General features: G+C 39.7%; 10 protein-coding genes across 17 annotated transcripts; 3 read left to right on the top strand and 7 right to left on the bottom strand.

The window, feature by feature from the left end:
- The first annotated feature begins 1,930 nt into the window (after positions 1–1,930).
- On the top strand, positions 1,931–5,265 carry LOC120737396 (inter-alpha-trypsin inhibitor heavy chain H6-like). The gene is made up of 4 exons (XM_040038064.1): positions 1,931–2,105; positions 2,196–2,309; positions 2,391–2,774; positions 3,923–5,265. Exons 1-4 carry the CDS (start codon positions 2,075–2,077, stop codon positions 4,183–4,185), a joined length of 792 nt encoding a protein of 263 aa, XP_039893998.1. The 5' UTR covers positions 1,931–2,074; the 3' UTR covers positions 4,186–5,265.
- A 999-nt stretch (positions 5,266–6,264) lies between these two features.
- Positions 6,265–13,153, bottom strand: gdi1 (GDP dissociation inhibitor 1). Its single transcript, XM_040038062.1, has 11 exons — positions 12,854–13,153; positions 11,781–11,888; positions 11,503–11,602; positions 10,606–10,740; positions 10,322–10,520; positions 10,011–10,142; positions 9,809–9,908; positions 9,492–9,663; positions 8,708–8,852; positions 8,541–8,595; positions 6,265–7,546 (listed from the first exon to the last, which is right to left on the bottom strand). The coding sequence occupies exons 1-11, from the start codon at positions 12,896–12,898 to the stop codon at positions 7,394–7,396; spliced, it is 1,344 nt and encodes a 447-aa protein (XP_039893996.1). The 5' UTR covers positions 12,899–13,153; the 3' UTR covers positions 6,265–7,393.
- Positions 13,154–15,296: 2,143 nt separating this feature from the next.
- Positions 15,297–21,039, top strand: LOC120737402 (V-type proton ATPase subunit S1-like). The gene is made up of 10 exons (XM_040038074.1): positions 15,297–15,615; positions 16,600–16,720; positions 17,554–17,628; positions 17,722–17,915; positions 18,009–18,046; positions 18,186–18,271; positions 18,369–18,595; positions 18,711–18,746; positions 19,832–20,069; positions 20,176–21,039. The coding sequence occupies exons 1-10, from the start codon at positions 15,497–15,499 to the stop codon at positions 20,386–20,388; spliced, it is 1,347 nt and encodes a 448-aa protein (XP_039894008.1). The 5' UTR covers positions 15,297–15,496; the 3' UTR covers positions 20,389–21,039.
- A 196-nt stretch (positions 21,040–21,235) lies between these two features.
- On the top strand, positions 21,236–26,450 carry LOC120737404 (protein pitchfork-like). The gene is made up of 5 exons (XM_040038076.1): positions 21,236–21,769; positions 23,816–23,914; positions 25,470–25,603; positions 25,683–25,800; positions 26,096–26,450. The coding sequence occupies exons 1-5, from the start codon at positions 21,620–21,622 to the stop codon at positions 26,159–26,161; spliced, it is 567 nt and encodes a 188-aa protein (XP_039894010.1). The 5' UTR covers positions 21,236–21,619; the 3' UTR covers positions 26,162–26,450.
- Positions 26,063–31,765, bottom strand: taf8 (TAF8 RNA polymerase II, TATA box binding protein (TBP)-associated factor). The gene is made up of 8 exons (XM_040038075.1): positions 31,603–31,765; positions 29,711–29,870; positions 29,323–29,421; positions 29,175–29,237; positions 28,945–29,069; positions 28,684–28,831; positions 28,430–28,572; positions 26,063–26,763 (listed from the first exon to the last, which is right to left on the bottom strand). Exons 1-8 carry the CDS (start codon positions 31,648–31,650, stop codon positions 26,623–26,625), a joined length of 927 nt encoding a protein of 308 aa, XP_039894009.1. The 5' UTR covers positions 31,651–31,765; the 3' UTR covers positions 26,063–26,622.
- A 361-nt stretch (positions 31,766–32,126) lies between these two features.
- g0s2 (G0/G1 switch 2) lies at positions 32,127–33,063 on the bottom strand. The gene is made up of 2 exons (XM_040038077.1): positions 32,928–33,063; positions 32,127–32,797 (listed from the first exon to the last, which is right to left on the bottom strand). The coding sequence occupies exon 2, from the start codon at positions 32,777–32,779 to the stop codon at positions 32,426–32,428; it is 354 nt and encodes a 117-aa protein (XP_039894011.1). The 5' UTR covers positions 32,780–32,797; positions 32,928–33,063; the 3' UTR covers positions 32,127–32,425.
- A 2,330-nt stretch (positions 33,064–35,393) lies between these two features.
- camk1gb (calcium/calmodulin-dependent protein kinase IGb) lies at positions 35,394–46,737 on the bottom strand. 3 transcript variants are annotated; one of them, XM_040038157.1, is made up of 13 exons: positions 46,585–46,737; positions 44,510–44,621; positions 41,152–41,277; positions 40,897–40,971; positions 40,662–40,800; positions 39,096–39,219; positions 38,881–38,956; positions 38,568–38,680; positions 38,402–38,480; positions 37,332–37,419; positions 36,614–36,963; positions 36,428–36,526; positions 35,394–36,292 (listed from the first exon to the last, which is right to left on the bottom strand). In XM_040038157.1, the coding sequence occupies exons 1-12, from the start codon at positions 46,610–46,612 to the stop codon at positions 36,469–36,471; spliced, it is 1,368 nt and encodes a 455-aa protein (XP_039894091.1). In that variant the 5' UTR covers positions 46,613–46,737; the 3' UTR covers positions 35,394–36,292; positions 36,428–36,468. The 3 variants fall into 3 exon arrangements, with proteins under 3 accessions (XP_039894091.1, XP_039894090.1, XP_039894092.1); XM_040038156.1 differs by having other exon boundaries at positions 46,489–46,736; XM_040038158.1 differs by lacking the exons at positions 44,510–44,621; positions 46,585–46,737 and adding an exon at positions 43,318–44,492.
- A 2,529-nt stretch (positions 46,738–49,266) lies between these two features.
- On the bottom strand, positions 49,267–54,470 carry mical1 (microtubule associated monooxygenase, calponin and LIM domain containing 1). The gene is made up of 6 exons (XM_040038002.1): positions 52,546–54,470; positions 52,196–52,455; positions 51,129–51,336; positions 50,576–50,683; positions 50,342–50,397; positions 49,267–49,359 (listed from the first exon to the last, which is right to left on the bottom strand). Exons 2-6 carry the CDS (start codon positions 52,451–52,453, stop codon positions 49,267–49,269), a joined length of 723 nt encoding a protein of 240 aa, XP_039893936.1. The 5' UTR covers positions 52,454–52,455; positions 52,546–54,470.
- Positions 54,471–58,244: 3,774 nt separating this feature from the next.
- src (v-src avian sarcoma (Schmidt-Ruppin A-2) viral oncogene homolog) lies at positions 58,245–87,197 on the bottom strand. Of its 4 annotated transcripts, XM_040038041.1 has the most exons (14): positions 86,780–87,197; positions 69,881–70,142; positions 69,663–69,762; positions 68,925–68,942; positions 67,799–67,897; positions 66,857–66,883; positions 66,572–66,675; positions 64,561–64,710; positions 64,223–64,378; positions 63,172–63,351; positions 62,722–62,798; positions 62,486–62,639; positions 62,070–62,201; positions 58,245–60,773 (listed from the first exon to the last, which is right to left on the bottom strand). In XM_040038041.1, the coding sequence occupies exons 2-14, from the start codon at positions 70,131–70,133 to the stop codon at positions 60,565–60,567; spliced, it is 1,659 nt and encodes a 552-aa protein (XP_039893975.1). In that variant the 5' UTR covers positions 70,134–70,142; positions 86,780–87,197; the 3' UTR covers positions 58,245–60,564. The 4 variants fall into 4 exon arrangements, with proteins under 4 accessions (XP_039893975.1, XP_039893976.1, XP_039893977.1 ...); XM_040038042.1 differs by lacking the exon at positions 68,925–68,942 and having other exon boundaries at positions 86,780–87,196; XM_040038043.1 differs by lacking the exon at positions 66,857–66,883 and having other exon boundaries at positions 86,780–87,196.
- Positions 87,198–89,013: 1,816 nt separating this feature from the next.
- Positions 89,014–101,227, bottom strand: kcng1 (potassium voltage-gated channel, subfamily G, member 1). 3 transcript variants are annotated; one of them, XM_040038047.1, is made up of 4 exons: positions 100,843–101,227; positions 99,756–99,872; positions 93,168–94,004; positions 89,014–91,004 (listed from the first exon to the last, which is right to left on the bottom strand). In XM_040038047.1, exons 3-4 carry the CDS (start codon positions 93,948–93,950, stop codon positions 90,225–90,227), a joined length of 1,563 nt encoding a protein of 520 aa, XP_039893981.1. In that variant the 5' UTR covers positions 93,951–94,004; positions 99,756–99,872; positions 100,843–101,227; the 3' UTR covers positions 89,014–90,224. The 3 variants fall into 3 exon arrangements, with proteins under 3 accessions (XP_039893981.1, XP_039893979.1, XP_039893980.1); XM_040038045.1 differs by having other exon boundaries at positions 99,756–99,889; XM_040038046.1 differs by lacking the exon at positions 100,843–101,227 and having other exon boundaries at positions 99,756–100,821.
- Between the last annotated feature and the right edge of the window lie 19,550 nt (positions 101,228–120,777).

Here is a 120,777-nt window from a genome sequence, read left to right on the forward strand (position 1 = left end):
TCCCACTCCAGCTCCAGCTCCAGCAGTGGAAAACAACAACACAAAATCAAATGTTGACACAGACCTGAGGATTGCCACCCTAGTGTCAGCTACCTTTGCTCCCATGCCTGGTGTAACAGATGGGGAACAACTGTGGGAGGCAGCACAGCTTCTGGGTAGGTTACACCTCATCTCATCTGTTGTGTGCTGAGCTTAATTCACAGTCAAAGTCTTTTTTTGCAACCTGGGAGTTATAAGGTGGATGATGAGGAGTAGACTGTTTGTTTATCATTTATTGAACTGTTTATTGTCTCTCCACTAGATGTCTCTTCTTCCATTCAAATTCAAAGACGAGGTAAAACTGGATTTCCTCTCTATAATAACAAACGCTTTGTTAGTCAAAGCGCTATTTGTATATATTTGTATAGATTTGTACCTGTTTATACTGGAGTTAGTAGTAATAGTTATATCATATACTAGAATATAATTTACTTAAAGGGGACCTATTGTAGTGCCCTGTACTTTTATTCTTGGATTCTAGAGTAGGTTAGCATAAGTCTAAGTTTAGAATAATTCCTGTTCATCTTATACTGGACCTTGACATAGCTCTTTAATTTATCTGCCATCTGAAATCTGTTAATACACGCTTTAATTAAAGGCAAAAAAAAAAAAACAACTTGACTGGCAGCACCTCACAAACAGAAGGCTTCACTGCAAGTGGGCAGGACTAAAAAGTTAGGACACTCTCGAGATTATGGACAAGTTTAATAAAAAAAAAAAAACTATGATGCACAAAATGAAACTCTTGTACATAATGAACATACTGTAGTGGTCAGATATGCTAAATGCTGACATCCTGATCACTCTTTGGGTATCTTTATTTCATACCAGGACCAATTTCCTGGTTCAGTATGGCAAAGGAAGCTCAGCTTACTGCAGGTCACTGAAGAACTCAGCTGATGTTGTTGTGTTGTTGTACATTTTTCCTGTATTATCGAAAGCAGGAAATTTTGAAAAATAAGAAAATGCCTCACTTTGACCGAGTTCATCCAAAGACAAAGAAGGAGGGATGGACAAATAGGATGAAAAAAAATAGAAAGTGATAACTGAGCATAATAGTTCCCCTTCATAATATTGTCTCTGGAAATTAAAGCATCTGACAACATTGGAGGGGAAATTATTCTCTGGTGGAAATGTTCACTTTAAAGAATTAAAGAAATGCTTTATTTTCAATGTTGAAGCAAAAACAACATATTTTATAATTGTAAGTAAGTAAGTAAGTAAAATTTATTTATATAGCGCTTTTCACAGATAAAAAAATCACAAAGTGCTTTACAACACAGGAAATGGAAATATAAAACAATATAACAGTAAATAAAACAAAATAAAACTATAAAACTATAAAAACAACATAAGAGGAAATTAATCAAATGCTTTTCAAAATTGTGTTATATATATTTTAAAATGATAAATTTGCATTTTAAAATACTGTACCTATAGCTGTCAGATCAATGCACCTCAGAATCCTTCTTAAACACAGTTCTTAGATTCAGTAACATTATCTAGCTGTTAAAATGCACCATGACAACTTGTCATATGCAGCACAGGAGAAGAATATAAATCAGTAATAATTTGCATATCTTTTCTATTAAATAGATATTGACCTGGTGAAAGGTAAGCATCATGATTAAATCATTATATTCTGTTATTTCTAAAATCAGCTCCTTTGGTGAGCAGTGCAGTGTGAAGTGAACCTGCTTTTCATACATTGTTTCCATTTCTCAGACTATGATGCAACCTATGAATATGATTACGATGACGATCAAGATAACTGTAAGTTTTCAATGTATATTGGAAGCAATACTCTACTCTCACTTACGACCTGAAATGTTTCTTTACAATACATGTCTGACTTATTTTCAGGGTATATTACTGACACTTTTGGTGAGTATTTGAGAATGCAAAAGCTGCATATAAAGTCATTAACTGTAAAGATGCTGCTTGCAATACAGTCCTGTCATTGGTTTCAGTGCTTGGGAGTGAGGAGGATTGTCCTTTAGCTGAATGTCTTGTGTTTTTAGAGCCTCAACCCAAAATGGGAGCCATCAGGGGATTCTCCTCATCAGGTTGAGTCAACATTTTATTTATTTTCTCTTTAGTAGGCCCTTAAACTAATTTCAGTAGTTAATGTATATACTAAATATTATCTTTTGCAGTTGATGGAGATCCTCATTTTGTGGTCCAGCTAGCAAAGCTTCAGCAAAACCTGTGTTTCACAGTAGATGGCAGGGCTAATGATGTCCTCAGACTGCTGGAAGACCCAGAGAGAAGTATGCAGAGCAATAAGATCTATAATCTGACACTGTAATTTTGGTGTTTAAACGTCTACATATGTCTCCTTTCTCTTCAAGATATCATTGTAGATGGCCACCTAATGGGGGCTCCCTCCAAAGATGGTGTTGAAGACCGTTTGCGAAACTACTTTGACCAGCTCACAATCTCCGCGGTCACGGGCAACTCTGGTGACATCATGATCACACTCACGCTGGACGCTGTAGTTTTGGAAGGTGAAGGGCGGGATACGCTTCCCATCAATCAGCAGGGATCAGTGACGAGGCAAGGCGTGACTGTTACTGTGGACAACCACCAGAGCTGCTGGATCGAGCTGGCAGAGGGCGTGCAGTTCCTGGTCCTGTTCCATCATTATAAACATCCAAGCTACCTGCAGTTGGCTCACCTGGGTTTTTACATCACAGATGGGCGAGGGCTTTCTGACTCCACCCAAGGCCTTCTGGGTGCGTACACTGAAGCTTCCACTGAAAATAAATATGTTGTTTTGTTTTGGTACATATGGCATAAAACACTTAAAATACTTAATTGCAGATAAAAAGCTCCCACTTATAAAACCATTTTAAATACTACACTGTTGGCTATTGTGCCCAGTGGTTTAAAAGAAAGCTGGCCACGACATTCAATTTTCATTTCTTTAGATGTGATATCAGTTATAGAAAGAGAGTTGTTGTATTCAGTCTTACTAGCTTAAAAAAAGAAGACGACTGGACTTCTTTAGTTTTCTGGAAGATGTTTCATCTCAGCCAATAGTTCCCTTGAATGTAATAAAAAAATAAATAGCAAATAAACAAAAATATTCAGGATCAATATCTCTTTCCTGATCTGATTACTAGAAAAAAACCTGCAAACCTCACTGTCAACAGTTTAATGTACAACCTTTCTAATTTCTACCATTGCCAACCTAAACATCAGCTAACGAATGCTACAAATGTTTAAATCCCATCGCAACCGTAAGTGTCAGCGTAGGTTCTCAGTCATGCAGGTTAAGGTAGTCTAAGGAGCTAATGGGATTTGGGGTTAGTATGTCTCTTTGCTTAATCATAGACTCTATATAAAAGATTATGTAGCCACTATTACCATTACTTTGAAGCCTGTTGTTGATCATTTTTACTATTTTATTTGACTATTTTACCATTTAAAGCATTTCACCATCATAGTTTTTTGAAGTATGATGCATCATTAATAATGTAGTGGACCTGACAGTGTAAATGGGGGCTGCTGCATATTCATACAGTACTGACTTGTCAGCCTACTTGATGTGATGATGACTGTTTTGTAATATACCAAACAAGCATTATGTAAACAATCTCTTGTACACATGGATTTTAAAACTTTTAACAAAAGAATGTAGCACACTACAGAAGGCCTTACTTTTTAGACTCGAAGACACTTTCCATCTTTTATGTACAGTCTATGATCTTAGTGTTAAATGTAAATGATAAATAGAGCAATCAAACGTGCTTATTTACTCAAGCCATATATCAATCAAGTGTCAAAAAATAATAATCGGATACCTCAAACTTATAGATGAATACAGGAAGTGAGTTTAAGTTGTTACTTCTCATCATTTCTGTCCTTTATCCATCTGCAGGCCAGTTTCAACGCGCTGACATTAATATAACAGTGGTGAAAGACTACGTGGATGAAGGTCTTCATCGAGTTAAGAAGGAACAAATTCTGGCCAGGGGGATCCTGAGGTGGGGATCAGAGCAAATGCCAGTTACCCTGCAAGACAAGACGCTGAAGGACTCGGTGCAAAAACGCCACCGAAGCAGCTGCTGGGTGGTGCCCAAGACAGAGATAGAGAGACTACTGGGTCATTCGTATGAGAGCTACGTGGTGAATCATGTGTAATTCTAGCCGAGTCATTTCCACCATGTTGTCTGTTTGCTGCACAGCTCAAGTCACAGCAGGTAATGTGGATAGGTTATCACAAAAGGATGAACCAAAGCTGGGATCCAACTGGGTTAGTTGCCTGAATGGTATTCTGGAAGGGTGGGACAGATTACAGACTGCAAAGAAAAGTTTCCTGTAAAGAAGTAAATACAGCAAAGGATTGAATGGTGCTCCTGTTCCATCTCCACCACTGAATTTGAACCAGATTCAAGCTTCGTATCTATGACAGAGACGCAATGTACTCCTGGTCGCATGGCAACTACAAAATATCCAATGGTTGCTGCAGCAGTTTGCGCATGCTCCAAAATGTCTTGCAAAACAACCCTGTTTACAAGTTGTTTATCAGATTATTCTTATATTTTATGATTGAATTTTTGATAGTCAAAAGCTATCTTTCAGAATTACTTGTAATCATAGTGTAATTCAATAAGTTGTATTTTTAGTACAAGTGTATATAAAACATTAATGTATGTATGTGTGTATAGATAAACTTCCCGTGTCAGCATTGCATCTTTAATAAGCAACACAAATCAGTCTTTTCCAGGTTTGCCATGTGCTTTTTATTTTTCTGTCATTTCATTCATAGTTTAATTCATTTTATTTGTTACACAAGACATTAGGCATTGTTCACATACTAGTGATCAAACAAGGACAGTAAGTTTTCTACTACTCAGTCTATTTCTTTTGTCAATTTCAAGGGATATTTGTCAATAGTGGTTTTCAAAGGCCATACTAAACAGTACAACCACACATGAGGCTTTTGTTTTCAATAAATAAAAAAGAGGATAGTATCTGATGCTGAGGAAGGGTGGGTGGGGGGCTTCAGATATATCTATGTTCAAGAAGTAAACAGTATTCCAGTTATCACCAGATAATGTGTTTCCAGGATGAAGAGCACACACAATGTTAAATGACGCACAGTGCGAACACACAGCTGTATCGATTTTGACTCCAGATCTATGACTGACTGCTGCTGTTGTCCCTCCATCAAAACCTGTTTCTTAGGAATGCTAAAAATCATTAAATCCTGATGCAACACTGGAATGATCACTAAATTAGGTAAACATAACACATGACACAGCAAATAAACAAACAAAAGAAATCGGTGTGCATAACGTTTCAAATCCATTTTATCATCAGAACGTAAACTATTAGCATAGCATATTCAGCATTTGACGTAAACCCTTCCACGATACGTCAGCGAAATTCAAATAAATAGAGCTCAAAGATAAGACACGTCAACACCCCAGACGCGATAACTTTGTTTAGAGTTGTCAAGGGGTTGGTCGCGGTGGATAAAGTGAAATGGAACCGCTTCAGTTTTCAGTAAAGTAAAATGGATCGTAGCATCTCGTGTTTGTTTTGATCCATAACGAGCCAAGCCACAGATCAATCTGTGCACTGCAGAGATATGAGGAACTGTCTCAGGTGTACAATAACACCTCTGACTCGGTAGGAAACAGCATCCTCTCTATAGTGTTCAGCCAGCTCTGCAGAGCAACATACACCACCAAACTTTTAATGTCAGCGAGCTTTGCCAATAACAGAATCACCAGTTTTGGCACAAGACTGGCCTCCCACTACATGTTAGTAAAAACAAAGCAGTCAATGTTTTGAATGGGTCCAAACATTTGAATTAGACCCAAAATTAAGGCTACAACCAAATAAAAGCATCTTGGTTCACTCTCATGGGGCGGCACTTGGAACTGTGGTTTCATACTTATGCTATGCTACAGTCTTTTGAAAATTTCTTGCTTTTCCCTCTATGTCACACTACAATTTTTTTCTGAGTTTTAATCCCAAGGGCAATGACTTATCTCAATGACAAACACAAGGGTTGAAACAACCAAGACACGATCTGGTGCTTCCACTGAGAGCCGAAATTTCAGTCTTCACTCTCTTCCCCCGCAAGTGAAACTTCGCCAAGACAACAATCTCCTCACATACATTCTTATCCTTCACCATTTCAAAAATCTTCCAGATCTCTTCACAGAAACCCTCACCTAACACAAGACAAATCCTCACCATGCCTTTTTGCCCCAATGATCCCTTTTTCTTGTAAATGTTCAACTCGAAGACCACGGTTTCATCCTCTGCTCTGTAAACTTCATAACTTCAGCCAGTGAAATGTGCACCAAGCATATAGAAATAAAACTCTTCAATAATTTAAAATGTTAGAAAGTAAACTATTCAAATTCAAAAGTGACATCACACAACAGAGATAAACAAACTTTTTTTGTGTTTTTCTTTTTCAGGAGGGAAGGGTTGACAGTTAGTAGCCACTGATTAGCTTGCCTGCTAGCACAGGAAACACAACAGCATTGCAAAGTGAGCACTATCAGCTGACAGAACAGCCCATTTATATGTAACTTTTCATCACATTTTTTTGTTTTGTTTTTTTTTTCTGTTTTTGCCCGACCAACAGATTTTGCCAAAATGAGCGGCATCTATTGAAGAAACACAGGTAAAAGACCAAGTAAGAGAAAAGTGAAAGCAGGGTTGACAGGAGTGATGCGTGGAATGGTCCAGCCTTCATACCGCAGTGTCATTTGAATCTATGTACAATACTACTGTGTGTAAAAGATGCATGCACGTCCACTGGAGGTGACCCTTCCAGAGGATTCTACACTAAGCCGTTACACATCTCTCATGTCAGAGCTATCTGTTGAGACCTCTCGGTGCCATCAACCTTCCATCGACCCAACCTCTGATATGAGGAGAAAGATGTTACAGGAGGAATGAAATGCTTTGGAAATTGCCAACAACAAGTAATAAATTCACCTCTAATGCTAATAGTTAAGACATGATTATACTGTAAATTCTACAATGGAATGAAAAACCATATCAACCCTGCTTTTCAGTGACAGAGAAAGGGAATGTGAGCATTTGAAAAGCGTGTATGTGTGTGTCTGTGAGCATTTATGTGTCTGAATGCGTGCCAAGAGAGGACGAGAGAGAGCGACGCGAGGAGGTGGAGGCAAACGGCTGAAGACGGGCTCAGAAGCTCAGACGCACACCCTCTCCACCACTCTCACATTTTACCCATTTTGCTTTTAAAGCACTGTTTAGGCAGCCCCGGCCCTCTACTGAAAGCCCCGTTGCCTCCAGTTTTGCATCCACCTCCTTTCCCAGCCTTGCCCTCTCTCAGAAGCCCCCCCTCTCTAGCTCACTGCTCATCCTCCCCAAACACATCGTTCTGTTTGCGTTTCATGTTTTCAAAGTCAAAGTCGCTCCCGGTCGTACGTTTGTAGATGTCCTTGATGTCATTGCAAGTGGTCTCGAAGTGAGTGGTGGCATCGTAGGACCTTGATGCGAAGATCTGAGGAAAAGGTTCAATAACAAGACTTAGATTTTACAGCATTGCTAGCAGGTCTGTGAGGCTGCAGTGCTCATTTCCAGCTTCACATTTTTATTCAAAAATATACAAAAGTAGCTTTGCATGATCCTTATTTATTGTCATACCAGGCCTCTGTGCACCTGCACAGTTCATCTGTCTGAAACAAGCAGATCTATCTCCCATCTCCTAACAAAGCTTTGTAAATGACTGAAAACAGAGGGTTTAAACACAACATAGCTCTGTGTCTAATATGAACATATTAGGGATATCCACTCATAGTGACATCATACAGAGGCAAGAGGGGAAAAAAACTCTGAATCTGATTGTTTAGAGCAGTCTGATGCTTGCAGCTAAAATTTCAAGCTGGCACCTAAACGCCTCACATGCACATACAAGCTGGCTTCAAAAGTGAGTCAATCCCCACAGCCTCCTATGCTAACATTTTAGAGCAGAAACAAATCTGGGCTTTATTTAAGGTCTTTTGGGCTATTTTTAAAACAATTAACTGTCAAATATCTTGCATTTAACTGTATTAAAAGCGCTATGCATTTGGTGAGTGAATTCTACCGTTCTGTATGGAACTTAGCACTAATTAGCAGGTGTCTGCATCTATTTTATGTACTCATACAGTTTATGGGTGCCTCTTGCTAACCAAACTTGTTAACTTGAAAGGAATGCAAACTCTCATCCATTTCTGGGTCCAAAATAACCAAGCGGGCCAGCTGTTGCCCATAAAATTGAAGCTTCCAAAAAGGAGATCACGATACAAGTGACATCACTAGATCATCACTACAGCCATCTTCTATGCACAGTCTATGATAGAATGATAATTACCTATCTAGTACAACATTTCTTTGCAACAAAGTGGTCAACTGACCCTTCAACTCAGCCGTATTAGTTGTGGCAGCGTATTAATTTGTTATCTTGTAAAATACAATATTTTTTCTGGATGTTACCCTTGGAAAAAATGTCTCACCTGGCTCTCAGTACCATCATCTGTGGGCTCATAAAGGTCACTAATAGCCACAAACCTGCGGGGAAAAAAAATGTGATTTATCCCAGTTATATATACGTCCCCCCCCCCTCATGTAACTAAAAACATACATGAATTTGAATAAGCAAGAAGTAAAATGTGGGACTCACTTTTGGTCGATGGGCTCCAGCAGCTCCAGAGCTGGCTCAATTTCATTCTCAGGTTCACTGGTTTCCACGGTGGTGCTGACAATAGCGATGTACTTCCCCTGGGCCGCCACGTTGTGAGCATAGGAGATCATGCACACATAGATGTCTAAAGAACAGACAAAGGAGTTAACAGGAAGAGATGGTTAAATCAAGAGTTAACTTCAAGCTGGATTAATTGACGTTTTTGTCCACTTGGAGGCAGCAGGAACGAGCTGTATACACACTGACACGTTATCGTCCCAGTTGAGTAAACAGTTGCCTGTTTATATAAGCATTCATCTGGAGTCATGTTTCTAGCCACCTGCTGTGTGTCTCATATCTCATTTCCTTTAGCTTTGCTTTTGTTTCCATAACTTTTTAACAAAAAAAAAAAAATCTCAGGGTTGCTCCAGTATATGCACAAGTTACTTTTTTAAATTGTCTTTCTTCTTCTTCTTGTCAAGCAAGTTGTCTATAGTGCTTATTTTCCTTCCTTCTTTTATTTTATCCAACTTTACTGTTTAAATCAGGTGAGTAACAGTGATAGTAAATCAAAACAGTACAACTGAAACTATTAGCAGAAAGGTGCTAAAAGGGCAACTGCAGATCTCATCACTTCTAGTTTGTCACATTTAACATGGAGTCTGATGTTTATTGATTAGGGATGTTAAAAAAGAATCTAAATTTAATCTGTAGGGGACTAAATCTGCACCATTTCTTTGAAGAATAAAAAGCAGAAATATTGAGTATAGAAAATATTGCTCACCTGAGTTGCGATTAACCTGATTCTGAGGAATGATGATCTGACAGGAGTTGGCATCATTAGTGTTTTTGATGGGATGGCTGAGGATGCAGATCACACGGATCACCTGACCCGCTTTACGGACACGGTCTGGGATGTAACTAGGGTCGCAAATGAGCTGCTTACAACGAGCCACCTGCAGTGGGAACGAGACAGTAATGATGTGAGTCTGCTGGCTAAGTGCATTTGTCTGAATAAACCTTAGGCGTAACCACTTTAAAATTTGTAATGATACTGTTAAACTTGTGTAGCTGTGGACAATAAGGCAGAATCTGCTTTACCTCGCCCTCAGACTTTACTCCAATCACTTTTCCACCTTCCATCACGATCTCATCCACAGGTTTGTTCAGCATGTAGGTTCCTCCATAGATTGCACTCAACCTAAGATTACAAACGAGTACGATCCGTTAACTCGAGGAGTGGTTTTGATAGTTATGACAGACTCCATCATAAATATCAGAAGTTTAATTTAAGTTAAAATACCTGGCAAAGCCCTGTGGCAGTTCTCCCAGACCATAGAGGGGGTAGAGATAAGGGCTCTTGCCATACCGTGCCAGTGATTCACTGTAGAGTTTGATACGGTTGATCGTCTCCAAACAAGGAACATCAAGATAGCTGAAGTGGAGCAAAAGCAATGTGAGAACCCCATTGGTATCTGTTTAAGCACATAATAACAATAAACCCTTGGTATTCCCTGATAAGAACATCTGTGACTCATATTTGAAAGCATGCAACTGTGACATTAAGCAGAAATAAACAATTAAACGGTTGATGATGGGTGATGTTGTTCTTACTCATCTGTCCTGTAGAGGGCCAGGGCGTGGCCAGTGAAGTCAATGACATCCTGGCCGAGGTCAAACTTCTTGTAAACGTCCCTCATCGTTGTGGTTTTAGGGTCCACGCCCTCAAAGGTCTTGGGGTCATTCTCATCAAAATTGGCCACAAAGACTAAAAACTTTCGAAACCTCCTCTTTTCAAACATTCCCATCAGATCTGTGAATTCAAACCGAGGTTTCAGCACTCTACTGTCGACGTCATCGCGTGCAAAACGTAATGAGACAACATTCAGGTGACTTACTTGAAGCTAGTGCCTCAGTCTCAGTTGATGGCACCTTGTAGATCTTTCCTCCTTTGTAGACAAAGCTGCCTTCCACTACTTTAAAGTCCAGATACCGTGTCACTTCTGTGTATAGCAGCATCTTAACAAGCTGACCTGCAATCAGGGAGGCAAACACACGCAACATCTTACAGGCTCTGTGTTAAATCCACACTACATATACAACATAACCACAAATCCCTTGAAAGCCTACAACATAACATGCTGTAACATGACGCGCACCTCACAGGAAATATAACTATATGTCGCGTTAACAAATCCCACAGCTATTGTATTTCGCCTGCTTAGTCTGGTCGATTCCTCCTATGCATTTCCAGCTACTTTTTTACCCTAGTTTTTGAATGGATCACTAAGAGGACAACAGCCACCGCCTTAATGTAAGAACTCAGAAATGTCATCAGATTCCTGGTGGGGGATTTTGAAAATTACTAGAATAAATATGAGGAAATGCACAAAAAAGTGGAAAAACTTCATGGACAAATATGATGGCCTCTGAAAAAATACTGATTGGAACAAAGATTAAAGGCCAGGAGAGAAAAAAGTCCCAGCATTTTATTTGTTCCTGTCACGAATGGCACTGCTTATAAAACACCAGGACATGGTAAAACACCACCCACAAGCATTAATGCTGGCAAAGGTGTTGGCCACTTAAATAGGTTACATTGCCGGGTCTCCAGAGTCACCTAAACAAGCAGTTAGTGTGTGACCAACCTTGAAGAATTAAAGCATTTTGCAGTTACAGTATTAAGCTCCAGAATTACCCCGTTGAATAGTCTGAAAAGCCCTTTGGCTCTTGTGTACTTATCACGTGCTAACTTTTATGGCATTTCTTTATATAATTAGCAACAGGATTCTAACCGTTGGCCATGAGAAACTTGGGTATGAGGTCAACGTTCCAGTCACGTCCTCTGCCCATTGACTCAGGTGGGGTATCTGGCAGACTGAAGCGCTTGTACAGCTGTGGAAAAGGAAAGGAAAGCCTGTGAGGCCCATCGAATCTGAGGCTTTACAGATGATAAAGCAGTTAGCAAATGAAGACAGTAAAAGGGTGACAGATGGGACTTGAAGTAAAATGAGATATACTGAGAAACATTAAAAGTTTATTGATTGGTTTTATAGATCCCAGAAGTCCTTACCTCCTCCAGGGGGGTAATGGAAGAGCTCTCCCCACCGTAGTAGGGGTTTCGGTCCATGTGCAGAACCTTCTTGCCATTCACGGACATGATCCCAGACAGAATGCATTCCTGCACGAAAACGGATTTATTTATCCAACACATCAATCACATCAATAACTCTTAGGTATAAAACAGCCCTATAATAAATCCTTCTCCTGTCAAGGCTCCAGTGTTTTAGGGATGTGTTGAATCATTCATTGAGGGGTGTAGTTTAAGTTGTCAAGATGAGAAATGTTTCTAGTATTTTGGTCTAGACCTTAGCATATCATTAGAGATAGGCACGCTGCTTAGTTTAGACACTGAATGTAAATGGAAGTAAGGAGGTTCTGACAGACGGATGCGGGGGACAGTGGAAAAGATGTACGCATGCGTGATTGCATCGTCTTAACAACGTAGCTACTATAATAATAATAATAATAATAATAATAATAATAATGTAATTAAAAATGCATTACATAAAAAAGAAAAATTGTGTGGACATGCATCGTTGTATTTGATTCCATTTATAAAACTACCAGAATATCCGCTTCCGTGTCTGCAAAGAGCTGGGAGAATAGCACAGAAAGCGCACTTCTGCCGCAGAGGGTGTGATGAGTGAAAGGAAAGTGCGGCGATAGTGGCAGCAGTGAAAAGCTCTGTCATTTAATAAACCGGAGCTCAGGCCTGCGCCAACCTCAGGATGGAGGCCTGCCTATGCAAAGAGGACCATGACACACTGTAGGGTTACGCCTAAAAGATGCTGCTGGGTGTAACACAACACTGAGCCGGCTGTGACTCTGGAAAGCAAACAACTCCCGGTCGAGGAACTATTTGCTTCTCGTCGTGTACAAGCAGATCAGCTGGTGCGGTTTATTTCCAAAGCGCATCTCTTGTGATAAATTTCTAATGTGACACGCCGGGAAGCAAGAGGCTTCCACTCTTTGGCTAGGATAGAGGATATCGGGCCTCTGGTCTGGCTAAAACCATCCTTTGGGAAGCTGACAGAATCAATTCGGTGTGTTTCTGTGCAGACAAAACGAAGCTTGACTACTCACTGTGAGTCCGGTGCCCAAAACGATCACATCATATTCCTCATCCATGTTGTCTCACCGCCTCTCCCGTCTCGCCCTCTTTTTGCCTTGAGAAATGAAGGGTATTGAAAGCAAATAAAATTGGTTAGTCCACAAACCGGGTAACTGTCTCTCACTGTCTCTGCACAGGTCCTTTGAATTGCTCTTCAAAGTAAAATATTATTTATTAATCATTGGGTATAAATGACCAATGGAATACACAGTCCACACTGTCACCGGCGAGGACGACCAAAGATGGCCCTGATCGTGGAGCAGTCTAGAACAATGTCACTGCGCGTCGGCAAATAGTGCGCATCCTCCTTCCCTATTTCCCATCCTGCCACACAATCAGTGTTGCCAACTTAGCGACTTTGTCGCTATATTTAGCGAGTTTTCAGACCCCCTTAGCGACTTTTTTTTTCTAAAAAGCGACTAGCGACAAATCTGGCGACTTTTTCTGGTGTTATTGGAGACTTATTTATGACGACTTTTTGACGTGAAAACGCGTATCGCTCTTACTCTCACCAAGCAGCGGTGCTGCCTTGGGCACGTCACCTGTGGCAAAGCGCTCACGGGCGGAGGACAGTCCTCCCCAAGCTGCTATCAGGGCAGGAGACGTTCACACCTGTGCGTGCAAACGGCAAATAAATCGCGCATGAGCGAAGCTCCTACTGTAACGCAGTCAGTTCTTCTTTTACTGTTATGCTGTTTTGTGGATCACAAGGTTTAAAACTACTTATAAACACACACTCTCACACACAAAGTAACTCCACCAGAGTGCCAATATCGGGTCACTTTTGCCGGTCCAGGCCTGGATAAAGGAGCAGGGTTGGAATTGTGACATTAAAAAACAATAATTGCAAAAAGAAATTTAATTTGTAGTTTTAAATAAATTCTAACTGCATTTAGGACGTTTTTTACTCACTTTATGTCTCTTCCACGATGTTATTTCTCTCTCCAACAGCGTAGGTTACAATTACATTAGCATGACCAATTATGCAAATTAGGCGATGACGTCATTTGGCGACTTCTAGCGACTTTTAGGACAACCAATAGCGATTTTCCTTACTGAGGAGTTGGCAACACTGCACACAATGGACTCAAGCTGCAAAGCGAGAGGCGTCGCTTTGAGCCGGCTTTGGCGATTGTTTATTTTACACAGGGGCTGTGCTGTTGTGGAGTTTGGCTTTTGTTTTTGGCCATTTTGAAACCACAATGTTTGTGTTCTCTAATTTCTTATTCTATCTTTCCTTCCCAGTTGTAGGCGCAGCGTTGCGTGGATGAAGGCAGAGATATCCTTCCGCTGCTACAGCTGTGTGGATGGGAGTTGCTTTCACTGACTGAGCGCACGCACTAGGCCTTTACAGCAGGGGTGTTTCCAAGCTTTTCTTCTTTCTTTCTTTTTAACGGGGTGGTACAGGGGTGTGGGGTGGGGGACCAGGAGTATGGCAGGGGGTCGTAATGTTTGATCGGATTTAAATATTATTAAGAACAGTGTCTTTTCTGCAGCCCTGTCTCCCAATAAAGACGGTGTTACAAGAAAAGCAGTGCTGCAAAAGATTTGGATAACCTTTCTGCAAAGTGGCTAAACAAGCATTTAGGCCTCTTTTTTAAGTAAATGTCACATTCCTATTTAAGTAGTCTGTTTTGGCTGTGAAACGCTACCTACAGTCCCAAGTAGCTAAAGTAAAAGTATTTGTTATACAGAGTTAATTATGCAGTCATGATCACTGAATGATTAATATATTATCCTTTTTATGTTACCGTGATGTTGAGGTTTATATATGCCTTACATTTGATAATATCACATAGGAGTTCAGCAGTAAGATGTTAGCATAATTATGCTTTTTGGGACAGGTAAAATGATAAGTAACTACAGCATTAACATAACTGTTATTAGGCTACTGTTTATTTAATTATTAGTAATTATTCATCTCTGGCTCTCTTCCACAATGAATCTTTTGTCCTGGCTTTCTCCCATCACCCCAACCCATTGCAGCACATGGCTGCCCCTCTCTGAGCCTGGTTCTCTTGGAGATTTCTTCCTGTTTAAAGGGAGTTTTTCCTTCCCAAGTGTTTGCTCATAGAGGGTTGTTGGATTGTTGTTGTTTTTTTATTTTTTTGAGGAGTGGCTTTTCAATTAAATAAATGTTTAGACTGATTTATTTATCTATTTATTATTTACTCAATTACTTATTTGTAATTGTTAGGACATGAAACAAAGAGGGAATTTAACACTTTAACTCTTAAACGCTTAAGAGTATCTTGGCCAATTAGTCTACGCCCTAAATGAAAGTGTGAAAAAAAGAAAATGTGGATATAAATGAAGTAATAATGGAAGACTACCGTATTTGTTTAAACGCACACACATGCACACACAAACACACGCACACCATACTTTAAAGAATCAATTGTTCTTCTAAGCAATGTGGTCAGCTGGTGGTACTGTAGCGGTTTCTCCCCTGGAAATGCTCAACTGAGAGCAAAGCTGTAGTGTGTCATTGGTGTCAGCAGCTGCTGCGGGCTGTTCGGGCTGAATGAAACAAGCAGGAAGTCATCTCTTCAGCACATGACTGTCAGGTGGTGTGGGTCACGTGAGCATAGAGTTACGGAAAAGTCTAAACGAAAATGGCAGGTTCGAGGAGCTCCACTCGGTTAATGGGTCTTTATATTCTACTTTTCGCCCCTTTTTTCGCCTTGGGGAGCGCCACGTCTCAAGTGCCTTTTCTTATGTGGTCCAGTGAACGGTAATATTTAGTTTTTCTTACTTATTCATTCAGCAAAACTCACTTTAACTACCGGCAAAGTTATCTTGTATGCTAACTCGAATGCTAACTCTTCTAGCTACTTTGCTGCCCAACCTATTCAAATTCAAATTCAAATTTTATTTGTCACACACACACACACACACACACACAACCATACACAGTATGACATGGGGGTGAAATGCTTGTAGCTGTGCAATTCCCGACCATTAAATGACAGAAAAAGATTTATAGCATTTACAATTTACAGGTTACTACACAAATTTACAAATTAACTTAAATTTACAGCAAACCTAGCAAACACCAATCGTTTAAAGTCTAGATGCTAAATATATAGAGGAGTATTTACACATAAATTGTAGAGATTTGCTTGTGCGTTTTGTTACAATTTGTTCATAATGGCCATCCTTTTATTTCTTAATTTTGAAAAAACCCACAGGAGTCTCCCTGATTTAACCCCTAACCTGACGCTCTTTAGCGCTAGTAGATATGTTTATTCTGATGTTGTTGATCTTCATCTGCTGTAAGATCAAACACATTTACACTACAGACAGTGAGTTTTACTAGGGTACTGCACTTCCTTAGGATGATGCACACAGGAATTTAAAATGTGGAAGTATACTACTGTATGAGGTGGTGTGTTAAGCAGGAGGACAAAGCAAGGTTGATATACCAAAATAGTTTTCTTTGATGATAGGATGAATATCTGATTTGTTATTTTTGTTGTTGTTATTTAGACATTTCTTATATGTGTATAATGTTATGCCAGCTTTACAGGAAACACAGTTTTGTTGGGGCCTATTCAGAGGATTCATTTGATTGACTAATGGGTCTCTTTTAAAAATGAAGTACTGTGCTTCATAATAAAAGCCGCTGGGATTTTCAGCATTTTCAAAAAATGTGTCAGTGCAACTGAACCACTTAATATCACAATTCATCTTTATTTATTTTTTTCTTTATGTTTAGCTTGCCACCACTGGCCTCACCTACAGCTGGTCATATAGCATCTTACGAGCAGCTGAGTGCCTACCTCACCTCTGCCTTCAGCTCTGGCTCCCACACTGTGCTGCTGTTCTTGCAGGACAAGGTCAGTACCTGACACATAAACTAGATTCTGGCCCTGTAATGAATATGTTTATGTCACTAAATTGTTCACCATTTGTTGATTTGAAAGCTAGTCATTTTATATGCAAGTTGTGCAAAATGGGGTAGTTGTACTGCATTCCCATGTGACACTGCAACAGTGTGGTGTGACAGTGAGTTTTGGCATCACTTCCCATTTCTCTGTTCCTCTGTGATACATTGGGTCTTTTTTTGTGGTGGTGGTGAACACTCAGTGTTGTGACTGAGCCATATATTTATATTTTCCCATGTGATATTTTTAATCGTGACTGTAATCGTCATGAAATTGTCATTGTAAATCCTCTATGACTTTTAATCAACTACACAAGCACAAACAAGATATTCCTTTAGATGTAGCTTGCGTGAAAAGTGTGAACGTGACAATGATTTCATTCCAGTTTGTTGTCAATTGAGGTATCGTGGAGCCGCCAGTTCACTCATATTTTGGCACACTAGCATACTGTCATGCATACACACAACAAGTCACTCAAACAGACATTAAGATTTGAAATGTAGTTTTTCCTAGTATTACTGAAACAAAGAAAATGAAAGAAGTAGCAGATAATAATTGTCCAAATTAATGTAATTTGTACAGGCTGTATTTTTTTTTTTTTTAAAGAATGATAAATACAAACTGAGCCATTAAAAAAAGAATTCCGTTAAAATAATGTCTGATTATGAATGGCATTCAGTCAATTTAGCTGCTAAATTAATTGCTCGTGAGTTAATGGGACTGGTAAATGTTTTAGTTATTAAAGTCTTCCTGAATTCAAGAATTATTTCCTTTTTTGTATTTAGTTAAGCAAAGATGACTTCACAGTCTTTGGTGGCGTATTTGGGAATAAGGAGGATAGTGCCTTTAAAAACATTGAGGTATGTTTTTATAAACTATATGTTAGTCCAAAATTAATATAGTTTTTTCCTAGACAAACAGACTGATAATTGTGCCCACTTGATCCTTTTCAGGATGCAATGCAGTCTTCTACCTCAAAAGTGACACTGCCTGCCTTGGAGTGGTCTGGTTCCTTTAAAATGGCAGCTCTGCTGCAGGAGAAGCTCGGTGTTTCGCCTGTGCTCGTCGATGCAGACACTCTCTCACATCTGACTATCAAAACGTCTGTCAGCAACCTCCTGCTCATCAATCTTCCTTATTGTAGCAGGTGAGATTTTGTTTTGTTCAAAGTTATATTGAATAATCAGTTATCTGTTTTTAATTAATACTTAAAGTCTATTATTTTTAAATTGTTTTGTAGCTTACAGAAGTCATGCAAGGAAGTCCTACATGAGAATGGTATGTTTTTAAGTGCTGAGGATTAAAAACATTTATAACTGTATATGACATTTACAATTACAAACATGTATAATTGTAGTCAGCATTATATGTTATATTTTGATTTGTGTATAATTTGAATGCATTTTGCTGTCAACAGATGAAATTATTGGAAAAGTTCTGAGTTCAATGAAAGCAAAAAACATCCCATACACTGCAATATACACAGGATTCCAGCCATCACGAGTATGTTTTTAAAATTAGTCAAAACGTGCCACATTATAACACATTCTCAATGTTTGGGTATTTTTTGAGAATGAACAACATTTTGATAACTTTGCAGGTGATTTCAGAAACCCAGATTTCTGATCAGCCAGTGGGTCGGTCCTTGCTACAAGCAGATGGACCTGAAGTTAAGCCTCCCATCATGTTTAATGTATCTGGTGGTCCCTGCATAATGCTGTGGGCTCAAAATCTCACTGTCAGACTGAGTCCGAGCTCACCATGGATCGACCTTGCTCAGGATGTACCTTCTCTTGTTGGATCACTGTGTAATGGCAGTACCTCACGGTAAAGTGGCCTTTCATTATTTCCCAAAGCAATATCCAGCCTGTGATGAGTTTATGCTTTTTTGTTTTTTAAAGAGAAATAATCAGTTGCATGTTTTATTTTTTTCTCATTTCAGGCTTGTGCTTAGTTACCAATCAGGCTTTACATTAAGGTAAGGCAAAAAGTTGCTTATTAAAGATTCAAAATTGTACCTTTTCAATTAGTTAATAACTCTAACATGTCCCCAGGATGTGCTTTTCAATATTGTGCTCAATGTACCATAGCAATAGTATTTCTATGTATTTGTATTTACTCTTTAAATATCACGCACTACACCCCTGCTTTTCCAAACCGGTTCTTTCAGTGTGTGTGGCTTTAAATCTAGCTGAGCCGCTGCTGCTTCTGCCCACACCCTGTTTAAAAAGAAGTTTGTGAGTGACAGTGTGTACTAATGGGTGCAGCACAGTGCTGGCATGAATGAGGCGTTCTGTTGCTTTGCTTTCTCTAAGAGATCACTTTGTTCTACAATTGAAACACAAAATGACATTTACCTGACATTTAAAATCTTGGAGTCAACAGCTGGTCATTTGGTTCACTTTGTTTGTAGCTGATGCATTTTAGTTATTTTTATTTTGCACACATCTTGGAAGCAGTGAGCAGTGGGGGTTGTCACTATGGACATTTTAGCTCAAGGACTATTTTCTGTCTAGTTTCAACATAGAAACTTACACAACTAGGAGGCCAAGCCTTTGTGCAAGTATTAAGCAATTTGATGTTTTTACAGCTTTCTTATCACACAACAGAGTTCATAAAATGATCATCTTGAGGCATTTTTATAAATAGGGTTGCTAAATTAATGTGGATTTATGTTTAAGTGATAAATGGGATCTTCCTGTTTAATTCTTAGTAAGAACGCGTTTCAAAAAATGAAGTATTTTGTTGAAATTCCTGAAATCACGGCTTCCATTTGAAGACAATTCTCTTTTTCAAAAACAAAGTTTTCTTGTTTTCTAAAAAGGCAAAAATAACTTTCTCAATCTCTGCAGTAGAGATATTATTTCCATGTAATGTTTAATGTTTCAGACTTTTAAAAAAATATACTATATTTTTAATATCACTGCTAGCATCTGTTTATTTTAAAATCCTTCACGGATATGTAAGAGTTTAGAACAACTAGTTTGGAAAGAATAGTTAAACAGTGATTGTGCTTTTTACACTGATACGCTTTCTGACCATCCTTCTCTTGCTGATCTCCAGTTTTTCAATGAGCAAGCGTTTCTATTCTGTCTCTGCACGAGAATGGTTCTCCCTGGATGCAGTTGAGCTGCAGTACGCTAACCTCAGTGCATCTTACATCGCGAGCCGTGACATCTATGCTCCCGCAGAGTATTCCTTTCATTGCCAGTCTGTCGCCAACTTCGGAGATATCCTGCTCCACACAAACACAACAGACAGAAATTCATCTCAATGGAGGCTAAATTTTATCGACTTCCAGGTACAAATATAGTGCCGCATTTGCTAATTTTAAAGTCAAACACCAATGCACGAAGAGGTGTGTTGATGAAGGGTTTCTTAAATAATTGTTTTCTGTTTTTATACAGATTCAGGGCTTTGGGTTGGCCAACAGCACAAACTTCTCCTACGCCAGTGACTGTGCAAGCTTCTTCACCCCAGCAATTTGGATGGGACTGGTGACTGTGCTCCTTACGCTGCTAATTTTAGTGTACGGTCTGCACATGATCATGCAGATTAACACCATGGATCGGTTCGATGACCCCAAAGGCCCATCAATTTCAGTGCCTCAGTCAGAGTAAATCACTTTTTTACTTAAAAAAAAAAAAAAAAAAAGTAAGAACATCCACTCCTCAGTTTTTGAGTGCCCCTTTGTTGATCAAAGAAAGTATCCCTTTGCCTTCTAGCTTTTGTGTTTTTGGGTCTTTTTCTTTAATGTGTGTTTCTTTTGAGTCCTTCCACAGTTATTTTGGCACATTCCACGTCATATTGCCATATTTTACAGGTTCCAGAGTGTATTTTTAATGACTATCATTTTAGAGCGTGTGCCAGATACAGCTAGTATTTTTACTAAAATAATTTGCACACATATCATGGAATGACTTCCTTGCCAACACGAATGTGATCGCTAAATGCTGTAGGACCGTTTCAGACCTCAGTTCTTAATTTTTTATTTTAATTTCCCCAGCCTGACTGTAATTTAAAAACTACTGTTAATGAAAGAAGTGCCTGTGTATATAAATGATCATTTGTGATGTGTTGTGTAGTGCTGCTGTTTTTCCCAATAACATACCTTGGATTCAGTTCTGTGGCCACTTGTCATGGCTTAAATGACACTGATATCCAATGTTTTCTTGGCAAGTAATTTATTTGTATAAAAGGACTTCATTTGCCTTTAAGGTTTACCCTTTGCTTCTGGGTTATCAGCTATTTTAATAACAGTGCCTTGTTTTCAAAAAAAATATTGATGTGCATTTGCAATGAAGTACAATATGATTTGTTTAATTGCAAATAAATCTATAAATTCCTAAGTAATTCTGAAGTTGTGGGCCCCTCAGTTGCAGTTGTTTTATTTCATTATTTTGAGGTCATATACAGGCTGAAAGATACCTGCAAACTAAATGCAGGGTAAAGCGGATGTTTCTGTTCGACAGGATGGGCATCGCTACTTAAGTGGGGAAGCGTCTTGAAATTTAGATATGCAAATTCATAAAACTAGAGAGGTTCAATGTTTTGCATAAATCGCTGGGATGAAAAAATGATGTGTATTAACTGAGTGCAGTTTTCCCAACTCTTGATCAAGCATAAATACAAGCTATCCGCCACGCATAATGTAAATTTAAGCCTATCGAAATGTGGGAGCTTTAATAAAGTTGACCAATCAGCGTTGAACAGGATATGCTGCTCGGTTGCCATAGTTACAGCAAGCAGAAACGCTACGACGGTCAGAGGTGTTGGACAGCTAGAAAGTAGCTAGCAGTATTTTTCCTCCTACTTGGGTTTTCATTACGTTACCAAACGTTTGCTTCAACGATGCTGACCGCTCCTGCTCAGAGAGTATGTTTTGGGAGCTCACTGGAGAGGAGGCTGTTTCCTCTCCATTACGCGCCAGACCGGCTGGGAAACCAAATGTCACAACAGGGACCGCCACATGTCGGCCCGGGAAGCTATGACAACCACGAGGTTTGTGTGAGAGAGAAAGAGTCAAGGGGTACTTTCAGTAGCGGTTTTAGATACGGGCGGTTGCTCGGGGCGGCATCGTGGTGGGGGGCGGCATCACGGGCATCGGCAAAAAAAAAAAAAAAATGCTCGTACTCATGCTGCCCCGACGTCAGCCAACGCATATTGGGAATGGCATAGGCACCGATCGGTTTTCTGTCGCCCATTTCCTGGGAGTAAGGGCGCCCTCCGTTTGCGAGGTGCGCCTGCTGCTTGCGGCGCAGAGAGGAGAGGGCGGGGGATTCTCTGACCAGCTGGAGCTGGAGCAGCATCTAATAACCAACTCGCAAAATAAAAACAAACCAACAAACACGAAAACACCAGACATTATGATACAGACTTATAATTTGCACCGATGTTTTTTCGAAATTCTATACACGAAAAGTGAGTGCGAGAGCCCTCGGTGCACCTGCTTGCTGCTGAAGTCAAAGTAAACTTTATTGTCATCTCCGCTACAGTCCAGTATATAGAGAGACGAGACGACGAGGCCCCAGTTACAGCAGTGCAAGTAAACAAACAATATATATAAGAAGAGTAAGAAAATAAATATACACTTTAGGACTCGGGGTAAAGGGATCAATAACAATTTAAAATTTACAGTTTGATGATTTAAAGTCTCACACACAACCCGTCGAAAGGGGAGGGGGGGCCGGCTGCTTCCAAATAGAGCACATTTCATTTATAATGTTGTAAATCCAAGCCCATTATGTATTCATGATTTGAATCCTGGGTTGTGTGAAATCTCAGAAATGCACCCTAGACAAAGTGAATCTGTGAACTAAGGTAGGTGTGTTAGATCATGTTGTGGTGATCCTTGGGTTGAGGGATGGGTGTTCATACTGGAGTGCAAAATTAAAACCAATGGAAGATGGACAAGAAAAGTTCAAAGCCATCAGGTCCTCAGTTTAGAAAAAAAAGAAAAGAAGAGGAAGAGAAACGAGCAACAGATACAGGTAAGCAGACGTGTCATTGGATAATGGCAGGTCATCCTGAAACAATCAGAATCACAATACTTTATTAATCCCTAAGGAAATTATGTGCGTTACAGTTGCTCCAAGAAGAAATGGTAAAAATAGTAACAGTAACAGACTAAACTCCAAACAATACATTATGTTACAGTTTTTAATATTAATTAGTCATTGTCAATTGTTGATTTGTCCTGTTCTCATTGTATGATGAATTATGATGGCTGTTTGGTAGCCGTTTGCATACTATGCATACTCTCTCTCTCTTCATATGTGTGTGTGTGTACAACAGCTTTATGTTAATGTACAATTCTTAATATGTTTTGTCTGTGTGTGTGTGGGGGGGGGGGCAGAGGGAGTGTTCGCCCAGGGCGCCAAACAGGCTAGGGCTGCCACTGGGTACTTTCACAAGTTGTTTTACATATTTTTCCCCTTTCTTTCTATGCATGCAGTTTTTATGTCCATGTGACCGTTAAAGTTAATTTAGGTGATGCTTCAAAATAAGTCAGCTACAGTAAGTGCATTGAGATGCAGGTCAGCTGCGAGGTTTGATTTTTCGGCTGACTTTTGGTGAATGAATGGTATATTCAGAATAATTATTTACATACTTGTTTTGTAAAGTAGTGCTTCTAAATGTTTGTTGATAGTTTGCCTTGCTCATTAACATCTGCTTCCTCTTCCTTTAACGGCTGCACCCTTTAAGTATCCATCTGACCCAATATTAATATCCTCTTCTGTCACACCAACCCTCCTCATATCCTCCTTTACTACATTCATGAAGCTGCTCTGTGGTCTTCCTGTTTTTCTCCTGTCTTGTGCTTCACATTCAACATCCTCTGTCTCACCTCAGCCTTGCCCCTTTTAACTTTGTTTCCACCTTCTCCAAACCACATATTGTAGCAGGTCTCACTACCACGTTGTAAACCTGCCCTTTCAACTTTGCTGCTTTCCTTCTGTTACAAATCAACCTGCTCCACCTTGCCTGCACTCTCCTCTTACCTCTCTCTTGTATTTTGCATTAATAAACTTGCCCTTTCTATCACAGTTTGGCACCATACTTTATGACATACAGAAGACACCTGGGAGTAAGAAAGGATATAGTCTCTCTGCAAGGACTGCTGTGCGCTTTCCGCCTTGTAACAAGGTGCGTTTACACAAAGAAGTTTCCTGTTATACTGAGAGCACATCAAGAAGTGTATTAACAGCCTTACTGTATATCAGCCTAAGGGTCGTTCCACTTGGACTGTCTACTTACAGCCTTAGCCTGTATTAACGATGGTCAATGCCTCCAGGACTTGAAACTAGCTCCACTGCATAAGTGTCTGAAATTTGTGTCATTTCTAAGGCCAGCAGGAGTGGTTACAAACATAAGTTGGTTTGCAAAAAGAGAAGCCTGTGAGAAAGCCACCCCACTGCTCCCTTGATTTCTTCTTTGGAAATCCTTTCATGAGTTCAGTCTTTTTTAAGGTTCAGACTTTTGATATATTACGACAGTTTGGCCCAAACCTCTACATTTATTTCCATGTTGCCATGAAGTGACTATCTTAGGACATCTTCATATTGCCCAGCGGTTTCTTGAAGGTTTTTTTACTTGTTATCATGGTATTGTAATTTTTAAATATATTGGGGGGTTTTTGAGGCAAAAATGATACTAGGACGATAGAATGTATAAAAGATGGAGGGAGCTTCCAGGTCTGACCTCTGTGGCTGGAAAAGGACTTCCAGTTGGATAGAAATTGGCCTTTGGCCACCTTGCTCTGCATCCTTAGTAAACACTTTCCTGTTAACTTTGGGAACTCGTGCACTAGTTTCTGATTATATTGAACAGAAGATTAAGTCAATTTTTCAAAATAAGATCATTCCAAGAGTCAGAAAAGAGCTTAAGTTCAATTCGTGACGAGTTTGTGGTTTTACAGTTAAATCCACTCCTCAGTTATCACATCTGATATGAAAACACCAAGGTGGCAAAAATGCCCAGCTCAAGGCCTCATAAGAGGACTTCATCCAAATTTTACACCATTGATAATTAGGATGAGTGAGTAGAGTACTAATTTATCAACTGTCATTAGCAAACAGACAGGACAGGTGCTTTGCAAAGACATATACTTTGTAATTAGTGTTAAGTAACAGGCTAACAGAAGACTGGAACTTTGCTCACCTAAAATTAAGTATAAACATGTTGGACAAACCATGTTTTATGGGGTTTTTTCAAATGCTTCAAAAAGGACTGAGAGGACACAAGAGGTTCAGTGATTCAGATGAGTTCCAGGATGTAAACATGCTTAAAAAATACTGTAAAGCTGGGAGTTTTATCTTTTTTTACACAGTTAAAGTTAGCTAAAGTTGTGGGGTATGAAAGAATAAAAGTGGCCCTTCACTTAATATAAAGTTGTTGATGTGAAAATGATCAAAATGCAATACAAATTTACTCAAATCTTTTCCTGGTTCTTAATGGGCCTTTGCTCTATGACTGTTTACATTAGCATGACTGGTCTGCTTACAGTATTGGCAATAAATCTTCATTACTCTGTCAGCTATCTGGTGAAATTAAAACCAAATTAAGTCACATAGTTAGAAGTCGCTGTATTCTACTTGTTGGGGGGGTTGTCAAAACATTTTCTGTGCAAGTATAAACCTGCTACTGGCTTTTTAATATGTAATGCTTAATACAAGATCTTTATAATCCTTCTGATCACCAGGCAGTGACCCCTTCACCGTGGCAGTACCAGCAGGATCAAAGTGGTTCTAGGGTCTCTCCTCCTGGCAAAATAGCTTTCAACTCAAAAGCACAGAGGTTCAAAACCACACCATGTACATCTGAAAGGAGTCCAGGGTGAGACAGAGAGAAACTGACACGTGGCTGAAATGTTACGGTGCTAAACTGAGCTGACAGATGTTATTTTGTGACACAGCCCTGGGACGTATGCCCACGACAGAGTGACAAACAGGAAAGTGAGCTGGCCCATGTGCTTTGGGAGACCAGACTGGTCCAGCCTGCCTCAAATAGGCAAGAAGTCACTCAGGGTGAAGGTGAGCGAAGCAAGTTGAGAAATTTCATGGCCTTAATTTTGCTGTTACAAAAACTTAAAAGGCACAGCCAGCTTATACATAAAGACCACAGATATCTCTCTAATATCAGAAATGTTGTCTCTCTGTAGATGTGCTGATTCTATGCACGATTACTTAGATAAACTCACTAACTGTAAGCCTGTTAGCCTTTAATTTGATGTAATATTAGGTGTGCTCGTCACCTATACCTGTACAAAACTACATGTTGCTGCACCAAAAAAAATAGTGATATACATATTTTATTTTCCTCCCACAGCTTGCCAGTGAAAAGGAGTACCTTAAACAGAGGAACAGAGTGGCCTACCTGAGTTTGTACTATTAACCCTGAAGGTCTTACATGGAAACCTATCATGACACTGGCGAAGCAAGAAGATGTTGTTTTTTGTTTTTTGTCTTTCCCCTTAAAATATAAACAAAATATGAACATGTAAGGTTTTTTTTTTCTTTTTTAAAAGAAACTTAATTTCCTTTAATTACAAAATGACAGAATTCCTATGTGACCTGTATGTTACATAAAGATGTTGCTTACAAAATAATGTAGGACAGACTTTTAAACAGCTGAAAAAGTGACACTTAACACAACAACAAAAAAAAGCCATCTTCTGTGGAAGTCAGTCTGCAGTACTGGTCCCGCTGCTGAGGCAAAGCAGTCGCTGGTCTCAGCTCACGCAGCGGGTTTCAACCCCGGGCCACTTCTCCTGTGCAGGGAATCACTGACTGGACTGTTGTAAGCACCAAAGACTGGAGCAGATATGAGTCTGTTTCTTTAAGCTTCGTCCCTTCTCATTTCTTCCTCCTTACTTTGGGTTTCTTGACCGGCCGGAGGTACGGATTGTCGATTACATTGTCCTCACTAGCCTTGGTGGATGGAACTACGCCGCTGGGAGGAAGCATGGAATTCTCTTTGTCAGCTCCTGGATCATCCTGAATGATGGAAATGTAAAACAATATTAGCAGTGGTATATTTGAAGGGCATTCTGGGAAACTTCTTGCTAACTGTTGGCATAGGTACCAACGTATAACTACATGGTAAATAGAAAACTTGAATCAGAGTTACGTTAGGGTTGGATGCAACCTGTTATGATGTAGCTCTGGGTGTGGGCTTCATGCAGATGTATAAATGCCACTTTAGATGTGATTAGCTTAGCTGAACATAATGATTGCAATATGGACACACAGGTACCCTATCAACACACTAAAAGTAATTTACACAATTATGAATTCATTGAAATCAAAGTAATGAAAGTTTGATTTCCAGCATTAACCAGGATACTAATGATAAGTAATTAGAGCATGAAACATTACTTGTTTGTTTAATTTTTTGGTATGTATTAAATGAATGAAGCACGTTTCCTAGCTTCGGAAGTGCATTAGCTTTATTTTAATATTTTAGCTGCTAGCTATTTCATCCCATTTCTAGTCACTCTGTTAAGCTGAGCTGTTCCTTGGCTGTATTTTCACATTTAAAGGGGGGCTGTTATGCACAACATTCAAAATAATCCTTATTAATCTTTTAATGGACTCTTTGTATGCCCCCCTAAATTCAAGCAAATCAATCCCCAGAAAAATCCAGCCACCTTAAATTTGGCAGCACCTCCTACACAAACTGTAGATGGCTGGGGCTTCTGTGCTCACAGCCAGAGCTATGTGCTCTGTTAAGGATACCCACTCTCACATCTCTCTCACCATCATACAGAGCCAAGACCCTGTGAGCGAAAAAGCTCAGGCTTTTGGCTCACAGATCACCTGTGCTGAATCTTTGTTTGAAACTTCTTTAATATGAGCATCCGCCATTGTAACAGACAGGGTAGAAAATAAACAAGAAGCATTATAGGTCCAATTTAAAGGGTAAATATGAGGATGATATCAACTTTCAAGTATACATTTTCAGCATAAACAAAACTCTCCCATTTTAAAACAATTACTTTAAATTGTGTGACGTCTTGATGGCAACAGAACTCAACCAGAACATGGAAATGCACTATGACATCAAAACCCCCATGTTGAAATTACTTCAGTTTCATAAAGCCTCTTCTTACTTCGAAATTAGCTCAAATAAATGTTCACAAAAGCTCCATTATTAAAGTTTATGGAAGGCTTGAGTAGCTTTCAGTTCCTAAGAAAATCTACTGGTTTTCTGAGAAACTTCTCCCACGTGTTTGCTAATATACTTGAGCATCTGTACTGAGACCAATATTCTCTCTGAAAATCTGATAACCCTGTGCAACTAATGGAGCTTAATACTGAAAAAAATGACCCTGAAATTCTGTTATCACGGTAAGGAAACAGATCAGATTCTCACTTAAATTTGTTCAGGCTAATCTGCAACAGATCTTTCCCTGTCACTACAGTAACAGTAAGAGAAGATCCACAAACATTTAGAGATCAGATGATTCTGTACGCCTGCCAGCAGCAGCAATTTTTTTTTCTGTTCCTTAAAATTTTAATGTGTGATACAATTTTAATTTAACAAAGATTCAGGATTTTGTGAAATATCCCAAGAAGATATTAATTTGCTTTACAATTTCTGTTTATACCATATATACTATATATATCTATGGCACACCAGGTCCCGGACATGGAGACTTACAGTAATGGCGTTTCCTGCTGTGTTCTCGCCATCAGTCTGGTCATCCTGCTCAGAGGAGTCCGTCTCCTCCAGAGCCTGCAGTTCCAGCTCTGAGGGCAGGAGGGCACTGAGATATGGGATGGTGGTCGGCCGCGCTGCGATTACTGACGACAATCACAGGAAGCAGAACTCGTGAAAATGCAGCATGCTTCATTCAGTAATCACAAGACATAATCTGGCTTTAAATAAAGATCAGCTTACTGAGAATCACTCACATGGGAAGGTAGTGATGTCATCTTTGAATAGGCTTTGAGTTTCTCCAGTCTTGGCAATGAAGCGTGTAAGTGCTCGTTCCACGTCTCTCCTCTGAGTTGCTGCTTTCTCTCTCACCACTTGGTAGTCTGACACGGGTTCTCTGAAAGTCTACAGGAAGAAAAACTCTTAAGTGGCTTACTTTTTAGTACAGTTGTACTTCTATAATACACAATCCAGCTTTCTAGGGATCTCCATGATGAAGTGGAAAAGTTCTGACTCACGGGTGTTTTGATATACGTGTGAGGGTCGGGGAATTCTGGGAAGTGGCTGGGGATGTGGGCTGGATGTGTGCGCTTCTGTCCAGCTGACAGCGCTTTGGGAGTCACAGGAGCATTTGTCACTGGAGCTGAAATTAAAAAATAAAACATTTTTCACATCTAAAACCACTGGATCAAAAGGTCTCAAGTCATTCATTTTAATACTAATAATGGAGAGCTGAGTTCCTACTTACGGGCAGTTATGACCATCCTTTGTGATCTTTTAGCATATATGGGCAAAGTATCAACATTGAAACCTTTAATGACACAAGCAGAATAAATCGAATCAGTATTGTGTTCCCTTAGCAACGTTTAATCCATATGTGTTATAGGAGGTCTTACCCATTTCAATAAGCGTGACCACTGTGTCTGACAGTGTCGGGACGCTCCTGGCTGTGTGTTCACAGTATGCTTTGGCACATCGACCTATTTCAGTAATATCTAAAAACAGAGAAAAAAAGAATCAGTTCTGTAAACATGAATCAACAACCAACTGCAAATTCAAGAAACGTCTGCTCTGAAAATAGTCTACAGGGGCTCAGTTATGTCAGTTTCTCAGCTTTTTTTCACCAACTTCAACCAAAATTATTCCCATTGGTGTTTATTTAAGAAAGTAGGTTAAATAAAGTGAGGTGCACTTGCACTGGTGTTCAGATATATATTGTAAAAGTGGCACTTAAAGATTTACAGCTTTCCCAGTGGATGGTGTACACTTAAAAATCATACATACAGCTCTGCAACATCTCAGTTAGGGTTTCCACAGCTGCCTTCTCCGCACTCTCGAAGCCACTCTCAGTCAACAGGGCGCTGACAACGACCTGCAGAGTGCGACGGCGTGCCAGGAGGTAGTTTTCTGCAGGGCTAGAAGTAGCTTTACCAGCACTTCCTCGCTGGAAGTAAAATAAATGTGAATAAGGGTATACAACAGAAATACATAGATATGCTGTTGTCTTTATGAGAAAAATATCTCACTATAGTTACAACACACTTGGGACTAAAGGATTCTTTAAAAGGCTAAATAAACAGACACATGGTTCCAGAATCTTTAATTGACTTACAGCTAAGGGGCACATGGACATTAGCTTTTGTAATTTGAAGTATAACAAACAGAGAGTAATGAGCCAAGCCTTGCAAATTTACCACACAGTGTATGCTATTCCCTTTGCTTGGTGGGCACACCAATATGCCAACAATGTGCACATACACTAAGGTTATGAGGGCTATTACTATAATGTTAGAAATAAATGTGACTTTTAACAAATATAGTGGCAAGGAGCCATTAAACCTACAAAATCGTCATATTTTCTACATTTCACAAACATTTCTCAAGAGTCCTTACTGAACAGACATATTAAACATTCCCAGTGCTGGTGGTGAAAGTGGGAGAATATTTGGGCTCTTAAAAAGACGTTTTGTTTATCTGAATCAATTCTACAATGATTAATTTTATGTTAATATTAAAATGTATTGTTCTAATTCATCATCCAGTTCTTAGTGAGCTTAGGATGGTGGACATGTTTCTGTAAGATATATTTGTGTAATTGAGAGATTTAATTTTTGCCACTGCAGCAAACTGCATTGTCCCTGAGGTACTAAAGCAGCTCCAAACTGCAACGCTCACTCCATTGATTACACTGGAGACCCTGCAACAGTTCTGAGTCAAAGTGATAACACATACTGCAAATGCTCACTGAACCTTCCCCAACCATGTGGACAGAAAACACGTTTAAAATCTGCTGCTGTATTTATTGGGGGAAAAAACAACAAACAAACAAACTAGACTGTCCTCAACATTTTGAATCCAGACTTAGTGGCATGGTTAGCTCATGTAAACGTCAGGGATATCAACAAAGATCAAACATTTTTTTGAATTTTCGTTTTTTTTCCGCCAGCATTTTTAGATCCAAATAGGCACGATTTATACTTTATAGGCCAAACAGAACAGACAAACATTAAAGCTGCCTAGGGGTGGTCTGACTGTTGGATTTCTTTGTATTATTGTAGGGTTTTTTGTCTATAATATAGAGCGCCTTAAGGGGGGTGTTGCTGTGAATTGGCTCTATATAAATAAAACTAAACCGTACTGAATGGTTGTGCCACTTTATTATTAATAATAAAGGTGCTACATAAATAAACTGACCTTGTCTAAAATATTATTAATAGCCATCCCTTGTAGTTAGCAGACAGATGGGAACCGCTCGAACGGTTTGTTGGTCTACCCCAAATATCGATGAAAAATACAAGAAGTGTTGCTAAACCCTTCATTCTCCCTAAATTTAGTGTTTGTGATATTGGTATAGACTCTATTTGTTCACACCTGTAATTTAGATGAGGATGTGCCCATATGTTAAGACTAAAGAACATGTGAAACGTACCTCTTCCTGTCACTGTAAGGACACAAACATTTATTCAGACAGGGTAAGCACTGACATAGATAAAGTTAACCCACCTTATAGTCTATAAAAACGTATTTCAAGCTTTCACCGGACTAAATCATATTTATTTAAAGTTGTTAAATCGAATTAGGACTTCAGTGCAGTCTGACTGTTAGCCATGCACCGTGAATCCGGCTCTACATGCTACATCCGCCTCCTCTCCGTGACCCAAAAAAACATTTCTTACCGCTCCCGCATTCAGAGGGCCTCCCGACGCCACCGCAGGATCCGCCATCTGCAGTTATTGGAAATCTCCTCGTTGTTTTGACCAGATTTATATTTGTATCTCTCCGAACACCGTTTAGCCGCCGTTGGTAAACACGGCACGACTGTATGACGTTATTTCCGCCGTATCACGATCGTATCACACACGTTGTTTGTCTGTCGCCCCCGAGTGTTCATCTGTAAAATTACACCTGCTTCAACTTGCTTCTAATTTGTGAAAATCCTCTGCTGTAAAATTAATATAGCAGGCTTTTAGTTATTTGTAATACAAAATAAGTACTTGGAAAAAGGTATTTGTGATACTTTTTAAAATATATTTTCCAGTCATAGTTCTAAAATTATTGCATTAAATGAAGAAAATTGAGATTAAAAGATCAGTTGCATCTTTTTAGTTACATTTTCTCTCTTTTTGCTAATTATAACATGAGGTCCGCTCTTTGAAGTAACCTACCCCACAGATTATATTAAAGTCATGGTCTGAGACAATTGTTTGGAGAAAAAAATATATTTTTATTAGGGTGCAAAACAAATTTAATCACACACATTCCACTTTTACATCACATCTATCACATCACATTCACAAATATCTGCTGCCCAGCAGCCAACGTTACTGTAACCCGCAGTCTTCACTGTATCTCATCTCATTTTTTACCCAGTCAACAGGAGCAAACTGCACATTTAACCAATTTTTGAAATAATGAATGGGCCATTTCCGCACAATGACTTGATTTACCAACATTACCATCATCTCTAGTGTCCATTTATGTGAAGAGGAGAAAGTTTCTTTAAGAAGCATGTAAGCGGTTGGCTGAGCTTCTCCGCCTTGAAGTCAAAAGATATTTGGCTTTTTCCTCGGGCATTACTGTATCCACCACATCAGCAACTTCACTATCAGCAGAGGCAGTGTGTGGCTTCAGCACCTGCTTCTTCTCCTTCTTCTTCAGGATGATAAGCTCTGCTGGTTCATCCTCCTCAGTATCTCTCTCCACAAAGGGCAGGAAAGCCATCTCTACCAGTCCCCCGACCATGCCAAGCATTGCCAGAGTAGAGCCGAGCATGTAGATCTTCAGCATGCTCCGGCTGGGTCTCTGTGTCAGCATTTCTTTAGCAAATGGGATGATCTCGCCAAAGTTTTCCATATTGTGTTGTCGATGAGTCTGTTAAAAGAAAAGGAACAATTGTAACCAGATATTCTGTAAACAGAACAAAGATTTACTCCTGACAACTAATCCATTTAATTAAAATGCAAAAATTCTACTATCCACAAAAAAAGAGAATAATACTTACGTCGAAGCACACGCACAAACTCTCTTATTCTCTTTTTCTGTGCGTTCTGAGTAATCAGGCTTTGCAGGCAGAGGCAAAGGCAGAGCCTGCATATTTAAACCCAAGCAGGGCCAGGTTAACGCCCACACTGGGGACACAATGCATATTCATGAGGCCACTTGTACTCCAATTGTTTTGTTGGAGATTAGAACTTGTTTGGGTAAAAGGGCAGACACATCCAATCCCTGTATGTGATGAAATGCATGTGATGTGACATGTTGCCTGAACTCTGCATGTGCAGTTCATGCAGTAAACATTATATTGTTCTGACAGTAAGTAATGCTTTGCAACATTAGTTGGTACTCATTAACTTCTTCAAGCACACACAGGCACGCCTTCTGTTTAAGAAAAGTTAAAAATAAATAAATAAATGATGTTAACATTCAGACAGTTAACATGTTACGGACCACTGAACAACAACAGTCCTGGGTTTGTGCTTTGTTACCATGCATATTGATCTTTATCAGGAGAGCTTCATTAGTGTCCAATAAGAGTATGCTAGGCTGTGGAAAGCCAGCCCCATTTATTGGTTAATAGTTATTGTCTGACAACAGTATTGGTTACACACGGAATACCCCCTATTGAACAGCAATAGATAAGCCTCAATAGAAGATAAGGGTCGATAGAATCCCCCAAATCATGCTGTCCTGAGCTGCTCTGCTCCTGTACCTAAATCTGTCCAAAATGCTGACAGTACATGCGTGTGTACGTGTCTCAAACTCTCTGCACTTTGAACCAGTTCCCTGCTGCACGAGAGAAGAGTAGCGAGTTGGGAAATGTGTCTGATCTTTGTCACAGAGACATCATCACTGAGTGAAAATGACAACCACACATTGCTTCAACATCTGTACACCAGATGAATCATGCTTAACATTTTATCCAGTTTGACTTTTAGCTGTGCTGGTAGTGACCAAATAAGTTACACTTATTATTAGTTTTGTAACTGTCACATTGCATATTAATATAATTCTCTAAGTAAAATGCAGCAGTTATACAGATTACTCATGACATTACATTAAAGCATTACTTTTTAATTCAGTACTTTGAGATTTTGAACTGAATATGGAGGTGAAGATTCTATGTAAAGAATTTCATACTAATACATCAGGTCAGAGTAAAATACAGGTGAAAATGCTAAAAAGTATCCACACTGATTCCACTCTTCATAGCTAATCCAGGGACAACCTTTCACCCCGTTTGTCCACTTTTGGATTGCAGAGTTGCCTAAAATATTGCAGGTAATAACGCAATAATTACGCAGTCGATAATGTTCCACTTTGAGCAACTCAGCTCTGGGCATTTATGTTTGCCACTGCTGGGAAAATGTTGAGACTGTTTGGAGACCTTTGCTCCATTTTTTTGTCACTTCTGCTTGAAATGAACAGTCTGTCTCTATTCTGGACTTCACCAAGTCACCATGCTGTGGTTGAGGGGGAAGTTTTATGGCAAATGTGGATGTGAAAACTCTTTCAACAGGAGCTAAGGGGAGAAGGAGTTTAGATCCACAGTATTTAAAATGTTTATATGTGAAAGGAAAATTACACACACAGTGACTTTTTTATTTCAGAGATTTTAAAACTGAGTGTTTTACCTGTAACACAGTGTTTGCAGTTAGATTATTCTTGTTGAATCCAGCTTGGCAAATACAGGAAATTCATAAATGGGGTGAAATGAATAATAACCTAAAGCATTAAACCCTTTAAGTCAACATACATTTCTCAGCTTTTGACTCCTATTCACATCTTATAATAAAAGCTGTTTAAACCTGGTCACAAAGACATGTTTTGTATCTGTTGGCTTACTTGGCTTAATTTACTCCGTCTGGAACGTGCTGTTCTAAGTACGCTGCTCCTTGTAATCCTGACTGTGCTGGAAAGGCTGAAGTACAGAAGTACAGCCTGTTAATTGGCTTGCTGGTTAGATTAACTGAGGTTACCAGCTCAGGTTAAATGAGTCCCAAATATGGTGTGTTTAATAACATGCAAGTTTGCAGAAATTAACAAGAAGAAGAAAAAATCTATTATTAGAAAGTAAACACGTCTGACCAAGGCCTGTTCAAACTGTAGCCGGAGTTTCCTGTTGCCTACCTGGCAGGGATCCAGTGTGGCCTTCTGCTGCTGTAGCCCATCAGCTTCAGGATTCAATGTGGTGCTAAATGTGCTAAAAAGGATCAGTATTTTGTAAAATATGCAGACCAGCTCATCTGGCACAAGCAACAATGCTACGTTCAAAGTAACTTACTGCAAATCACCTTGCTTTGTATTCTCATCTTGACCATGCATTGAGCTGCCGGCTGATTATACTGTGATTGATTAGCTAGTGTATGTACTGGCAATAGCTTAATTTAATTTTGCAAAGTCTACCATTAATTTGTTTACCAGGAGTGAAGGTAAAACAACCACAGCAAAACAAATGCAGATCCTTTATTTTTGAGTATACAGGATTCCCAGCATAATACATATATAACATTAATATATGTTAAATCCATCATTACAAAGCACATACCAAGACAAACAGCAGACTGCCCAAAGTAAACCGCTTACAATAAGTGAATAAACATTTCTAACAATAGACTTTACCTGAATGTAAAAGTTCTAGTAGGTTTATGGCATTTAATGAATATACTTGTGGCATTTACACTGTTAATGATAGGTTTGTTTAAATATACATTGTTATATATTTTTTTAATTTCAAATTTGAATTTGATCTGCTCTATTTTATTTTATTTTTTTAAAAAAGAAGCAAATAATTAAAAAAAATAAATTAGCGAAACAATTAACTTAAAGAAAGTAACAAAAATATGAGACAACTTTACCATATTAAATTACATCAGTATGGCTTATTGGATGCAGTAAGCATGCGGTTTTCTTCAAGTACAATAATTGTCATTGACGTCATTGTGTGTATTATTTTAAGCATGGAACCATGAACACAAAGTGTTCGGATGATCCGACTTCTGCCCCATCAAAAACCAGTGGTCAGGAACATCGTCACCATAAACAACATGGATATTCATGCAAAGCCCGGCTAGAGATGAGCCCATTTAATCCATTGCTTTCCCTCCTAGATCACACAGTTCTGTTCAATACTGTCAAAAATGTTCTGGTTAAAAATGAGACTCGTGCATCTGAGCGTGTGAGTTTCGTTGTGGTTTGTGTACTTTGGTGTGGTTTTGGGGAAGCTTCCTAGGCACTCTCTCCAAAATAAAATGCTCCACACAGACTGTGGATCTCCCACACCGCTTGAATCAACCACTTGTCGTTCTCAGTACCTGGGAGCTGCTGACGCAAACCAGCTGTATGCTGGGTCAAAACAGCAACACTGACCTGTAGAGGGCAGAAACACATTCAGGGTGAGAAATACATTTTTCACCATTAAACTGTAGTTTAATAATAAAAGTGTAATTTAAAAAGAGTTTAATGTATTTGTTCATTATATCCACATGCTTTAAGTGTACCTACCAGGTAAAATGTTTTATTTCCATGTAAACTCTGTGCAGCTTTCACATGATGGCGCAAACACCCGTTATGGTCTTGCTATTATTGGTTTTTTTACCGTATCTAAAAGCAAAAGAGAAATGTTTTAGTCAGCCATATTATAAACTCAAAAGGTCAAAGGTCACAATTTGATATAAAACAGCTACAAACCCATTCAGGTTGGCAGGCTCTGAGTGGTACACATGCTTTCCCTGTTCAGCTATTGTAGGTGCGTGTTGTGCACCGCAATGGCTCTGACTGGTCTTCAGTGGGTGGCAGTGGCTCTTTAGTTCAACATGGCTTGAGGGCAAGGACATGTGATGTGTCCCCTGCACACTCCCGTTGACCTCTGGCACCTTGGGCTCAACCTTGTCTGGATCAAGATGTTTCCGGTTTTTCGTTGGGGAGGACACGTCGATGACCCTGATGTCTGGGATGCTGGCCTGCCTCAGGACCTGCTCTGAGTGGGCCAGCTGCAGCTTCTTCATGTGGTTGATGGCAACAGCAGCATTGTAGGCTTGCTGTAAAAGCGAATATAAAAAAAGAGGTTGAAAAATAGCCTAGCTTCACTTTAGATGTCCTTATATATGGTGATATTGAGTAGACATTAAATGAAATGTCTTGTTCATTTATCATTGATTGATAAATTATATATTCATATTTTAGGATCTTTTCTTCTTCTTTTTTACCACTGAGCAGCCAAGTGCATTTGATTTCCTAGGCAGTGTATGCACTACATCAGCCCTTAGTGCCCTCGATTACTAATCAGTATCTTATTAAAGTCTCCCTGGTCAGGAAGGATTTAGGTTGGCACCCGATTAATCTACTATAAACTGCAGGTCTTCAGTAAGGTTACCACACTGAAGCCAAGAAATCCGTGCAGACTAACCTTCCACTTGGACTTGGCAAAGTTCTTTTGAATCTGAACGCTGACGGAATAGTAGATGTCCTGGCTCCGAGCTGTCTTCCCAATAATCCTGGAAAACGAATGACGGCACAGAAAGCTTAAATTTATTTTAGGTAGAGATTAATTCTGAATGCATTTGTAACTGGTGCTGGGCAGGAAGATTGATGCCTCCTGTGTGCAGTGCCACTAAAATGTTAATTGTAGAAAGTTATTTTATGATCAGGCTTAGATGACATTTTATGGACTATTACACATTAACTGTTACAACGTAATAATTCAGTGACAGTTGTGAATTTTGCTCGAGACATGCTACTATACTGCACAAAATATGTACTTATATTACAAAAAGGGAGTCATTAATAAAAGACAATATGTAATTATTGTTTTGTCACAACTATACTGGTACAATGGTGGGTTTTCATGTCTTGATGCATGCTCAATCATCCAGGAAAGTAAATCCCCAAAAGTTGATTCTGTTTATCTGGACGTAGCGTCTTCAGTGATGTCTTCAGTTTCAGCGGACTGCAGGTTTGATTGCAGCCATTCCCCAACTCTCTGCAAATTTTACTCATGGCCATTGATCAGTGGTCTTTGATCAATGCTCATTAGAATTTGCATATTAATGATCAAGGAACTGAACTCCCAGCCCATTGTTCCTTCAATGGTGCTAATTTCAGTCATTAGGCAAATGAAACATTTCTCCCACTGTAAAAAACGCTATGTCCTGATGAACAGAATCAACTTTTGGGGTGGGTTTTCATATTAAATATAATCAGAATCTCAGATAATGAGGTTTAGATGCTGTTTTTTTGTCTGCTTTTGGCATTGGGTCATGTCAGTGAGAGCAAATGTCCCTAATGTGATAGAGGATCTGATAAAAAGAGAGAAAATGCTAAATTGTCTTGTTGAAGACTGTGAATGAACTGATTGTCAGATAAAAAAGGATTACAGTAAACTATAAATAATGCCAAAAAGTCCAAAAAATGTCAACATGGGTGAAAGGAGCATAATAAGTTTCCATAATACAAGTGTAGTGTATGAGTGGTAGTCACCATGGATGTCTGAGCGCTAGCTCTGTAGTGTAGCGCATCTTGGGATTCTTCTGCATCATGTTACGAATAAAATCCTTGGCTGCAGAAAAAAACAATAGATACATTAGAGCTTAGACAACGCTGATTAGAAACACAGTCGGTGTGTGCCATCTTTCAGTGTAACTACCGGATTCAGAGATGTCGTCCCAGAATGGTGAGTCAAACTCATACTGTGCCTTCATGATCTTGGAGAAGAGCCGTGACTCACTTTCTTCATAAAAAGGGGGGTAACCGCAAAGTCTGAAAAAACCAAATAAATACAAACATTTAGCATCTGTGAAAAAAATCCCCTACATGGTACGTGCGTGGACCCAATGTGCTCCATTTTTCTGTATATAGGTAACTGTGTCATTGCATAAGACACAGCTGGGGCCTTTAATCTGATCGTCTTGTTACTAAGAGAAAAATCTGGAGCAGGTGGTGAATAGCTTTCTACTTACAGGATGTAGGTGATGACTCCAATAGACCAGCAGTCAACGGCGTTGCTGTAGGGCTTCTGTGCCAAAACTTCAGGAGCTGGTTAGAGAAAATTTTAAAGCTATATCAGTGATTGCTCAAAAGCTCGTGAAGCATCGGTAACATGCAGTATGACCCACTCTGAGGGTCTAACTCAGTGAGTGTGAGATTATTCCTCTAGAATGACATGTTTTCTTACCAACATATCCTGGGGTGCCACAGGCTGTCGACATGATGCCATTGTCTACCATCTTTGACAGGCCGAAATCACTGATCATGATCTTGGAGTTTTCCTCCTGGCTGTAGTACAGGATGTTCTCGGGCTGCACAAGGGAAAAAAGCAGGGACGAGAGCTGTTCACACACTGATGTCCTCAATGAAGAACTTCTCAAATAGTTATTTCACCTGTGGTGGAACAAATTCTTAATATCTTACTTTCTGTCAAAGTGATAATATTGTAAATTAAGCCAAAGCAAGAGGGGAAAAAAAAAAATCAAAGCAGTATTATCTATATGATTAATGAGGTCTGGACTTCAAGTAACAGTTGAGCTTTGGGGTACCTACTTTTTTGCAAAGGTAAAACCGCTCTTAATTTGTATGCTAAATAATGCCAACTATGTCAAATTATTTCTCTAAGAATTTCTCTCAAAAGTTAAGTTAGTTATTCTGATGAGCTAAGAATTAAAAACCCCTTCAACATATGACCCTGTAAATGATATTCAGGTATGGATAATTACCAGATGGATAAGTCACAATGGCTCTGCCAGGCTGTTCCATCAATAAGCTGATAGTTATAGATCCAGTAATTCATTACCTTTTACGGTTCTAACACACCATCTTACCAGATAGTTTCTATGAATGCCAGTACCTCAGTTTTCAAGCACCACTAAACCCTTAAAGCTCACTTTTGACCAACATATGTCTTTTAACCTGCACATAAAAAGTCTCCAGGAGGGCCCTCTTTCACCTGCATAATACTGTGTCTCAGAGTGACACTGAGAAACTAATCAGGCCATTTATTATTTCTAGGCTGGACTATTGTAATTTCTTGTTACCTAACGGCTGCAGCAGTCTCCAGCTGAGCCACACAATGGAGTTAGTAGCTAAAATGATTCTCTTCATTTGCCCATATTAGATTCTCTTCATTGGCTCCCTGTGAAGCACTGAATTGGTTTTGCTTCAACATGTCTTAAAGTCTTCATAGTAGCATATTGTCCCACTTTAGAACTGCTGTCAGAGAGCAGGTTTAATTGTGGTTCCTCCAGTTTAGAAAGTACAATGGCAGGCAGAGCCTTCAGAAATCCTCTCTCCTGCGGCTAAAGACTCAGGCTGCTGGAGGATTTCCCATGATGTAAGGAGAATGTCTCCTCCACATGTATATCATTCATTTAGATCCTGCTATTGCACATTATTGTTTCTTTCCTCTGAGTGTATATATCTGTCTTTAAAGCTAAATGTTCCTGATGTTAAAAGTCCCATCAGCCAGCCAAACACCATATCATTTTTCATCTCTCCATGGACATCTTTTCCCTTTTCTCTGTCACCTTATCCCAACCAATTTCCCCCTGAGGTCTCCATTATGCTGCAAAGTGCTTCGTCAAGAAGGCAAATTGTTGGGCTTTTCTTTATTATACTGTATGTTGTGTATCTTTCTATCTAATGTACCCTCGGGTTTAAGGAGTAAGCATGATACAAATGAGTCAAATGTGATGTAAAGGAGAAAAACCATATATTTCACTAGTGTTTGGGATATTATCAGCCATACCTTCAGGTCCCGATGCACTATTCCGTTTTGGTGCAGATAGCTGACGGCCTCCAGCACCTGCTGAATCACTCTGCTGGCATCCTTCTCTGAGTACACCCCCCGATCCAGGATACGGTCAAATAGCTCACCGCCTGAAACCCTGGTACAGAGCCACCGCCAGCATTAAAACTATATGCTCCTTTTCCTTTTATGGTGATAATTTGATAATATTGGACACACAATCTGGAATACTCACAGCTGCATGACAAGATAGTAATGCGTTCGACTTTCATAGAAATCCTCCAGCCCCACAACGTTCTCATGTTTAATTCTGTTTGAAAAAATAACATGACGCTTTCATTATGACATTGGTTTTTTACCTATCACAAAGTTCCACATACTTTCAACCCAAACAACATCCAAAAAACCCGACATCAATGGCAATCCTCCTCCTGTGCTCACGTCTGAGAGATGAAAGCTGGAGGCTCATAAAAATTCACATGTGAATTACCTTCGCAGCACAGCGATCTCATTCTCCAGATTCAGATCCCTCTTCTGTTTCTTTTTCACACACTTCATGGCGAAATTTTTTCCCGTCTTCTTCTCCTTCACCATGTAAACCTCTGAGAATGCCCCACTGCTCATTAACACATAAACACATATTGAAAATACATTACTGATGATGCCTTCACTGATTGCTTTGAAACAACACACAAAGTCTCCCTTGGTAAGGGGAAATAAGCCTTCTCGCTTATTACTAGAGGGCTGTTGTTAATAAAACATGGGCACATTAACAACACAGAACATTGGACTCCTGTGTGTCTACTTTTATATTGCTCTCGTGCAACTGGGAGAAGCTATTGCTTCATTCAATTTCTCAATTTGTGCATACATTAAATGTTATTGGTTTTCAGCCGACTTTTATTTGAAGGGCTCATGTTTTAAAAACATTATTTTTTAATTAATGACACATCCTATTTTTATTTTCTTTATGATTTAAAATATAATAATGCAAGTCCCATTTCCTGAATGAGGAAGTGCTGCAGGGTTAGTAGGACATTGGGAAATAGGCTGTTTTCTTCCTGGAACACTGGAGCATTCATTTCCATTATTTTGTTTGTTTTTCTTTTTAAGAACATAAACGTCAGACGAAGATGTCCTCTCTCACATTACTTCACACAGATGTGTTCTCAGTACTGGAACATTCTGCTTGGTTTAGGTGACTAAGCTCCCTGGATTGAGCATGCAAACACCTACTCTCTAGCTGTGTATTCACCTGTGCTGTTCTCAGGAGTACAATCGGATATACTGAGTCATACTGATTATACTGGCTCATATTGACTCATACTCACTTACTGTACTATGAGGTTGGCAGATTTATTTATGTCCAGTTTGACATGCTACATCTACATACATGCATTCTCACAAGCGTCTCTGGTGGGCAACGTCAAGTTGAAGGTTGCTGTAAACGTGAGCAAATGGTTTATGTTGAATAAATGATAAAGAGCTGGTTAGCTGTGCTTAGTTTGGAAACTGAGATAAGCAGCTGAATTTGCAGAGACTGTGAATAGTGTGGAGCCTTCCATAAACCATATGTATTTTTGTATAGATAAATACTAAAGCTGTAAAAGTCAAGCTAAGATAACTGCGCATACAGGTTTTGATTCTAATTTACTGTATAAACAAGATCACCAGAAAAACATTTAGTCCATTTAAAATTTTGTTAGATAATTGCATTTAATGACTTTAAAGGCTTCTGTTGTGTAACCGTCAATAATGACTTTGTTTTTTTCTCCCTGTCGTATTACATCATTTAGGAAAGGAAACTTTCTGATACAGACTTCTTAGAGACCATCTAATTTAAAATCAACTCAGGGTAGAAATAGCAATATCAAAGGGTTTAATTAAGCTCTTGTAAGGACCTCTGTGACTTAACAATTCACATGTCAGGGGCTTATTATTGTGCGCTGTGCTCCTGTGTCCATGCTATCTTCAGCGTTGTCTGGGAATAGTTGTTCTACTGGGTGGATTAGGTGCTTTATCCCTGACGCAAAGGAAACGGTGGCAGGCTCCAGGCACAGAAGGTCAGCGACGGACCATGTGTAGGTCAGGTCACAGGCAGGTGTCAAGAACTATCGGCAGACCACTTTTCCAACGTTCATATAAACTCTAATTCCAGCTCAGTTTGGCAGTCAGGAACAAGCTGTCCCTTTCCCATTATAGCACTACTTTACATCGGGTCCCTGAATTGCTTTGATTTTTGTTCCAAGGACCTACTTGAAAAAAATACTTTGACTTTCCAGAAAAATTGCCGGTCAAGACCTGAAAATGAAAGCTAAGCAACAACCATGATCAAAATGATTAGGAGCGATCAGAAATTGCAAGAATTCACCCGACTGTGTGAATCTGAGTGCTTAAAATTCAGTACAGATTAAAATCGCACTGCTTTTCAATGCACTCCGGTGGTTCTTCTTAACCCCTGATAAACTCAGTCCCTATTTCCAGGAAACCATTAGGATGCTGTTTACACAATGTCTGATGAGGCCCAGTGGGAAAGACTGCAAAATCTCCAGTCCCTTCTGGAGTCTCTTGCTTTTATTGTGACAGAGCACAAAAAAACGAAAATGTTCACCCGGGAATAGGCATCATTCAGAGAGTTCACCGAAAGCAAACTTACTGGGTGGCTCAGACAGCAGTAATCCAATCTGTCTTCTCTTCTAGGGGAGGTGCCACAGAAATAACCGCATTACAAGTCATTTTAAAATTTGTTTTCCCACTTTTACGTGAAACTGTTGGGTGTTCAAATTGTTTGGGGGAATAAAAGTAATTGCTGTAGACCAACAGAACTGAACTGAACCAAATTAGATAACGCTCTTTGCTCAGGAGGGTGTTGCCTCCTTCACAGTCCAATCATTGACGATGTGTTAGATAAAACCTCTTGGCAGCCTCTTCAGCCCTCAGCACAGTAAGCTCTATTTTCTCACTCTGGCAGCACTCTAGCTTACATCATGATTTAATGTTAGTCTCTCACCAGTAGTTCTCCAGTCTATTGCAAAATACTCAACACTGCCACTGGTTTTTATCACCGCCGTGACAAAAATTAGGTGAGCGCAGGTGAGCGAGTGTCGACTGAATGTGTACAGCACAAAGTTAGATGTTAGAAAGCAATAACATTAGGTGGATTCTTATTTAGTTTTTATTTTTTAATTGCAAATGTGCCAGCGGTTCTGGGAAGCACTTCTCATTAATTCCAGCTCTGTTCCTCCCTTCATAGAAAATTAAACTGTCCTAACTTTGATAAATACTGCTGCTTTTTTTCATTTAAAGTCACTTCACTAATTGTTTAAACCCGGCAAGTCTCCATCATATGTTGGCACTCAGTCATGAAAACTTCGAGAACCCCTGACCTCAATAACGATTCTACTGTCTTATTATTTGTGCCAGATTTATAATCAGATATTTACATTTTCCTCTGTTTTGTTTGCATATAAAAACTAAAAAGCAATGATTAGCAAATTTAAAAAATTACAAAAAAAAAAATTGTGAATGAACTGCTGCACTGATGCCAAAGCCTGGATCCCTCTGGAAAATCAGCCTAGTTGTCTAACAGTTAGAGCATCTTGCTGCCAATACTTAAGTACAGTAAGCCTTAGCATGTTAATCCAATCAAATCAGTAATCTGTCCTCTAATTCAAACAGCATTCTGATGGCTATTATCATGCCAGCCACTGCAGTTCACACCAGTATCAGTAAAATAAACCATCTAATGGTGCAAAGCATTCGCCAGGGAAGCAAAAAACTGTTCAGTTACTTAAACATTTTTTAAACTTTAATCAAAGTCATCTTACAGTGAGTTAAATGATACTTACGATCCCAACTCTTCCATGAAGTCAAAAACCTCTTGGATGTTTTCAGTGTTCTTCTTCCACACATAGTCGGCCTCTTGACGACCCATGTCTGCAGGTGCTTTGCCAGGGAATTCTTTTTGATGTTAAGGAAAAGCAAAAGACAGAAGAATAGATGTCACTCAAAGGGAAAAGATCCACATTGCCCTTGTTTCCTTAGTTTATTTGCATGCAACTGCAACAAACAAAAACCATCCAGGCTCAGTGTACAGGCTTCCTCGTCATTGTAAATGTAAACAAAAAAGTCATCTGGGATTATTGAAAAGTCCTAACAAAGCAGCTATGAAGGTTGACGCATCTGCTGAGCTGCTCAGACTGTCTACAGGTGGGAGCAGCCGGTGAGACTGCTTTTGTCAGCCGGTCTCTGTCTGGCTGACAAAAGGTTAGCGCACTAATCCGCGCTGTAACTAGCACACAGGGAGGTGTAAAGCTATGCCGGGCTTGGCCCACATCAGCACCACATGATGCTGTATCATAAAGCTGTGTATCAACAAGGCTGATACACAACCTAAAAGCAAATGGGAATGAAATGTGAGACTAGTGTGTCGCTTTTGTTTCCTGACATAAAAAAAAATCATTTGAAAAAGAAATTAACCTTTATAACTGTTGTAAATGAAACTTTTTAGAAAAGAAAATACCTTGCAGCTGAGGAATATATTCAGTATAATGAGAAAAATGATTGTATTTTCTCAAATGATGAGCATCTAAAACAAGAATGACTTGTTGAGTAGAACTCAATGTACTGAGGAGGATTAGGAACACTTTAGAAGGACACGTTACTCAGTCTGATTTCCTGCCCCCTTTTCTCTTATATAATGGATTAACTCCTGATCTTTATACCTGACACCATCACAGGTAAAAAAAAAAATACTTAGAACAGCCTAGAACAAATTATTTTAAATGTGACAATATATCTTAATTAATTAAGTATACTATTGCTAAAGTGGTATCTGCTGACAGTGGTATAAAAACATAAATTATATGAATAAATAAAGCAGAAAAAACAGTTTCAATTCAGTGCATTTGCAAATTTACCAAAACCTAAAGCTCAGAAATATATTTATTCTAATAAACCAGTGTCCAGATTTATATACATAAATACATATGTAGACAGTGATGAGCACAGAGGATCTGATATGAAAGGGGTTTCCTGTTGTTTACTCCTCCCCTGCAGTACTTCTTTTCATCCTGAGCGTGTGTTGTTGTTTTAACAGCACAGATCACAACATAAAACTCAGCAGGGGGATCCAAAACCACAGTCAGCCACGCAAAACCTAATTTGCAAAGTCAAAACCTGCATCAGTGATTTACATTTTAATACATCCGGTTCCCTTTACGAAAACTTTCACCTTATCTTTGTCATTTATTCATCAACTTCACGCTTAAAGCTCAGCCACACGTTTCTGCCATCGTGCAAAAAAAAAAAAAAAAGGTGGGAGAGAAAATCCACGTTATCTCACGCATAGGTACACCGATAAATGACGTGACTTGCAGCACGGAGACAGGCTGCTCTGTCAGTAAATGACAGCAGATATGTCCCGTGCGGTGCCTCGCGATACAGCATCGTGCATCATACCAACAGCTGAACCAAGTTCGCTGCGGCATCCGTGGAAAGATCACTCTGCGGCAAACAGGCGGATGATCAGATATTCAGATCAAGCTTGAAGCACACATCTGCCACGCCTGAGCAGAAACACTTCTGAATATACACACATAAATTTACTCAAGACAGATCTATTCAAGATGCAGGACGTTTAAAAACTACCCAATTTACGCGCAGAATATAAATTACACATCACTGGTCCTCTGCCTCATCCTAGGCCGGAAAAAATCTCCAATCTGCAGCTCTTTAGATTTAATTACTGTAGTGTGAGACATCTGAAGACGTATAGTTAATTTAATAAAGAAGAGGTTCATTCATCAGCACGCTGACTGAGACTTACCTAGAGACTTTGCGCGGTTGGAGCTCTGCTCTGACTCTCCTGCCAAAAGCTCAGCGAGGTCTGGGGAGATTACTTTATCTGGGACCTTACAAGTACCTGTTGTTAAGTCGGAGATTACATCCATGAAGATAGTCGATGGGAGGGGCGGAGAGTCTCACAGGTGCTCATTGAGACTTGTGGCACAGTTGAGGCTGGTGCACTCGCTGCTGCCGCCGCTGCATCACATCTTTCCACACAGTTTCAGGTTTTATAGAAAACAGCGCTTCCTGCGTAGAAACGGCCTCCTATTGTAAAACAGCACGATTCATGTAAAACAGCCCACGCCGTGCTCACGACAAGCAAGTAGGCTGTATTTTAAAATATATGACGACTAATTTTTGATGATGCTCAATATAAAATAATTTTAAAAAAAAATATGACAATTTATAAAAGCTTTATACACAGGTTATGGTTGTTATACAGAGTCTTTTTAATGTTGTGTTTAAATGCTGAATGAAAGTGGATTTTCTGCAGCTCTGTGACACCAATGAAGAGGAAAGACTTCAGCAACAAACTAAATATTGGTATATACATTAGTTATACATTGGTTAACGATTTAATTAATTAGCAATATTAAATTAAAATAAGTTACTGCCAGTGTAATAAATAATATCCTGGTGTATGAGTGACCTGTCAAAATTAAAGTTTTGTTTGCAAAATTAGATAATAATTCAATTGGATGTAGTGCTAACATTTCAAAACATTTTGTCTACCTGTAAAATATTAATGATTAATTAAAGTGGTCCTATTGTGCTCCATCTTCTTATTTTCATTCTTGGACTCTAGAGCAGGTTTGCATGATGAAAATCTGACATCTGTCTGAAACAAGGCTGTTTATCACCATGCCAACGGGAAATTCAGGTTAAAGAAGAAGCCATATGTGAACCTGATCCAGACTGAAGCAACGTGGCAAAACAGTTCTGTGCTCAGACAAATCTAAATTTGAAATATTTACAGTAAAACCTGGACAGTGCATCCTCTGGACTGAAGACGCGAGGGACCATCTGGGTTTTTGATCAGTGCTCAGTTCAAAAGTCTGCACCTCTGATGACATAGGGGGTGCATTAGTAGAATCGGCAACTTGCATATATGAAAAGGCACCAATAATGCTGAAAGGGATGCAGAGATTTTAGAGTAACATATGCTCCCATCCTTACAATGTCTCTTATAAGCGAGGCCTTACATACTTCAGCTAGACAATCCTAAAAAGCACACTACATCTATTACAACAGCAAGGCTTTGAAGTTGAAGAATCCAGGTGCTGATCTGGGCTTTCTGCAGTCCAGATCTTTCACCGAATTGAAAGCATTTGGAACATTATGAAATTGAAAATATAACAAAGCAGATCTAGGATTGATCAATAGCTAGAATGTATCGGACACGTATGGGGCAAATGCCCCGGAGTCCAGCCAGCAGACGTCTCCTCAGTTCACAGACTGTTGTTAAAAGAAGAGGCGATGCTAGAGAGCGGTAAATTAGTTTTTTCCAAACTTTTCGGAGCTGTGTTGCTCCCATCTTTTCCAAAATGATTGTATGTTTTTGTAACGACGCATTTTCTCACTTTAAACATTTAATCCGTTTCCTATTTTCTATTGCAAATATAATATGGGTTTATGAGGTTTTCAAATCATTGCGTTCTCATTTACATTGTAAAATGTGTCCCAGCTTTTTTGAAGGTTGAAGATATTTTACACCTGGCTACCAACTGCTTGAAACCACAGTGCACCGTCAGGCTGTGACAGTGTTGCATTATAATCTGTAGCCTGAGGAGGCATCCCTTAACAGGTTTATGCATTAATCTGCATTAGGTGCTCATGTAACCCTCCACAGAAGGAACCATACGAAATGCAATGACAACAGACAGGTCACGGTAATAATACTGCAGGCCTCCGCTGCTCATGTATTCACTCCAGTGTTTGTGAAATGCAAAAGGTTAATTATTCTCAAACACTTAGAATCAGACAGCCTAACTAAGCTAAAGGCTTCCTAGCAGACAGAACAAACCAGTTCAGCTTTAATAACCTTTATAATCTATGAGTTCTTTCTGATAAATAAAGAAATGCAGACATAACCTAAAGATAAATCCTGCAGGATTTTATCTGCCATCCAAATCTGCAATATTAACCTGCCAGGAGAAAATTAATCGATTTGACTACCTGCACATTTGTAATGTGCTGCAGCAGAGACTATTAAAATTGGCCTTGTTGTCATGGTTACCTGTTCAAAATGATGCCATGGTCACATTCCATTTCAGATGATTTTTTTTTTAAGAATGACAAATAGTTGACGTCTTCTTTAATCAGAAGAGAAGGCACATAGGTCAGCAGTAAAAAGGCCCTTTCATGATGGAAGTGTCACGTTTGATGACAGATCACTCCACATAATTAGCACAGCTGCTAGGCTAGAGTTATTGCACCACGGAGATGAGCTACACAGAAAAATAGTTTTAAATGCCAGGCAGTTTTCAGTACAGCCAAGGATTTATCTCTTAATATTCTTTAAACCCTATATATTCCAACTGACTCACTGGACTAGATTATTTATTTTTTAAGTGGACCTATTCTGTTCATTTTCAGCTCAATATGTTTTATTCTTGGACTTTTATTCGTGTAGCTTTGGACAATTCACATGTGAAAATAATCCTTATTATCTCATACTGGGCTTTGGTGCCCTCCCGCAGTTAATCCTCTGTTTGAAACAAACTGTTTTCGCTGCTCTCCCCTAGAGGCCACCTTTCCTTTAAGCCAGCTCAAACAAAAGATTTGAGCAGCAGGTGGGTGGAACTCTGTGCCAGAAATCTCTGTAGTAGGGATATCCTGTCTCGCTGATATCCTACAGATCCAGAAGGAAAAAAGAAAGTAGGAAAACATGTTAAGAATGAGTTGAAGGACGATGTTTTGACTCACTTTGGCAGAGTTTAATATGAGGAGCAGTTATAAATAAAAATTAGGCTCATATTAAGTTTACTGTGGGGCACATTTCCTGTATAATAGGTTGCTCAGTGTCCACCTTAATCAGTGTTTACAGAGCTTTAAATATTTGCAAATATACATTTTTACTTTTATTCAAGCCTCAAATATGTCAAGTTTACCAGGCTAGTCTTAAGAACAGGCAACACATGTGAATGTGAATATGCTGACTCACTGCTGCTTCCTGTGTAGAGTCTGCATATTCTTCCTGTGCCTGACAAGATCATTCCAGCTGCTCGCACCTTTCCAACAATCGTGCATGCAAGCTTGATTGATTATTCCAAACTGGTCGTGAATAGTTGTTTGTTACTCTGTGTTAGCCCTATATTAACAAATAATCTCTCCAGGGTGTACCCCACTGCCTAAAGTCAGTTGGATTGGGCTCCACTCTCTCTTGGATCCTACTGCACAAAATATGAAAATCGATATATCCTGATATGGTAAATTAATATGCAAATCAATTGGAACATTGCTAATGAATACATTATACACAGAGAAAGGACAGGAAAGTTAACAAGTTAATTCATTGCATTAACCCTTTCACGCATAGTGGTCACGACTCAAAGGCTGTTTTCTTGTATTTGTGCCAGTGTTGATGGTATACTTGCACATAAACCACGACACTGGACGCTGATGTGTCACTTCATACCAAATTCAGTCAAAATGTGTGTTGTCCACCTAAGTAGACATGTAAAAACCTCTTTGAAAAAAGTCCATGTTTAAAAAAGTGAAGTTCAAAAATCTTTTTGTCATGCCTAAAGATGAATAAAAATACTTAAGAAAGAAATCCTATTGAGGTTGTCATAATTCATGCATGAAAGGGTTGCGGGAAAAAAAAAAAAGACATCAAACTGGAAGGCTGCAGCAGGATGAGACCGGGGCTGCAGTTTTGCCATCCAACCTGTCAGAAACACATCAAACTTTTATGTTCTGCACCTCAGCGGATTTCATCACAAGTTTACTGCTTTACATGTTGGTTGTCTATGAATATTTCCAGTTTTGAGAAACAACAACAACAGTGGATAAAGCAAGCAAACTTAATAGGGAGGATGATGAGGATGGTTGTTAAACGCACATACCATTTTCTCCTGAGGGCTCAATCAAACCCTGGAACTCCACTCCAGTGTGCACCTCTACCCCGAGGAGGAGTGCCACCTTCAATAGAATCAACTGCAGCTGACGGATGCCTAAAAATATATGTGGGTGTCATGAGAAATGTGTGTGTAGCATAACCAAAATGCTACAAATACTATCAGTCGTGCACAGATTAAAAATGGTTGCTAATATTGCAATTCTCTCTTTAAAAACTCTTCTGTTAAGAAAATTCAGTAATGTGATGTCTGAAATTTGCTCGTGTTGACCTACCAGAACTTAAAGGTAATAAAGCCATAAAATATGAATGACAGAAAAATACAGAAATTGTGAATCTGAGAGCCCATTTTGTTTGATTAGCAACGATTAAGTGAAAAAAACAACTACACGGTTGAAATTTGAGATTGTATCATGTAATACTAAAAGTATGGGAGCCCCATAAACAATGATAATGCAGTGAGTTTATTTAATTCATTTCAGACTGGCTCAAAACGGCTTTATATATAGACTCTCACTCCAATAACTGACTGAGGCACTCACTGATGTGATCCAGAGAGCCAGAGCAGAATTTGCCATAGAACTTTTTGGCTCCGAGCTCACGGAGGTCATAGATGGTGTAGGGCCACAGATGGAGAACATTGTTTCTGGAGAATGTCTCCCGCTTCTCCAGCAACACCACCTGAGCCCCCAGCAGGGACAGTTCAATGGCCACTCTCAGGCCACATGGACCAGCACCCAGGACGAGGCACTAGGAGAGAGGAAATCAGCAAACCCTCAGCATGGACGCGATAATAAAACATTTTTAAAGCAAAAGGTGAGGACAAACTAGAACGATTTTAAGCTGCTCTTGAAGGACAATTAGTATAAAGCCATTTGATGAATGTGAGAGTGTCATGAATTATATATAAAGGGCAAACATTTAACAAGAAATTAAAGGGAAGAGATGCAAAAACCTACAGAGTCCCAGCCCACAATCAAATATGACATCTGAATTGAAAATAAATTGTAGTTTGATGGCTGCAGTTATCGATCCGCAAGTGCAGCAAAGGTTCTTGGAAAGGAAAAAGCACTTATAGATAATCTGTATGATCTTTTTAATAACTTTTTTTGTTATAGTTTTAGGCATAGAATGTTTTCTATAAAAGTAAGGAAACACCATTATTATCACAGGTTGATACATTTATGTTCTGACTAAAATAAATGCATCAAAAAAGCATTCAATGAAGATTAAAATACACAAAGTTGAGAAAGATAAATGTCACAAAATGTCAGAAAGTCTTCGTGGACAGCAGTACTCATGGCCTAACCTAATCGATTAGTGATCCACATGTTGCAAACGCTCTTGCAAATTTAACCTACTCGAGTTGAATTTTAACTTTCTATAATGAGCCACGACATAAATGGATAAACTTCCTCTACTAATGAAGATTCTGTGACACAATCCAAATCTCTGGAAAAGCTACGAGACGTGATTTAACTCTTTTAATGTAGCTGCGATTAAAGAGGAATCTCTATCATGCAAGTAGTAGAACCACAATCTCAACTTCTTACATCAAAATCTTTTATCTTTTTGAAAATGACAATAAATGACCTTTAGTCGTCTGTACCTTGTTTTTAGTGCAGACCTTTCCTTGCTGATAATCTTCATGAGAAGCTCTTTTATCAAGCTTGGTCCACAAAGCTTTGGCCTTCCAGTAGTTCAGTCTTTCTTTTAACTTTGCGTAGAAGCTCCCGAAATCCTGCGGATCGATCTCCAGCTGCCTGCAGAGCTGAGTGAAATGGTGCTTTACATCCTTACAGGTCTGGGCTTGGACAAAGAGGTCAAACGTAGCATGTGAAGGGTTGACAGGACCTTGGCTCGCCATAGCTGAGGATGTCAAGAAGACCAGTTCCTTTTGGTCACTGGGTTGGGTAGCTGTGAAAGAAGAAGTTATATCGTGACATCATCTTTTCCTACCTGGAAGTAACACCTCCCCAGGATAGGTTCATGTAAATGATCAAACGTTTTCCCACTGTTTACAGCCTTTGTTGGTGTAATGTTTAGAGGTGGTCCAGTCATGTAAAACTCCTACATGCCTTGTTGTGGGAATTTCCCTCCTCGTGTGCGCTTAATTATAGTCCAGATGTTTGAACACTGATGGCTTTATGTCACCTGGTTGGCTGAGTCATTACTAACTTCCTCCATGGGGCCCCTGTGGCTCTCTCTATCTTTCTTTTTACAACCAAACAGCCCGCCCACAGCTGATGTGTCATTCTCACATGCAGTCTCAGGAAATTTACTTGCTTGTAAGAAAGAGGACACAGTGTAATAGAAACATGTGGCTAAAACACATGTTTTATATGCTTACTTTTCAGTAAACAAAAGGGGTGAAAATTAATATGTAATGTTATACTCAGCTGATCTGTTGATTCTTTTGCTATTAATTAATGACGGGTAGTTAAAAACACATGGTGGGCAGGGCCTACTCCGAAGATCTTGCTTTGTCTGCCTAACAGTTCAAAAGCCAAAGATATTTTATAATATGATCAAATAAAGTATGGGAAAAGGAAAGGCAGTAGACAACAAACTCACATTAACAATCTGGCATTTCAAGCACGGTTTCCTGTGTTTGGTCTGCTGGTAATTCTTTTGTCTTAACCCTGGCAAAACCAAGTTATATACAACTATTTCTTTTTAGGACAGACATGCTTCAGTGATGTCATATGGTTCAAAGAAAAGTGACCAACAAGAGAAGATGAAACATAAATCGAATATGAGAGAACGATAATGGCCTAGATTTTGACTTCTGAAGAATCTTAGCAATTAAAGAAATATGCCCGTGGATCTTTTTTCAACCTTACATCTCTGGTTGCAAGTCACGCACAGCGTTGCGTGAATATGGGCCTGTGAGGGGAGGATCTAACTAAGAACACGGAAACCACATTACTGTACTATATTACTGCAGATGTAACACTGAGTACAAAGAGTACAGCTATAGGTTTTCAACACCATCTGACCCTAGTGTCCATCAGATGAAGCCTCTACGATGTGTGTAGAACAAAAGAATGTTAAAAGGAACAGTAAACTCCTAAACAATGCATGTCTCATTGTGGGAAATATTTTGTTTAAAATAGGAGCTATGAGCTCATATATTCTCGGTCAACCTTTACCCAATGTTGGCAAAGATTGTTGACTAACCTAGAATTAGTGGCACTCCTAGCAACATGCTAATCTTTGAAGTCAACAGCATCCTTAAGCAACAAATACAATGTTTGAAAGGTGAATTCTGAAAATTTACCACAAGTTAACGCTTTCCTAACAGCAAGCTGAAGAAAATGCAGATGACACCAAAAGTGTGAGGCTGACATTTCCTGTAACTATCACTGTACCATTTACTGGTATTTACGCTTCTCTTCTGTAAAGTTGTCAGCTCTTGCCCTCCGCCTGAGACAAAGTCTTTCATTATAGAGAGTACACCTGCATGCTTTGCACGACTGCCCCCGTATGCGTGTGAACACAACTGCATTTTAGCTTTTCCTAAGGCCAACATTTCCGTCCTCACATTTTACTACAGTTTCCTGAAAATGGGCATCAAAACGAGGCAGCTTTTGCGTCCATATGACAAGATGCTAAAATTTTTTAAATAAATCACTCCTCTTATTTTGTTTATTGACTTAATGCTTGTTACTGTGCAGGACAGTTTTCAGTAACTAAAGAGATATCACAACCTGCCATAAACACAAAGATAAATAGTTGTGTTGGTGTGTTAGATAAACCTCCATGGAGATGCAGAACACTAGCTTCAACGAAAAAGGCACAGTGCAAATGAAAAAAACAAAAAACAGCTCTCGTTCAACTAAAATATCTAACGGTATATTTTTACTTTAATACTCGAACGTTTAACTTGTTACATAGTTTAGAAATATTTATTATTTTTACCCTTTTTGCATTTTATGTAGATTTTAACTTTATTTTCTAGGATTTATTAAACCTTAGTATTTTATGTAATATTTTGGCGGCTTTAACGCAGGAATTTTCCAATTACACCTTAAATCATCTTATCTTATTTTATTATATACAGCTATCGACCTTATATGTGTATATAATACCCTGTGTGTTTCACTCTCTGTGTATTTACACACCAGTCAGTGTTTAATCATTAGTTATAGTTAATCTCTGGCTCTTTTTCTCAGCGTGTCTTTTTTCCTGTCTCCCTGCCCTCACCGCCAACCGGTCGTAGCAGATGGCTGCCCCTCCCTGAGCCTGGCTCTGTTGAAGGTTTCTACCTTTATAAAAGGAGACATTCCTTTCCCACTGTAATCAAGTGCTTATACAATATTAAGTTTCTTGAGTTGAGCGTTGTTGTAATTTGGCGCTATATAAATATAACTGAATTGAACTGACAAGAATACACAGCTACAGGCTATATATAGCAGACTGAGGAGTCACAAATGACTTGGTGGTTATTTGTCTCCAAGGCTATGAAGTGAACCGCTCCTCCCATTAAAAACAGAACATTTAAGAAGAGTGAGGTACTCTTTGAAGACAAAATAAACTGTCAAATCTAAAAACTTAAAAATAGCTCACACGGCCGACTTGATACTTTGATCTAATTCTCAGGGAGGCTGCTGTTTTTATAATCTGTTGTCATGTTCTTTTTTTCCCCTTCTTAAACATGTAAAACTGCACAGCTGAAACCACAAGCCCACAGACATATTTCCTTTTTGTAAGTGTTGCAGTGTTAAAAAAGAAAATATTCTCACGCTAAAATACAAGTTTAAGAACGGCCACGCGAAAAGAAGTGCCATCTGTGACAAAGGTAAAACAACACACAACCACCACCACCACCATCATCATCATCATCATCTGACTTCTGTTAAGCAATTCTAGGCGAGAAGCAAGTCTTCTCGGGAATGTTGTTGCTGACAGCATGATCAGACAGAAAATAGCAGGACTGAAAGGTAATTTGACCTAATTTCACTCACTGCCAGTGGATTGGATTCGAGTGGATTGACCCACCTTATTTAACGTGTAAGCTCTGTGCACTTTGTTTGGCAGCAACGCTGTGTTTATCAGACTCGTGGATGGATCATATTCTCTTGTCCAGCCTGGCAGGTTTACAGAAGGACATAAAAGAAGAGAAAGAGAAAGGAGAATGAGCGACGCGAAGAAGATGTGAGAGGAAACAGAGAGATTATTTCCTGGACACGTATCTAGACTTTGTGCTGGCATTTTTTTTTTTTATACTTATGATCTCACAATCATAGCAAACTGATAAATGAGCAGGCGTGGCACTGATCGCGTTCTGCTATGCCAAAGCAGGGTGCAGTCCCAACATGTTACTGTATGCAAGCAGCCAGATTGCAAACTGCACCCTGAAACAGGAGCTGACTTAAGTTCAGAGAAAATATATCTTATAGAGCTGCATCATAAAAACTAAATGATTTAATTGCGTGTTTTATGATGGAAGAGAATTTTAAAAGATACGCTTCAGACAGCAGCACGTAATGACCTACACAATCAATCAATAAACTTGAAAACTTATAGAAAAAGTACCCGCCTCAGAGATCGAGAGGGGGGGAAATACAGGCACAATATACAACATTACATTACCAGCTCTGAGGTCGACCTAGAAGCGGGTTTCCTTGAAACTGTGTCCATGCTGTCGCTCCCATTTTTTCGTTTTTTTCTCCTTTGGTTACAGGTAAGGACGTGGACTGCCTCACCTGCACCTCGCGCCCGCACTACACTAGTGGAGCCTCTTCCGGGACATTCTGTAAAGCTACACACAGCGCGAGCCCCACGTGATGAGCTGTGAGGCGATGCACGCGGACGACAAGTTCTGTGATCACAGCTCAGTATTCATGTTAATACTGCTATAATAATAATAATAATAATAATAATAATAATAATCCAATTATACTTGTGAAACATGTCATCAGTGGGTTTTACACGTTAAGAAAATGCATAGAGCAACCATATCGTGAAACAATGTTTAATGTCAAAGAAGAACTTGGACTCAATTTATTTAACTTGAATATTTCCAACTTTCTACTCCTACTTTATTCTCTTTTACAAGAGAAAAGAAACAAATAAAAGGATATTTGAAAATACATTAATTACAACTTCTACCATTACTTCATAATGGCACGGATAATGTAGGCTACATAGTCCCCCATATATAAAATACTCGAAAGATCTCCGGATTTCGACCGGAAAGAGACATAGGCCTAAATCCCTTGGCGACTGCGACAGGAATCCGTATACATACGGAATAAATATGCATAGTCATTCCGTATGTATACGGGAGCAGGCGAAATAAGCTTCTTGTGCTATATCTATCAAATTATTTTACTTAATTATTTGACTCTATGTGTTAGCCCTAGATCTGACTGTCCATGGTGCACTGTGATAGACTTGTTTGGTATTTAGTATGACCACCTTTATTGATTAACTTTCCTGAACTCTCTCAGGCAAGCTGTCTTGTAGTTTCTTTAAGTAGTCATTAGGAATAATTCTCTTGGCTTCTTGAAGGACATTCAAAGCTCATAAATAGATGCAGGCTCCCTTTTGTTTTGTTGTATATCAAGATGACCCCCTAGTACTTCAGTAGTGTTGAGGTCTGAGCTCTTTGGAGGCCAATCAAAGGCTGATAATCTTCCATTATTTGTTGTTGTGTCCAGGTTTGGGATCATTTTCCAGCTGAAATAATGAAGCCACTGCCAATCAGACTAGATGACATTGCATTTAGATTTCCAACAATTTTGAGAAGATCCCCAACACCACTGGTTGAAATGCATCTGTAAAACATGTTTTTGATGAGGATTCAGTGGACAGTAGATGGAAGCACTGAAGGGCCAAATGCATATCTCAGGTCCAGTGTCAGTTCTTTGCTGGGATTTTTCCAGTTTCTTAAGGACATGACTTTTAGATACCATTCACCTTTTGTAAAGACAGACTGTACACCATACTGAGATATGCCTTTTTTTTTTTTTTTTTTTGCTAAAACTCTTCAGGAATCACATTGCTGGTTCAAAAAAATTTATGCCTGTCAAACTGTATCATCTTTGGTATTTTTTCATTGATTCAATTAAACAAATGGGAACAAGTTACGTGCTCTTGTGACAGGAATCTACTAACAAAATGCCTAAAGATACAATTTTGGTTAGCTGTCAAGTTGTTATGTGTAGACACAATACCGGTTCATCCCGTGAGTTAGGTGTCTATTTTAGGCTTGAATGATTCAGCTCATTGTTAAGTGGCACAATAAACAAAAAAACATTCCTCTTAAAATATTCAGGTACAAGGACTAGACTGAAAATGAGTGAAAAACCAGACAATATATGCAGAGAAAAACTTTGAAAGAACTATTGCTTAAAAGCACTTTAAAAATTAAGAAAAAATGTGGCTCCTTGGAAACGAAATATGAAGAAATAAAGACTATGCAAAAGTCTTGTAATTAGACTATTTATATGTAGATAAAAAAAATTGACACTACTGTTCGTTGCATGTCGCTATAAATATGCTTTCAAATCTTTTTCTAGGTCAATGGAAGATTACCTTTGTGTCTTAGAAAAGGATAATCAAGTATTTTGTGTACATTACTGCTTTGTGTGAGTATGTTTTTCTTTCTTTTTTAAAGAAGCATTTGTTCAGTTAATATACAAAAGTGCGTGTCATAGGCAGTATACAAATTTTATTCAAATTTGAACAGTAATCAGTAGGATTTAACAAAGAGTTATTTATGTGAAAATTCCCATTGGATACAGTAGAAAAAGAGTATATATAGGAATATCACTGATTTAAAAATATCTGCATAGCCAGAAAGGAGACCCACAGAACCCCACAGGAAATGTCCTTGGCTTATTAGCAAGGCTGCATACTGACTATATGATCTTTTTCATGCACTTTATCCATATTTTTGCTCAAACATTCAATGAGACAGCAGGAAAAGGGAACGATGCAAACAACCCAACTACACCTGCAGGCCATTGCATTCTTTATCCGTGCAACACAGCAGATGTAACACAGATATCAAGCTCCTATTCATGGCAGCTGCATCATCCTTTTGTGTGGAGTTACTCAGCCTTAACCAGCAGTGCTTTGGGAAATCCCGGCTGGAGAGCCCACTCGAGGAACAACAGAAGGTGGCAGCACAACACTGTCGAACAGATTCATGAAAGCAACATGTCTGACAAGAATGACACGCGATTACCTGCTAATTTCTCAGCCTGTATAGCAGCATCAAAATGATCTAAAGGTCATCACGATGTAAACATTGTGGTATTGATTGTATTATGGGAAGCATCGATGCTGGTAGATTATCAGTATGTGGCGAGAAACAACTGGCACGTTAATGTTCAACTGAGAAAGGTTTCACAGAAATACGTGCACAAAGAAACATACCTGTGCTCAGAAGTGTTGCAACTATGATTAATCTTATACTTTAAGATGTTATGTAACCCAGAAAAGTACCAGAAAGCAAAATAAACAATTGGGTTATTCTTTAAAGTAATAAATTATAAAGATATATACAAATATTATCATTAAGAATATTTACAATTAGGTTTCAAGAAGCCAATTTTTTTTGTTATACCTGCCACCGTGGTCCTGGGAAAGCTTTGTAGTCTGCCTCCCATAGGCATCAGGGAGGCATAACCATACTGCTGCTCGTTTATCATATTCAATAAGAACACAATGACAATATCTCCAGTGTAACATTGTCCGAAAACTTGCACTCATTAGTGAAATACTACTGCTGGTTAAAAATCGTCTTCATATCCATGAAGTTGAGAACTGCGCGGGGACATTCACCTGATTTTAATGCGAATGCTTGAAAGTAAATCTACAGATTAAAATGCATGCTGGTGATCCAATTGTGATCCAAAAGTGTACACAGATGCAGGATCTCACAAACAGTGGATTATCCTTTAAGAAGAACAGAACAGCATAACCTCTGTTTAGATAACACAAGCTTCATTGTAAGAAAAGTCCGGAGTATTAAAATACACTTTTACACAGTAGAAGAGAGTAAAAAAGACATTTTTCATTGGCACAAAAATCCTCACGGAAGAATTCTTGTTTTCTCCATCCTGAGATGATCTTTAGTGATCAGTAGCCATTTATCTTTATAGATTAAGAAAAGTCACAATTAGCAAATAGAGACAGGGACGGCCTCTTTTCTTCTTTGCGTTGAGCTGTATGTTGGTCACAGCAATAACTCAATTAGTCCAGCTGGTGAAAGAGACTTTCACATCACTTTCACATCACAAAATCTCACAGCAATCCAGAAACAAGCCTCAATGTTGCACAGGGGAAGTGTGGTGCTAAAAACTGAAGTATTACCATGGAAAATTTCCAGTTAATCCAGGTATAATAGCAAATTCTTTTTAAAGAGATCGATAATATCTTAAAATTTGATGTTGGTACCACATAGATGCTTCTTGAGCAGAAAAATGGAAGACGGCGTCTGAGCGTGTGCGTTTCGAAGGGGATCCCAAAGAAAATGTGGCGAAAAGAGACATCCTGTTGTAACCAATAAACTTAACTCTCTGGACACCCACCCATGTTTGACTGATGTGCTGTCTTGTAGGCCATGTTGTGTCATTGATGGTGATAATTATAAGATCAGTCAGGAGAAATAACATAGGAAGAACCCACGAGGAAGGCTTATTAGGACACCTTACAAACACATAAAAGGCAGACACACCTCTTTGCCTGTTTTGGGTTGTTGAAAAATAATACCATACCTTGAAAACAGTCTCTCAAACTGGAAATGTTGGAGAGACTTTGGAAAGACTGGATTTTGCTGATTGGTTTGATGTCACTCAGAATCAATGATTGTACCCAAATATGTGTCAGTTCTTTGCCCCATTAGACAAAAAACCCCAAAACAAAACACAACCGCCCCATACACAATTATCCATGCACTTTAAAGACGATGCACATGCTCAGTTATGCACATCCATACTGTGCACAGATATGTTGCCAGCTTGGTTACAGGTTCTCTCCTGGCTGGTACTGAGGCTCTGTGGAGGTAAAGTAATCCTCCAGGAAGCCCTGCAGGTACTCGAAAGTTGGCCTCTCCTCAGGTTCCTTCCTCCAGCAGCTCAGCATCAGCTCATGAAGGGATTCGGGGCACTCTGCTGGACATGGCATCCTATAACCACGCTCCACCTGGTCTAACACCTCCCGGTTCACCATACCTGGTAGAGAAAATAAAGCATTATGAAAGGTATGCGGCTGAAAAACTATCTCCATAGTTGGAGTACTAAGTAAGACATCTTTATGCTATACACAGAATACAGAATTATTAGGTAAGTGTGTATTCTGATCTTTTTATTATTTTTATGCATATTTTACAATTATTTTCTTTCACTGAGTTATTAATAAAACTCCTAAGGGCTGACATTACAGCAGCACTTACTCTTAAAACACATGTAATCCAAACTGGATTATCAAAATATAGGCCAAAATTTTTAACTTTTTCATATTTGTATGATGTCACAGAGCATTTAGAGAAGTCAACCAGCTCTTATTATGGCTGTCTTGCAAATCTTTCAGGTCACTCAGTCAGAAACCTTTCTGAGTGCATGCTAACTGATGCCCCCTAGTGGTTACACTTTTTATTTTTATTGTGAAGCAGCCAAACTCTACAGTCTTCCCATTTTTTATAAAAACACAAGACTATCAGAAACCCATTATTCTCTGGTGCCACGATATTCAAGAACTGGAACGCTGAAACACGACCACAAATCAATAAGATTGATACAATGAAGCATTAGGAGCGAGCCAAAAAATAAATAAATAAATAAAAATAAATATAAACTAAGACTGACTCTTGATGGACGTGGTAGGTGGGCTAACTGATGCAGATCACCACTTTCAGGAATCTGGTTAGGGCTAGTACTATTAAGGATGAGCTGGTGGGAGTTTTCCATTCTGACTAGATAGTCAACAAAGGCCTCGGATATAATCCACATATGAATTCAATCACATCATAAACAAATGCAGGCTTTCTCCATTCTTTAACAGCATTTTGAAAGCTGTGGCTGGTCCTTCAGCAAACACTGACTATGAAGAGACCATGAAACTGACATACTTCATAAACAGAAGGACTCCTGAGAGTTACTAAAAACAGGATGACCTTTTTTTAAAAAGGGGTTGTGAATATTTTTGAAAAGCCAAAAATGTTACAGTTACCAAATTTAGGAAATGTCTGGAAGTCTGTGTAGGTTATCCAGGTCAAATGACCAATAGTGGGTTAATGATCCTCAGAACAACCTCCAAAGGTTTACACCCCTACTGTGGGTTTATAATCTGGGATTATCTGCCCACCAGTGGTTTTAGATCTCAAATGACCTTTAGGATTGATTTTTTTTTATGTGTTATTTAGTCTCTCACAGGGAAAAAATAAACATACATTTCCTTTAAGCATTAAGTTTTGAGGTTCAAATTCCTTCAACCATAATAAAGCCTTAAACAAAATTATCTATACTTGCCTGGGTATGGGACTCGGCCTTTAGTAGCCAGTTCAGTCAGTAGGATCCCAAATGACCATACATCTGATTTAATGGTAAAGCGGCCATACAGCGCAGCCTCAGGGGCCGTCCACTTGATGGGAAACTTGGCACCTGCAAGAGAACAAGTTTATCAGGAGGCTGAAATTAGATCATTGTAAACAGGCTGAAACAAAAAACCAACTGGCAGAGCTTCCTGCTGTTCAACAGCTGTGACATCACAAAATCGCTGATTCCTTACACAAAAGTGAAGGAACAAAATCCAAATAGATATGTGATGCCTTTGAAATACTCTATATTTGGCCTGGTGTTAGAAACACAGAGAGAAAGGCTACTGTGTCACATGGAGAAACTGCATGATAAAATAAATGCTGTCTTTTTTACCCTTATACTTTTACCTTGCCTGGCAGTATATTCGTTATCCTCTATGAGGCGAGCCAAACCAAAGTCAGCCACTTTGCAAACCAGGTTATCTCCCACCAGGATGTTAGCAGCTCTTAGATCACGGTGCACATAGTTCATCCTCTCGACATAAGCCATCCCCGAAGCAATCTGAGAAAGGGGCAAATCTCTGTTTTATAACAGAAAAGTAACAAACAATTAAATAATAAAACGTGATATTATTTGCGCTGACCTGTGAGGCCATGTCCACCAGCTGGGGAAGGCGAAGCATCTTACCCATGTCCCCTTTCAGAAAGTCCAGTAGGCTACCTGTTAGTGCGGATTAGAATAAGTTAATCACCACTGAGATTATGAAATTCCTGAAATTCATTTTAAATTTTGAAAAAAATGTATGCAGAAATGATGTTTATTTATAAATAAATTCATTGTCTAGAACTTTCTTTTTTCCCAGGCAGTAAACACATCATAGTTTAGCTCAATTTTTGGCTGTTTCTGCTTAATCACATCCCCCTTTTTTAAGACGTGTCCATCTTTTAATTAGACTTAGAAATATGATTTCGATGAGTCATAATCAAATAATATTTTAAGTACTACACATTTTTATGATTATTTACATTTACAAATGAAAAAATGTACTCTGAAAAAATATTTAAATGTGGCCGAGTGAGGACCCCACGCTGACCTTGCCCCATGTACTCTGTGACGATGTAAATCGGCTCCTCAGACACCACAGCGTAAAGCTGAACCAGCTTTTCGTGTCTCAGTTTCTTCATGACCTGAGCCTCCTGCAGGAAGGCCTCCGGGGACATGGTGCCGGGCTTCAGGGTCTTGATCGCCACCTGCGTTGTACCGTTCCATGTTCCTGATTAAAAACAAATGTTATTAGTATAACATTAGTATTGATTGTTAGAACTTAAACAATTCAATTCCAGCTTTCCCCCATTAAAACTGAAGTCATTTAAGCGTTAAAATAATTTTCTAATGCACCTCTGGACAGTCTTGTATATGGTTGCTTTTTTAAATGTTGCTCCATGACCATCCTTTTCTGACAACAAAACATTTCTGCTTAAAAGCTAATTACTGGTAGTTTCCAGTAATTAGTCAGAGCTCAAGCAAATGGAAGACTCCTGTTTTTTCACTATGAATTTGCCCCAAAGGGAAAGACAAATGATTGCTGATTTCTACTGTTATGCCTTAAGACATTTGTGGGAGGACAGTCAGTAGGTATGACCTGAGCATACCTGGGTGTGCCTGAAAACACAAGAGCTTTGTGGTCGCACCAGCACCAACCTCCATTACACTTAATTTGCCTCCCTGTCAGTTCATCCACGTTCCCAAAATGAAATTCTAACTGACAGGTCATTGTTTTCATACACTGGGGAAGATTCATTGCACACTGTAGTGGAAAAAATGCAAAGCGACAGAAACAAAGATCTACTGAACAATTTGAAAAAAGCAGCCACACTGAAAATGTTCCAGAAGTGACGTCGGCATATTTAAAGGGCATATTGGCCAAATTTCTAAAACGTTTGGCATTTTATTTTCACTGGCATCAACAGTGATCATGCAATAATATTCTAATCAGAATCAGCTATCAGTTACAGCAGTAATAGTTATAGCTGTGCAATTTTTCAGTCATGCAGCGCTAAAATATTTTATGCACTTTGGTCTTACAATAGCTGTGACCAGAGAAAATAACTGAATATCCATTAAAGGAATAAAGCCTGACTCACCCATCCAGACTTCGCCGAAGCAGCCCTGTCCAAGCTTTATGTCAAGACGGAGAGACTCTCTCGGGATCTCCCAGGCGTCCTTTGCTAAGCCCTGAGTCTGAGGCTTCAGTACAGGACATATGTCTGTTAGGCTGTGACACAATCCATCAGCATGCTCTGGGGAGGGAAGATTGTGAAGCTGGTCAGTGGTAAAGCAGATAATGGGCAGGAAACACAGGAAAGGTTTAACTAAAAGAATGAGTGAATGAATATTAGAGCCGCTCTGCTCATTTGTGTAATTACTAAAGACTCTGTTGGGGAGGGGAAGCTAAAAAGCATTTTGTCTGCACTGAACTCACTGCGGTAATGATTGACAAGGTGCTGTAGGGAGTTGAACTGGGTGCGTGACGTGATGTAGAAGCCTCCACTGTCCAGCTTCCTGATCTTGTAGTGCTTCACATTTAACCCTTTTGTGTTGTCATAATCCAATACAGACAAACAGTAGGCACCTGGGGGAAAATGATAACCAATTAACACAAAGTAGCAAAGACATTGATAGCATTGATTCATCGAATGATGTTAAATCTGTGTTCTTTCTTTTAAATCACCTGGTGGAAAGTAACAGAACATTTGCCATTCAGAATGAAGAGTAATTGGAGTCCATTTTTGTGGGCAGTGTGTTCATTGCAACACCAGAGGGCAGTGCTGGTCAACCAAAAACCAGTCTGAATCACAGATTTGGCCCAAGGCGATGCCTAGCCTTTCTCTTTATTTTTGAACTGGGCAATATGGCCTGTGGTTGTATAGCCTCAGGTCCACAATGACCTAATTCTGTCTCACTCACTCACCCAGTATTTCGCCTCTGCTCCAGCTCACCCACCTACTCCCCTTCTGCCTATCTCTCCCTACCTTCAATCTTTTCTCAGTCTCTCCAGATTCCATATATCTGCTCCATAACAGTAATCCTGTAATGTACCAGTGTGTACACACGACATATACACACAACTGACTGAGCCCGAAGAGACTATTTTACTGCTGCAGCAGCAGCAGCATCAGAGTAGCTGCCTATCAGAACCATCTCTCTACACTGAGTCCCACAGGCATCACATCCAACCTTTTCCCATCTGCCTGATTTGTTTCTCTTCTGTACCCACGTTGCCACATGACTGACACGGCACAGCGGGGAGCACAGCGAGCAGCACGGAGGCTTGCCTTACTGTAGAAAGAATTTGCTTTCTTCTCCTCGGTGCCTTTTTAGTCTGATATGTCACAGAACAGAAAATTCATTTTGAAATCTGAACATTTTACAAGTTCATAGAAAGATACACGAAGAGGTGTAAAAATAACTGCACACTATGTTTCTGGGATTTTTTTTAAAAAGTTCCCTGGGTAGACTGGTTTTAAAAATAAAAATCTACATGCCCAGGCCCTAAAAGTTTTACATTTACAATTACTCTTTCTCATACTCTGTCATAAAGGAAAACTTGTGAGAAAGCCGAGGGCTGGTGTTTGAAGGATATCAGAAGTCACTGATTCAGGAGTAGTTTTGTTCAATAGGGATGAGTGTGGTTTGAAAAAACACTTTTTAAAATCAGAAAAACAATCACAGATCCTAAAAAAATGCAGGCAAGCTTTTAACTTTTTCCTTGTCTTAACAAAAAGTACATGTACACAGCTTGCATGCCTGAAACACCTCAACTAGTTATTGTATGACTAAAAACTGGAAAAACTGCACTGCAAACTAACAGATGTTGATGGTGTTTCCACCTACAATAGAGCTCCAATCAGAAACTCTCCTACAGCACATTAAATATTAATATTGTATGATTCTGTGTTTTCAGTTCAGTACACTTTTATTCACAATATATTAAAAAAACAAAACAATCCGACACTGATGTATATCTACATGCAAATCATATCCCTTTAAAACTCTGTGTTGTGGATGAGTTAGTGGGAAGATCAGCTAAATCAGTGGGATAACACATGATCTCTTGATTCTTGCTTGTGGTGAATTACCTTTTATAGGTTTCTTGCAATTTCCAGAAGCAATAATGTTTTTGTTTGTTCAAAGTTTTTTTTAACAGATTAAGGGATCAGTTTGTACACAAACTACACTTTAGAAAATCTAAAAAGGATATCTAGGTGATGTTTAAATACGATTGAGTAAGGAAGTAAGGAAAGTAATGTTGTAGATGCTGGCACAGCTTTCATTTTTAGAGCTACTTTACGACCAAGACCAGATATATTTAACGAACAGTCTGATGATCAATGTCAAAATAGTAGTTACAGGGAGTTTCTGATTAGAGAACAAATTAACTAAGTCGTTCAGATACTTCACCGTATTTCAGTTTCAATTGTGATTCAACTTACCCTTGGTGGTTTCACTCTCTCGCACCAGGAAAGTCCCTCTCCTGTTCTCTAAACTCAGCAGCAGCCTCTCAGAATCGCGGCGTGTGATTTTGCCAAAGTACCACCTGGTTGAGGTCAAGACACAACACATGGGACACAAGGGAGCAGATTGGTGAGGGGAAGGAGATATGAGTGGGAGAAAGAGAGGGAATGGGAAATCGAGGCTGAACTCGCTTATAGTCTCAGAAGGTTTCGGTTATTCCAGATGCAGTGCATACAAGTGCCTACAGTGCAACAGCTGCTTACCTGGACTCTAGAGCCAGTTTGAGATGACTGATGGAGAAAGAGGCAAAGGTGAGAAACGAAGTTGTTACAAAAAGTTAGTTTGTGAGTTTTATTGTAAGCAAGCAGGTTAGCATGAGAGGTTTAGCAGAGAAAGTGGTTTCTGAGCTACAGCGAGTTGAATGGATAGTTTAAGATTTCGGTGTAATGACTTTCATCCCAGCATCAAGCCCAAGATCAAGTCAGGGTTACATTACAAAGACACTCACTTAGTTCAGCTTACCTTAAAGACTGGTAACAGAGGCAAATACAGTCAAACAGTAACAAAGTTCACTTGCCAGCAAGCCCAATTTTTATGCTCTTTCTAGTCCTTTTGCTAAGTTGCTACTACTTTCGTAGCCTCATAGTGAGCTTTAAATGGGATCTGTGACACTCATTTCCAGCATTCTTGGACTTGACTATCTGGTGGTGCTTCTGCCCTCACAGCCAGAGCCATGTGCCTGATATGACCACATAATAGACATCCACCTTTACACGGAGCACAGAGTATAAGAGACTGTCTGAAATCAAGTATTTAGAAGCCTAAGCATTTGGCTGAAGTATTATTTTCCACATACACTGACCTCATTACTTCAAACTAATAATATGTAGCAGTAGTCCCTTTTAAATGGTTAGGTTCATGTATTTCACTACTTTTAGTGAGAACCTGGCTAGCTGTTGTGAACTCGCTGTAGCTTTGGTGCTAATTTTACATAGCTATCAGCAAAAAAAATGAAATAAAATTACCTCCCAAAATGTAAAACTATTCCTTTAAGGTCAAATTTCTAATTCACAATAAAAGTAATAATACTGAAAGCTCCAAAGAACACAGAGTTTGAGGGTTAATCTTTCCATGCGCTTGGTGAAAGACAGATAAGTGTCACATCGAGAGGGAGAGAGAGAGAGAAAAAAAATAAAGGGGTTTACTCTTCTGCTTGGATGGAGTCAGATGGAGCCACATAATTGCTGGGGATATAACCGCTCTCTCCGGTGGTCAGGGAGCGCGCCAGCCACCAGTCCCCTTCTCTGCACAGACGAAATGATAACACACAGCTTTACCAAGGCTCATCACAAGTCCAAAACACAAATGTGAATTTTCGGGCTGTTTATCAAGTGTCTCAGACCATAAATGAAAGGATAGAGTTTGTTTTGTAATTTTAGTAACTGCTGCAATAGCTGTAGTATTTCAGCTCTTGGCTCTTGGAGAAGCTTGACGAATGTCAGCCCAGGTTCTTTTGCTGTTATGCAATTACTATGGTTGGGAATCGCTGTAACTAACAAAATAATAATATCATAATTTACTGCACACAACAGCAACGTGATCTATGCGTCTACAATACATCCTGATATCTGTAAGTGAGGAAAAGATATCCCTGAAATGACAAAATGCAGCAATTATGTACACCACTGTGGTGTCAGTGTGCGTATGTATTATCATCCTTATTCAATTAATATTATTATATAATAACGTGTCGGTTCAGTTAATTAGTTCTCTGATTTGCTTTCCCCCGGCTAGTTTCCCCTCTGAGAGTTTCTTTTCCATCAGCACATGTTAGTTAACTTCTGTTCCCTTCACCCTCTTTCATTTGATATGATCCATAATTAGTTGCGGTAAATGAAGCAGTGATTCTGGTAAGTCAAACTGGCAAAGGGACTCCATCTAGACCCTTTGCTTTAATAAAAATGCTGATGTTTACTGTCAGTGTACTCATGCCATATCACAACAGGGGATGATATTCTTGTGATTCCCATCCCTAGTAATTATAGAAACATATGGATATTGCAAAAGGCAGGCTGATGGTGCATGAAGGCTACACTTTACGAGAGGTTGAGCTGTTGAAGCTTTGCAGCACTATATTCACAAGTCAAATTTTAAAGCAATATGTTTATTTGCTTTGATTATTTGCCTCCCATTGATAGTGCTGCAAGGCTTTCAACCAACTGCTACGAGGCGAGGGCAGAGGCATCAGTTTCACATATGCTTCATGTGATACAAAGAACACAGGCTCACAAATGGTTGATTTAAACACAGTCGTAGAGAAGCTTCACAAACCTGCAGTTCACCTTCCTCCTATCAAAATGTGATGGTTTGTGAAGGAGAAATGGGAAAGAGAGATGAAATGGTGAAAAAGAAGAGCGTTGGAGAAATACAGAGAGCATATTATGAGCAGTGGCAGAATAGCAAAGTACGCAGAACAAACAGACTTCAGCACAGCACATATGATAAAGCTTCGAACCTAAACTACTTGAACTACTGTGTATTGAATGAGGCACAGTAATGAGGCCAGGGAGAGAAAAAAAACAGAGGGCAGAATATGATCTTGACAAAAGCCCGTTGACTCACTATGCATAGCTTTACTAATCCAGTGAACCTGACCAAACAGAAAACTAGGACAAGCCTATCTGACACTTACATTAACAAGTCTTAGAATTGGTTCGAGCATTCTTAGTATCCTTGACCCATTAATGGGCCAGATCTCTGGCTTAGCGGGTCAATGATAATCCACTATTGTTCCAAACTGCCTTCTTGGTCAGTAATTTGTCAGTAGGCAGGCAGCAATGGGGGTGCATGACTACACTATATGGTTCACTGCATAGCTATTGAGTCAAAGAGCAAGCCCGTACTTAAAAAAAAACAACAGTATAGGGAATAGGAAATGTTTCCCTTGACTGTAAAGACAGAAGTCTTCAGTAGACAAGTGACATCAATTTTGGAGAGCACAGTAACCAGACGGTGAGCAATAACTTATGCCAAAAGACGACAGAGAAGGAGTGTGAATGTTTTACTTACGTATTGTTTACTATCTGGAGCCGTTCACCCTTCCTAAAAGACAGATCTGTGGCTGTTCGAGATTCATAATCGTATAATGCCACAAAGGTCGTCACCCCTCCTGTGAGAAGATAAAGTGTGGGTTTTGATAAAGTGAAGCATACAGAGTGCACAGTTTAAATAGCCAGCACAACAAGGTGGTAACTGTAAAACTGAAAGCTCTCAGCGAAGGTTCTCACCTGCTCGTGCTATGCAGTTTGAAGAGGTGACGCTGTTATTGTCCACTCCTCCAAAGAGCGTTAGCTCTGCAGTATTAGCCATTGACTGATTCCCGCTGAGACCTGCATCCACAGTAGGGCTGCGGTTTGGTGTTAAGGACTGTTGAGTGGAGTTGAGGTGGTGGCCGCCAGCCCCTCCACCCGAGCTGAGGTTGCCATCGAGGCTGCGTGTTCGTTGGCCTACATCCTTGGACTTGCTCTTGGATCCACCCATAGCCAAGGCCTGTTGTGCATTCAAAGACAGAGAAAACTCTGTGAGACAGCAGATTAAGAATAAACTTAATTCAAATTGAATTTCCAGGCACTGTAATAGAAAAATTACACTATAATTTGGCATCAAATAGACTTGCTTTCTTATGTGATCTTCTTAGAATACATTCTCTGGAAAAATTCCTCTGACTGCCACAAAGCCAGATGCAGAAACCAGAGACGGACCGGAGACTACTATTAAACCCACAGAGACACGGTGTCACACGGACCACGAGAAGCAAAACATCTCCAGCAGACGTTGGAGCAGCTGCCACTCTTCGGTTTCAACACAGACACGGGATCCACTTTACCCCACTCCCACCAGCAGCATGAACACAGACAGCAGTTATGTCACACATGCAAGCATGAACATGTGTCAGAAGCTGAATAATTCCAGAGAAAGGCTGAAGCATTTCGAGGTGGCATTCCCATTGCGTCAAAACTCACGTTCATGTCTTGTTGAGGGGGAATGAAAAAGTCCTTCATTTCAACAGCAGTGCTGAGTAAGTAAACGATCGACAGAAGATTGGTAAACATCAATTATGGAAATAATTTAGAGCCATTACGTGAGTGTGGCTAAAGTAATGCCCACATTCAGGAGTTTTAGCATTTAAATGTGAGGATTTACAGCATTTAGTCACTACTGAGCGGGCAAGTTTGAGCACTGACAGCTGTGATGAGTACTTTTCAGTACCTTTAACAAAAGAAAAATAAGATATTAAAATAATATAAACACCAAAAAACACAAATGATTTTCTTTTAACTGAAACAAGCTATAGAAGCATTATTACCCATAGTGTTTTGCATTGAATGTGTTAGTAAGTCCAATATACAGTTATCTCTCAGGCTGCTAAATACTGCACTGTGCACTCTGGTTAATCAAAGCATGTTTGCTTTCAGCAGCGTCCTGCTGTTTTCAGAAACTAGACCTGTGGGCATGTCAGAGTTGTAAAAGCTGTTACCAGGAAAAACAAAAACAAATGTACAATAGAGCTGACTCAGATGGTAATTTTCTGATTGACTGATTCTTTAATTTGAAACCCGCCCAAACACAAAGTACACACAAATCATTTTTAGTTGCAAACCTATTTTGTACACCACAACAGTGTTTGTCCTAACCCAGTGTGGCCCTGTGAGGTGTTGGTCTGCATACACTAAATGCAATGACATATCACAACAGGAGACGATATCGCTATTTAGCAAGTCGGATAATCTGACCACTTGGCAAAGTAAAATGCCCAAGAAAACTGAACAATTATCAAAACAAACAAACAAATAAATAAGTAAATAAATAATACTGTTATTACAGTGCAGGTGATCGTCCTCTGGCCCTCAGACTGCGTTGGGGGGCCACCGTGCTGCGCAGGCTAATTTAAACACACAGAAATGGATAACTAAGTCTGAACAGCCAGTTACCAGTTATAACTGATACATTTAAAATGTGATGATTTTTGGTAAAATGATAAACTAGTGCATCTTACACATAGCAGATCACTCATCAGTGCTGATGGTGTTCAAGTTGTCAGTAAATTACAAAACTGAGAAACTGCACTAAGAAGATGAGAACAGAGCAGGCCAGTTTTGGATTGCTGCTTAGTTTTTATTTCTGAAGCTCCCCCACCTGAGGAGGTTCATGAACTCTAACCACAGCTTAGTGCAGGGAAATCCTTACACTAAGCCCAGAATAATTTAAGGACTGCTATCATGGATAGACATAGCCACAGGCGACCTGCTAAGAAATGTTAATTTAGAAAAGACACTAAGGTGGGATGGCTTGGAAACACTTCTGATAAGCAGATAAGGGTAAAAGTGCATTTGGATAGTGTCGAGTTAGTTGGCCTGCCTGACCTCTGTTATTTAGGTGGCTGTGAATCTGCTCAACTCAGCCAATACACAGTCCACTGTTGTTAATAAGCGAATGCAAAAACAAAGCCAGCTACAAAACGTTGGATAGCAGCCACTCAAAGCTATGAATGATGACATATGGTGGAAAATATCTTACTATAAAAGGACTGAGTTCACTATGCAAGATAAGGAAATGAAGTTGCAAAGCTGGTTCTTGTCTCTTATTTTGCCCCTCCGTCAGGAGAGGAGAAGCAGAGGTGACAAAAGGAGATGTGGAAGTTATTTCTGTGTTTGTAGTTTGTATACAGTTTAGAAGATGCCTGTGGCCATATGTGCAAGTGCACATATGAGCTCATCCAGGGACGATTTAATACAAAAAAATATGTAAAGGGATTATAAGGAGAAAAAATGAAAGGGAGGTGAACATAACATGGGGTTGATTTTTTTTTTTTTTTTTTTGGGGGGGGGGGGGGGGGGGGGTGTTATCATCGTGAAATGGGAGGAGGGAGGAGAAAGGGATGAGGGGCAGTGGGGCCGAAGAGTCAATAAGTCTGCCCCCTGGGTATGTCTGCATTAAGGGGTGGAGGGGGGGTTTCATGGGTTGCAGGTTAAAAACACAGACACAAGAGAGTAGACACAAAGATGCCGGGTGGCTCAGGGAGCTGCTCTTTGTGTGTTCTGTGCTCTCCCCCAGCAGACTGTTTGCATGGTTAATAAGCTGTTTGAGGCAGAGCAGAGACCTCTCTGATCTGCAGTCGTCAGTCTTGTAAGAGGCTTCCCAATTCCACACGCAAGACGCTTATTCATAAGGGACGCTGCCTTAATAGGATCAATCAGATGGCATTTAAATAACAAATTTTGTGGAGAAACTTTGGTAAACACGGGTGAATTTTACTGACTCAGTAATTATGCTTTTAGGGTTCAGCAGCAGCAGTATAGAATCTGATGAAGTGAACAAATTAAAAAGAGCCATTAAGACCTTTCGCAAATTTCAAGACTGAATAGAATTCAGTTCCTTTGGCCAACAGTGTCCTAGACACAGACAAATACACTAAAACCTCCCTGGAAAGGAAGACTCAATCAAGTAAACATGAAACGGAGCATTAATAGAGTCTCGTTTTTTTTCCCTTCACACTCAGTTTCCAACAAAGCCATCTTTTGTCAACTCACAGCAGGCAGCATAAACAAGGCACAGAAACAGCCTGTGGCCTGTGGCTTTCTGGTTGCCAGATCCTAGCGTGTTTTAGCTCTAACAGCCATTAGGCAATATGGAAATGAAGGAAGTCATGAAGCCAAACATTGTCATCATTTGCAGCAGAGTAAGTGGAATCATGTCTCCACGTGTACTATCTGCAGTAGTTAATGATAACAAAAGCCTAAATGCGCTGAGGTACTGTAATAAGCACCAACTGTCTGAGGCATGGCTGCATGAAAATCTCTCCAGCAAGGCAGGGGGTGTGGCTGGGTTGGTGGGAGGGGGGTTTGCTTAATTATGCATAAGATCTGGCAATGAATTCCAAATCCTTCAAGTCTCCTGAGCTTTTGGTAAATGGGTATAGTCTTTTAATATTGCTGCTGGGGTTTCTGCTACCCCAACCAGAACAGGATACTGTCTATCCCTGTTCCGCTTTCTTTATCATTTATTGTGAAACGAGAACAATTACAATTTCTGAATGGTATCCTCTCATCCAAATAAAAAGATGTGTCGTTCATTCACCGCACAAGTCTTTGTCATGGTACCAGTCCATTTCACCAACAACACAGCCTGTCGTGCTCTGGCCCTTTAAAAAAAAGCCTTTTCATCTTTTGGGAAGGATCAAACAGTCACGAACATCAAAATTGAACAAGCTAGCTTAAGATCTTCTGTATGTGAGTTTAATGAGGGTTTTCCCAGTATGAAACTGAAGAAAATTCCAAGTAATACTGAGTCAGATCGTGAAACTATGGTTCTGTGAAGAAGCATGTAAGGGCTTGTATCTTGCCATGACAACTGCAGTAGACCCCTCATATCTGTCTCAGGAGACTTGTTCCTGTCGGCCTGGCATCTAATACATGATTGGACAAGTTATGACAGTCGCCCTTATTGGAAAGAGCTGTGTTTCATATAGCCCGCCCAGGTTAAAGGTCACATTTAAGTTATTGCTGTGAATGTATTATTAGAACAAATTAGTAACATGTTCTTTCTCTCTATTCAACTTTGATGATGAATATTGAGGCCAAACAATATGGGATTTGCTGCAGAGCTTTCAACAGTTTTACTGGCATCACAGACATGCTTTTATTTACTCTTTATGCATTAATGGCCATGTAATTTCATTATCACGCCTGAGGTAAATAAGCTGAAAAAAACATGAACTGATGTGTAACCAAAGCTTAAAATTAATCACTTCATTAGGGACATTGTGGATGATACATGCAAACTACTGTATGTCAAGAGTAATTTAATTTCTTGTTTTAATCGCTCTGTAAACCTTCGGGCCTGAAAAATTAATTTGTAAGCGCCAAGAACAGTTCCTTTTGTGGCCTCCCGAGACTGGCTCCAAATGTGTCAGTTGTTACAGACTTCCATGTTAAGATGGTAGTGCAGAAATAAACATGCTTACAGCCTGGAACAAAGACACACTGTTGATACTGGAATTCTCTCCCATTTGATTGGAGTTACCACAAAAAAAGAGAGATGTTAGTTGAGGATGTTTTCCTGTTGATGGTCCCATTAAGGACAATTCTCAAATTCTAAAAGGTCACACAGGTCAGTTGCTTGGGAGAAATATGTTTTCCCCGACAGGTTGGCAAGTACCGTATTTTCGGCACTATAAGGCCCATTTAAAATCCTTTAATTATCTCAGAAATCGACAGTGCACCTTATAATCTCGTGCGCCTTATGTATGAATTCTGGTTGTGCTTACTGACCTCGAAACGGTGCTCAAAAATCTGTCAAAAAATGTTTTAGTACGACTTTGCTAAGCTACGAAGCCGCAAGACTTGATTGATTGCCGGAGCATTACGGCTACTGTCATCAGGAGCCTCGCAGAGTATTTTGGGTCCAAAACTCCGTCCCTCCTGAGTTGAAAAACTATCTAAATTCTTTCATCTGTAATAAAATGATCAGTGTTGCTGCTTTTCCAGGTGTAACAATTAAGTTTAACATCCAGGCATAGTGACATGAAAACAGAATTTATTAAATTTAACAGAGTTAGAAGTTAGCAGGAATTTAGCTTGCTAGTTTCCACCTAAAAATGATATAGCATGTTCTGAAAGAGGGATTTCTGAATAAATTAAAACGTACAGTTCTGTTGTCACTTCCAACGTAAACGAAGACAGAAAACTAAACAGCAGTGACGTTTGTAGGGTTACTGAAATTGGGCTAGCTGGTATATAATGATGTGCTACATGATCGCTAGCGACACAGCTATGTTAGCATAACATAAACAGTGAAGCTGGAGGATGAATGCTAATGCTTGTTTCACTTAATGCGCCTTATAATCAGGTGCGCCTTATGGTCAGAAAAATACAGTAGCTGCGGAAAGTTGCTTCTTGGTATGATGAAACTGGTAGAGGTGAAAAGGTTCACCTTCAAAGTAAAAGTTGATGCCCTCAGGGGTCGGTGCGTTGGTGGTTCTTGGCGTCCAGGGCTGGCCTACCAGGTATGTACCAGCTCACTCCCGGTGACTACTTGGCGGGGCCTGGTGCCTGTTGCTCGGTCAGGCCTCTTCCGGGGCAAAGGGGGCCCTCGGGCCTCCGGCCTCTGGGCCCCCTCTGTGTCCTTTTGCAGTTTGTGTCACACCATCGAGTGAAAGTTTCATTATCACCCCATTGGCTCCAAATAGCAAGATGGTCCCCCCCTCCAGGTTGATGTTTGCTAACATTGTAGTGATGCTGATAAAGAGTGACGATAGTGAGTTCCCTCTGTATTTACACCCTGAGACCTTTATCAGTTAAAATGTATATTTAAACTACAGATCAAAAAACAAGATTTATGCTGAGCTGTTACAATCCTGAATGCAGGCACAATGCTGGAAAATGTGACATATGATATAAGAGAGGCATAGTGACATTTATTATCTGTAGGCCTCCAATAAAAGTCCACTGAGTGAACAACAGCTGCCAGACTGCAGGCAGGAAGATAACATCATGTTGTTATTGCATTTGCATAAACAGACACCACCCGTTAAAGTGGGGTTTTGTGCGTGAGTGGTCTGATCACATGAATTGAAGTGGATGTGTGACCAGGCTGTACTCAGTTAAAATCAGAACTGTGCTAACAAGCTCACACTTGACCAGCTGCAACATCGTTCCAAAGGGGTTTTCTATTTGATCGCGCTACAGTGGAAAAACATCCCTGCACGCTGAAGAGGCTGCTGATAAAGTCAAGGTTTCTTGCTTTTAAAGAATATGGCTCATTTGAATGGAGAGTGAACAGAAGTACAGGGGTTAGGAAGCATGTGTGCACGCAAAGAGAATATGCCTGTGTGAGCGAAAGCATGTGATCCTAATGTCAGCCTGCCTGGTGTATTCCTTCATCTTAATGCTCTCTATGTAATTACTATGGAGGGAAAAGTAGGGAGGCTTTGGCTTCTGCGTCACCAGTCGCCAACTCTAGCATAATCCAAGCCTGCTTGTTCTCTCCAGATTATCAACATCTATTCCCTAATCGTATTCATCAAATGCAGTGAGGACATTCCATCTGGGGCCTACAAACAGCACGAGTGCTGCAATGACAAGACAGGATAAACCGGTCAAACCACTACTTCGGCTGCGGCTGCCGCTATTCCTCCAAGCTCTCGTATCCTGTCCCAACAAATCCATCTGCTGTGGGAAAAATACTAAAAACCTGAACTCAGAGCAGAGAGAACAGTTTACACTCATCATATACAGGTGAGCTGCTTCCTGGTGCTGAACAAACACTGGGTGTAGCTTCATGTCACCTTGTTTCCCCTCTCTTTAAACAAACACAAATAGAGGAAATGGCATATTGGACATGTTTGCACAGCAGTACTACCCCTGCACAGGTTTGTATCTGCGTTTGCCCAGGCTTCACATTTCGTTATTCATTAGGCTGATTATTACTGAGCTAAAATGGAGTGACATAGCAAAGAATACGTCACGAAGCCCCTGGCATTTCACCTCTTTTGTAAAGTACATCCATCCTTTATCAAACTGTGAACCACTCAAAGCCAGAAAGCTTCACCATGTTTGGATATCTGAAGGTAAACACCCCCCTCCCCATATCAGGACTTTGCTGAGTCCTGGATAAAGTGTGTACCAAACCCCCCCCCCCCAACCCACCCACCCACGCTGTGCTCCTGCCACGGACAGACACAAGGATGGGGAGGTGATGAAGTCAATATTTACTGCTCCACATACACACACAAACGTTGCCATGGAGGCAATTCCAAGCATTCCTCAAACCAACAAACTGCACAGATGTAGGATAGCTACGCGCAGGCACTTTCTAGGCCAAAACACTCAGAGAGCGCAGCGTGCCTATCTGACAGAGAGAAAGGTAAGATTAGCAGAGGCTCCATCTCGCCAAATTACGTGGGATGTGTCACTTCCCGAAAGCATTATAAAAGGAGAAAGAGAGAGTGGCGCAGAGAAAGATGGTGAGATCACCTGGAGAAATTATTCCCATTGTCGTGTTTTCAGTTATAGCACAGGGCGATTCCCACAAGAAAAAAACAGAAAAACACCCTGTTTACCCATATTCCCTGCCTCTTAGGAGCATGCAGTGCTCTGGCTTCTATAATAGGATCAGAGGCTGTGAGCTCTTATCCCTTTCACTGTGTGAAAATGTATGTGTGTGTGTGTGTGTGTATTTCTCTGCAGTGGGTTTTTATTTGTTGTTGTTGCTTTTTTTCTTTGCTATCAAAGCAACCTGCAGATCACCTTTTGCTGCCAAACACCACAGCCAACCTGGCCTTGACATCTCTGGGCTCATGGAGTCGAGCAGCTGGCCACTCTGTCTTAAACCCCGTGCTTACAGAGGAATTTTTGTCCACTTCCAAACAACAAACACTGCTGGCAGCAACTGCAGGTTCAAGGATTTTTGTTTATCCCCTGCTCCTAATCTGAGTATGACATATATCAAATTATTTTGGGATTGAAACTCAAAAAGAAAATATCTGGGCCATTTTACATGAGCGATCTGTTGCCTTTTGCAAAGGTTGCAAAGTAACAAAGAGGGAGAGCTACTTACTAAGGATGTAGAAATATATTAAATGTTTCATATGCATACAAACTTAAATGTAAAAGCAACAACCTGTTTTCTAGGTAGATTACATGCAGCAGTATTTCATGGCTTAACTGTGACTTTGACAAATTCAAGTTGTAAAGTACTTTTCTTGAAAAACTATTTAGAAGACATTACTGTAGAGGACCTGGCAGGAGTAAATAGGGCAGTAGGATCGACCCAGTGAAGAAGGTAAGTCTCTTCAATTATACTGAACTATTCCTCCAATAGAACCAGTAAGATAAGTGAACTCTAAGGAGACTTTTTTTCACTTGTTTCCAGTTCCTTCTTTCCATCCTTCTGTTCACTCATGAAAAACCAGCTCCACCATTCATCCCCTACATTATGTCTTGAGCCCAACACTTCCTACTTCCACAGCTAGCACTGTCATTAAAATCAGAGACGTAGCCACGTCGCTCTTGGACATATTTCATATCGACGCTAAACTTCAAACCATTATGTGTTCACATTATAACCATTTTAGCACATAAACCCAGAGTAATTTCCTACCCTGCAGGATTTGGTCTGCTTTGGATATGTTCTAACTACTGGTTTAGGCTAAGGCAGAGCGCGCAGGAAGAGACATGAAAACACATGACTAGCTATAAATTATCAGTGCATCTTCTCACTAGCGCACCACACAGTTAGGGACCTACATGTAGTATGTAGAAGTCAAATCGAGCTGTATCTGACATTTGTGTTCTTACTTACAGTATAACTCCATCAGGTAAGAGCTTACCTGTACCAAATCTGTGGAAGTCTATGTATTTCAATAATTATTCAGTAAATCATGCCCTCTTTCTACTCCAACTTTCTTAAATATCTCTCTCAACAGAGTAACTTGAATGTAGCCTTCCTAGTGCAGAACTAGTAAAAAGAAGTATCACCTTTCTTGCACCTGATTTGCCTGAGACCTGTGACTAACCTCCCCAGTCTGGGTGTGACGGGGGCCCAGCTGAATCGAGACAGAGCGATGACATTACTGCAATTCCCTCTGCTTAGCTCATCGTGTTTGTTGCAAAACAGCAAATATATTCCAGCACATTAACCCATAGTTAGCATTTCACAGTTTCAACATTTGCAGGTTTATGTTTATGAGGAGGAGATTTTAAGTGGAACATCGCAAGCAGCTGAACCTCAAAGACTGTTTTTGGCCGTTCTGTGTCACCGGTGATGAATACAGACGAGGATCAAAACGAAACAGCGGCGGCTCCTGAACAACTATGAGATCTGAGGCATTTGTGGCATGCACAGTACTGCGACTGCATTTAAGACCCCTGAGGGTGTTCACTTGTGTTGGCGGTGTGAGAGGCAGAGCGCTGTTCCACTGTGGCATATTAAATGCCAAGAATAGACTGGTTTACTACTGTATTGTTGCAATATGAGGTACCTCCGCTGACAAACGTCCAGGTTGCGTGGCTTCTGGGACTTACTCCAACATCAGCTTCATATCGTGCAGCTCTCATCTAAATATGGTCATTATGCGAACTGAGATTGATGAGCTGCGGTCATGTGTTCAAACAAGAAATGGAGGAGAAAGAGGAAGGGAGGAGAAGAGAAAGATAATCCTCAAGGGCATTGAACCCCCCACCCCCACTTCCCATCCCCATCTTACTCCCTTACACTTGGTCTATCTCCCTTCTCCCACTCTATCCTCTATTCTTTCTCCAATCCCTCAAGAAATGGTGGAAATAAAGGATTTCATTTCCACTGATGTGTCAGGCACATGTCACGCGAGGTGGAAAAAACAATGTTTTTCTAAAACACTGCTGAACTGATAGTGAGCTCAAAGCGGTTGAGGAACATATTTGACATGAGAAAACGGAGGGGTCCAAAGACAACAAAGACACTATAGATACAGGATCAGAAAGCCTTCTGCAGTATCACATAGGATGTGTTTTACTGCTTCAGAATATGTCGCCTACAGTTGACTCCACTGCTGTGATAGCAAACCTTAAATTCACCTCATCTCATCACATTTCAAAGAGGAGGTATTTGATCTTCTCAGTTTCCACAGAAACTCCCATGTGCCTCACGCTTCAGTAAGCTAAGGCTTTTCGAGGGCTTCTACCGTTTAACTTCTCATCTGCACAGCCAGGCACTAAGAAATCCCTGCAGCTCCTGATTCACCAGGAGGGAACATGCACCGTATATATGTACTGTTTTACACTGTTTAATGCAGGAAGAAGTGCGCTAGATGTGCATTTTACCATCTGAGGTTTGTTGCAGCAGAGTGACTGAGTTCAGTCATGGGTAAGGAATGCAGAGAGGCGGACAAGACGAGTTTGAACTGCTCTCCTGCTCACACAACCCAAATCAGGAATGTATGTGGAGCAGGTAGAGACACCGTCTCTTCCTAGATGTTCCCTCAGCCACACATAACACCCACTCCAAAAGTTTCCCTCCACTGCCTCTCGGGGTAAGAAACGGCAGCTTCACGCAGGAATTTTTCACACAATTAAAGAACAGGAATGCAATTCAAGGTCGCAACACACACACAAAAAACACCCCCAGACTTCTTATTGTGTCAACAGAAATAAATGTATGCTAAGAATGCCACGCTGTAGCTGATAATCAGCTGATACGCCTCCATTATTAGGTTGTCTTCAGTGATAAAGCTGAATATTTCAAATAGATAGGGCTATAGCTAAAGTTATGCACTTCTGTGCACACCCAGCATAACTAAAGCATGCTCAGTCTACATTTCTATAGCTGCTTTGGCTTTGAATTCAAACTGAAACCAAGACACAAAGAGCCCAGTGTTGAGCACTGCTTCCTTGGAGATAGACAAATAAAAGTATCAGAGATGCAGAAGCATTAAAATATTAAAATGTACCCATGTCACACTTCATCATCAAAACATAACTGCTCCCTGCCATGACATTTCCATAACAGATTGGAGGACGAGGCCCCCAACACTGAAGTGATTTCCTCCAACTCTTTTAAACCAGCCTTTGTTCAGTAGGCCCTGATTTCAATATTCAAATGTTACTCTGTGGGGTGGTGAAGCAGAGACTGAGACACAGTTTGCGAGGCAATCAGTAAAGAGCACTGAGTTGATGGTGCAGTTGGAGGTTTCATAAGCTACAGATGGGTTGGGCCACTAAGCTGCCTCTGCTGAGGAAGAGGAAGATGTCTGACTCACCTAACAACAGACAGGAGTGAAACCAGAGGAAAGAGGCAGGAAAGACGAGGTGCAGCAATTCCTGCTATCTCCGTGACTATGACTGGAGTCATATTTTACATTAGAGATGAGTAAAAACAAAAAAAAAATGATGATGAAGTCATGTTTCATGATCCAAAACTGCCATAAACACAGTGGATTGTGAACATATTCTGAAATGTCAGTGGATGCAGAGATTTTAGTCCAAAGCAGGCGATGAGCCAAAAAGCCAAATTTAAAACTGAGAAATTACATCATTTGGGAAAATAATCCCTGAGTCATCAGTATTGTTTAGCAACCACACACTGATATATTTCAGTTTCGTTACCTGTTTTTACTTGCAACAAAGAAACAACATCTAAACTGCAACCAGTAATTATTTTCATGGTGAAATGATTTACCAATTACATCAGCTGGTTCTGTAAAACATAAAAAACAGATTTAGTCAAACCAAGACCCCAGGATATGACCCGGCATGGCCCGGTCGTTTCTGTCGCAACTGAGTCATTTGAGTAGTGACACAGCTGTCGTGAGCACAGTAACACTTCATTCAAGCAAATTTCTCTTCATCCGGATTTTGCTTTTCATTGCCTGACACGACTCACTGAAAGGATCACAAATCATATTGAGTACCCTCATCCCTTAGTGCAGCTTTGCTCCACAAATTCCACGCATGCTCCTGTTATCTGGTTTTGGTGAGATTATAAGATTTGCCTGGTCCAGAGGTTGATTCTGACATGGTCTGTGCTCCCTGCCGGAACACGATCTGTGTAAAAACTCCCATGTCGACATATGTGGCGGTGATTCGCAGAGGATGGACAGCCTCACGTTTTGAGGGAGGGGAGAGCAGCGTGCGCTCTTCCCAGCATCTCATCAGCCTGACCGGGCTCACACAGCTGCGCCTACACAAAGCTACACAGAGAGGCATCTTTTTAAATGCCAAAGACGCTTTTCCTGTCACAAGAAATGCGAACGGAGCGATGGGAATGAGGGTGTGAGAGTGATCGCTTTTCCACAGAGGCAACAGTGGGTGGATTGAGAGAAGATGCGTGGCCTGTGTCACCCTGGCTAATTCCCAGAGCACAGGGGCAGGAAGTGGCCAACGATCCTGGGAGGATACAAACCCTCCTCTGTTTGTCTGTATCAAACCACTATCAGATACTTCATTCAGACGGCCAGCAAGCACAGACCCCTCTGAGTGAAGCCTTGAAGGGATATGTCAGAGCACTTCAGTTCTTCATCTTTATTATTCAAGTGCTTTTACTGGGTGAAATGGACAGCTTTGTAACTTCATGTTTTATTGGTGTATACACGGTGACCCGCATTTCCTCTGCAGACACTAATTCAAGCAGTGACACCGTACGGAGTAGATGAAAAGTAGACTTACAGTAAAGGATTCAAAACTATGCCAACGGTACACAAAGCCCAAACAGAGAGAGACAGACAGCATGTGACAGGGTGGGAGTGATGTAAGACGGGCAGAACGAGAGAACAGGTGGCACTGGCATTCCCATGCTCAACCGTATGCCCTTGAATGTGGCTGGGCACTAATTAGCAACAAATCTGGGCCAGAGCAACAGAAGTTTAGTATCTGCAACATGAAAAATTCAAAGGCTTTTGTCAGCAGGAAGCCATCACAAATTTCATGCCCCCTTTTCACAGATACAGTCTTTCCCGCTTTCTCTCTTTTTGGAGTGCTTCGCGTATCTCGTTGGCAAACCGAAGAGGGGTTGACACTGGCATCAGACAAGTGTTTTGTTTGTTAAGTACTCAAAAGCCAAAGGGGAATAGTATGTTGTTTTAGCAAAGCGCAGCCACACTACTACTCCTACTACTACTGAAGCCCCAGATCATTTAGATTCTTTTTTCATCTCTGGTTCTCTGGACAGTTATACTTCTTCTTTTTAATTAGTGCCTCACTGATTATACACTTTTTAGGCCTATGCCCACAAAAATGTTTAGAGGGTAAAAAATCTGGATTTCAAGAGATTCCTGCATTCTTCAGTTAAACTACAATGAATTTATGAAACCACTTTTCATTAAAAACAAGCAAACTATCAAAAACTTGTTTAAAGCTAAAAATTAGTTATTTATTAGGCAAGTCACCAACTGAATTCATGCTTTATAACCATTTTGAGCCGGCTGAAATTAATCAATGGCTCAACCACTATAACACATTTTCCTGTTCAGGAATGCAAGTAAACAACTGCAATATGGTATTTTTTTCTTTAATTGAGAAAGCAGTTGAACATAACAGTAATATGGCTTTCTACGGTACTTTTGCTTTCACATTTTGAAACTTGTAATTGGAAAGAAAGAAGAAAAAATATATAGTAACAAAGAAAATTAAAATACAGTTTGGTATCTTAATATAAAAGAGGTGCTTTACTGTTTGTTTGTTTTTTGGTAAAACCTTAAAATTGAAACTTTATTTCATACAACAATAACTATATTATATTTTAGTATTACAAAATATCATTTAGATTAAAACACTTTCCCTTGGACTAATAAATTTATTACGCACTGTGTGTAAGTTATAGTCTTATTGGAAAGGGTAAATTATTCATTTATTAATTATTTATTATGTTTCTTGATAATTTGCTTTCTTTCCAAGTTCCTATCATGACCTGGATGACTGAGAACTTACACAGACATATTTAATAATTATGCTCTGTGGTCCCTGCTTGGCCACATGAGCATCTTTTTCTGCAATATGTTTTATAAAATGTTTTTAAGGCTTCAAACATTGCACAACATAAAGATTTACACAATTCATATTATTATTATTATTATTATTATTATTACTGCTAATAACTCTTGATTGGTTTGCGATGACTGAGCTTTAGAAATAAAAATCAAGATTGTCCACTGGTAAAATGAGTTTGGTTGGTCCAATTCTGTTACATAGATCAAAACAGTAAACAAAAATTTAAAAATCAGCACTAAAATATTCTCTGGCGACCCACCTAATGAATAAGAAGAACTGATATAAATGCCAATACTGACATCAGTTTATTTATAATATATAACAACTTTGTGCTTAAGCTCTGTGTGTGTAATTATGTTTTGATATTTAACATTAGAATTATATGGCTTTAATGTAGCTACACCAATAAATATACACAAAAGGCAAACCCTTTAAAAAATCTAATTACAATATGTCCTCAGAGCTCACTGCCAATTAATCCTCATCTGACCTAAAGGAAAGTGGGACATGAGCTAGATCAAATGATGAACTCAGCAAACTGCCAGCTAGAGTGAAAGCTGTTTAATGCCACTGCTCACTTTGCTTCAGTGCAGTTAAAGGCAGAGACAAATACACACATCACTAACAAAACGCTTAGCTGAAACTCCTGAGAAACAGTTTCTCTCTGCAGACCACCCCAAATCGCTTTCCTTCCTTCTCTATGAATAGGTGCACAAAGGCATTTTTGAAAGTGGAAGCAACTTGTCTTAAAGACGCTGATTCTCCCAGTCTGGATAGCTGCGGAAACAAGCAGTTCATTGATGCCAGGCGCAGTGCATCACCCTGACAGACAAACCACTCCAGTATAAGAGGGAACAAAGCGGCCAGTCCACATCCACGTTGCCAATTAGCAGGAATTTCAGCCTCAAGAGCCAGTTTCCACTAGTCTCATTGGAGTTGACATAAACATCTATGGCTTTCACTGAAGACATTCATGGGATTCCAAGGAGCATTAGGTCCCCTCTGCGGAGCCTGAAATCTGGCAGTTAGAAATCACAATGGACCATCTCGTACCACTTTGAGAAACACTTCTCACTCACTGGTTGCAGGAAGCATGCTAATAATAGTGAAAATGGCAACATCTGACCCGTATTTACATTAGCTGAAAACACTTATGAGGAGAGAAGATAGTGGTTAACAGAAATGATCAAGCATGCCCTGCTTCATCTCGAGCATCAGCTTGCGTGTTGCTGGATCAACTTATATTGAACACATGGGAAATAATATGTTCTTTCTGCCTGCTGCCAAGCATTTTAATGCTTTCAGGAAAAGACTAAACATTCACGCACATAGACACACACACACACAGACATGGGAGGAAAAAAAACACTAGAAAATCTGTAGAGGATTAGTCTAATGCACTACTGATAATCAAATGTAACAGCAATTTTATTATCATTAAACCTCCACGCATGTCACTGAAATATGTCTCCCGAGAAATGTTTGAGGTTTCAGAAAGGATTAGAGTGAGAGAAAGAAAATAAGCTGAATGTTTATATACAATATTGCGATCTTAGGCAGACCAAAAAGCTGCGACAACACACTGCAATAGTGGTACAGCAGGTTTAACTGTGTGTCTGTGTGTGTGTGGAGAGCACAAGGGCTGTGCCAGCTGTCATATCTCAACAGCCATGATAACACATATGCCGCACGGTGACGTCTTGCAGGAACTGAGAGACCAATATTTAAGTGTCTGCGAGAAAATCTCGTCTAGACACTAAATCGGTTTTAATTTTTGACACAAAGGCTAGGTTAGCAGATCCTAGCCATTGGCCGAGAGTCGGGACTGATGTGTACACTAAATGCAAGCCAATGACTAATCACAATGTTAAACATTATGGACTGAAACTACAACTTCTCAGGGGCATGGCTTTCAACGTTATGTTACAGATTGTACAATAACTTTGAAATATGCACACCTAGTTTTTCAGTTATTAGCTACTACACCACAACAGAGTCAATATTTAGACCTTTTGAGTCATGTTGAGTGGGAGAGACTAATCCTAAGCATATGACAGTCATGTCTTTAAACTGTGTGGGGGAATTTGAGAGGGAAAATATGTGTCATGACGAGTGAACAAGCAAAACCCTACTATACATACATCCACACATATATGTAATGAATCTAAACTCATTTCAGCTTTCATATAAATAAATCAACTGGAGCAAAAGACAGAAAGTTTCACTTGTGTAAACTCCCTCTCAGGTAGCCATGGCCCTAAAATCAAGGATGTGCAACTAAAAGGTGTGGTGTGATTATTTCCTGAAGCCACGTACAGCAGAGGAGAGACTCCTCACACCCCGTGTAGTTTAGTTATTCAAGAAAAACTGTGATGATAAACTTTCAGACTGGTGTGGATGCAACGTGGTTTAATTTATTACAAGGTGCGAAAACTACCAGCTGCTGGTCACCATTAACAGGAGCACTTGTTTACAAAAATATACGCCGAATAAGATGCTGAGTGTAAATTTAGATTAGAGATGTTTGTTTGTTTCAATGCCCCAAAGAGTGAGGCTTTGTCTGTACTTATTTGATGCACGGCTGAGCTCCAACGGCTCATTCATTTTTTATTAATCCCTGTCTGTCCGCCTGTCATGCGACTAAAACAACAAGTTGGCTTTACTCACCGTGAAGCGCAGGCTACCGGAGATTTAACGGCGTCGCTCTTCTGTCGATCAGACCGGAGGATTTGGCATCAAAGCATTAATGAACTGATCATATACACTAAAAAGCTTCACTGATTCCTAAAACTGGGGCTTTGGAGAAGACGGGCAGCTGAAGAGAGAGTCGGTGCCAAAGCGAGCGACACAGAGGCGATGAGGAGGGATCCCATTCAACTGGAGGGAGCGCCCGGTGAAGTCATGACGGGGAAAGCCTTTGAAGCTGTGGAAACATTTTTCACTGACACGGTCTAAATGAAGAAAAGCACCGGAACGTCCCTGATTAAAAACTCCGAGCTTTGCGCGTAACAGAAACCCCCGGTTTGCGACAAGGCTGAGCAAAAACACCAAATCATGACCAAAACACTGGGATGTGCTTGAGGCAAGAAAGGGAGGAGACTTCACCGCATCGTGAAAGCTCTGATTGGTGGGAGGGTTTTTGCACTGTGGATTTGCCCGATTTGCGTGAATGGCATGTCATAGAAGCCCCACCTCACCTGAGTAGTGCAGGTTCAAACGCGGTTCGTTGTACAATTACTCGTCCTGCTCTTGGCGGTTGAGACTGTTTAGCCTATGACACATGAAGCGTGTTACGTTTTGTGATGTGAGCCAACTTCACACCATTAAATCGTAACCTGGACACAAATACTGCTGAATTTTCCATGTAAAGTTTCAAAGGCTGACCTAAAAACATGGAGATATTTTAACTATAATATAAATTTAGATCCTTAAAAATTGTTTGAATTTTTTTTTTAATCTGACATCATGAAATAATCCCTAATATCACTGAACTAGAATGCGAGGTAGTCTAATTTTCGATTTTGATTATTCTCTTTGTTAGCGTGAAAATCAAAGATCAGGCTTGCTTGTGATCTTTCTATTTGATGACACGATGCTGCCACCTGCTGGCCATGAAGCAGCGTTTCTAAATCGAAGCAGCTGCTGCAGAATCGGAGGCTTCTGTCAACTTTACACATTAAACTCTGAGGAAAGAAGTACTTCAGTTTACCTACAAGTACTAACAATGCCCCTACGATTTAAAAAAAAAAACGCATACAAGCAAACATGCTGGCTTGTCCCAGAAGTATCCTTTAATCTTTCTTCTTATACGGAGAGGGAAGGAAACCGTTTATGATTTTCCTCCTTGTCCTGCACATGTAGCGAGTTGGCAATTTAAAAACTTGCACGCATGACATGTATGGCTTTTTGCCAGTATTTTAGATGAGTGATGTCGAGGTAAATTTACTTAAACCTATGTTATGCACGTACTAAACACCTTATTAGAACCACTTTAGCGATCGAGTGCATTGAATGCAACCAACCAAACTGTTGTCGAACTGCACCAGATGTATAGGTGTTCCAAATAAAGCCCTTGGTTAGTGTGCAGCTACTGCCCTGCCTTTTTTCTCTTCTATTTTGTAATCTGTAGATTTTGTATGAAAAATATTAATAAAGAATGTATCTAGCTGTAAGACGGCTATAATGTAGCAAGAAGTATAATTTGCAGAGAAAGGTATTACTGTATTAAGTAGGTGAAAAGGAAGCGCATAAATATAACAGACAAATACTTCATTAGAATACTTCAGACAGTCCATCACTGCCTTGTACCTCTTGGCGTTTCATCACTGCATTTATGTCAGTACCCCCATTAGAGCATTTTGCTCTGACATGGCAGACTTACTTGTTCCAAGAGTATTTAAAAGTAGAATGGGAGGGAGAGCCTTCAGTTTTCAGGCCCCTCTTCTGTGGAACCAGCTTCCAGTTTGGTTTCAGGAGACAGACACTATCTCTACTTTTAACATTAGGCTTAAAATGTTTCTTTTTGCTAAAGCATATAGTTAGGGCTGGATCAGGTGACCCTGAATCCTCCCTTAGTTATTCTGCAATAGGTGTAGACAGCTGGGGGATTCCCATGATGCACTGAGTATTTCTTCTTCAGTCACCTTTCTCACACACTATGAGTCAATAGATCTCTCTGCATTGAATTATACTTGTCATTAATCTATGTTTCTTTTCCACAGCATGTCTTTTATCCTGTCTTCCTTCTCTCACCCCAACCGATCGCAGCAGATGGCCCCGCCCCTCCCTGAGCCTGGTTCTGCCGGAGGTTTCTTCCTGTTAAAAGGGAATTTTTCCTTCCCACTGTCGCCAAAGTCCTTGCTCAGAGGGGGTCATTTGATTGTTGGGGTTTTTTTTCTGTATGTATTATTGGAGAGTCAATACTAAATAAATAATAAATTTAGCATCACAATATTTTCACTGCTGTTTCATTGCATATATTTACCCTAATCGTCCACATGCCACCTGCAGTGAAACTGCCTATGGCCCACAGTTTGAAAACCACTGGTGTAAACCATCAGTAACCGAATAGATGAGAATGAAATATCAATTTATAACAATATAACTGATACAGTCTGGAAAGAGAAGCTCACCAAGAGAGTCTGGTTCCCATGGATGATGTCTTTAGGCATCAGTTTAGTAAAACAGTTTCTTTTCCCTGTTTCTAAAGTGAAAAGTTGAAGTTAAAACAAGAGGCATCAATGAATCATCAACAGAAAAAAGGAGAGATTCCACTCAAATCCAATTTAAAGTGAGATATAGTTTATAAACAGCTATGCACAGCAAATGCAGTAATTACAAGCACAATAATGCTGTTTCCAGAACGTGTTCAAAAATTGCATATGAACCCCAAAGTGTAGAAGAAGGACAGTTAGGACATCATAAGTAATGTGTAGATGCTGGCTGTGCCACAGTATTATTAAGGAACCCCAACATAAGTTTCAATGTTTTCAAAGCAGTTAGAAAATAATGAGTTGATCAAGGGTCACATTGTAGTTGGGAAGGAATTTATATCTTTGGGACTTAACAAAAGCAAACAGCATCTTCAGTTAACTGGCACTGTCCCGAGAGCACACAACATCACCAAATCCACTGAAACCAGAGATTAAAAAAAACATCACAATGTTGTTGAATGATGTGAAGCTGTGACTGTGCTCTTCAGGCATGTCTTCTGTTCATAAACACGTTTTAGAATATGACTGTTTTAACACTACAGGTCACCGGTAAGCTCGAGGTTTATGCGTATTTTGTCTTTTTTGTCAGCTGGACTTATGTTTGCTCTTATATGCGCTTAATAAAGAGATCCTTTTTTGCTGTTCTTATTTTCTCTCTCATCTCTTCATCATTTTCTTTAAGTGTACACTGCTACAAATCAAGCTGCATTTTTTGGGAAGAAAAAATAATCTCTGTCTCTTCTGTGTCTCACTTTTTGACGCCCCTTTCAACCAGCCAATCCATCGAATGTCAGCCTCTCTTCCTGTCTTAGTTACACATTCAATCCCATGCGTTACCTCCTTCATCCTTGGTTTCTATTCTAGACCCACTCTCTCATGTCCTCAGTTGTCCTGCAGTCTCAGTCATCCATTTCTCTCATGTCAGACGACCCAATAGGAAAGAGCATGTCACTCTCTAAGGACAGGTTGCTGCCTAGCCCGGCCATGCGGCTCCGCAGTAGAAAGTGTGTCCTCCTCTGCAGGAGCCTCTGCTGCTCCTGCTTCAGCTCCACGTAGGAGCGTGAGAATGTGTGGAAGATGGAGGTGACGGGAAAGGCCATGAGGAGGATGCCACTTAGGATGCTGCTCAGAGCCACCACCTGACCCGGGATGCTCCTTGGCACCATATCCCCATAGCCCACTGTTGTCATGGTGATGACGGCCCACCAGTAGGTAGCAGGGATGCTTGTGAATTCCTGTGTGGTGGCCATTTCATTCTCAATCAAGTACAGCAGGGGGGAGTATAGTGCGATCGCCACACACAGGAAAAGGAGTAGCAGTCCAAACTCCCGTGTGCAGCGGCGTGCTGTCAGGCCTAGAGTTTGCAGGCCCAGGGAATGGCGAGCTAACCGCATCACGTAGAGGATACGCAGGGCCCTCAGCACACGCAGCACCAAGCCCACTTTGTCCAAGTAGGTGTTGCCTGAGCCCAGCCTCTTCTCTCCTTTGGAAGTGCTGTCCACCACTAGTGTAATGTAGTACGGCAGGATTGCTACCACATCAATCAGGTTCAGGGGCTGTCTGAGGAAGGTCAGCTTGCTGCGATCTTGGATGAAGCGCAGGGTGAACTCCAGGGAGAACCAGGCTACACACACAGTCTCCACAATGAAGATATTATAGCACATCTGGGAACAGGTCCCCTGTTTAGGAAAGAAACAAAATGTGGTCACCATCATGTAGATGAGGTCGAATCACTAGAGGGAGCCACCTCAGTGTGAAATTCAAACGCTAAACAGTGGTAGGACTCTGCAGCCCTCAGCACGGCAGCCAAGACAATGAAAAAATAAAAATAATTGCTCATTACAGATCAAACCACCAGTTTTGGTTATGGGGGAAAAAGTAATGTCATTAGGCACTAAATCTTAGGTCAAAGCGTCTAAAACGATACCGCCACACTTCCAGAAGCAGTGTATTTTTCTTCATGATTCAGTGCGTGGTTGAAATATGGTTCAAAGCATTTAAAAGCACATACTGCAATAGCCGCTGAATGCAGTCCATATCAGGGAATAATATCATTATTATGAAACATACTCCCACAGAGGAGGAAGTGGCCTGACCACCTGAAAACTCCAGATAACCTGAAACACTTGTGTACTTTTAATGCAAGGCTTTGTCGTCTTGTTGAGGAGCTGTTAGAATGAGATCATTGGCACTTTATTTTAAAAACAAATGAATTCAGACTCTCAAGTGAGAATACAGTGCAAGGGTGTCAGATGAATATATCAGTGACTAAATCAGACGACGAGCAGCTTTTCATTTCCTTTTTCAATTTTGTTTTTCTTTTTTTCCCCTCCCCCTTTTTCTTAGGCAGTTATTGGTTTAACAGTGTGACAGAGGTGATGTTTAACTCATCTGCAGCTAATGCAGGGGTGGCCAACTCCAGGCCTCGAGGGCCGGTGTCCTGCAGGTTTTAGATCTCACCCTGGCTCAACACACCTCAATCACTTGATTAGTTCATTACCAGGCCTCTGGAGAACTTCAGGACATGTTGAGGAGGTAATTTAACCATTTGAATCAGCTGTGCTGGATCAAGGACACATCTAAAACCTGCAGGACACCGGCCCTCGAGGCCTGGAGTTCCCTCACTCCTGAGCTAATGTCTCACTGTACAGGAGCGAACGTTTTGCACTCCACCCATTTCCCACACTTACTGTATCTGCACTTGATTATCTGAACAACTTAAAACGGAAAGAAAGAAAAAAACAACACAAACTTTTTCCCCCACAGTGGAAATCAAAGAGTTTGCAGTCAATCTGCACTTCTATCAAAAGCCTGCTTTTTTTAATTTTCACAAAAGCTTCCACGACAAATCAATTAATTAATTCACAACCTGTTTGCACTTTACTCTGCGAGAAGATTACGTGTGTGGCTCAGATATTCAATTTTCCTTTGATTTGACTAAAAAGGCTGGGGTGCTAATTATGTTTGTGATTGAAGTCAGACATAATAATGGAAGCATTTCATAAAAGCAGCCTGAGACGTCTTCAAACATTTATTCTAATCTGGGGAAAAAATTGTGGCTCTCCCAGCAGCCTTCCTTCTCTTACAGGAATGAGGTTTTAAAATGACGTGACATTATTAGCATTTTCTTTAATGGCTGAGGGTTTTTTTTTAAAGCACATAACCTCTTTTTTTCCCTTTGGATACATCAGTTTAAAAAGGATGGGTAGAAAAAACGACATAAACCTGCTGGGTCCACATATTCATTGTGAGTATGGTGGCATCTCTTTATGTATTGTGGCTGTGCAAAGCAGTTTTAATGACAAATACATTAAAATGAATTAAAAATATATAAATAGAAATGAAATTAAAACAGAGTACAAGTTTTGGTGAACTGTTTTAACTACATTGGTTTCAAAATGAATTCTTATATTTGAAATGTTTGTCAAATTTAGAATGAAATGACTCGATTTGCAAAGTTTGTGATATTCTCATTTTTTCCTTATTAATACAAATACTTCAAAAATGAACTATATTTAGGCACAAGTTACTTTTCTGCTTCTTCTGTCTTCATTTAGATAATTGGTTAATTATTAATTTAACCACAGCTAAGCAGTTCTTTAATTTCAGACACTGGAAATTGAGTCTTCTGGGCAGCTATTTTGAAAAAATTGGATATCATAACAATATTAACCACATTTATCAGCTGTAAGAGCCTCAGAAGCTTTGGGACAAAACCTGTTGTTGTCCCAACTGTACCTCACAGAAACCATTTTGTTTTGCTTTTGTAGCCTTACAACCTCTTCTTTTTTATATCATTTTTAATCTTCATGTGCTGTGTCAAACACCACGTTTCTACTTACCAACTCCTCCTCCTCCCTCATGGCCGGCATGGTGCTGATGGATAAGTTGATGGCAGTGATGGTGACAAACAGCACGGACAAACAGGCAAAGATCTTCCCTGGGAGGCCAGAGTGAGGCCTCTCCACCATGTCCCTCAGCTTAGCCATGCACCGACTGAGTCTAGATTCAGCCGCGCGTCCCCTGTGGCCACTGTCTGAATCCAGCAGATCCTCCAGGAGTTCTTCCTCCTCCTCTGCTCTCTCCATGGCTTCAAACTCCTCCATGCGCTGCAGCAGACGCCTGCGACAGCACCACTCCAGGCTCTCCTCTGGAACCCCCCAGTACAGCAGCTCCTCTCTGAAGGAGAGGGCGCACATCTCCCTGAGGGACCGCAGTTTGCCCGCCCGCAGAAAGGTCAGGATGTTACGGAAGGCACAGGGGCTGCGGTCAAAGAAGAACTCGTTGTGTGTGACATCATAGTCATCACAGATGCGCATAATCTCATCGAAGCTGCTGCAGAGGTGCAGCTGGCCCAGACGTGACAAGGGGAAGTCCTCTAAGGTGGTCCAAGGCAGCTGGTAGCGCAGGCCACCCACGTTGATAATGGCATGGAGTTTACGGGCACTGGACAGGAGTGTGTTATCGTGGATGGTGCTGAGCTCAGGGGCAGGCTGCGCCCTTTTATAGAAGGCTCCCTTGTGAGCCTCCTTCTCTTGTGGGAGGGGAGGGTTGAGGGAGTTATCAGAGGCACAGCTCAGGGCACTGTAGTCATAGTCAGAGCCATCACCCGCCAGCAGGGTCATCTTTACCGGTCCGCTCACATCCCTGTGCTCAACCTCCCATCAACACACTGTCACCTTCACAGAAACAATAGAGAGTCTGAAGTTAGTGCACCAGTGCAGGTTTGACACAATCGGCCAAACTAATTAAAAAGCAAAGTTTAAAAATCTCTTTAGCAACACAGTCCTGACCAAGGTACAGTCAGCAGTATTACACTGACTAGTAATACACGCAGAGAAAGAAAAGTCCATTATTATTTGATAAAGAGTAAAATGCAAACAACAGACAAAGTTATGAGGTTCAATTATAAGGAAGCTTGAGACAAAAAAGTCATGGTGTCCAGGTCAGTTGAAATCATCATATCACTGTGAGAAGTACTTCAATTCACCTGCCAACATACTGAGCAGTACACTCTTACTAAATGAATACCATCACAATGCACTTTACTGCAGCAGGAGGCACTCGGACTGTTTGCATTATGATTCAAATGGATACGTGAAATTATAAGAAAAGCAGAGTGATATGTAAACAATCTCTGCCTGCAGAACAGCCCACTCACTGTAGAAATGAAAGCAAGAAAGCTGCGTGAAACATTACCACCAACACACTTTTCAGCTATTGTAAAGCTACAGCAGGGAAACTCCACCGAGCATAATATTAATATGTGTAAACGTATTAGTGAAATCCTAGAAGACTGTTTTCATTAACATTACTTCCATTAAATATGTCACACTGACTTGTAATAAAACCTTAATATTCTTCTTTTTAAACGTGTGATGATTAAATAGATTAAAATATGCGCGTTTCCGCACTTGGATGGTGTTTCCTGCTTGTTCGAGCCTCGGGCTGAAGTTTGAGCCGCACTGAAGTCATGAAGCAGTAGCTTTTATTAACTATGCGCCGCAGAGCACTGTGCCTCAGGGTTTACAGGAATCTGCAGCTGTAGGCATTTGTAAATAAAGTCTTTCTGGGTTTTATAAGGCCTTAATTTAAAAATGTCTTTCAACATTTATTTTGTCATAGTGCACTCTAGTTTAGTATCTAGTCCCTTTTAGAACAGCGCCATTGGAAAACGTTTATATTTTATTAGCGTTTTCCTACTTTCCTTATTACTACTTTAATGTTACAGCAAATATTTTTCTTTTTTTTACTAATTTACCTATTTTAACTTGATATTATTGCTTCTGTTTGCTTCCTTATCTAATGTACTAAACATGAACCTCAAGGAATATTGTTACAACAACAATAAGTAAAGAAAGTATGATGATGATGATGATGACAATGATAATATTTATTGCTGTTGCTCTGCCTTGAGGTAAATGTTTAGTATAGTGAATTGCATAAGTTTACGAGAGAATGAACTGAGGTGACATTTACATATTGCTGTAGGTTAATTTGCATACTGTTTATTTCCACTCATTCAAACATAACAATAGTATTCTGGTCGTTGAACGATATTTGCAGATATCTCCTTCCAGTGTCTGGCTCGATCACACACACTGGTCTCGGTGAATACACCCTGCTATAAAGCCGCAAGATGCAAATCCCAACGCTGGAGAGGTAAGCTGTATTAGCCAATGAATGGCCACTAGGGGGCAAAGATATCTGGTGGACATAAACAGAAATTCAACCCTGCTTTGCTACATGAGATTATATTTACTGTATTATACGTTTTAAAATAGAATTTGTCCTCAGTTTAATGGCGAAACTGATACCACTCTGAGGTTTCTGTGTTAATTATGGAGTGACAGAGAGGCACTGTTCAACTTTACTTAACATGAGGGGACAAAGAAGGGGAAACAATGCTTTGGCGACAACAGTTTAACTTGTCATGTGTTTTGAGTGGAATAAACTAAGCTTTGGGGGACAATATGTGGATTTATGTAACTTTGGAATGAGCCTGATTAACTGTGTCCCCATTTCAAGACTTGATTCCATGTATTTACCCCAAAGTCGTGCTGTTACTTTAATTTGAAAAGGAGGGCAAATAACAATGAGGCATTAGTTTCTTTTGACTGAGGTAACAGATCGTGATTAAATGTTAAACTCTTAACAGTATACATTTATGTGGGCAACTATTTAACTCCTCACATTTTTGTATAAAGATTTGTCACCCAGTGATGCTGTACTGACTCAGTAATTCACTGATGTAACTGTTATCCTACAGATACTGAAGAGGCTGTTTTCAAACACACTTAATAATCCGTCTGTGCTATTTCTGGCCCTCTCACATTTAGAGCGGGAGGCTTTAAAACGCAGTTAGGTGTCGGTTGAGGTGTGTGTGTACTAACGTGCAATCACACAGTTATGCAGGCTGTTCCGAGTGCCAGCTTATGCACATTTACCAAAGACTCTTCGGCAGAACAAGAGACGAGCACGAGAAGAGGAGCAGCACTATATTACAATAAGAAAGAGAAGGAACTGGAAAATGTTTACCACTTTATCACCACTTTATCACCAGTGCAGTGACGGCCTTGTGGCCTCTGTCCAAACTAATTTAATCAATTACAGTGATTTAGGGGGAGGCAGGTTAGCCAGTTAGAAATTAAAATGTCAGTGCCTGGATTGCTGCTTGGCCAAATTCTGAGTAAGGATTCTAAAATGGGGATGTGAATGTGTCAACTGAATGGTTATTAGGCACCTGCATTGTCAGCCTGTGTGAGCCACTGATTACAGTCAGCACCATCTTTCACCCCTGAAATCAGAGCAAACCCGCCCGAAGCTTTTCCCTCCAGTGCTCTGCCTTGTTGCATTAACTTCCTGATAATATAGATTTTTGCCTTTTATTGGACTCGTCACATGTGGAATACCCCTGAGGTCAGATCATAACAAAACCCCAGTGCAGTCAGGGGAATCACGTAGGCCATCAGCAGATTCAGATTCAATCGCTTCCCACTTTTCTTAAATAAAATAAACAGTAGTACCATTAAACAAAAGCCAAACACAAGAATGAAAATAAATTTTCAAAAAAGGCAAAATCCCTCCTTTTTGATTCTTCTCACACTCTCCCTCCATGCGGTGGAGGTTATCAATACGCCTACAATGCATCGCCGGTGTGGATGTGCACAAGCCTACGCCACTCTCCTACTAGATTAAATCACACTTAACCCCTTGAGGCTGTTTGATTTCTCACTTTGCCTTTAAACCGATTGTGCTTTTCCATCTCCGCAGTCACAGGAGCATTTTTTTAAACTCTTGTTTTGTTTTGTTTTCCTTTCCGTGCAATGTTGCGCCTCTGATGTTTCCTCTGGGGGACAAAGTCTAGAAGGAGAAGGAGAGATGAAACGCTGCAAAGACAGCGAAGGCTGTTCTCCCCACCAGATCGGCTGAGGTCTGGCCTCTTTCTGCGCCAGCGTTATCACAGCTAAGCCACAGGGCATGTTCTCCAGATTGCCTGGTGAGTCACTGGGTTGTGAGTCTCAGTTGCCTGACAGTATTGTGCATGCATTTCCCATGGTTCCCTCCTCAAGAGTCTTTGGAGACTTTTAATACCACCAATATTGACTGAGATCATTTTAAAGAGCCCAGTAGTGATCATGACCACAAGATCAAAGAGCAATTTAAAAAAAATTCGTAAGCCTTTTAAATATAAGGAAATGTGTTGTAACTGTTGAGATCTGTCTGTTATTTTCTTTTTACCTGCCTGCAGAGGCATGTGTTAAAGAATTTTGTTCAGTATGGGTGGTTCATATTCAAATTTAATAGTAAAAATGAACATCTGAAGAGTGTCTATGTGTTTGTCCCCGCAAAGAGATACAAATAGTTTACTTAGCGATGACTATTTATTGCTGCATATCTCCATATTGCTGGAAGTGCTGTGTAAGACAGATTTTACCAATCTGTCTCTGAATCAAAGATTTGCAATTCAGCTTGACTCATTCTGTGAAATACAGACACATGGTAATTTGATGAGTATCGGATTTTTGTCAGTGTTTCTGATGAAAATCGAAACCTCTAAGCTTTCCAGTGGCAGCTGTTCAAAGTGTAGAGTTCGGTCTTATTGTCTTGCATGTAGCCCCTCAACCATATTTAAAGCAATAACGTGCTGTAAAATAAATGCTCTCTATAGAGATGTTCCAGAAAAGCGCATGTCACCTGACAATGAAGTCATGTCAGTCATGTCCTCTCAGGCTTAATGACCATTTAAACCACACAATGTTCCTTTTGTTCTCCCCAACAACCACTTCTGCTCCTATTCCCTTAACAGCTCACTGTTCTCTAATGGACTATAAGAGGATGGTGTTTCCAGAAATGGACCGCAAGAGCTGCCAAGACCCAACTCTCTCTCTCTCTCTCTCTCTCTCTCTGAAATCTGGTTAAACACTGAAACAGTCAGGCATGCCAGAAGCAATCCTACCCCGAAGACCTTTCCTTACAGTAATTCAAGCAGGAATAGTTGTAAACAAAAGTGTTTCTTTTTTGTTGGATGTGGGTGGTATTAATGCATGCCGAGAACCCTGGAAGAAGCTACAGTATAGCTCCAGGGCAATAAATGTCTCCCCAACTCTGTCTGTGGTCCACCACAGTGCGCTGCTCTCTACTTCTGAGGTACAGAAGTATTCTGTGCAGATAATATGTTTCAGTAATGAGCTATCTCAGCACTAATGGCCACTCTTTTTCATCCTGTTCACTGTTCAATTCAACTGGAGTGAAAAGCAGCAACAGAATGAAATGTATCTGTAAAATAAACCACCTTTCATTTTATAAAAATGTCGTTTGAAAAGCTTAAAAGTCAATTATTGAAATGCAATTCAAGTACTTCTTCATGTCTCGCTTGGAATAAAATGTCGTGTAACAAAGAGCAAATGAGAAGCATCACACCTCTGTCATTTTCTGTCCACAGTTTATTTTCCAATCTGTCCTCTGCCCGTCCTTCCTTTTTAAAGGGCTCTATTCCCCAGACACGCTCTGAGCCGGCCCACCGACTCTCTAGGCTTCTACCTCACTGCTCCATATCATGCCTCAGCACTTCCCGTCCTCTGATCCCTGACAAACTGTGACACACAATATTTAGTCAGCACACAAAACACCTCAACATTACACCCATCACTCACATCCGATGTATAACGACAGCATGTGTTTTTCTTTTTCATCTCAGGAATTTTCCTGAGTGGATGATTGCACACTCTCACCATTTGCGAGTGCTCATCTAACTTGATTATATAAAGATTGCATAACATTAAGTTCTCTGCATCGTTTGCGTGCATTAACCGATACTCACTTTTCATCTCTTGCTGCCCTTTTCCTGTCGAGCTGCAATCATCCGACCACCTAATCTTTCAGGGCTGTGTAAATAATGTGTTTTTCACAAGCAGCAGATAAAAGACAGCGAGCATGTGTGCAGGCATCACAACCTCACTGCAGAGAAGACCCGACTGTCTGTCACTTTGGACAGAGTGTTTCAAAAGACCTCTGCACTAGGGCGCAGCGCAAGTCCCTGCAGGCTGAAGTGACAGAAGGTGCTCGCACCAGTCGCTTAAAAGATCAGCAAGGAAAAAAGAAGAACTCAACTCAACTTAAAATAAGCTGATGAGATGGTATAAATGGACTGTAAACTAGCAGTTGTCCTTTAAGTGGGAAATTAGACACTTGATGGTCATTGCTGAGTGTAGAAAATAAAAGCTTTCTTGTCAAAGGACACCACATCTGTGTGTTGGTTAAGTTAGTTGTATTTTTACATTTTACCACAGCTTGAACTGGTTAAAAACCTAAACGGTCAAATCAGAACATGAAAGAGCCAAGGGTTTTAGAAGATGGACTAAATTCACATCCAAGTCTGTGCAGATAAAAGACTTCAGAAGGAAAGACGAGGACTTTTTCTTACTTACACTTTCAAAGCACATCCATCGCCCGATTTGTATTGAGTCCGAGCCCTGGCTGCAGATCTCTTTGGGTACCCACTGGTGCTCAGGGAAACAGCAGATCAGGAGATGTCTCTCAAGCACCTTAAACATAAAAGCACCTGAGAAGCATACTATAATTACTTTAGGGATCTTTTTTGTGGAGTAGAATCAGAGAGCCACTATTAGTTATTAGAATAGGAAAAGTCATTAGTTCATCTCATTAGAGTCACAATTACCTGGTGGAGGGAGAGAGGATGATGGATTACATATCATATATCACTGCTCCAAGGTCTCCAAAGAGGGATTTGCATTGCGGACTCTAATCACATTATGGGCCATTATCTAAAATCATCTTCAGAATGAAACCATGTGCTGTGTTTGAACTGATCTCATATGGGTTCACTGACAGAAACATAAGCTGTGATACGCCGCTTGAGGACTTGAAGTTGTTCCCACGTTCAAAAGTTTCCCTTGCATCAATTTTCAGTTTAAAATTAGATTTTGAAAAGTGTTTTTCATTTCAAAGGACACTGCAAAGATAATGTATATATATATCAAATATATGTCCCTCCTCAGAGAGCATGCCAGACAAAATCTGTCTCTGCATCGAACCCTGTCTCAGTAAATGTTTACACATCATACAGTGTCATGCTGCTGCACCCTTGTTACCATGGCGTACATGCAGCGCATCGGGCATGCAAGTCTCGGTCATCTGTTCGAGACAGATAATTCCTCGTTCAATGAAAAGTGGACCTCACGGGAAACCATTAATTAGCTCAGTCTGATTACAACTGACACTGCTGATGCACCCTTCAAGTTACTTTAAAAGAAATACTGACAGCACATCAGTGTGACCTACCAAAACACTAACAGGTAGGCACATGGCGCACACAGTTATAATATCAAGCCTGAGGAAGCAGCTATTTACATACATGATTTGGAATTTAAACACCGAATGCACGAATGAGAAAAACTCCCAAAGTGTCACTTACAACTAAGGAGTATTGTTTGTTTTTTTCTATACAACAAGCATTAAGTTTAAAAACATGTAAACAAAAAAATCCATACTCACTGCGCTCTCAAATCAGTTCCTCTGCAGCTGTTAGTTTGCTGAAGAAGCCTGAAGGCGATGAGAAGAATGTACATGAGGGAAAATGTGAAGTGTATTTTCAGGCACTGCTGCTACCTCCTTCAACTCTGGTCCATCTATGCAAAGGCACTGGGCTTGTGGAGTACGAGAACGCTATTTGATAATCATGAGCAACAGGCTGCCTCCCCTCCTCTCGCCCTCCCTCCCTCGTTCCCTCCTTCCCTTTCCTTTTCCCTCGACTCTCGCTTTCTCTCTCGAATCCTTCTTCCTCCCCTTCCTCGAGCGCTGACATCAGAAGTGGGATGTGCCATTAAACCAAAACCTTTTGAGAGAAATCCATGGCAACCACCATCTAGAAAGAGCCGTACTTCCCCTTCACCTTTAAAATGAGAATAATCACTGTCTTTTGATTGTAGACTCACACAAAGGTTTATATTTGTCCAGTGGGTTACTTGGCTGAGGGAGGAGGGGAGGGCCGGTTGTAGGCTGGCTCACACTCACCAGGGTGTCCAATTTTAGACAAGTGGTGGGAAATGCTAACATGAAGTATGATGATGAGGTGGAACGCATGGCTCATACTGACAATGTTCATTGCAACCGGAGCAAATGTATATATGCAATTTTCCTTTATGTTTTTTTTTCTTAAATAAATACTTGTTTTGAATTGCCTTTGGATGATAATGCCAAGTTTTAGCAGCATATGACCACCAGAAGTGAAAGCCAAACATCATCAATAAATCTGTAAAAATAATAAACAAAGAGACTGAGGAAATGAAATCCAAAAGAGTAAACAACATAAAATCAATCCATTCTGATTTATTTAGTTCTGCTATATGGTACCTCCACTGAGAATGATCACAAAACCTATTATCCCTTATTTATCTACTTAAATGGAAACTGCAGAAGTAAAGATATATCCACATGTGACAAGTCAATCTCAGCATATTATTCCCCCTTCGGTTCTGTTATGACCCCATAATGGTGAAAAAAAAAATAAATGTGCACATTTTTTTGTATGTAAGAGTCCAATTTTGTTCCTCAGTCAGCGGTGTGTGACTGCAGTGTGTAAAAAGTACTATTATTTTATAGGTTGCGCTCAGTATGTTTTATTCAAAAAGACATATTGGAAGGAAAAGGGTCAGGTGTAATTCCTGTGAGCTATTGTGTCTCAGAATAGAGTTGTTAGAGCTGCTGTTAGATGGGTGACTGAAGGCAACTAAAGATTGTGATACAGTCCTGGAATGAAAATAACACACTCACAACATTTCCTAGAAAGAAAAAGAGCCAGAAATCCCTGTGGCCAAAAAAATCATAATATCCTCATAATAACCTCGCCTTCTACAATGCCAATCTCATACTGAGGGGCATAAGAGATATGTCTCCTCTCAAAACAAACAAACAAGGTTAAATGATTATCATCTCTGTGCGCTGTTGCAATCCAGACTGCACGTCAGTTTACACAGAACCAATCCACCGCAGCAAACCAGAGTATTGTGTGTTATGTGGAGATGTTATATTGGTTTCACTGGTAAAAATAAATAATTGAAATGGGTATATATTTGTTTTTTGTTAAGTTGCCTAATAATTATGCACAGTAATAGTCACCTGCACACACAGATATCCCCCTAAAATAGCTAAAACTAAAAACAAACTAAAAACTACTTCCAAAAACATTCAGCTTTGATATTAATGAGTTTTTTGGGTTCATTGAGAACATGGTTGTTGTTCAATAATAAAATTATTCCTCAAAAATACAACTTGCCTAATAATTCTGCACTCCCTGTATGAAGAATGTCAGGTTTATTGATTTAGCACATTCCAAACAAGATGCACGGTCTAAATGTGTTTGCAAAAAAAGGCAGATCATACATGACAGGAGCAAGGGTGTTGCCCACACTAAAAAAAAAGTCAACTAAAAACACAAAACGGAGAAGGTAGCACAGCTAAAAGGAATCAAAGAAGAAGGAATAAAAAGGAATAATGACACTAGATTTTAAAATAAGCAGACCGCAATGAATGAATGTGATTCAAATTTGACTCTCAGTATAGTGAGGAGACATTTGTTTGACTGAGTGTTTATTCAGTGACATTGTCAACAATGGAGGAAACTAAGCCAGTCATATAAAAATCCATTACAAGTATGCCGAGCAGTGCTGGAAGAGCATTTTATAGTTTCACAGGGGGATTTTTAACACCTGCTTTTGTAAATCCAGGAAAGCAGCATTACAGCAATCTTTACTGGTAATAAATGTTTGAACCCCTTTTCAGACTTTAGTCTGCTTTTAGTTATCTAAATCTCGCAGATATCAACATCTATCATTCACTCGTATGTTTTGTGGCTTTACATAGTTTACAAGTTTACAAGTATGCAAGAGTTTACAAAGGAGTGAATCTGGTGCCTTAAGCCTTGAGACCTACCTAAAGAGTCTCTGATTCATCCTCATTTACCTGTATTTTTTCCATCACTAGTCATACACAGCTATTTTATTTTATTTTATAAAACTTAGCGAATGAATTCTATAAAACTGACCCAAGTCAAAGCATAGAGAAAATCATCCAGCGTAGAAAAAGCTGTGTTTCTTCAAAAATGAACATTTATTCTGTTGGATCTATTTGGCACAGATGCTTACGTCATCAACAGACTAACACGGTCACTTTTAGGGCTATGCTGCTAAAAATATGTGTGTGTTGCAGTCTTTGTCTGCAGAGCATTTTTATTTTCCCATTAAAGACAGCCTGTTGTTTTTTATGACTAAGTCTTAATATATGCAGATATTGGCTTGACACTTGAGTGGGCCAGTTTATGGGTGCTAGGAGAGCTCCAGCTATGCTGCAGCGCTCAAACAAGGAGCCTAAATAGATTCTGAAATCACAGTAGCAACAAATCCACCTTTGTTGGATTTGCAATTATTAATTATTAATCAAAGTATATTAGGATTGAGACACACTGTGCTTTCTCATACATATGAGCAGCAAGCACCGGGTGACTTAGTATGGAACATCATCCAAATATGATACAATAAGAGCTAAATAAAACAAGAATTGGATGCTTAAACTGGATGTTTAGTGAAGTGTTTTCATCAAGCCAGCACTGGCAGTGATTGTGTCTACAGGTGTTCACTTGCTGATTGCTGATTGCTAATTGCTGATACACTTTTAACCTTTTTGTTGAGAATGAATGTACTCTCTGAAATTACACCTCTTCATCACTTCTCTCAATGATTATTATTTTCACCTTGGTTTACTGATTTAAGGGTTGAATTTCCACCCTTCATTGAAGACACTCTGAACCCCTAAAAGTACCTAAAAATAAAATGCAGACCTCAAAGGCAACTTTATCTCCAAATTTTTACAGATAATGAATAGTGACTTCCTGATAGTATCATAGGATCATTAGATACCACACATGATAAAATATAAAAGGGACCTTTTAGGCTGGGTACATGTGAGGAAATGAATCACTTTCTTGCACAGTATTAAAGCTACACCCAAATGGCATGCTGTGTCTCAAATTTTGTACTTCCAAACTTGCATGTGCTATTTTAAGTGTATGCGCATGTTAAAACTGACAAGTACAGTATCAGGCATTATCATTTCACATCTTGTCACAATTTTATGCATGTTTAATTTATCTTCAAAGGTTTTAATCAGTGCAGCGTCTCACTTTCATTTTTAGAGAAAATTGTTGTAGGCAGACGCACATCTGCTAATTAAAGCTGAGTAGAAAAAGAGATATTAGAAGTTCACTCAACAAAACTGAAGCAAAAAATTATTCTACAGTCTGTTCCTCACAGCGAGCCATGTTATTTGTTCCAAAACACATTAATGGCACCAGCATGATTGAGAGTCCCATTTCAGTCAGTTTGTCTATCTATCATCATGCTTTGCATATTTACCTTCATTCATTTCCTGATGTTGGTGATGTATGTGAGACTTCTGCAGTTTTATGTTTATACATACATCTATTTTAGACATCCGACATTCCACTTCTAATTAGGATGAGTCTTCGGCAAAAGTGGTTGATGTGAAAAGCACTCCAAAGTTCTGATTACTCTGCAAAGTGAAATAAACTTTCTGTCAAGTCAGGAAGTTTTTCTTACTCACAGCTATGAAATGATGCTTTGTGAATAATGTCTTTAAAGTGTGGCCGCAGTGGTCTTAAGCAGCAGGGTAAAGCTGGGGCACCACACTCATTATTTCCCTCAAGGCTAATTGACCTCAAGGACACGATCACTCAGACTGCCCGGCACATAAGAATTGACTTGTACCCACAATAACTGTGAAGATGGAGCCACTACGTTTCAAGAGTTAAATATCGATTTTATAAAAGCTTGTGGTTCTAAAGAATAAAGCCTGCTGGTAATTATTTAAATGTGTCCAAGCGTCTCTGCATTTATCCACGGGCATTTTAACATTGAACTGCTACAGGGTACTAAAAGGCTTTCGGCCACTGTTTGGCTCGACAGTTTCAACTATGAAGGGAAAAAGAGGAAAAGATACTCTGTGGGAGGCATTCTTTGAACATGAAAGTTCTTTATTTCCATTCAAACAAAACAAACAAGCCGTCTTACTCGCACAACTGCATTGTTTCAACAGCCGCTCTTTCCCTTTTCATTGCCAACAGAGTACCCAAAATGGCTTTGCTTTTTTTAAACAGTCCTTTCAAATAGTTGATGCTGGTCATGTAGCGGTCCTGGTGACACTAATTTAAAAAATCCTCTGCAGTTTGAGTTCGACAAAGGCCTTGAAGCTAATGAGAATCACACTCATTATCTCTGGTTATTACCAGTTTTGACTAAATTGCAACATACTCGAGGTATTACTGTTTGGGCTTCTCATAATAATGCTCTGTATGATCTATCCAGCCCTGCATAATTTAAGAGACTGAATGCGAGTAGGTGAGATACATGAGAGTGGTCGTCTAATTTTCTCATTAGTTGACCTGTTGTGGCGGGATAAGAACGTTTCTCTGGAAGAATTATCCTGAAGGTTTATGAAGCCAGTGCAACAAGGTGAGATACAATCTGCCGCAGTGGTTACATTATTGAAAGAAATATTCAGATCATTTAACAACATTTGCCAACAAAAGAAAGCTAAAAAGAAATCCATGTCTTCTAGGAAGAATTTTAAGGTAAAAATGTGTCACATTAGGACTAAAATATTGTTCTTCAAGACTAAATATAAATAATATACACTATATGGATAAATATATTGGGGAATACCTTCAACTTTGTTCAGCCCCCTTGCTGCAAGTGTATCAAATCAATCACCTGTAAATGCAGTCTGCCGTGTATTGGTCCTTTGAAAGAGTCCTCACTGCAGTAGGTCAGCTCCTGAAACATCTTCTCTCCCCAATTTTTGTAAGTGGTATAACTGCAAAGAGGAAGTGTTTAGGAACTGCAGCAGCAACCACGTAAAGTAAAGGCGTCTGGTCAGTGTTTGCTGAGGATGCGTAAGTGTGGAAAAGTCACCAACAATCTGTAGCATTAACATCGGCACACAAACTTTGTGCCTTCATGCATACATATGCTAATATATGAAGCCACTATTTTTTAAATACTTAATGTAAATAGCTTAATGCAGTAGTTCACAATATTTGGGCCTCGCTGAGAGCACACACGATAAATCTGTTGGGCTGTAGAGTTATTACAGTTTTTTGAGGTCTCAAGAATTATTGAAATTAATCTTATAAATCTTAGAAGTTTAGTGAGTGTTAACAGTTTCAACAGTATATCTTTGGTGAAACCACAACAACTGCAACCTGATTACTGCAAGCCAAAATGGCTGGGATCCACTGACTAAATCTTTAGTTTTACAAACGTATGTTTGATTCAATGAAATCACAAGTCGCAGTGTATTTCTACTACTTGACGTAACGTATTTTATGTAATAAATATTCTCTGTTGATAATTGCATGGACAGTAGCTTATAAACAGATGGATAATTTTCAGGATTTGACAAAAAGCAGTCCAAAATGTGATTTCGCCACCAAAGAATCGCAGCTGTGTCTGTTTGACTGAGATCACTCATAAGTCTTTGCAACTTGGCAGCGCAAGTGTCAATATTGTAACTTCTTTGAGTGTGAGAAAATGGTAAAGATGACCTCAGTATGTGCTGGAATAAAAGAAGAGAGAGGAGAATTAATATACAATAGACCAGGGCCAGCTGTCACAGGGTGGAAGAGTATGAACACAATTTATGACAGTGTGTAAATGTGTGGGAGGTCTCTGTGACCCCAACCTAATTTCCAGCTAATGGGTCACACAGTTTTTTCAAACAATGCACTGTTAATGGTTTTTACATGTAAAAAACATGCAGTCTTCCACTAATGGCTGCACATTGTAAGCACCTTTGGTTACACAAGATGCTACTGATTAATATGGGAATTGAACTGCCTATTAATTAGTATTTATTTAAGCTAACTTGCAAGCAATTATTATAACTTCTGTTAAAACACTAACTCCACCTGGGTTTAAATCTACCATCTGGGCCTGTGTAGTACTTCAGACTCCTCCCTCAGCCCAAAGACATGCAGTTAGTGGGGTTAAGTTAATTGATGACTCTAAATTGCCCATAGAGGTGCGAATGGTTGTCTGTTTCTCTGTGTTAGCCCTGCTGACGGCTGCTTTGGTACATGTGGTTTGTGGAAGGTGAGTCATCCATCTTCACAAACAGACCTTTTAAAACAAGGCAACAGATAAGCTAAATATAACAGAGAGAAAGGAATTGAAAAAGAAACAATATACACATAACGTAAGATATAAAAGCTAAAATGACCACACAGTAAGCCATATAATTTTTCAGATAACTGCATTAAAACACACCATCTTTCTGCACGGGTTTGCTCGAGTCCATAACATATAAAATCATCAACCTGGATGCTCTAAAAACTGCATGTTTCAAAATAACCCAAGGATTTATTTCAAACCCTTTTTTGGCAGATGTAGTGGTCCATCTGTTGAGTAAAGTAGTTTGGATAGTTTCTAAAATTTGAGCTCAGCTTGAACAGCTTCCTCTCAAAGTAATGCTCTATTAAGCAGGATAACAAAGACTCTGGTGAGCACACAGTGGGCTTAAAAGGCTTAAAAGCAGCCAGAGCACACCGAGGTTGGTGGTAAAAATATGATCATTTATCAGATTCAAGTGCATGGTTTTAAATTATATTGAGCAGCGGAAAAGTATTATCAACCTATTGGATATGTTAAAACAACCTCTGACAACCTCTCCCCCGACTCACACCTGACTATAAACACCTCTCCAGATTCTGCAGTTAAGGATCGCAGCGTTAATTTACGTATGCGATTGAAAATATCTCTAGTAGACTGACAGCTATGTAATTTTACACTTTGCATCGTATCAGATATCGTTATTTCAACGCCCGTATTCAACATTATAAACACCTTGACAGATGGACCCCTGCCTCCAGTTTTATTGCTTTTTTAATAGAAAGATTAGATTGGAAGCGAAGAAACCACAAGAACATCTCCGACTGAAACAAAAGTGAGATTAATTGCTTTCCAAAGTGAACACAATACTTTTCAAAGTTTTAAATGATCTCAACCACAGAGTAAAGATAAGCTCAGCTCTTGGAACCACATTATACGAGGACCACTTTTTATTAAACATCATTAATCATTTACTAACTAGTCATTGTGGAAGCACACATTACAGAGAGTAGAAAAGAAATAAACAAATAAATATGGTCTTAAATCGATGTGATGGCATGCTGGTGTAAGGATCATGATTAGAAACTAATGCACTTCAGTTGGAAGCATGTCTCATGACAACACTATGGCAGTTATAGCAACTCTCTCTCAATTAGAGTGTAGAGCACACGAGGAAAGGACTAAGCACATCCCACAGCACTCCAGGCTTTTAGCAGCACAACTACAGAGAGGTTTACGATGACCTGACCCAGCCCTGACTATTAGCTTTATCATTTTTAATTTTTGGCAGGAACTGACGGCGGCTCCCGGGCCTGACTGATCCCCATGTACCAAATAGAAGTGAAGAAGTTAAAGAATTGAAAGGGGAGGGAGCTTTTTAACACATTACCCCCACATGAGTATAATTACTCTAATGAAAAAACATTTATGCTCAACAATTTTCTCTCATTTTATACATTTTATACATAAATTCTAGTATATATATATATTTCTTATTTCTCACGTTTATCAGTGACAGTACTGAACATTTTTGTGCCTGGCTTCATAGCATAACAAAGCAGGGAGCTTCACAAAATAAAGTAGTGAACCAGCTCATATAGTTTCCCAAGCAGCAAGCTCGTCATTTCCTTTCTCAAATGACACAGGCCATTAACCAGGACCTGAAACAGAGGAAACAAAAGCCTCTTATTATGCATCTAAGTGTAAGGAGTGCACAATTCTCATGGAAAGTCCAATATGTGTACATGGCTCTTAGAAATCATAGGAACATAACCTTGTATCATTTTGCATTGAGTATATAATAACACACTGATGCACAGGGTTTAAAAGCTGAAGAAGCACATTTTATTAGACACTGACCATTAGACAGGGTATCTGTAAATGGATTTTTTGCAAAGAATTTAGAGGAATACTTTTAAAGCACAGAAACCTCCCACAGTTGGAAGCATTGCCCCTGCTCTTTAGTCTCTCAGTATGACTAAGCAGACCTTTGTGTCCTCTCACCAACGCTAGACATTTTCTTAGCCAGGTAAACAGACCTGTGAAGGTGAAAAGAGGAAGTTTAACAGTTTCTTCTGAGTCTCTTTGATCATGTCTTCAGAGGAAAATCAATGACGGGATCGTGGCATTTGAAGACTTCTGGTAGCAGAAGGATGGTAAGCTAACAAATTTAAAATAAACAGAACGAGCATGTGCAGTGAGACGGGAAAACTACTCTCTTAGTGCTGCCTTTGGTATAAACATTGATTTTTAAATTCAAGTCACACACAAAGTGAAACCATCTCCCCTTCACAGAAAAATACATCTGTACATCATATCACTTTATAACCTCCACTGATTAACAGCTGCCATGTAACCCTCACATTCTGCAGTAGTAAATTTTATATGCAATTTACATGTCACTTTTCACTTGACGGGCTGATGGGGGAGTATTGCAGCGCAAATCTTACTGAAAGTCCAAAGTGAGACGTCTTCTGTCAGTCAGGGGAGAGAACAACCTGCTCAAGCTGAACATGACAGTTGGATGACTCTAACCCACTTGAAGCCCTGTCAAAGACTCATTGAGCTATTATTATTATTTATTTGTTCAATAATTGTTCACGCACATATTTGATCATCACATGGATGGAACTCAGTACATTTAAATGTGTAGATTTGGTCAAGATGACCTGCTGACGTTCAAACCAAACATCCAAATGAAGGATGCTAAATATGCTGCTGTAATATTTTGGAAAGCGTGGATTTACTGGGAGTTCTCTAAAGTTTACAGAATATGGTCTGAAGAAGGGGGAAATAACCAGCGAGCAGCAGTTTTTTTGGTGAAAATACCTTGTTGTTGCCAGATGTCAGAGGGGAATGGCTAAACTGCTTTAAGCTGAGAAAGGAAAAAGTAATCACTACTTACAAGCAACTATGCAGAGCATCTTTGAACACATAGTACATCAAACCGTGAAGCAGATGGGCTAGAGCAGTGTTTGCTCTAGCCCATCACATTAGAAAGATCACACGGCACACCACCAAACAAGAAATGTCACAAAAAGGATATTGACCTTTTGGCACGCACCAGGTATAGTGGAATTGGCTCTGTTTGTCCCCAGTATACCCCCAGTATTTTTTGCTTTCTTCTGACCACGACTCATGCTAGGGCCTTCATCTCAGTCAGAATTTTCTCCAGGACCAGGTCAGACTGAAATATTTATCCATTGCTATTACGTACTGCGTTGTCTCACTCCCAGCATGACTATTATGTAATTTCTTCTGCGTCTTCTTCTGTTTTACTGGCAGTTGGCAATCCATTTAATTAGAGCAGGTAGTTGTACTGCCCTCTAGTAGAAGAGAAGGTAATTGTTCTGCCCATTACTCACACTTCTCGCTTAGATTACTAATCAGGTGGAACCAAATAATCTTCAATGACACACCTGACCATTTCTCACGGCACACCTATGTGCCACGGCACAGTGGTTGGGAAACACTGGGCTAGAGCAACAGAAGACCACACCGGGTGCCACTCCTGTCAAGTATGACTGGAAAACTGTGATTACAGTTCACAAGGGCTCACCAGAACTGGACAACAGAGGTTTGGAAAAACATTGCCTGTCCTGAGTGTTTCTGCTGAGACATGGTTCCATCCTGGCTTGCATCAGTGGCTCAGGTTGTTGGTTCTTGGCACACTTTGATGCAACTTTAGTAGCAACTAAGCATAAAGTAGCCTACCTGAGTATTGTTACGAATCATGTCCATACCTTTCTGACCTAACTATACAAATCTTTTGATGGCTGTCTCCACCAGTATAATGCAACATGTCATTGCACTCAAATGCCCTCCACAGTCAATGTATCTCTATGGGACAATCACATCATGGACATGCAGCTGACAAATCTGCAGCAACTGTGTGACTCTGTCCTATCAATATGGACCAAAACTCTCAGAAATATTTGTAGCACCTTGTTAAAATTATGCCACAAAGAATTATGTGGTTGTGAAGGCAAAAGTGGGTCTAAACTGTACCTACTGGCAACTGAGTGTATATGTACCTGATACACAGCACAGTACCTCTAGGAATAATTAAATCTAAGTGCCTAATTAAAGATCTGCAAACCCTCTGCGAGTCTAGTAAATAGGGTAATTTCTCTCAGATTAGATTTGTTTCAGATTAATTTTACAAATTAAATTAATCATTTTCCCCGTAAGTACCATGCAGTAACATAAAGCATTATTTCATTTCTAATTATAAAACTGAGAAAAGCTATGGATTGTGACAGGTTAGAAAAACACCATCTGAACTACTGAAAGACTTTTGTTTAATTAAAGACAAGCTTGGTGATTATGTGTTAAACAAATATGTCTGTAAATGGGAACACACTCACCTTGAAGTCAGTTTGAAAAGTGAAAATATTGCTTACAAATCATAGATTAGCTCTGCTGACTTCCAGTTATTATTTATTCCTTCTGTAGTCATGCAGGAGTAAAGTCGCTGTGTGATAATAGAATTATTAGATTGGTATTAAGTTCAGTTAATTTTTTAAATGTAGAAATGCTTTTTTTTTGTCAAAGAAATCTGTGAAACGACAGAAGAAAAACAACAAAAGAACAAAAGTATCATGTTAGGAATTCATTACAGCTTCACAGCGAGATCGCAATTGTAATATAACCTTATTCTTTGTGTTTGAAGCTTTTGTATTAGCAATAATACACATTTTAAAATAAATTGCCCAGAATTCACAAGACCTTATAAAACCGACATGACACTGTGAGGATATGTAAGAATCCAGCACTGGGGAGCTAGCTGCAGCTGTTTGATGACAGAGTGCAATTATATCACGCCTTCACATAACACAGAGTCGAAAACACAGACACCATGGTTCTGTCATAGCCTCTGTATTGGCAGCACACATGGCCATAAGTCAGGAGCTCACAATTGGGCACCAATAATAGCAAAGTGTCAAAGCCAAGCAAATGATTAACCCGAGATGATGCGTTTGTTGTAACAGAATAATGATTTCTGCTTTCATCACTGTGTTATTAGCTGCATTTTTGCTGTGGACGAACTGTTTTTTCTCTTCCCAGAGAATTATTCTCCTCTCCAGAGAATAAATGTTCAGTGTGACCCGCATAACCTTATCCATAATTCCCCTAGTCCCCTAAAAGGCTAATGCTAGCACTGGAACTTCTGTTAATGCAATGCCATTAGCGGGCTAATATACAGAAAGAAACATCAGAATTGTGTATACAGTACTGTTTATGCTAAAACTGTTTCCAGTGAAGTAAATTATGAGGAAATGTTAGAATATATGGCCCTATTACAGATAATTGTCAAGTGTTCCACAACTGCAAAAATTATTACAAGATTATTGCAGCAAGCCAGATTTTAACCCCTGTAACGCCAAGTGTATCATATTTGACACACGGGTTTTTTGTGAGTTTTTGAAATCTCTCCATCATCAGTGTGATTTTGTTGTCCCCTGAAAAACCTAAACTAATTCTACAATACATTTCTAAGCCATAAATTGGATAAAACTGCCAGATGTAGACATTTTTCATGTCGTGTTACAGATGGAAAACCCCATTCAGAACTAATAACACTAATGAACCATGCTTCCCGACATTGCTGTGTAACTGTCAGAGTTAATATGATTTGAATGTTAGTTTCAGGATGTGATGTGTGAAGCAGGCAGATTTAGGACTTGGAAGCATGACTAAACTTAAAGGCAGCTTTATTTTTGGGCAGAGACAGAATACAAGGAACTTAACTAGGACGCTATAAATGAAATACTGGACACAAAACTAGAGGAGAGATGAGAGAGATCAGAACATACGAACACAGGTGAACTAAATCAGAGTAACAACAGGGGAAGCAAAACTGAACACAACACACACTGGACAAGAAACAAAATCAAAATAAATCAACAACAGGGACAGACCCAGAGTTCAGACATACCAACTTGGCACAGGGAGGAAAGCATCCCAAACACAGAGACGAGATTCAATTCAATTTTATTTATACAGCGCCAAATCACAACAACAGTTGCCTCAAGGTGATTTATATTGTAAGGTAGACCCTACAATGATATATACAGAGAAAAACCCAACAGTGAAATGACCACCTATTAGCAAGCACTTTGGCGACAACGGGAAGGAAAAACTCCCGTCCAACAGGAAGAAACCTCCAGCTGAACCAGGCTCAGGGAGGGGCGGGGCCATCTGCTGCGACTGGTTGGGGTGAGAGAAGGAAGACGGGATAAAAGACATGCTGTGGAAGAGAGACAGAGATTAATAACAGGTATGATTCAATGCAGAGAGGTCTATTAACACATAGTGAGTGAGAAAGGTGACTGAAGAAGAAATACTCAATGCATCATGGGATAAGGCTGGATAAGGAGATAAGACTCATTTAACAGTACAAAGACAAGACAGAGAAAACAAGATAGGTAAGGGGACATGACAGGAGAGACAGGCAGGGACCACTAAAAATAACTAAACAGATGAGACAAGGACAGACACAGGAACAAAGGCTGATAAGTAAAACAGCCAAATTTCCTTATGGATTACTAAAGTCTTCGGATTCTGATGGTGTGACAGAAGAGGATGCTGACCATAGGATGAGATGAAGGCAGATGATTCACTGTGGCGACTGCTTAAAAGGAGCAGCTGAAAAGCGAAGAAGAAAAAGACTTTTTATTTCTGAGTAATGACAACAGATGAAGTCATGCTTTACCGGAAAACTGCAATCAAGTGAGAACACACACCCATCCACACAGTCAAAGGCCAAGAGACCAATAAGTAGAGAGGCTGAGGTCACAATAGTTTTTCACTGCAGCTTCATATTAAATAAGCATTACACTTTGAAAATGCTGTTGACAGTCACAGAGTTATTATGCTTTCTGACTCTGGGGACACCTTGGATCCACTTTTTAATATAAGTTTACCTCTTAGTAGCCACTGTGTCTGGATTTCATTTTAATTTCTCTTTTGTCCATTAAAAATATGTATGGAGGGATGACAGTGAGCTACTTTATGAAATGAAATGGACATGCAATGGAAATTTCAGCCAGCTTCACCCTGGGTTCTCTTATGTTTAACTTGAATGAACTGGAGAAACACCAGAGAGGTTCAGCAACAAGGAATCGATGGAGCTTATAAAAGAGTGTTTAACCCTTTAAGACCTACCATAGAACCAAGTCCGCCAGAGCTTGTATTATATTTTTACATGTTGTAGAGCCATTTTTGGGAGCATTTCAAGTTGCTATACATCAATACAACCATTACAGCCTAAATTTTAATAATATGCATGCATTAAGTGCATAGTAATTACATAAATTGCAAAAAAGTGCAATAAACTACAAAAAAATTTAAAAATCGTTATATATATTTCTAGTTAGAGAAATTTAAGAGGCTTATCCCTCAAAACTGTAAATACAAAAAAGTTGCACAAACTAGTTTCCCACCACAGGAAATTTATTTTGAGTGTCTTCATAGTTTTGTTTTTGAAATACACCAATTTCTATACACTGCAGGAAAAACGAAAATAAATATTATAGTGCAAATTTGCAAAAAAGCAGCATATGCATCAAAATAAACTATTTCCAGCAGTGCAATATGAGTCCTAAGCATCCCAGAAACGACACAGAAAGTCATAAAGTCAAACATAACTTTTAAAAACACCAGTATAAGCTCATGAGGCCTTGAATGGTAAAAAACTACATTTCCGCGAAAATGACGTCACTTCCGGTTTCGGGCAGGGACATGCGATAGTTCACGCTGATGGACGTAGGAAGTTTTATGAACAGCTGATCGGATCGGCAAAGCGAGTTTCTGGAATATTATGTTTTTGTTGCTGCAAGCGCTTTTAAAGCAGTTTTTGCAAAGCTATATGTGGATGGAAACCGTGACCTAGGACAAGCTGATGGCATAAGATACATACATAAGATACATAAGTACAACTCCTCCGGTTTCATATGCAAAAAAAATTATTGCGCTAGCTCACATGGTTGCAGTGCTACCGGGATTTAAAAATAGTTACGCAAAACGGAGCGTGCCTGCTCTGACCAGTTTTAAAGGGTTAAACAAATTAATTAAACTCACCAAACCAAGCAAACTAAATGTATATTATATATAGGTTCAATAAGGAAGATCTGTCGCCTCACATCTGTCCACAAGCAGGTGGTGCTGGCTAAATCTAAGCTTGCTCTCTCCGACTTTCCCACGCTGTCAAACTGTTTGTTTTATCACTGGTCTAGTCCAATCACCCTCTCCCAGCCTTCTCCAGGCCAATCGGCATTCATGACGCCTACTTTAAATCTCACTGTCCTTCTCCTTTGCAGACGCCTTTGTGCAATCCACCTCCTCCATATCTCCACCTCTCTTCATGTCAGGCTCCATACAAGCCACCCTCATCTCCACCACCAGCATCTAGGCTCCAGGGGTCCTGCTCTAATCCCTTTCACAGCTGGGGTGCAGTTCTGCTGAGACGCAGCATCAGAGTCTAACCACCAACCACCTCTATCTAATTTCTGTTCATCAATAAATCATGTTCATGTTCCTTTTCAGTCCCACCAACTCTCTATCTTCCTTTATGACCTCAGTAAACCAATGCTGTGGTGTTCTCCTTTTCCTTGTCCCTGGCAGCTCCACATTAAAAATCCTTTGTCCAATATATCCAACATTCCCTCTGCCACCACCGTACAGCCTCCTGTTTCAGATTGCACCTTTTACATACAATTTAGTCCACCTGTGTGCACCTTCCTCCACTCTTCACCCCTGTTCCTCCCTCTTGTTAACATAAGTTTTCACTACAGCCATTTCAGTTATTGCAGCAGTGAATGCAACTATTACACAAGTGATTGTAAAGTTATTCGTTCTTCCTCAGCTCTGTTTTCATTCATGATTCCTTCTCAACAAAAAAGAAGAAAAAAAGTTGCTTTCCTGTTAGTCGCTCCACAGGAAAGTGAGAGTTCCCACTGTGCAGCAAGTTTTTAAGACTCTCATCCTGCTGATGGTGAGCAGCTGATGACCTTTGGCTTCATGGACAGCAGCAGGACGCATCCCTGCAGAGACACTGTCATCTGGTCACCGGGAGAGTTGTGAAAACGAGAAACATGTACTGTACATCATCTTGAAAATGGTTTGAAAGATCTCTCAGACTTTTCTTTACAGATATACCTATGAAGCTTCTATAAACAACCAGTCATTCAAAGAAATATAAAGCAAACGCAGAGTGGACTTGATATCCTGCCTACAGTGTCTATAGTCTATAGTGTCTGATCTTCATTCTAAGTATGCAATAATAGAACAGTTTAAATCAATATGTAGGGTGGCTATAATTTTTAAATTATTAAACTTGCCAAGAACTGAATCTCAAAGACCAGAGCTGAAGACTATTGTGTTAAAGACGGTATCTGTTCAGGCTCAGGGGAGTAATATGCCACTGTGAAGTATTGAGTCCAGTGCGAAGTAAAGTCCCAGTAAATCTATTTAGTCTGTTGAATAATTAACTTCTCTGCTTCTTAGTCTGGAGAATCGTTTAACAAGCTTAGAGCAATAAAAGATTGAACATCCACATTTGATTTACCAATAAAAAAAATAGGCAACTCCATCCATTTAGGCAGACTCTAAAATGAGATCTAAATGTATTTTGTTTAAATTAAGGTTTTGTTCAGCTTTATGTTTTCTGGGTTATTATAAAGAAAGCTATAACTTTAGTTTCAGTTGTCATTAGGACATTAAAAAATACCTGTATGTAAACCCCAGAAAAATCTGATTTAAAAAAAATATGTTGAAAATGCTTAAAAAGCTTTATGATTCCCCCCTAAATAAAGTTTAAAAACCATTTTTCCTTACATTTTTTTCCTATTTAAGATAAAGGGCATTCAACACTAAATAAAGTATATATATATATATATTTATCTGGTGTTTTCCCAGCATCTTAAGTGAATGAATGAACCATTATTGCGTTCCAAGTTGCATTTTTTATATTGTTATACCTGAAACGAACGACCAGAACATCTCAGGCAGTCCCTCGATTAGTACAAAAACAAAAACAAAGAATAAGCTTTGCTAGAATAGCATTTTCTATTCAGGGAATTTGTTGATGAAAGTTTGTTATAAATATCCTTTGTTATAAATTTAATTCCGTTTCTATGGAGACCAAATCGTTGCTATGTGACGGAGTTGAGGCATGAGCTGAAGAGTGTAAATGTAGTATGCATGAACATGCGATGCACATGCAGTTTGATGAATTTGTATTTTTATAAACGCTGTATTTCCATCCGCCAACAGCAGGGGAGATCCATCTAATGAAACTGGTGTTTTTGGATACTTTTTATGCAACAGACTGAAAACAAATGTGTGTGTTTTTTACTAAAAAATACACATGAGATCTGTTTTCTAATTAGATTAAAGTCAATGGTGGGGATTAACCACTCCTGTTGGGCTGAATACTGAATATGACCTGTTTGGCAAACGGCTTAGAGTAACTGAATACCCAATTAGTTGTGGTTCATGAATTCAGCAAGGCCAGATCCAAGGTCTTCTCTTGGTTTTTTTGCATTGTTTGAAGCCTCTTTGTTTGCCTGGTTAGGCTTCACAGAAACGCGTAGTGATTAAAAAAAATTCAAATTACCAGGGGAAAGCACAGAGATGCCAAAAAGTCGTTCTCCTCTCTCCTCCACTCTCTCTCTCCTTCTACTCTGCTTTTCTCTAAATCTACTTTAAGCGCCAAGAGCCAACGTCTGCTGTTGGTGTTAAGGAGATGTCAGCTTATAACTCAGCAGGTCTGTTGATCACTATGGCTTTGATTATAGCTGTGCAAAATAACAGCCTCTCCTCTCAGCGCAATCTGTGCAGGCAATACTCTATCAGCTCTGTTGTGTGCCATTTAATGGGGTCCCACGTCTCTGTGATGTCTCTGTGATGATGGCTATTATTAGCAAATTACAACAATGTCATTCTATTAAATGTAATGAAAAATGCATTTACTTATCTATTTTTGATCTTGCTCAAACTTTGTTAGAGAAATATCATTATTCCACGCTGGTCTTTTCACTGTCTCTGTAATTACTGAACGCATTAAAAAGCATTTAAAATGCAGCTGATCAGATTTTATATTTAATCAATGAATGTGAAATTGAAGATTTAGTGGTGGTGCTTTGGTTTTGTTTGTTTGCCAGCTCTCTCTTGGGGAGGTTGCGCAACCACTTAGATTTTTATTCTATTCTTTTCAGATTTTTCACTCATATTCATGTTTCCGCTGGATGTAAATTAGCTCTTGGATTTGATGTATAAGTGAAGTAACAGGACATCTGTGGTGTCAGTTTTCAACTTGACATGTTTTTCCCGCTCTTTGCCAGTTTTTCACCATTTTCACCATTGAAGACGATATGGGTCTTCCTTTTTCATAATTCGGAATGATGGTTCAAAAATTAAAACTATAATACACAAATGTAACAAACTGAAAAAGGAACTAATTTTAAAAGCTGTGAAATCTGTTCAAATTTTTTTTTTTTCTTGTAAAGGAATCAAATACGGTATAATGAAGTATAGTCAACACCAAAATTGAACAAGGTCATCCCAAAAACTGTTAGAGCTATTAATGATTTAATGTAGTTTGAGGCCAGATGAACAAAATTTTAAAAAGGCTCCATTCACAATTGTATACCCAGCTCTTACGGACAGGCAGAAAGGAGGTTTGGCTAAATCAGACCTTCCCAAAGTGTGGGGCCCGCCCCCTGGGGGGGGAGAGCCATTGCAGGGGGGCGCAGTATGAAAAAGGAAAAAAAAACAAACAAGGCTTGGACACTGCTATCACCAGGCGGCCACAGAAACGCAAAGCAGGAGATGAAGCATAGCTGAATATGTTTCCAAACCAACGTCATTCTAAGCCAAAGAAGAGAAAATGTGGTGAAGCATATCTGCCCTTTGGTTTCACCTGCACAAGTGCCAAGGTAGGTCTCCCCTGCAGAATTGGTTTTCCCTTCGGCTGCTCAAATCACTAACTACTCCTGACATTTTGGAGATGTTTGCTCTTTATACAGTAAAGTTACAGCGGGATACAAATAATATCAGGCTGGTCCTGCCACGATTTGTTCCCCGGTTCAAATCACGGACAAACAGTATCCCACAGTTGTTTATGTTTTTAAACCCATTTTGCACAGAGAGGCATTTTTTTGAAAAATGCATTGATAGCAATGTTGAATATTATTACACAGGGGGGGAAAAAACAAACAATACATGTAAAATAATCACACCGTGATGCCTCTGCCTTTCTAAATGGAGGGACAGTAACTGCATGTGTATATGTAAGCGTGTAAAACCTGCAGATAGTCAGATTAACAGTATTTTGTCTCTATCTGCCATTCTGCAATTCATCTCATGTAAACAATAACGTGGCACACAGCGTGACGTGAAAAAAGGCACATACCTTTGATGTTGCGTGACGAACTCTGTATTCCTCGTCCACACGTAAACGCAAAAAAAGAGTTTTTAAAAATCTCAGTTTTCGGTGATTCGAAACGCCGTTTACGTGTGGACGAAACAGCTGCGTTTTCAAAAATACCCATGTAGGTGTGCGTAGAGTAGAGTAAAGTAAGTAGTAGTACGTAGCGTAAAAGAGTGAGTAGTTTACTTTCTTACTACCTGTAATTTATTGCAGATTACTTGTATTTGCTTAATTGTTTACTAAATGTTTGAGGTGTGAAATAAACCGTAATGGAGCAAAATATGTATGTGTATGTGTGTGTGTGTGTGTGTGTGTGTGTGTGTGTGTGAAAACTAAGCACATACTCAACAGCTTACAGAAAAACCTTTAGCAGCAGTAATTTCAAGTAATTGTTTTTGTATGACCGCAAGTCGTAATCAGAATTCTGACTCACTCTTCTTTACAACATTGCTTCAGTTCATTGAGGCTGCAGGTATTTCTTAATGCACAGCCCTCTTAAGGTCCCACCACAGCATTTTAATCATTTTGAGGTCTGAACTTTGACTGGAATAACTGGAACACCTTCATTCTTTTCTTTTTAGGCAATTCTTTTGTAGATTTGCAGCTAGCCTTGGGGTAATTGTCCTGTTTAATGACTCAATTTAGCCAAGCTTCACATGCCCTGAAATTTGACTGTAGCATACTTTGGTATAGAGAGGAGTCGTCAACTCAATGACTGGGGGGTGGAAGATGCCCCGGCTCTGTGGCTGCAGGAAAAAACCCAAATCATCCCTCTTTGCACTGACCATTGACAGATGGTAGGAAGTCCTGCTTGGTTTT

This window comes from Simochromis diagramma, unplaced genomic scaffold (assembly GCF_900408965.1).
Source record: "Simochromis diagramma unplaced genomic scaffold, fSimDia1.1 OVJJ01000061.1, whole genome shotgun sequence".
NCBI lineage: Eukaryota > Metazoa > Chordata > Actinopteri > Cichliformes > Cichlidae > Simochromis > Simochromis diagramma.

Bases quoted from the DNA above. Each gene is read 5' to 3' on its own strand.
- LOC120737396 (XM_040038064.1), top strand. From the start codon at position 2,075: ATGGGAGCCATCAGGGGATTCTCCTCATCAG. The intron at 2,106-2,195 runs GTTGAGTCAACA...TATCTTTTGCAG, and splicing joins CAGGGGATTCTCCTCATCAG to TTGATGGAGATCCTCATTTT. The intron at 2,775-3,922 runs GTGCGTACACTG...ATCCATCTGCAG, and splicing joins CTCCACCCAAGGCCTTCTGG to GCCAGTTTCAACGCGCTGAC.
- gdi1 (XM_040038062.1), bottom strand. From the start codon at position 12,898: ATGGATGAGGAATATGATGTGATCGTTTTGGGCACCGGACTCACA. The intron at 9,909-10,010 runs GTATTTTAACTT...TTGTAATCTTAG, and splicing joins CTGCCACAGGGCTTTGCCAG to GTTGAGTGCAATCTATGGAG. The intron at 8,596-8,707 runs GTGAGTCCCACA...TTTTCCCCGCAG, and splicing joins CTGGAGCCCATCGACCAAAA to GTTTGTGGCTATTAGTGACC.
- LOC120737402 (XM_040038074.1), top strand. From the start codon at position 15,497: ATGGCAGGTTCGAGGAGCTCCACTCGGTTAATGGGTCTTTATATTCTA. The intron at 15,616-16,599 runs GTAATATTTAGT...CTTTATGTTTAG, and splicing joins CTTATGTGGTCCAGTGAACG to CTTGCCACCACTGGCCTCAC. The intron at 18,047-18,185 runs GTATGTTTTTAA...TGCTGTCAACAG, and splicing joins GGAAGTCCTACATGAGAATG to ATGAAATTATTGGAAAAGTT.
- LOC120737404 (XM_040038076.1), top strand. From the start codon at position 21,620: ATGCTGACCGCTCCTGCTCAGAGAGTATGTTTTGGGAGCTCACTGGAG. The intron at 25,604-25,682 runs GTGAGACAGAGA...TTTGTGACACAG, and splicing joins ACATCTGAAAGGAGTCCAGG to CCCTGGGACGTATGCCCACG. The intron at 25,801-26,095 runs GTGAGCGAAGCA...TTCCTCCCACAG, and splicing joins AGAAGTCACTCAGGGTGAAG to CTTGCCAGTGAAAAGGAGTA.
- taf8 (XM_040038075.1), bottom strand. From the start codon at position 31,650: ATGGCGGATCCTGCGGTGGCGTCGGGAGGCCCTCTGAATGCGGGAGCG. The intron at 29,070-29,174 runs GTAAGTAGGAAC...TTTTAATTTCAG, and splicing joins AAGGATGGTCATAACTGCCC to CTCCAGTGACAAATGCTCCT. The intron at 26,764-28,429 runs GTAAGTCTCCAT...TCCATCATTCAG, and splicing joins CAGCAGGAAACGCCATTACT to GATGATCCAGGAGCTGACAA.
- g0s2 (XM_040038077.1), bottom strand. From the start codon at position 32,779: ATGGAAAACTTTGGCGAGATCATCCCATTTGCTAAAGAAATGCTGACA.
- camk1gb (XM_040038156.1), bottom strand. From the start codon at position 46,612: ATGGATGTAATCTCCGACTTAACAACAGGTACTTGTAAGGTCCCAGAT. The intron at 40,801-40,896 runs GTGAGTATTCCA...GCTCTGTACCAG, and splicing joins TACTATCTTGTCATGCAGCT to GGTTTCAGGCGGTGAGCTAT. The intron at 38,957-39,095 runs GTAAGAAAACAT...TTCTCTAACCAG, and splicing joins TGGCACCCCAGGATATGTTG to CTCCTGAAGTTTTGGCACAG.
- mical1 (XM_040038002.1), bottom strand. From the start codon at position 52,453: ATGGCGAGCCAAGGTCCTGTCAACCCTTCACATGCTACGTTTGACCTC. The intron at 51,337-52,195 runs GTACAGACGACT...CCTCTCTCCTAG, and splicing joins AGGTCTGCACTAAAAACAAG to TGCCTCGTCCTGGGTGCTGG. The intron at 50,684-51,128 runs GTGAGTGCCTCA...ATATATTTTTAG, and splicing joins TGGCTCTCTGGATCACATCA to GCATCCGTCAGCTGCAGTTG.
- src (XM_040038041.1), bottom strand. From the start codon at position 70,133: ATGGGTGGATCCAAGAGCAAGTCCAAGGATGTAGGCCAACGAACACGC. The intron at 63,352-64,222 runs GTGAGTCAGGCT...GTTTTTAATCAG, and splicing joins CTTCGGCGAAGTCTGGATGG to GAACATGGAACGGTACAACG. The intron at 62,640-62,721 runs GTCAGCGCAAAT...CCCCTTTCTCAG, and splicing joins TGGTGGACATGGCCTCACAG to ATTGCTTCGGGGATGGCTTA.
- kcng1 (XM_040038047.1), bottom strand. From the start codon at position 93,950: ATGACCCTGCTGGCGGGTGATGGCTCTGACTATGACTACAGTGCCCTG. The intron at 91,005-93,167 runs GTAAGTAGAAAC...TTTCCTAAACAG, and splicing joins TGAGGGAGGAGGAGGAGTTG to GGGACCTGTTCCCAGATGTG.